At 39.1% G+C, this 106,043-nt stretch overlaps 13 protein-coding genes, 1 long non-coding RNA gene and 7 other non-coding genes across 29 annotated transcripts; 11 read left to right on the forward strand and 10 right to left on the reverse strand.

Annotated features, from left to right (window-relative positions):
* Positions 1-19,350: 19,350 nt before the first annotated feature.
* Sdr (Secreted decoy of InR) lies at positions 19,351-24,049 on the reverse strand. Of its 2 annotated transcripts, XM_089469397.1 has the most exons (8): positions 23,801-24,049; positions 23,124-23,712; positions 22,039-22,576; positions 21,829-21,976; positions 20,775-21,170; positions 20,498-20,714; positions 20,184-20,443; positions 19,351-20,117 (listed from the first exon to the last, which is right to left on the reverse strand). In XM_089469397.1, the coding sequence occupies exons 2-8, from the start codon at positions 23,604-23,606 to the stop codon at positions 19,577-19,579; spliced, it is 2,583 nt and encodes an 860-aa protein (XP_089325523.1). In that variant the 5' UTR covers positions 23,607-23,712; positions 23,801-24,049; the 3' UTR covers positions 19,351-19,576. The 2 variants fall into 2 exon arrangements, with proteins under 2 accessions (XP_089325523.1, XP_017856296.1); XM_018000807.2 differs by having other exon boundaries at positions 23,124-24,049.
* Positions 24,050-42,381: 18,332 nt separating this feature from the next.
* On the forward strand, positions 42,382-45,542 carry LOC108621209 (polycystin-2-like protein 1). Of its 2 annotated transcripts, none has more exons than XM_089461809.1 (8): positions 42,382-42,718; positions 42,776-43,157; positions 43,808-44,020; positions 44,083-44,311; positions 44,383-44,613; positions 44,680-44,922; positions 44,980-45,251; positions 45,320-45,542. In XM_089461809.1, the coding sequence occupies exons 1-8, from the start codon at positions 42,604-42,606 to the stop codon at positions 45,348-45,350; spliced, it is 1,716 nt and encodes a 571-aa protein (XP_089317935.1). In that variant the 5' UTR covers positions 42,382-42,603; the 3' UTR covers positions 45,351-45,542. The 2 variants fall into 2 exon arrangements, with proteins under 2 accessions (XP_089317935.1, XP_017873882.1); XM_018018393.2 differs by having other exon boundaries at positions 42,383-42,718; positions 45,316-45,542.
* Positions 45,543-47,532: 1,990 nt separating this feature from the next.
* On the forward strand, positions 47,533-49,100 carry LOC108621216 (V-type proton ATPase 21 kDa proteolipid subunit c''-like). Of its 2 annotated transcripts, none has more exons than XM_018018403.2 (3): positions 47,533-47,689; positions 47,748-48,413; positions 48,470-49,100. In XM_018018403.2, the coding sequence occupies exon 2, from the start codon at positions 47,769-47,771 to the stop codon at positions 48,405-48,407; it is 639 nt and encodes a 212-aa protein (XP_017873892.1). In that variant the 5' UTR covers positions 47,533-47,689; positions 47,748-47,768; the 3' UTR covers positions 48,408-48,413; positions 48,470-49,100. The 2 variants fall into 2 exon arrangements, with proteins under 2 accessions (XP_017873892.1, XP_017873893.1); XM_018018404.2 differs by having other exon boundaries at positions 48,479-49,100.
* Positions 49,101-49,239: 139 nt separating this feature from the next.
* Positions 49,240-50,678, forward strand: RpS5b (Ribosomal protein S5b). 2 transcript variants are annotated; one of them, XM_018018401.2, is made up of 3 exons: positions 49,240-49,550; positions 49,635-50,208; positions 50,271-50,678. In XM_018018401.2, the coding sequence occupies exons 2-3, from the start codon at positions 49,648-49,650 to the stop codon at positions 50,436-50,438; spliced, it is 729 nt and encodes a 242-aa protein (XP_017873890.1). In that variant the 5' UTR covers positions 49,240-49,550; positions 49,635-49,647; the 3' UTR covers positions 50,439-50,678. The 2 variants fall into 2 exon arrangements, with proteins under 2 accessions (XP_017873890.1, XP_017873891.1); XM_018018402.2 differs by having other exon boundaries at positions 49,240-50,208.
* Positions 50,679-50,823: 145 nt separating this feature from the next.
* LOC108621218 (Vacuolar H[+] ATPase PPA1 subunit 2) lies at positions 50,824-54,667 on the forward strand. The gene is made up of 2 exons (XM_089462296.1): positions 50,824-52,970; positions 53,047-54,667. Exon 1 carries the CDS (start codon positions 51,070-51,072, stop codon positions 51,691-51,693), a length of 624 nt encoding a protein of 207 aa, XP_089318422.1. The 5' UTR covers positions 50,824-51,069; the 3' UTR covers positions 51,694-52,970; positions 53,047-54,667.
* LOC108621212 (RRP15-like protein) lies at positions 51,679-52,549 on the reverse strand. Its single transcript, XM_018018398.2, has one exon. It carries the CDS (start codon positions 52,547-52,549, stop codon positions 51,731-51,733), a length of 819 nt encoding a protein of 272 aa, XP_017873887.1. The 3' UTR covers positions 51,679-51,730.
* On the reverse strand, positions 52,779-54,450 carry LOC108621211 (uncharacterized). The gene is made up of 6 exons (XM_018018396.2): positions 54,229-54,450; positions 53,934-54,170; positions 53,737-53,877; positions 53,520-53,675; positions 53,002-53,457; positions 52,779-52,934 (listed from the first exon to the last, which is right to left on the reverse strand). The coding sequence occupies exons 1-6, from the start codon at positions 54,448-54,450 to the stop codon at positions 52,806-52,808; spliced, it is 1,341 nt and encodes a 446-aa protein (XP_017873885.1). The 3' UTR covers positions 52,779-52,805.
* On the forward strand, positions 54,567-55,624 carry LOC108621214 (tRNA-splicing ligase complex subunit RTRAF). The gene is made up of 3 exons (XM_018018400.2): positions 54,567-54,705; positions 54,773-55,102; positions 55,170-55,624. The coding sequence occupies exons 1-3, from the start codon at positions 54,645-54,647 to the stop codon at positions 55,523-55,525; spliced, it is 747 nt and encodes a 248-aa protein (XP_017873889.1). The 5' UTR covers positions 54,567-54,644; the 3' UTR covers positions 55,526-55,624.
* Positions 55,573-56,235, reverse strand: LOC108621219 (uncharacterized). Its single transcript, XM_018018407.2, has 2 exons — positions 55,783-56,235; positions 55,573-55,721 (listed from the first exon to the last, which is right to left on the reverse strand). Exons 1-2 carry the CDS (start codon positions 55,955-55,957, stop codon positions 55,606-55,608), a joined length of 291 nt encoding a protein of 96 aa, XP_017873896.1. The 5' UTR covers positions 55,958-56,235; the 3' UTR covers positions 55,573-55,605.
* A 95-nt stretch (positions 56,236-56,330) lies between these two features.
* alt (SMC superfamily domain-containing protein aluminum tubes) lies at positions 56,331-64,977 on the forward strand. Of its 5 annotated transcripts, none has more exons than XM_018018389.2 (6): positions 56,331-56,491; positions 60,972-63,071; positions 63,740-63,850; positions 64,074-64,538; positions 64,601-64,723; positions 64,786-64,977. In XM_018018389.2, exons 2-6 carry the CDS (start codon positions 61,041-61,043, stop codon positions 64,792-64,794), a joined length of 2,739 nt encoding a protein of 912 aa, XP_017873878.1. In that variant the 5' UTR covers positions 56,331-56,491; positions 60,972-61,040; the 3' UTR covers positions 64,795-64,977. The 5 variants fall into 5 exon arrangements, with proteins under 5 accessions (XP_017873878.1, XP_089318420.1, XP_089318419.1 ...); XM_089462293.1 differs by lacking the exon at positions 56,331-56,491 and adding an exon at positions 56,582-56,731; XM_018018390.2 differs by lacking the exon at positions 56,331-56,491 and adding an exon at positions 56,782-56,802.
* A 1,372-nt stretch (positions 64,978-66,349) lies between these two features.
* Positions 66,350-68,906, reverse strand: Mps1 (dual specificity protein kinase monopolar spindle 1). The gene is made up of 5 exons (XM_018018392.2): positions 68,532-68,906; positions 68,375-68,473; positions 67,281-68,309; positions 66,659-67,214; positions 66,350-66,590 (listed from the first exon to the last, which is right to left on the reverse strand). Exons 1-5 carry the CDS (start codon positions 68,636-68,638, stop codon positions 66,471-66,473), a joined length of 1,911 nt encoding a protein of 636 aa, XP_017873881.1. The 5' UTR covers positions 68,639-68,906; the 3' UTR covers positions 66,350-66,470.
* A 76-nt stretch (positions 68,907-68,982) lies between these two features.
* LOC108621213 (transmembrane protein 192) lies at positions 68,983-70,525 on the forward strand. The gene is made up of 4 exons (XM_018018399.2): positions 68,983-69,294; positions 69,436-69,568; positions 69,627-69,903; positions 69,968-70,525. The coding sequence occupies exons 1-4, from the start codon at positions 69,155-69,157 to the stop codon at positions 70,195-70,197; spliced, it is 780 nt and encodes a 259-aa protein (XP_017873888.1). The 5' UTR covers positions 68,983-69,154; the 3' UTR covers positions 70,198-70,525.
* Positions 70,276-96,828, reverse strand: LOC108616876 (uncharacterized). Its single transcript, XM_018012427.2, has 8 exons — positions 96,278-96,828; positions 91,818-91,871; positions 79,363-79,405; positions 75,546-79,292; positions 75,353-75,472; positions 70,942-71,199; positions 70,686-70,877; positions 70,276-70,616 (listed from the first exon to the last, which is right to left on the reverse strand). Exons 1-8 carry the CDS (start codon positions 96,478-96,480, stop codon positions 70,530-70,532), a joined length of 4,704 nt encoding a protein of 1,567 aa, XP_017867916.1. The 5' UTR covers positions 96,481-96,828; the 3' UTR covers positions 70,276-70,529.
* TRNAA-AGC (transfer RNA alanine (anticodon AGC)) lies at positions 71,292-71,364 on the reverse strand. The gene has a single exon. It is a non-coding gene; the product is annotated as a tRNA-Ala (tRNA).
* TRNAA-AGC (transfer RNA alanine (anticodon AGC)) lies at positions 82,747-82,819 on the forward strand. The gene has a single exon. It is a non-coding gene; the product is annotated as a tRNA-Ala (tRNA).
* Positions 84,663-84,735, reverse strand: TRNAA-AGC (transfer RNA alanine (anticodon AGC)). The gene has a single exon. It is a non-coding gene; the product is annotated as a tRNA-Ala (tRNA).
* On the forward strand, positions 87,057-90,768 carry LOC149270248 (uncharacterized). The gene is made up of 2 exons (XR_016268590.1): positions 87,057-89,252; positions 89,952-90,768. It is a non-coding gene; the product is annotated as an uncharacterized LOC149270248 (long non-coding RNA).
* A 676-nt stretch (positions 96,829-97,504) lies between the features above and the next one.
* TRNAA-AGC (transfer RNA alanine (anticodon AGC)) lies at positions 97,505-97,577 on the forward strand. The gene has a single exon. It is a non-coding gene; the product is annotated as a tRNA-Ala (tRNA).
* Positions 97,578-97,867: 290 nt separating this feature from the next.
* Positions 97,868-97,940, reverse strand: TRNAA-AGC (transfer RNA alanine (anticodon AGC)). The gene has a single exon. It is a non-coding gene; the product is annotated as a tRNA-Ala (tRNA).
* Positions 97,941-98,652: 712 nt separating this feature from the next.
* On the reverse strand, positions 98,653-98,724 carry TRNAP-UGG (transfer RNA proline (anticodon UGG)). The gene has a single exon. It is a non-coding gene; the product is annotated as a tRNA-Pro (tRNA).
* Positions 98,725-98,945: 221 nt separating this feature from the next.
* On the forward strand, positions 98,946-99,018 carry TRNAA-AGC (transfer RNA alanine (anticodon AGC)). Its single transcript has one exon. It is a non-coding gene; the product is annotated as a tRNA-Ala (tRNA).
* The last annotated feature ends 7,025 nt before the right edge of the window (positions 99,019-106,043 follow it).

The raw sequence follows: 106,043 nt of genomic DNA on the forward strand, positions 1-106,043 counted from the left end.
TTTATAATTAAATTTGACAATAAAAGTTTGGATTTGATTTAAATATTAAAAAATTATGTGTGTAATCATTTTTTATTTTTATCATATAAATTTGTTTTAAAAATTAAAAACAAAATATTAAAAATTTTTAAATACGTAAGCTTATATTGTTTTTAAATTTTCCGTGAAAAAAAATGTCTTTTCCCCCCTCTTCTTGAGGCTATTTCTTGTGCCTCAATTTTTATATTATCTTATTATTTATTTTTCCTATTATCTGCTATTGCATTTAAATACAGCCAATTCAATTTCACGATGCTCTCGCCCAGACTACGAGCTTAGCGTATAAAGAATTGAGAGAAAAATCCGCACAACTTAGCGCAAGAACTTCACACTACACATGGGAACTTTTGTATAGGGCCAAGTGGCGCTCTTAAATAAGAATGCTAAGTAGTTCCTCTTTATAGCTCCAATTGCTATGCTCAACTCTTTACGTTTGCCCAGGCATCAAGTTTCTCTTCCGAAAACTGTTGACTACACTAATTTGAAATAATTTGTTTCGTTCTGCTTTCCCAGCTCGCTGAAATAGTTAAAGAAATACTTCATTATTTGTCCAAATGAGATCTATGACAGATATATGAAATAAATTTATTGTAAACAGTCTGAAGCGCGGCACACATAAGGCAGCCTTAATTATGCTAAAGCCCCGAAGAAAAACTAATTTATTGCCCATTTGAGGGCGCATTCATTCGTTTGAGTATTTCTTGTTAGCTATGCTAAGTCGAGCTACAAATTAATTTATCATTACCAGGCGAGCCGGCCTAAAAAACGCTCAAAAACTAGGCGAGCCGTATTCGCAAACGTCTGGCAGAAGTTAAGCTTCGGGGCGTGGTGCGATGGGGCGGCGGGTGGTCGGAACGAGTGGATGATGAGCAGCCCTTCAGTAAGTTCATTAGCCCCCAAATGGGTTGAAATAATGCGCCAGTTTTTGCTCGCAGCTAAAAGAAAAATCAACAAGAGCAAGCGACTGCAAAGAAAATACAAATTAATGGCAAATTAATGAAATCTATGGCGGCAAGCAGATGGGAAGTGGTAAATGGGAAATGGGAAAGCGAAATGTTTAAATTGAAAGTACAAGATAGAAAGCCTGTGCGAGACAGAGACGGGGCGACAGCTGAGCCGAATCGAGCTTAGAGCCGAGAAGCAGCCAACCCGAAAATGCCGCCAAAAGCAACAACTGGAAATGTGTCAAACCCCATTCAGGCCACTGCACCATCCCATGCTCCAAGCTCCAAGCTTCAAGCTCCACGCTCCATGCCCCGTGGCCCATTCGCCATACCTCGTGCCTCATTCCCTGACTGTGGCAGAAACCCACAGAAAAGCGTGCAAAAGCGACGACTGAAGGAATTTGCAGTAATTAAACAATTTTGCACTGACGCAACCCTCGGGGGTCCGGATCCGGATGCTGCCAGCTCGCGCTCATTACGGCAATTTTTCAGCTCAAGTGTTGCATTTTGTTAGCGCCAATATCCGGGACTTGCCACGCCCCCGCCTACACTCCACCCGTCACCCGCCGGCTGCCCCTGTTGCAACTCGACGTTTTATGAGTGCCTGCAAATTAGCTTAAATTGCAGGCAAGGGTGCTTCAAATGAAAAACAAAAACAAAAACGGAAACAGAGAAAAAAAATTAATCTACAAAGCAGCTTGCTAAACGGGCTAATTATTAAAGCATTTGAAAATCAGCTTCGGCCATGTTTGTGTTTCTCTTGCTGAAGCACCTTTGCTGTTGGAGCTGTTGACAGCGAGCTGATGATGTTAATTTTGTTCAAGCTACCAACGGCAAAAGTGGGCCAAGATGAAAGGAAATAAAGAGGCCAAAATGAATTGGCACTGACGGCTGGCAGCTAGACAGACTTATTAACATTGAAGCATATATGTATTTGACCTAGTGGACATTAGGTTTCAAGGATAATAGAAACCAAAAAAGCCAGTCAAACAAGGACAGTCAACTCAGATGAGCAGCATATATACAAATAGAGACAGATATATACATATACATATACATATAGAATGATGAGGACAAATGAAGAAAAACAAAGGACAATTCAGTTCACTGAAGATTTAATGCCATTGTCCAGCATCTGTGTGCCCCATGACCAAGCTAAAAAGTTCATTCAACTACTTCAATTAGAGTTGTATTTGATGGAAATATAAAGTTCTTGGGCAACAAGAGATATGAGAAAAGTTTGCTATAGAAATATATAGATATATACATATATGAACTCAGCTATTGATAAATAAATAAATAAATAAATAAATAAATATATATATATATATATATATATATATATATATATATATATATATATATATATATATATATATATATATATATATAATATATAAACAAACCTTTCACTCACTACCCATCTCATTCACTACCCATCTCACTCACTACCCCATCCACTCACTACCCATCTCACTCACTACTTATTTCATTCGCTACCCTCCCACTTACTACCCATCTCACTCACTATTCCTTCTCATTCTTATAGAAGAATCCGGCTATAACGACTCTCAAGGCTCCGCCGTTATACCCGGAAGACGCTATAGCCATATAAGTTTACTCATATAAGTTTGACCGTACGGAAGTTATAGACGGCTTATTTATTTATTTTTTCATAATTTCTAGATTTATCTTTTGCAATCTGATTTAATGTAAGCAATCAACATATTTTTCTTAAAATTGAAATATGATGATGTTCTTTCAACATAAAACAAATGAGATTCAACATCTTCATAAAGCATAAGCTACAATAATATCATAAATTATAGATTTGTAACTCATTGAACATTGCCTTTTTTAATACTTAAAGCTATTCAGAATTCCATCGCAGGCATGACAAGTAATTTTATTGTATTTTTCTTTGATTACTGTGTGTTCTCACCTCAGCGCATAAAAACAGCAAATGTAGTCAAACAATTGGCAAATATCCACAACTGCTGCTTTACTCATTCACTTAGCGATTCAATTTGGCGCTCCCACTCCCACTCGCTCGGCCAGCAGGAGCGAGCAGGAGGAATACAATTACATAAATGTGGCTGGGGCCTTGGGGGCACAATAAGGCGAACAGTAAACCATCAGCAATGAAGCGCTACATATGGGAATGTATTAGGATGGAGGCCGTCTGAAAGAAAGCAAACGAAAACCGAAACGAAAAGCAAACAATGGAGCCAAACAAATGCGCTGGCCATCAATCAAAAGGGCATTCCAATGCCAAACGGGCAAACGGGCGAACGGAAGCGGAAGCATAACGAGCTGCTCTCATACTTGCCGCCGGATTAGGATCGGCTAGGTGGGCAACAGCCGTGGCCGAGAAAAGGAAACGCTTACTAAATGCCCAACAAGACAGGGATTGCGCGATTGCGACTGGTTTCAGCTTAAGGTCTTAGCCGGCGTCTAAGTTACTATGTGTGTGTGTGTGTGTGTATATGTGTCGAGTGCGACAATAAACAAACTGGCTAGCAAACGACAAACAAATAGACGCTACACAACTTTGTTTACACAAACACGTTGGCAAATGCTGGCCACACTGCGTATACGCCACAGGCACCACGAAACAACCAAATGCGCCCTTTGACACACTCGCCACGCCAGAAGGTGGGCAAGGGTAAGCATAGGCACTCACATGCTTATTGTTGTATTTGTAGTGGTGGTGGTTGTTGTTGTTGTTGTTGTTATTGCTGGAGTATTTGCGGCCTCGGTGGTAAAAACGAAACACACGCGGACAAACTGACATTGAAGCAGACAGGCACTTGCACATTGAGAGCGGGAGAGGGAGAGGGAGCAAGTGTAGTGGAGTCAGAGAGGGAGAGAAAGAGTGAGGGGAGCGAGAGGTGAGGCAGGCAGAAATAAGCAAACAAACAGCCCATATGCACGCACAGAGGCAGACACATATGACATAGTTAATACCACGAGAGTTGCCACAAAATGTTGCAAGCATGTTGCTTTCAACCCTTTCCCCTCCCTGTCTCCTTCTCTCTCTCACTCAGTTTGTTTTCTATGTGCAAATAAATAAGAGCAGCCATATTGCCACACGCTCAAAGAGACTTTTAAATTAAGATTTATCGTAACTAGCGGGAAATGATTTGAATGTAAGCTGCAGTTTAGGATAACTCGGTGCAAAATTCCATTGAATAGTTACGTTTAGGTATACTTCAGTATTGTTTACTATATTGGCAATATTTAATACTTTATACCAAAATCTATCTGTATGTGGAGTTAAGAGCGAAAGCTAAAGCCATTATGATGACAGAATTAACGATGAAGGAAATCTAAGGATACGATTAGATTTAAGATTAGGTTTCATGACTAAAAGGTCAATCCAATTTGATATTTCTACAGCTTTATAACTATAAACTTTATAACTATAACTTTAACAACTACAAAAATATAATTATTGAAAAATATCATTATCATAATATTATATTATATCCCCATTTGACATATTATATTATTTTTATAACAAAATATATAATTATATAAAGCTCTTTTATTTGGTCGGCCCTTAGCTACGTAAAGTACCGTACTATATGGTCAGCATATTTAACAAAAATATATATCTAACTAATCCACATTATAATAGAATGTATGTCAAAAGAATTGGATTAATGCTCACTGCCTTTACAATATCTAAAATGTATACATCGTAAACAAAAATAAACTTAACTTTAGTGAGCAACACTTCTAATATATTAATAATAACAGTTGGATGTTTCTTTAGATATAATAAATGCAGCCGCTCAGGCTTACAGTTCGATCAAAGTTGAATCTGTTCAGCAAAAAGCAATAATTAAATTTTTTTCTAACAATAAATTCATTATCTATGACGCAGAATAGTTGTTGGCTTATAAATTTACATATAATACAATTTTATTATTTTTCCAAAATATATTGCAAAATATTTTATACTTTCAGCTCATCTAAATAGAAATAATAAGTCTAAAAATTCAAATTTCATGCTTTGTATAACTTAAAGAGTAATAAACCTTTGTTGGTCATATTTAATATTTATAAAATGAACAGCACTGTATGTCTATAGCCAAAGCAGGCATGACAAACAACCGTTAAGGATTCAACAGTCCGAAAAAAGTCTCCAACTTTTTGAGCTGCCCTCACATATGCAAATGCAGCGCAATCCAAAGGCCACAGATCTCACGGACAATTGCTGCCAGGCAGCGGCGAAGGTGGGGACGGAGGTGGGGGCGTTGGCGGTGGCAGAGAAGGCCGCCTGTCCAGAGTGGACACACGGAAACAGCGTCGCTTGCATGTGTGAAAACCCAACTCAAAGGAATTTATAATATGCAGTTAATTTTTCACTTCGCTTGAAACGAAAACGTACAGCATGCATATCCTAAATATCCTTGGACACTGGAGAGAGCCAAAAAGAAACGAGGGAAAATAATACGGAAACGGAAACTGAAACCATGACAGTAAAGTGCTGATAATTTGTAGAACTTAGGACGGACGAGCGCTCATTGTTTTTGGACGGGAAACTTGATCTATGCTGAAGGACATTCGCTTGTTTGTCTTGCATTTTGTTTTGTGACTTTTTTATGGCTCACCAGCTGCAAACTATAATTCGTTTCAGTTATTGCCCGACTCTGAGCACACACACAGAGGCAGAAGACCAGGCTAAATCTTGATGCTTTTGATGGCATGCTCTTAAAAAGTTGCCAACAAGCTCAAAAGTCTTACGACATAAAACTCATTAGATGCAATAGTAAAATAAGCCAAAAAGAAAAAAAAAAACAAATGCAAACAAATAAAAAAAAATTAAAATTCCCTTGGCTACTTTTTTGCACTAAAATTGGTTATGCAAAGGAAATGAGAGTAGCACGATGATGATGCCGTGCCTCGTTCGTCCGCAGCCGTTGCTCCGACTACGCTACAAAAATGCAACATTCCACAAAATACAATAACTCATTCAAAACCCAATTCGTTTCCGGCCTGTTTCCCCAACGAATTAATTATGATATCAGCACAACAATTTGCATAACCTCAAAAAGGAAAGACAGACATGCACACACACCCACATGTGCAAACATGTGTGCACATGTATATAAATACAGTAACACAAAGCCGACAGAGTATCGAGTCAGGCGCACAAATGAAATAAAACTCGTTTCCCCAAATGCCATATCAGCTCAACTGATGTATAGCCCATGATACAATATAACAACAGCAACACCAGCAACAGTAACAACAGCAACAGCAGACTCATTCCAGATCCTTTCAGCATCTATATTACAATATAAAAATTCATATGAGGCGTGCGTACAAAAATGCAAGCATTCCACATATACTCTTTGAGTGAGAAAATATTTTTATTAAAATATGGATTTCACAACGAGTTGAAAATAGTGGAATAAAATATTATTAATATTTATTTATTAATTATTATTAATATTTTATTAATATAATTAATATATTAATATAAATATATGTAGTTTATATTGTATATATTAAAAAAAAATAATAATAATAAAAAATTTACTGTATATAAACTTTATAACCAAGCTTTTTAAGCTATGCAATTTGTAATTATCAACTACATTTTTCATATTTATTTATGATGATTTTATTAGAATTTAAAATATGAAATTTAAAATATTAAAAAATCTATACTACCTTAAAATTGTCTTAAAAGCCTTTGAAATACTATATGAAAACTAAAAATTCCAACCGAAAAATTGTAACTCTATATGAAAAATTTGTAAATAAATTAATAAAAATATTTTTAAAAAAATAATGAAATAAAAAAATAAATAAAAATAAAAATAAAAATATTTAATATTATATTGAAGTTGAGATAAGCTTTTAATAAATAATAAAAAATAAAACGCTTAAAAATATTAAATATTTTTAAATTATTTTAAGAATTCAAAACTTTTGAAAATAATCCTCATAAGAATTAAAATATAAAGAAGCAATAAAATAAAAAATTGATTCAACCTTTATAGGTTTTCTAGCCTATATTAGTATTATAAATGATTTTATTAGCTACAATAAGTTTAGCAAGGAGTCCAATTTTGCATGGCTTTACATTACTTAATAAGCTTCCTCACATGGCCCAAAATTAATTTAGTATAAAAACATTAATTTTACCATATATAAGGCAATGACACTCTTTTTGTAGTGTATTTTGAAGTCGCCTTTTCGAGCGTCTGCAGATCTATTTATTTTCTTCGTTTTTTTTTAGCCATTTCTCGATGTGGCAGCGTGTCTTTTGGTCTGATGAAATTGCATAATCGCTTCCAGTTGTTGCACAATTATTGAAATGTGTCTGTTGGCCGCCCATAGCAGGCGCTGGCGGTTTGGCAGTGGGCTGGATCATGGTTGGGCGGGCGGCACGGGAGTTGGGGGGAGGCCAACCGCAGTGCCACGGCAAGCAACGAGCCGTAAAATTCACTCGACGCTCGAAGCCCAGCACGGGCTGCACAAACTCAAACGCAAAACGCAAACGCAAAACTCGAATGCGAGCGCTGAACGTAAATGAAATGCCATTTTTCAGTACAATGCCAACAACAAAGGCAATCAAAAATTTATAGGCGACGACAGGCAGACACATTGGGAGCAGCGACATCCCCGACAACGTGAATGTTTACGTAGTCGTAGTCGCTGCTGTTGTTGGCTCTTAAACATGAAACATTTAATTGCCAACTTGCTGCAAATTGTTGACAACATTATTGGCCGAAAAGGGGTCAAACGCCAGCTGATGGACGGCTTCATGGTTAAACTGACCCATTCTCGGCCAATCAGCGGGAATTATTATCAAAGCGATGTGGATAACTAGGCGTATGCGCACTTTGGTGAATGGCAAGCAAACATTATTGCAAATGCATGCAGCTGGCTCGCACTGAGCGTGCACCAAGCTGACTAAGCAGCTGCAATGTAGGAGCAAGTATAATGCAGCCCGTCATAAAACTGAAAATCTCATTTGCAAAACCCATGGCTGCGCCCTGACAAGAAAAATGGAGCGCAAAGTGCAGGCAGGCAGGCAGGAAGGCAGGAAGGCAGGCAGGCAGACAGCTCGGGGAGCTGTGGAAGGGAACGCGTGGCAGTCGGAACTTGGCCGCTTGGAAGAACAAGGCAAAGGCTGTCAATTTCAGTTAACTGTTCGATAGCAAGCCAAGCTGTACCAGAAGTAAAAATACGAAAAAAAAAAGATGGGAAAATTGAAGGCAACTCAACAATACAACCGAATGCCGAGGACATTGACAACGACAGCGACAACAACAAGAGAACAGGCAGATTCGCATGCAACTTCCGTTTCCGTTTTGCTTTGTTCATGTTTGCTTGCTGTTGTTTTTGCTGTTCTTTTTTTCTGCCCTTCGTTTAGTCTTTGGGCCCATTGCTGCAACTAGACAGCATCAACAGCATCCTTTGGCCTGTAGCTGACACGCCTGTTGATTGGTATCAATGGAAGCACCCAGCTCCTCTCATTGGGCCACTCGATCAGACCCCGCCTACTAGCTCAGGTGCATCCCACTGGCTGTGTTAAACATGTGCTTAGCTATTGTTAAGTACGAGTTTTAGCAGTGATACGAGCTCAAGATCACAACTCCAAGTTCTATTTGCATACTTTAACAGCATTTGGGCAATTCTTAAGGGATCCAAAGGAAAGCACCGCTGCTATAATACGATATCTTTATAATTAAACACATCCCTATATAATATTTATATTGCATATATTCAATATTTATATGTACATATTAATATACCTCAGCTGAGAGGTATTAATAATCTCTACTTATTAATATATAATATATGCATATATGTGGGTCTATATATGAACTACCTCCTTTGCTACAAAAAATAATTCAACTAAATTTGTATTTTACAATTTTATAATAGAACTTAAGCCATAAAATTTAATTTTTATAATTAAATTAAGTTGTATATAAAGAGTGATTATAATTAATATTTTTTATTTATATCATACACATTAATTTTAATAGTAACAAAAAATAATAATAAACAATTGCAAATAAAAAATTATCCTGTTTTTTTTTTTTACGTAAACAAATATTTTATGTCTGTATTTTTCGTGCCTAAATCTTTTTATATTAATAACTCTTATTTGCGTTCCCTTTTTAACAAGCCAATATGAAATAAATCTTATTATTCTACTCTCCTAACTCTGGCTGAAAAGTAATTTTAAAATTCATCAAACAAGTTGAAAGAGATATATAAGGAATATACAAGAATATATAGCAAGCAGGCAGACACGTAGATGAATGAGCTTATATATACTCAGCTCTTTATTCCACTTGAAAATATATTTATCAACATTCAAATAAATATAAATAGATACAGACAAATGAACTCACTTTATTTTCATAGAATTATTATTGTATAATCTTCAGCTGCACAAAGTGTAACTGAGCTTAGCTTTGAGCACTCGGAGTTTCTCTTCAATTTCATTAGTTTTAGCTCATTTGCAGATTGACTAATTGAAGTACATTTAACTTGTTCGAGTGCGCAGTTGTTGTTGTTTAGTGATGGCGAATGGCTGGCAACCATGGCATTCCTTATCCTTTATACTTTATCCCTATTTCAATTTGTGGAGCGCCTGCGGCAACATTTTGCGTTCTGTTTTTGTCGACCAAAGTATTTATGAAAGCTGTCTCAAGCCCGAGCGCCACAGCGCCCCTCCAGAACACGTTGCTCTTTGTGGCCCCCGGCTCGTTGGCAGTTTTGCTCAACAATTGCTGGAGCTGCATTGCCACGTCCTTTAGCCCCTATAATACCAATTAGAGCTTGGCCAACACAACAGCCCTGTCAAGTCCCATCACAGCGCTTAACCATCACATCTACTTACACACCAGCTACTATTCAATTATCCACGCCCCCAACCTGCTTTGTGGTGCACTCGACTGCAGCTGCAGCAGCACCACCACCACCACTGTCTCATCAAATAAAAGTCATTTGCACTTTTATACAAATTACTTCCAGTCACAGCTCTGGTCAGTGGCTAACAAAGACAAGAGAAAACTTTCGCAAATCCCAACTTGACTTGCTGCCTGGATTATAAAGCTCAACTGAGCGGACAGCATAGAGCGCCAAGTTTTACATTCACATATAATGAAACTTATTGCTAAAAATATAGATATATAGAACAATAAATATATCAAACAAGGACGACGTGCTTAGACATTCCAGCATTTATTTCATTTATTTATTTTACAGATATTAATAACGTAATTTTGTAAATTTTTCATGCTCTTCTTCTGCTGCTGATCGAATGCTATACGACTTTATGTTTTCAATCAATTTCTATATTTATTACGACGAAGCAGAGAGTGAAGAAAGTATTTACAGCACAGCGAATATTGAATACACTCTCGTGTAAAAATTTATCAGCAAAGAAGAGGCATTAGAGTGTAAGCCCCAACTCTAATGACTAACAAACTCGTAAAGCTGCACAATTTAAATTGAGTTCTACATATTATCTATATCGACAACCTGGAAATTTCTCTTAAATATAATGCGATTCTAGCTGTAGGTGCTCCAATATTGATAGCTTTAATGTAAGGTAAAACCTTAAGATAGTAACTAAATTTCAATACTATGAACATGTCAATATGGATTTGTATTTTCCCTAATCCATTTTCAAAAATCCAATCCATGTCCGAAAATAATTTATAGCATAGCATTTAAGAATTTTAATTTTCCATTGAGCCCAAGTCTAATATATAAATAAAATATTTCAAAATTTGTATAAGAGATAAGAATTATAAAATATTGATATTTTAACAATTTATAGATAATAATAAGCAAAATAGAGCTTTTGTATTCCATCATATTTAACCCTTTTCCATTAATAATTATTTATGCTAACCTATTATAGCAATATACATTTTTGTTCATATTATCATCCAGTAAAGAAAAACAATTTAAATTTCTTGTGACTAAAAATTGATAATTAGAACTTATAGTTAAGACTTATTTCGCTAAGTGTAAGAGGGAATCTCCTTTACTCATTTCCATATTTTATATATCAGCTACAGAGTATAAAGAGTTTAACGATTTATTGGAATGTAGTAATATCAAATATTAAATATCAAAAATCCACAATCCACAAAAAAGAAAGAGAGAGATAGACAGAAATAGACAGAGAGAACTATCCGTTTTCTCAATCAATATAAATTCATCAATGTTATTATTCAACTATGAATGGGTATTATGCAATCGGCTATCGCCGACCTCGTCATCTATTATTCTCTCTCTTTGCACGATTTGCTGCTCACTGTTTTGCCTTTGGCTGGACCTCGGGTTCATTATGCTTCAACGTTGCATAATACAAATGTCAGACTTCGACAAATTTGACAGGATATACGATACTAATGAACTGTCACAGCGTTCAGGATGTGGCCGAGAGAGTGAAAAAGAAAACCGAACGCATATTGGCCATTTGATTGTGCCGATTGGATAAGACCCAGTAGCCCACTTGCCCTCGCTCAGACGGACATAGCTACGTGGCTAGCGGTGTTCGCGCACAATGGCTGAATAGAAATTGGATTTGTGGCGCGAAGTTCGTACAATAGATGGCGCCACAGGCAGTCGAACATGAAAGCTGCGGACGATGTGGAATACATTTTTTAATTAAAATTATGACAGAGCTCACAACGGCCTTGCTGGACTGCATGCAGCGATCAGTGGAAGCTGCACACACCCACACACACACACACACGCAGAGAGAGTGTTAACTTTTAGAGTAGACTCTTGGACAGAAAAGTTGTAAGGAGTTGGGCCAAGTCACAGTTGGCATTCGGGAAAACGGAATGAAAAACTTTTTCGTCCAGATGAAGTAGAAGAAGTTGCAAAAGCGCCACAGAACGCCGAACCTCGACGGGAGATTGGCGCACAAATGAGCAGCAACAACAACGACAATCACAACAACGACAATCACAATCGCAATTGCAACTGCAACTGCAACGGCAACGGCAACGGCAACGGCAACGGAAAATGCACAAAACTTAACCTAATGAACATTAAGATAATGCAACAACAAGAGAGTCCGACCCCCAGAGTGTTGCTGGCCTGTCCCTCGGCTACATAATTCTGCATTCGACCTTAGAGCAGCCACAAAAGTTTTGCTTACTACAACGAAACGAAACGAAACGAAACCATCGCCATCGCCATCGCCATTGCCGTCTCCAAATGCATTTTGGCATTGGACAAAGTCAGAAACTTGCGCAGCGCCATTTGCCAGTTTGCATTCCAGCAGCAACATAAAGTTTTTAGCTTATGTTGTGATTTTTATGGGCCAGCGAAATAAACGTGGAGCGGGCAGCCAGCTCAAGCTCAAGCTGAGTGCCACAAAATGAAGATAAGTTTTATGTGGCGCGGAAATTAAGAAGTTTGTTTATAGTAATACCTACTACCACATAGCTTAGGCCATCCACGAGCCCAGCCCAGCCCCTGCCCCATCCGTGCCCCACCCTTGCTTTGCTAAATGTTTTCCCATTACTAAATGCCAGCTGCATGCTGACAGTGAACGCAAATGACTTGAGGCTAGCCTGCAGCAGTGTCTGTCAGTGGAAGTCCTTTTGAAAATGTGATTAAATGTATTAAGAATTCATTAGTGGCCGTAGTTGTGCCTATTGGCAGGACACCGACAGTGACACTGATACCGCCACTGACTGGAGACCATCATTAAATATGCATTCATTTTACTCAACAAGGCATTAACATTCGCACCCCTCAGCTGGCCCCTTCCCCTAAGCACCTGCAAATGCCAATACTTTGTTTTTAATTGAAACAATGGCAGATGGCAGCTGGCAGCTGGCATTTCGAATGCCTTAAATAAGTATTCCATTTAATGCAATTTTAATCTCCATTTTCTTTAAGCACAATTGAACTTTTACAATTCACATAACAATTGAAATATTCTATTTATTTAATGGCTTAAATAATATTAAATTAAACTACATTCCAATTAACATATAAATTCAAACATATAAATTTCAAATTGCATAAATGTAAAATTTATTTATATTATTTTTAAATTTGTAGATTATAATAAACAATAATTCCATAAATACCGTGACAAAAGCAATAAAGAATTTTAATAACTATGTTTTTTACCACTGATGGAATATAAATATTGTAATAATAATTTTAGAGAGTGCGCAATTGAAATTGTATTGTGTATGCTGTAAGTGATAATAATAATAATCAATATAATATATATGATAATAATCAATATAAATGTAAAACATGAACACACAAATTAAACCAAGAATTTCTAGAATGTTAAAGAGGAATACAAGTGCTAGCATATGTTTATAAGAGAGTTGCTGGAAAACCAAAAAGAACGGTGCTCGAATAAACAGTATGTAGTACCTATTGAGTGACATTCAAGCTAAGTTGAAAAATACATTTCGCTCGTATATGAATCGGAGGCAGAATATTCAGCCGAGCTGAAGCGAATCGAAGGAGTGGGAGTGCCAGTTTTATGAATTGAGTAAATGAGTTGCTAAGTTCGCACACAGACACAAAAATGCCCATACATGTAATAAGGAACTATAAGTGTGCGTGTTTTCACACCCTTCCCAATAATAATCATGAAAATGCAAATAGCTTGGATAAGCATGGAAATCCTCGGTATGCTCTTCACTCAGAAGCGCAGAAATGTGATCTTCGTGAACAAATTTAAGTTTTTGTGACCTACTGATTATGCGCAGTGGGAGAGAGCATAAAGAGAGTCAGAGAGAGATAGAGAGTAACGCATAAATATCGCATAGCACATACAAATCTGATTAGCCTTCAGTGACCGAGCTGAGCAAATACAAAGTGGTAATACAAAGTATTACTATTACGAGCAAAAACTCGACAGATTCGACGCCTCTACACGTTGGCATCTTTTTCCGGGCTTCTTTCACTTTATTTTACTGAAGGCAGTAAGCCTTTACACCTAGGCCGCACTCCAGCTCAAACTCATTTAATATGCTTTATGCTCCTCACTCGCTCGTTCACATAACATCGAATGGTCTTTATGTGAAGTGTATTGAGAGTGAGCTCGGGGTCTAATCTGTGCTCTAAAATAACTGAAATTATTCTCATGATTCTCGGATTTTAAGTCAAAAAAGAATCAGTTAAGTTCTTAAGTTGTTAACTACAGTCCGAGTCCCTTTGAGGTCGCAACAGGCTGGAAGGAAACATTTACTAATAACACTGAGCCTTTATCATAAATGTCAACCTACTTTAGTTAAATATAAAACCAACAACCATAATTTGCAGAGTTTTTGGATAGACGAACGAATAAACTGAATGAGATGACATTGCCTTACTTAACTCTTAACTCTTGGAGGAGTTTGAACAAGTGGCATAAGTCGTGCTGCAGTGGTTAAAACGAACCCTTTTGCTATTGTAGCCCTCGACGTCTAAGTCAACACACCTGAAACGTGTGCCAAATGCGCCCGCACACACACAAACAGAGAGAGCGAAAGAGAGAGAGAGAGATAGAGTGTGTAAGATAGGGATAGAGAGAGTTAAACAATAAATCCGCATTAAGTTTAAACGCAAACACGTCGCACACGAACTCAAAGAAATGCAACTCGGTTTGCAGCTTTCCGTCTGTCGACTAATTAACTTACTTGCATGTGGGTAAAAAGTTCGTGGCGATTAGTTTGGCAAACCTCAGCGAAAGCCATAAACTGTCGTGCGACAACTTTCAGCAATTAATTATCCGCAAAGTTTTCAATTACGAGCCAATTACGAGCAGCCATCAACCCATTATAGTGCACACACTCGACACTCGTGCAAAAAGACAAACTAAAAGAAAAAAAAAAAGATTTGACTCTGCTGAAATGTTATAGAGTAATCGACGTGCACGTACGACTTCCGCCTGCCCACCTGGCCAAAGCCAGCCACCTCACCTCACTCACCTCCGCTCTGCTCTGCTCTGCTGCTGCTCTGCTCTCCGAGTGCGTTAACGCATACGAGTCGATGACACGTTTTGCCAACACATCATGTCGAAGGTATGCGGCCGCCGCCATTTTACGGAAATGCAGGCGACGCCATGCCCGAAACCCGACTGGCAAATATGCCGCCCAAACAATGGCCGCCTGCCACTGCGGAAATAGTGTTTTTGTGCAAATTTACCCGAAATCGCAATCAAGTCAATGTAGCTGGAAATGAGGCATTCGGCATGTGCACCATGGGATTTGAGAACTCGCGGAATGAGGCTTTGTAAACGTCAGATATACATACATACATGCGCGAGAGTACTCAGTTGCATTTCGGCCAACATTTTGTTGACAATTAAAATGTACTCTTCATTAAGGTGTGATTGTGCATTCCGTCCACAGTCAAACATTTTCGATTTTATTATGCAGCAATCGCAAATTCGTAAACAGAAAATGAGCTGAAAAGTTCCGAAACCAAAATGTTGAAAATTGCGCAATACCTTGATAATTGCTGTTATTATAAATGTTAATAGCTCTGTTACCCTTTCTGTAAGCAATAAATATTGTTCAAAAAGCATACATCAATAAATCAACAAGTTTGAAATATATACATATATCAAATTCGAATTTTAGATGACTATCGATACTCTGAGGGAAATCAAAATTAAAATTTAGAGGACTCATATGAACATAGGAAACTTCTGACATGATTTTACTTTTTAGCCAAGGGTAATAAATTAACTAAAACTATTTCCGGAATTGGTATGAAATATCATCGTATATCTACTTTAATTATATTGGAATATATCAATCATTTTTGGTATACGTATAGATTGCCATAATCCGATTATAACGACATTCATGGGACCGTCGTTATAACCGGAAGACGCTATAACCGTGTAAGTGTACCCGGGGACCAGAATTTTAGTCGCAATAACCGTACGGACGCTACAAGCGCAGCCGTTATAACCGGATTCTTCGGTACTTCAATTTTAATGTCTTTTACAGTAGAGCTATGTCTATCTCTTTCTAATATCAATAAGTCTTTTGGTCTACTCGAGACACGTTTAGTATGTAAGTTCTCCAAGTTTTGTTTGCAAAAGTCTTTGGCAGTCTTATTCTTTTTCAATTGTCATCGAAAGTCGATAAGTATTTGATTGTCATCGCCAAACATAGCACATGAGCTGATATTTTATTAATAACTGCCAGATCCAAATTGACACCCACATATAATAAGCTCGAACTGCCAAAGAATAACGACGTCTGGCAAATTTATCAAATCGCGTGTTACTAATGACCCCAACGGATAAAAATGAATTGAACTTAATTGTGCTACGGCCCAAGTGCGCACAGAGTTCGTATACCAAAATGGGTCATTTAATCGAATTGCATCTATTTCGAGCGCAAACAGTGTGAGTGTAAGTGCCATAGATGGGCATGCTTGACTTGAAGATACCCAGTACTTCGAGCTGGAACGTATACAGATTTATGAAGAATATCATCTATAGGCTGAATGATTATTTTCTATGGAGCCGAAACTTCTTTTAAGTAAGCTCATGTGTATTACACTACCTCCATCATAGCGCAGCTCATTTATCATTTATGTTACCATTAATAAACTTGCCTGCTTCGTTTAGCCACATATTCAGTAGCTACAGGGTATATTACGAGATCATATCTAAATTGTGCCCTATTAAGCTTTGAGTGGAGCGTTCGACGTGAATGAAAATAAACTCAATATGAATACGTATACGTATGTATATGTATGTATACGATATACAATATATTTTCAGCATTTGAATTATTTATGAAACTGTCGGTCAAAGACATCCAACGCAATTCACATCAGGTTAAAAGCCACGCAACGCCACTTACTAGAACTGGACGAAGCAATACATACATATATGTATATGTATATATATGAGCACATATGCATAGCTCCAGCTTGCAGCTTAATTGAAAAACATTTAGAAGAGGCAATGCATACGACTATCAGCTTGTTTTTAACTTATTCAAGTCTTCGCTGTCCAGTGAAAATCAACCTGAGTGGCTGACCATTATCATGAACAATGGAGCATTCATTCAATGAGGAGACTAACGGGGCACTCTCACATGTCCATTGCTGTTATCCGAGCGCATTTATCTAACATTGCCAATTGGATTTGGAATGTGTAACGTGAGCGTAAGGCCAGATAATGAGACGGGATAGCAGCACAAACGATTGACTAATCGGATCAAAATGTAATAAGCTGTGCTACCCTCTTATTAAATAGCTTATTGAGTTTAGTTGTTGTATTGTATAATTCAATTAAAAATAAATGCTCTTTCTTAAACAAAATCAATTATTTCAGCAAGTAATATTTTATTATTTTATTTTTTATTTTAAATATTAAATATGAAATATCTTATAATTCTATTTAAAAAAATGCTCTTAAATTTTTTTAATTTTCTTAAAACAAAATTAATTATTTAAGCAAGTAATATTTTATTATTTTATTTTAAATATTAAATATGAAATAAAAATAAATGCTCTACAATTTTTTATGGCCTTCACTTTTGATTCTCTTAAAACAAAATCAATTATTTTAGCAAGTAATATTTTATTATTTAATATATATTTTATTATTTTACATTAAATATTAAATATGAAATATCTCATAATTCAATTAAAAATAAATGCTCTACAATTTTTTATGATCCAGACTTGAAATTTTCTTAAAACCAAATCAATTATTTTAGCAAGCAATATTTTATTATTTTAGTTATTATTTGAATATTAAATATGAAACATCTTGCTCAATTCGACATCCAGAATTACCAAATTTGGTATTTAAGTTATAAAATAGATTATAATACTATAAGAAGATATACATTTTTATCCATAGATATCTAGCTGAGTCCAATACATAAAGCCTTGTAGGACTTTAGCTTGAATAACATAGAAAATATTCAATATTTACGTAAAACGTGAAATACTCTCAGTGTATATATGTACAATATATATAAGTATATACATATCTATATAGCAAGCATTCATTATATATATTTGCAGAAGGAGAACAAGCAGGGGTAGAAAGAAATGTGCGCAATATAAATTTATTGGTCAACCCATTTCCATTAGGGCAGTCAGGAGCATAGACGGTGCTGGTGTTAAGGATATCTGAGGGTAGTCGCAGCCAAACTCAAACAAAATCCATGTGCTCTGGCTCCAAGCTGAAACGTATTGAAATGAAGGTCAACTAAACTGCGTTGTCCGGTGCTGAAGCTTTGGTGTGGTGGTAGTGGTGCTGGTGGTGGTAGTGGTGGTGGTGGTGCAAGGACAATTGAAGTGCACACACGGCAAACTTGTAAAGCACTCAGTGAAATTGTTCAACTGACTGACGCGTATGCCCTACCTCACACACTCACACACACACACACATACACACTCTCGCACAATTCGAGAGCTTCACAAAGTGCTTACCATCGCAGTGCAAGGATAACGAGCACTGGGCTATGGCAGCACTGGCGCAAAATGGCGCAACAGTAGAAGAGTGGAACGACAGTGAAATATTGAAATACAATTGACTAAAGAATTTGGCAGGAGACGGTGCTTTAAAAGGCATGAGACCGAAAACTGAAGACTTTGCGGTCTAGTCTAACTGTCAGCGACAGCGGCTCACTCAAAGTGCAAATCCTTTACGTACTATCAACTAACGTGGCCCGTGCCGGCACAGGCTCCTTCGTCAATCAACGGCGGCCAACGCCATTGAGTGGGACACGTTCCGTGCAAGTTTCCTGCTGAGCCAAAGTTCACAACAAGCCGACATGGCGACACATGACACGTACTCGTACTCGGTTCGACTTTGGAGCCCTGGATCTCAGCTCGTGCCGTCTGGTCGTGTCGTATCGTGTCGCGTCCCAAATTTCCCACATCCAGCGGAGTCGGGATTATTTTTAGTTTTTCTCTCTTTTCGGCAGTATTTTAAAGTTTAAAGCTCTTTTGTGGCATATTTGCATATTAAGTGGCATGCGTTGAATTTTTGCAACTGACGCAAGTGCCCCGAGCATCTCTCTCAACAGCAACAGCAACCGACGTGTATGTGTGTGTGGGAGCAGCAGCATGAAAGGCAAGTGGAGTCAGCTGAAGTGGATGGGGTGTTGGCTGCTATAGTTTTGAGGCTGACGCAGGTGGAGCTGTTGTTAGTTTGCGTAGGCTTATTGTTTGAGCCCCCGAAACCGTTATGCCAAGTTGCAAAATGTCAAGAATCACTGCCAGCCACACTCATTGTGTGTGCGGATTATAGCACTCTCTCCATCTTCCTATCTCCCTCTTACTCTTGGCTCTGCGGCCTATCTCAAAATAACTGTTAAGACTTTAAAAGCTCGACAAGCTGAAACATCAAATTACCATAGGATAAAAGGATTTTCTGATTTAATTTATAATGAAAGGAACTTTAGCAAATACTTTCTCACATTTATCATGCTTAAATATTACAAACTTTAAATATATCACGCGATTACCGAACCAAACAACAGACGGAACAATTACATCTAGAAAAATCTCTTCAATCTGAGGCAACTCGACTACTCCTGAAGCCCTGAAACTATAACAAAACTGTGAAATCCTCGTTTGGGATGCGTTTATTGGCCATTCATAAACTGATCCACCTGCTCGCTAATGGTCTTTAGTATCATCTCCGTCGGATTCGAGCAACCATTGATGACCCCGTCCACACAGGCCTGCACCGTAATGCGATAGTACTCGTTGGCCTGCAATCCGGTCGCATTGTAATAGTGCTGAGTGCCAGGTACGCTGACGCCAATTGGCTCTTCCTCGACAATGCATTTCTGCTCCAGTTGATAGCCCACAGAGGCATGGCTATCCCTGCACTTAGGCATCGCATGCAGGATGACAAAGTCGGATGCGTTGGTGTCCTGCAGCTGGCGCATTCTGTCCTCGATGTATTTGCGAAATATTTCATATTGCTTGGCGGCATCAGAGTCCTCCTGCGAAAATGTTTCGTTCTGGCTTGCCGTGGACGAGTTGCTCACGACGAGCGTAGGTGCTGGAGTTGTTGTGCTCGTGCTGTTGTCATATGACACTATCGAGGGACCGGCGACCATATCCTCAAAGCTCTTAACCTTTTCAAACTTTTCCCTCTTCGTTTGCAATTTGCGACGCCTAGTTGAAGTGGTAAAAGACAACTTACAGGAAAAGTCAGGCATATCAAGTGGAAATGCTACTCACGACACATATATGAGATTGGGCAATGCTTCCTCATATATTATCTGCTCCTTGTTGTAGTAGTGCTCATCCTCCGGCTGTGGACCCGAATCGTATGGCTTTAGATCATTGCAGACGCAGTCCAATTCACAGGTGTCGCATGTCTTGAAGGTGGGATAGTTCTTGGTGCTGACCTCTGCCCTGGTCAGATTATACGGCTCAACGTTCACAATGTATTTGGAAATGATGCCATTGGGCCGAGCTGGCGGCCACCAGTAAATCATCTGCAAGGGCACAAATGAAACAGACTCGCCATCAAGTCACAGCGGATCACTTACAATCTGGGTGCTGTGGTCCGAGCTGCCGTGCAGCTGGCTCACAGGACTCGGCTTGCTGGGCAGCGTGCGGAAGTACTGGATCTTGGAGTATGCATCGACCTGCATGTGGTAATCGGTACGCGTTAGGGTCTTTACAAAATATGCGTACTGCGTATAGGGCTTTAGGTTCGAGATGACATGACGGCGATTCTTGCTAAGACTCACATCCATCAGCCAGCTAAAAGGGAGTTACGTACGTGAAAGGTATTTCAAAAAGTCGACTTCCACTCCCACTCACTTATCATGTCCGCAGCCGTGTCGTCCGTCGTACATGGTTATATTTCGCTGCGGCGCCTCCATATAGTGATAGGAGTAGCCTATGAGTATTTCCACATCCTCGGCTTTCATAAAGTCTATCACAATCCGTACGGCTGTTGAGTTCAGGTCCTCGACGTTAACGTTCAGTGTGCGCACCGAATCGCCACAGATCACACGCTCGCCATTCGAGTTGGGCGATACATCCGCTATGGATATCTTCCTGACACTCTTCAGGGAGGGCTGCAGTTTCTGGATCTTCTCAAAGCATAATCGCGGATTCAGGTGAAAGAATATTGTGCCCCTTTGAATGGCCACCTGGCGATTGGCTGGCCAGATGTGCTCCATGTGGTAATTGTTAACAACATACAGGGCATACCTGAGAGAAAAAAAATACTTATATTGTGTATATAAATCATGATAATGATAATCGCGAAAAAGTTCAAAGACAATTTCATATGGATTCATGAGTCAATATTTCATTTAGCAACTGGCATGGGATTTAGACTCTAAATACTAATATAGGTGTTTCCAGCTCATGAGGTCTTCGAGTTATGCCTAAAGTCAGAGTTCATAATATAATTTTTTTTTGATATTCCATATCTCTAGTGTCTGTGTCTATAGCTATGGAATACTTAGAGTTATGCTTATATGCTTATATTCATTGTATATAGGTTATGTAATAAATAAAATATCGTTAAGCTCTACTCATTTTAGAACACAAATCTTATTTCATTTAGGGTTTCTTCTATGGCTAAATAAAAAGCTATAAAAATATCGATTTTTATCGATATTTCATATTTGCTTAGGGCTGTGGGATCTCTATACTGTTGCATTCATATGCCTAGTGAAGTTCATCTAGCTGTAAACGAGTTCAAATTATATCTAAAAGTATAAAAAAAAAAATTTGATTGATAATACCAATATATAAATATAATATCGGACATAACTAGCCTTTTTATAGGTGTAGTCTCAAAAAAAAAAAAAAATCCACAACATATTTTTACTCTTATCCATGGGCATTTAGATCAGCTTACTTATTTTCAATCAGCTGATCGCCGCGTATGGTATCCAAGTTGCTGAGGAAAGTCAAGGACATGAGCTGGGCCGAGTGTATAACCTTTAGATAGCCGGTAATCTCCTTAATGCTGCCCATGGCCTGCTCTAGAGCAGAAACAACTTTTTCTGAAATAGTTCGAATAGATTGATATGTGCTTCTCATTTTTGTAAGGCCTTCACTCGCATACCCTTTATGTCCACTAGCTCTATAATCAGTGATCCGTTGATGGTCACACAGTCTTGCAATTGCTCCAGATCCGCAATGCGCTTGATGTGGAAGACGCCCTTGCACTCCAGCTGGCACTGGAGCGTGCCATTGGCATCAATTACGGGCTTGTGGTTATTGGGACAGTGGTCCGTGCAGCGATAGCCTCGCGTCAACGGAATTCGATTAAGCTGACGGCATTCCTTGTACGAGATGCACTGCCTCTTGTGCAGCTCATAGCTGGCAATGCACTGATCCACACAGCGCCCATTCCGACGATAATTACCACAGAGCGTGCAGTTCTGCGCCGAGCAGCCCGTAATGCAGCTGTGCTGGCAGCAATTCCCTTTGGCATCGCAGCCATCCCGACCGCAGCTCCTGGGACAGTTTTCAGTTCGGGGCGGCTCTACGCGCACCTGGGCCGCCTGCGTATTCCAGCAATGCCGTGTGTAATTGTAGCGAATCGAATAATCGGCTGAGATGCCGCCACAAACAGGACAATGATTCGGGGACCTGTTGAGCTTGAAATTAAAAAATAATAATAATAATGAAAAATATGTTTGTTTTTTTTTTTTTTAATTCCTTAAACATTTTTTATAATAGTGGTTATGTCATAAACTTATTTTTAAATTAAATAAATTTAAAAAAATATTTTTTTATATTTAGCTTGGTTTAAGTTTTATAATAATCTATTTGAATATAGTCATAATCTCTAAATTGGGTATGAAAACCTTTTCAAGAAAAGTTTTCATCATAAAAAATAAAATAAAGGGCGTTTCTTTCGACATATTACTAGACCTGAAAAACTTTGAGAATATTTTTAATCAATAAGCAAACAAAGTTCATTTTGGAAATAGAAAGTTTTTACTTATTGCTGGGTATTCACTCCAAGAATAATTAATCAAGTTTTCTCATATTAATATTAGTAATTACTTTCCTCAATCTTCAACCCCTACCTCTATCTTTTAAGAGCATATCATAAGATATTTTTTGCTATACAATAATAAAGTTATATTAATTCTAATCTCTAATAAATAAATCAAAATGTACTCCTTTGCTCAGCCCTACCTTTATATAGAAATGCTGCCGAGTGGCATTGCCTGAGAGGTAGATCCAGTCGACGGTATGCACGAAGCACAGCATTGGGTTACTCTCGATGCGGATGTGACCGTCTTGGATGCGCTGCAGCTGGACCAGACCCAGCTCCCTTAAATTGCGATTCTCATACACGGTTAGAGCATACTGATTCATTAGCAGTTGCCTGCCGCGTATTAGCTGGAGCTTGGGAAAGATTGTCTCCAGTGTGAGCAGCCCGATGGAGCGATAGATTAGCAGATAGTCCGTGATCTCGGTTACCTCGCTGCTCAGCTCGCTCAGGTTGACGCTGCTGGGCAGCTGGAGGTTCGCAATGCGCACATGACCCACCACAAGGCTGCAGTTGCGCAGCTGCTGCAAATCCGCGATGTTTCGCAGCTCCAGGGAGCCGCAAATTGTTTCCGCTCTGGTTGCAACTGGGCACAGCACAAGCAGCCAGAGCATGTGCCACCACATGTTGACTGTGCCTCGTAGCCAGCTGACACTTTCAATTGAGAGCACTTGACCCAATTGGCCCCTTTAACATTGATGTACGCGAGCGTAAGTTGAATGACAACGCGAACTATCGAATGGAGTATGTATGTATGTATGTATGTATATGTATATGTATATGGAGGGCAATTAGCGCAGCACGACAAAATATTACACACTTGAATGCCAATGTCGTTTGATGTTCTCCCCGACCCTAGTGGCTATTTCTGGACCCGCTTCCGAGTGGTGGGATACGCGCACCGCCGGCGACGACGTTTCAGTTTCAACTGATTTGGCCGGCGCGCTAAACAACGCACGACGGCAATTCAGTTCGATCTTTTCAATTAGCTAGAGCCCTGCTTCCATCTCTGCTGATTTGTTTTGTTTTCATTTTTCGGGCCTGAGGCCAATTCTTCGCTTCAAAATTCCGCCACACACCAGCTGCAAAATGTTAGTACCGTTGGCATTCAATAGCGTTGTATGGACGCTTGCTCAGCATTTTGCAGCGGGTGTAAGCGAATTGAGGCAGAGTGCAGACAAATTGCGTGCAGTGGCATTGCTCAAAGGGGTGCGAGTTAAATAATTGTTTTTCCAATTAAATAAATAATAACAAATTTGTTGTCAATTATAATACAATAGAATATATATGTATTGAATATGTACACTCCACATTTTGATCCATAAGTGGTCATACAATTGCAGTATCTACGCCACTGTTGATCTTATCCAATCACTTCTCGTTTTGTTTTTGTTTTTTTTTTTTTGCCTCACGTGCTTGTGTCGATTCCTTCAGGCAGCTGTTGCCCTTCAATTTAGTTACTTAAGTCTTCTTCCACTTCCTTTCTGCCGACAATAAGAGCAAGCCCCACCCCCCGCGATCCTGCGGTCCAGGGCGCAACAATGCAACGGACAAACCAGTTTGCCAATCGCCGTCGCCGTCGCCGTCGTCGTCGTCGTTACCCATTATTGTCTGTTTCACTATTTTCTCTTTGTTTTGTTTTGATTGTTTTCTTTAGATGTTGCGTTCGCTGATAACGAAAAAGCGCCGCTGCGCAAAAATTAAGTTCTAACGGCGAACATTTCAATTAGAGCAGAGCACAGCAGAAAACGGAGAGCAGAAAGCGAACCGCAGCAATGGCAATCGAGAAGAAGAGGCATGGAGCAAACAAATGCTTAGTGTTAGTTGGGCCAATTCAAGCAGAGCTAATGCTTACAATGCGCAATTGCAAATCTGTTGCAATAGATGCGAACGAAATTAAAAGTAATTGAAGTGAAAATTGGAAATACACTAAGAAAACAACAGATGATGCACTGGAAGAGAATCCAACAGATGTTCGCATGTTACGTGGTTTTGTGGCTTTGCTTTGGTTTAAGACCTGCTATACGAGAGGAAATGTACATATACTTATAGGTCTCTTATCTAGTAGTAATGTAATAGAGACTGCGCAACTATAGCTATAGCCTACACAAATTGTAGAACCAAAGCCTATAACGTATTCACATATGCCGCAAATCGCATTGCGACAAAATATGTAGTTATGTGGTTATAAAAACGGGATGCGTGTCAAAAAGCCAAATGTTATAGGCCAAATTCATGAGATGTCAAGCCATTGGATCACACTATTATTTCAGATGAGCGATATGTCTATACATGTGTATATGTGTATATATGTATACACATACATGTGCATATGCAGTCTGCCGTGCGCTGCGTTAAATCAATTTCCAAAAGTATTTTTGCGGTTCGCGGTGATGAGTAGAGTAAATTGAATGCTGCATACTTTCAGGCGGACCGTTAAAATGTGTGTGCATGTGTGTGTGTGTGTGCATGTACGTATATGAAGTTGTAGTGCGCCTCGTTATAGTTTCCCGGGCTCAGCGGTTATTGAATACGCCAGCTGGAGCGACACGGTGGACGCAACCACACGGCCGCACAGCCACGAGCCATATAATCCACTGGCACGCCGACTGGGAGACACCTTAGACATCATCGACGTTGGCGGTGGCAAACACGTAACGGCATTTTGTGGCGCGTGATGGGAATCTCTAGCAGTTTCAGCTACTATGAAACGTGTACATATGCCTACACATATACTTATGCGCACGTCCATGTACATGGCAGTGGAGTGGGCGCCCCATAAGTCAGCCGGTCCCACGCACGTCGTTGCATTTAAGTGCCAAATTAGAGCTGCGGACGAGCTGACGCGAACTCCAACTGCACATGACAGCCATTTATAAATCAAGCGTGGAACGCAACGCATCTTATATGCAATTTATAGCATGTCAATTCAGTCAGCAAGAAAGAACTGCTGCCTCATCATGGCTATTAGCTTTCAAGCAGTTGCCGGCGCCTAAAATTAATTGAGTTTCTGCAAAAATGCTGCAACTGCAGCTGCCGCTGCGCCAGCCTGGAGGCATCTCCAGTTCTGTTCGGTCCATCCATGGCACGACTGATTGTGTGTTTTGACATTGAGGCAGTCTGGCCCAGTCAGCTCAGTCTCTCAGTGAGTCAGTCAACCAGTCAGCAGTCTGTCAGTCTGTCAGGCCCGCATCTGATGGATGTGACATCCAGCGAGTGCTGGCTGCAGCCAGAGATTCAAAGGAGCTCTAATAAATTTTTGGATTGCAGCTCAGGGCTGAAAATTGAGTTGCAGGTAACAGAAAATCTTTGTATGTGTGTATGTATGCATGTATGTATATGTAATAATAAGTTTATATAAATACAGATAATGTATCAACTTGATCGCCTTCCTTGCTAATTTAATTATTGTATGGCTATGTCCACCAACGAATTCCCAGTGTGCTGTATTTGCATCATTTCCTCTTGCTAACTGTCCATTTCCAGTCACGTTCTCTTTGTCCACCGAAGGGCCTAAGTAGCCATTTCGCTCCCTCTCCTGCTCTCAATCGCTCTCTACAACATCAGCGACTAAGCACAGCAACGGCTATGTATATACCTCCCTCTCGCACTTACTCACTCTCTCGATATTGGAGTATGGTTTTGAGCGCGAATAATATTTTTATGCTCTACTCAAGCTTTCAGCCTCTCACTAACACTAAGTCAGCAGTGAGAGGCAATCGCGTCTAAAGAGAGCGCAATTAGGAAACTATAAAGAGCAACGACGAAAAAAACCTCTGCTAATCGCTTCACTTACGATATTTTTACTCATACATATACATAGGTATACATGTATACAAACATTCACTTTAATAGTTAAAGTCTGTGCAGAAATAGCTTTATAAACATGCGAATCCAAACGTTAAGCAATTCGTGCGCAAATTCGAAGTTGCTCTCTGGTGGAAGGGGAAGAATGAAGTACTTCCACTCTCTTCTGACTAGTCGCCTGTTTACGTGTGGTTTGCTGCTTTGTTCTTACGCACATACACTTGCATGCACTCACATGAATAATTACAGTGAAACCGAAAAGTAAAGCAAAAGGGCGGAACAACATTTAAATATAGTTGCGTGTGGAATGGACGCCATTCCAGCTCGATCCTAATTTTATACCCACTTAGCATTTTGTGAAATCAAATTACAAATGTATTTATAATCTGTTAAGTAGCAATTAGGTGTAATTGGATTAACTGACGTACGCAATAGGAAGCGCACTAGAGGCTAGAGAAATTCCATGCAGCTAGGCAAACTGCGTAGTTAAATGAACTTAAATCCTCGAGCACAGGTGTCCAGGCAATCGATAAATGTCAGCGCCATGGCAATGGTTCAAAAGTCAAGATGCTCTTATGCGCAGCATTGAACATGAACTTCAAAATGTTACCTGAGCAGCTTCAATTAGAAGTTTTTAAAGCTAACAACAATCGCTATAGTGTTCCTGCGGATATGTTGCCATGAGAACTTAGGCACCTTAAAGGCAAATGTGCTCAGGGCGTAGATTCAGCATATTTCCTCTATTCTATTATAGATTCTCTATAAGTACATTTAAAACAAGAGCTTTAAATCTAAGCAACGTGTAATACGATCTAAAACGCTTTTGGCTAAATATTTATTGTACAGAAATTTATCCGGAAGGCTCTACATAAGGTAAGGCAAGGTAACAGCTTCATTCATGTTTATAAAGCTGCAAGCCGTGAAATATTTAAAAATTCTCAAAACTGTAAGGAAAAGTTGACAGACAGGACAAATTTTATGAAAGCCATATGAAAAGCTGTAGCCATGACTTAGTGATATTTGAATCATTTTTAAATTCTGAAAACTATCAGTCTATAATACCTTATAATATCAATAATACCCCTTAAAAATTGTGCGCAGATTTTAATTACCCAAATGGATTACATTTAAGTAACACAGCTCAGACTTAAGTAATTCAATTTCTGGAACACAAGTTTCTTGACTGTATTCAATGAAAAGAAAGTTTGCAGAGAAAGTTTTTCTCTCCAGAATTCTTTCCATTTATGTTTTGCTTGATGTCAACGCATCTATGAAGAAGCGTTGTATATTTTACGGCTGAGCACATTATGCTGAAGCCAATAAGGAGACATTTGCCCTTAACCATAAATGCTAGCAAGCAGCAACCAGTCTAAGCATTACGTAAACGCCATATCGTCACACACACACGCACACATACACACTCGCAAAGAGACACTCAAATCTTCAAGCTTATGCAAAAGGTGCGCAACGCTTTCATTTGCTTATATTCCATTCTATATTCTTATTTCAATATAAATTGTGCCCGATGCCAGCCGGCACCCAGCTGTCTGCACAGCCCAGAGCTCCTAGAGCCAACATCTACAGTGCCTCCTGCATTGTTCGCCTGCATTTTAGATTTTTTTTCTTTTTTTCTATTTTGCCATCCCCTTTATCATGCAATGCAAATCGTTTGGCGTTGGGTTAAACATTTTTTCTCTGCATTTTTATGCCATTCGCCTTTTGTTGCTTAAGCGTGTAATTTATGTATGTGTGGGTGGGTGGGAATATAGGTATGTGTGCGAGTGTGTGTGGGGCTGACAGTATGTGTATACTTCCGAATACTTTGCATGTCCTGGCACAACAATTTGCATATGGTGCCCATATAAAAGGCAGGTAAAAATTTTCTATTAGCCGCACATAAAGCTTAATTTATTGGCCCAGAACTTGGACTAGAGCTACCCGCTGGCCAGGAAGTTGCAATCCGTCGAAAACGTGGCCAGCCCTTTACTCACACCAGGCCCCAGTGCAAAAGTAATTTGATATCAAAGTAAATTAATAATGCAAAAAGGTTTTCTGAGTCGCTGGAATTTTCACTTTGCGTGCAGCTCTGGAATTCGATGCCGCCTGCCCGGGCTTTGGCCTCGCCCTGCACCAGCCCCAGCACCAGACCCAGACCCAGTCCCCTTTGTCAGACTTTTAAATGGTTGAAAATATTTCAAAAAGCTCAACCAGCCATACAGCGAGAAACGCCAGCCTGACAATCTGGCAATCTGACAATCTCGCAGACATCCCACCACCAATCAGCCAGTTACCCAGCATGTTAAAAGTTTTGGGAGTGAATTGAAAAAGCTGCGGGAGCAGAGACCAAAGTTAAGCCCCTCTGAACAAAAACCAAGAGCCAAGAACAACACAATATTAAAATCAAATTAAAGTCATTATTAAATTTGGTCGCTGCCTGCGAACAATGCGTGTTGAAAGCGTTGTCCCCAGCGCTTTGTCCTCTGCTGATGGCCAAATTAATTGCATATCTGATGGTGCTAAGATTCTGCATGCCAAGCATAAACCACTAAGCCGAATCCCATTTACCAGTGCCGCCATGCTCATTTGTTGTTCCTCTGGCGGGCAAGGGTGAAACTTACTCTAAGGAGTGGACTGGAAAATTGGGGTTGCCCTATTGGTGGTTGAGTTCTTATAGGCCTCAGCTGGATATGCAAACCGTACAAGACAAAAGTCAAGGACCATTGTCTTAAAGAAGCTATTTATTATCTTCTTCAATTTATGCTTAAACTTTGCACACAAATAACATAGATAAAAGTCAATTTAACATAAAGTAAAGTAAATCAATAAGTTGATGAATCTACATAATTCAGAAACTCTATAAAAACTCTAAGATAGCTCTATCCAGTCAGCTTGTTTCAGTATATTTAGCATAGCTCGCAAATTAACCGTTTGAATGTCCACGCTCTACTCACAAGATGAACGAAAAAAGGCATAGGCGCTCTCTCCCTCAGTCTCTCTCGCTATGAGCAAGAGCATTCAGGTATTTTCGTTTTCGTTTTAGTCGCTTTGTGACTCAGTTAGAGATCGGATAACTGAAAACGACTTTGCAAACAGTCTTCACTTTCACATACACATGCACACATTCACACTCACGTACGCTATTGATGTGCTTAGTGAGGCCAGCCCTCGCATACATATACAAAAGGCGTTTTACTTCATTGGAATTCCTTGAGAGCAGAGAACGGAAGAAGCCGAAAACAAAGCGAGAGTGTGCAAATTATTTGAAGAACCGCTACAAGCAGTTGCTCTCTAATTTTTTTCTCAAAGTGCTAGTGAGAGACAATTATTTGCGAACTTTGAGGAAAGCTCAACGGATATTTGCGAGCTTTGGCATATGTACATACATATGCATGTATGTATATCCAACATAATTCACTTAATTCGTCTATCTGTTCCTCCACCTTTTATAAAATTGCACATGATCTATTAATTTATTTAATATTAATTAATTATTAATATGCAAGCTATACACAAAATATTATTACAAATTATTATCGTAAGCACTTAACGCTGTGAGACAACAAAATATTCAGCATATTTTAGCTTTCTCTTTTCCGAGCTGCCTGTTCGACAGCTGAGGAAGATAGCAAGACACGCTTAGCCCGAAATTCTTGGAAATGGGGAAATCAGGTAGCAAACAAGCAGAGCACCTCAAATTTGTTAAGATTAGCACACAATTCGCACACAGTCAACAGTCAACAGCGGCGCCCCGGCCATTGGCAGCATCGACAACATTGACGGCAGTGGCCGAGCTGCGGTCCGTTGTCTAATCTAATGGCTGCCGGCTGCTGTGGCAGCCTGTAAAACATTGACATTTTCTGTTATGTAATCAGACGCCCGGAGATATGCAACGAAAGCGAAAATACCAAAAATGGAAAAAAGCACAACAACAAAAAAACGTGCGCCCCACCGACAACAAACAACAAACAATAGACAACAGACAGCAGACGAAACGACGAAAGAACGCAATAAATTGTTGCGTAAAAATTGATGTTTTATTTTCAGGTGCGTTGCGTTGGTCTCCCGTTTCTCTGCAGCTTTCGCTTCTCTTCTTTGGCCGTTATTCTAATTCTTAGGCACGCAAAACGTGCACAGAAAACACAACACAAATTCTCGTGGTTAGCCCCAAAATAGATGAAAAGAAAAGAACTTATGCAAATGCTTATATAATGTACAATGTCACATTAAGTGTAACCGACTGCGTAATGCTCGTCCGCAAGAGAACAAAGATCTATAGTATGCAGTCAATTAACTGTAAATTTGAAAACAGGTCAGAGCAGGATATGAAAATGTTAAAATTCTAGCATTTTTACACTATTTCAGCTATATTAACATCTAATATATATAAATTTTGAATTTCCGGCACAGAAGCTTTATATTTATCTTCATAAAAAAGTTTCTATTTACATTTTTTTTTTTTCAATATTTTTTTGTAGTATTGAGTTGATGCTTGAGTTTATATAATAAAATATCAGGTTTTTTTAGAGATAACAAACAAGAATATCAGAAAAAATAATGTAATTTTTTTATTTATTTATTTACCAATTTTTTCGATTATTGTCTTTAAATGAAAATCTCTAACTTGCTTAGCGCCTACGAAAATGTTATTTTCAGGCTGTCTATGATCCTAACTGGCCTGTGTATAATACGTCTATATACTCCTATCAACCTATTCAAAATAAGCGACTTTAATAACTATTGAATAAGTTATACTTCCAGCGACCAACCCTGTATAAATGTATTTACATCTCCTAATGCCTCTAACAATACCTCTAACAAACTCAAGCTGTATCAAATAAATGGCTTTGCCTTAAAAATATATCAAACTACTAAACATACAATAAGCCTAGACATATTTTTTTCAGCATTTACTTAGGAGTCACAAATCTTTTCTTTTCTATGCCCATCCAATAAATCTCAATGGATTTCACTCTCAATAAAAAAAATAAAGAAGTCTAAAGCAGATCAGCCTGATCTGCTCAGCAAATGTCGCATGTCTATTCTACTCTATTATGTTCTATTCAATCACCTTGCTGACATGCCCAGAAATAAGTTTTCGTCTAATAAACTAAGCCAACCCTTTGGCAATGATATATTCAGAGACGACAAATCCAATTACCATGCCCGCCGATGAGATTGACTAACCAAGGGCTGGCTGACTGACTGTCTGCTATTGGATATGTCTAGTATTTCGTGAGACCTTGAAAGTCGAATGGCATTCAGGATAATTTGACGCGGCATTTAGCTGAGCCATTTGTATCAAGTGGGCTTAGCACGCCCATGCAGAAAAAGTGCCACGACACAGCTGGCAAATTAATATTTGGCTCGTCGTGTGTGCAACACGGCGTATGCGTAACCCGAGGCCAATGACAAGTGAGAAATGCCTTCTAATCCATAACATGGCCGCATCTGATTTCGAGCCAAGCAAAACGAACAAAGACCAGGAAGCAGGCGCAAATGATGTTCAGCCAGCGGTTGTGCGGTGAGTTAAGGTATGTTTATACACATGTATACATACACACATACATGAATACGTGTTGCTCATACTCTGCTCAAAGGTGCTCGCAGGTATATATTAATGTCTATATGCATGTGTGTACGACACACACACAATGTTGACTTGGCGCTGCGCTGCTGTTTTGATAACAAAGCTATTTTATTGCCCTACTCTGCGATTCTCATCAATATAAGTTTATTAGAAACGTATTTTATTTATATAAATAGACTTGCGTTTTATTTACTCTCATCCATCTCGGACAAAAAATATATATATATATAAAAAATATAAAAATACAAAATATATAAAATATACAAAAATATATAAATTAAAGCACACAGACTTGTTTCCATCAAGGGTCTCTTTGAATTTGCAAATTTTATTTTATATATTTGCAAAAAAAAAAAAAAAAAAAAAAAAAAAAAATTAAACTAAACCAAAGCATCTCTTAGCCAAGTCTACCGACAAACTATGAAAAAAAAAATGGCATCAGTCTGAGAAATCAAACCGCATTCCCCGAGATAACGATGTGCCGCTTTAGATTCGCCGTTTGGCCTCTTTCATCGTCAAGTTTGGCCCGGAGGCGGATTCATCTTTTTTTTGCAGAAGCAGCAAGTAACGAGATAGCGCTCCGGAAATTTGAGCAATGCAGCCAAATTGCGTTAAACCAAGCAAACCTCTCAAAGGGCATCTGCCCCAGTGGAACGCGGTCGCCTGCCCCAGACCCATCATACTTACTTCAGGTCCAGACAACTCCAGGCTCACCTCAGCTAAAGACAAACTGTGCGTTGAAAGCATAAATTCTTGATTGCAATATATGTTGCCTCCGTCCACTGAAAGCACGACCGCGACTGCGACTGCGACGGCGACTGAGGCGGCGACTGCGACTGTGATGTAAACTGCGACGTCGACATTGACGTCGCTGTCCCCATCGTTGTCAACGGCAGCGACGTTGTCATCATTCTGACATCTTCTCATGAACTTGCGCCATATTTCACTCAAGGGTAGCGTTACAAAGGCCAGCCACGCCCACCACCACAGGACAACAGAGCGACAGTCAAGCTGGCAAGCTGGCAAGCAGTTAAATTGCGTCCAAACGTAACAAAGGCAACACGTGACATCTGCGACACATAAATAAACCACCATTGTGAATTATTACGCGCCATCATCAGCCACGATTTCATGGAAGGTGGAATAGTGCCGGAAGATGTTGTGGGAGAGGAGGGTAGAGAGGGGAGGGCAACATCCACGATGCCATCGGCCAGATCGCTGTTTTATTTATACAGCTGAAATCAATGGAGACTAAGTCCCCATAAAGCTCTCAACAGTGCTCGTCCCTCCCCCCTTCCCCCACCCCCCCCCCCCCCCCCCTCTCCACACAGTGCTTGGCTAACACAGCGTCGCCCACTTTTGGGGCAAATTAAGTGCTTAAATTTCAATTAAAACTTGTGTCTTTCGATTTCAATTGGAAATTTCCCGCCATTGGGGCTTTATAACAGCGATACTTTATAGTAATTAGCTGCAGTCAAATTAAATTGCCATCGAGCTCGGCTGAGCGGTAATAACAGTTGAGTCTATTTAGGGTTAAAATAAATTATATTTAGAATGCCTCTGGCTTCTTCATTGCTTTCAATTAGGTTAACAAGACATTAGCCTAATGCCAAAGCTTGAAAGGTAAATTTCATTAACATTTAATGAATGCAAAGTAGATTAAATCAAAACAGATCGAAATGTTGCAATTTAAGGCAATTGATTACGGTATTTTAGCTCGTGGCCTAATAATAAAGAACAGTTATTTAAATGTTGATCATTTTCAGATTTGCCAAACCTCAGTAAGGTACAGTTATTTCTCATTCTAAACATTTCTCATTCTGAATTGCAAAAAGATATATATATATAAATATTGTGCAATGGTATGCATATCATCTTGGATCTTTTATCGTTCCCTTATATGTAAAACTAGATTAATTAGCCATTATTTATAATAGGAAAATATATATCTATAAAATATATACAGTAGAGTCCCGATAATTCGAAATGGCAAGGGGATCAATTTTTTTTTTTTTTTTTTTTTTTTTTATTGACAGAATTTTAAATTATTGAGAACGAATTTCTTTTAAGGGGATAGAATTTGTTTCGATTTATTGCGATTTTCGATTTAGCTGGGAACGAATTATCGAAACTTGTATTAAAATAAAAATTAAACAATCTCCATCAAATAAACCTGCTCCACATACGCTTATGTACGCTTAAATTATCAGAATTTCTGACCATAAGATGTAAAAAAAAAACTCAAGAGAGATAATAGAGAATAGAAGCTAATAAAAAAGTATTTACTATATATACAAATTAATATAGGATATCAAATTGAAAATTGAAAATTGAAAAAAAAAAAACAAAATTTACGTAATTTTTTAAACTTTGTGGAATTTTGAAATTCTAGCTATACAAGATATAGTTTTTCATAAATGACCAGAGAATGACTAAAAATAAAACCTTTCGAGCCTTTCGCTCTACAGAATGGCAATGACATCAACTCGTCATCCGACGATTGGATTGAATTGAAAACCCCCCATCAAACCAATTTACACTTGCACTGGCTTAAAAACGGCAAAGTCTTGAAAATGAACAAATAATTTTCCAGCTGAGTTAATTAAATTAACTTTCGAATTTGGAATGAGCAATGCAAATAAATGAGATTTGCTTATTGCATAAAAACTTGTTATATATTGCTAACTTTAAAATATATGTATGTATAAAGGCAACTGTCGAGGAGTATCCAAGCTGAAATTTGTTGCCGCATTGCTTACAATTTTACGTTTGCCATTATGGCTAACGTCAGACAGACAGACAGACAGACAGACAGGCAGACAGAAAGCTGGAATTTCGGAGAGGGGCTGAAAATTGTATTCGTTGAGCTCACAATACATTTGGGCTGCCATTTCTCTCGATTGCTGTCTTTGATTGCAGCTGACCTACTTGCTGCCTGATTACCCAACCGCACACATACATGCGCATACATTTATAGAAAGAGACAGAGAGAGAGAGAGCACACATACCATCGAATACTTTGCATAACTTAAGCCACATTCCACATACCTCGCCGGCAAATAACTTTGCATATTTGGCGGCGCCTTTGCCTTTGCTTTTGCCTTTGGCTTTGGCTCTCGCCTTGATTTATGCAAACTTCTCACTGCCGCCACAGCAGCTACTTCGATTAATTGCTGGCAGAGTTCCCGGAGCTGCCAGAGCTCCCAGATCTCCCAGTTAAATACTCGTACGCTTCCCATTGCACATGCGAAACTTATGACAGGCAATTCCCGACAAAGCCCCACAACCAACTCGCAAAGTATCGTATCCATTTCCAGCTCGCTGTCTGAAGGGACTTGCAAAAGTTTTGTTCGCCTCGTCTCCGGGCTAAGCTGTTCAGTCGTTGCTTTTGTTTTTCAGCCAGCCTTAAATGCAAATTTGTGCCATTTATATGAATTTGATAAGCATAATGAAATCACTGAGCCATAATGAGATGTGCAGCTCTCACATCTACTGGAGAGTGTTTTGCAGCCAAGATGCTGAGAAATCTCTTTGCTTCGATTTTACTTGAAGGCAATTACAAACAATGGACTTTCTGAAGCTTCCCCTAAATGCATTTTAATCATTTACCCAAAGACTTTCATTTGATATTATTATTAGCCAGGGAATATTCTTAGCTGTTTACAAAATATCTCTAGTATACATATGTATGTATATATGAATACATATATTTGCTGTTAATTAATTGCTTAATTATTATTCTAATGTAGTACATGATAATAGCTGTAGCTAGTATGAATTTCATTATGATACCGAGATGATTACAATGTAAGTATGCTGGAAAGCTGCAGGAAATTATACGTGCAAAAACTTGTTAATTCATGCAAACATCTGATATATACAAATGTATATGAAATGGTATAAATGCAGATGCAACAGAAGCCTCAGCTATTTACTTGTGTTGTTGAGCCTTCATCTCTCCTCTTCTATCTCTCTGTATCTCCGCTCACAAAGAAAGTCAAATTGTTGTTCTCTGTAGCTCTCTCACTCTCTTGGTCAATCTCTCTCTTATTTCTCACGTCTAAAGGAAAGACATATATTTTTTTCTCTTGCTCATTATCTCTCTCTCTCTCTCTCTCTCTCATATCTCCTGTCCCTCTCATCTCCTCTTCCTTTATATATAATTTTCTCTCTATCTCTCTCTATCTCTCTCACATCTTCTGTCCCTCTCATATAATTTTCTCTCTCTCTTTATCTGTCTTTCATTCTTTCTCTTTCTCTCTCTCGTTGTCTGTCTTTCTCTCTCTTTCACTCCCTCAATCTCTTTCTCTCTCTCTCTCTCTCTCTCTCTCTGTTTCTACCCCCTCTGTCTTATTCCTACTCAATTCCTCTCTATCTTTCTCTCTCTCTATACTTTTTATTTATCTGACCTTTAATTTCCTCACTCTCTTGCTTTCCCTTCCTTTCCCTCGCCCGCTCTCAACTTGTCTGATCTCACCCTCTTCCGCACACTCCAGCCCGGCTAGCTCTATTTTATTATTTGCATTTTATTTACCCAAAACTACTTTCGACTAGTGTAAGCAGAATCTCGGAATCAAGCCAAGCGCGCTGTGAACCTGTCAACCGCAAGGATTCGCCGGGGACGCAGGTATGCAGCACACACATGGCCAGCTAAATGTGTGTAGTATATGGAGCGCAAACTAACTGCACCTGACGCGCTGGCTAATGCGGACACAGACACGTGCACACACACACATACACACGCATACTCGGGGGGAACTCAGCTTTTTTTTACTGCTTGCTCGACCTGTACCTAATAGTTTACTTACGCTGAAATATTTGCTTTGCTGCCGCAGCATTTCCATTCCACACACACACTGAAACACTCACACACACACACAGACACAAAGATAGAGCTTATCAGAGCAGTTAAATTTGCATACGACATGACAGTTGACTATTCACTTGCGCCGTTGGTAACTGCAACTGGCCAAGATTATTTACCAAATGCTGCATGCAGTTGGCAGCAGCAGTCGTAGGTGTAGGTGTAACAGAAGGAGGAGGAGCAGCGGAGGATGGTGCAGCAGTAGCAGGAGGAGCAGCGGAGGAAGGTGCAGCAGTAGCAGGGGCGGCAGCAGGAACCAAAGGAGCAACAGAAGGAGAGGCAGTAGCAGGAGGAGCATCAGATGAAGACAGCAGCAGAAGCAGAAGGAGCAGCGGTTGAAGGTGCACTATCAACAGACGCAATAGCAGCAGGAGGAGGAGGAGGCGCAGTAGCAGCAGCAGCAGGAGGAGGAAGAGGAGCAGCAGTGGCAACTGCAGCAGGAGTAGGAGAAACAGAAACAGAAGCAGCAGCAACAGTAGCAGGAGTAGCAGCAGCAGTAGCAGCAATAGCAGCAGAAGCAGGAGCAGCAGCAGCAGCAGTAGCAGGAGCAGCAGAAGCAGCATCAGTTGCAACTACAGCCGCAGCAGCAGCGGCAGCAAGAGCAGCAGGAGGAGGAGCAATAGCAGCAGCATTAGAAGCAAGCCAAGCCACCAGGATTTTTCTAGCGATTTTTCAAATATTTTCGACTCGCAGTTTGGCATCGTTAGCAGCCGGCGCGTGCCCAAAACTGCATTTGAAGAAGAACACGGCCCGAGGGCCGTTGGCTGCTTAATGTGCCGGCTGTTTGCTAAAAAATTAAGATAATTACGCAGAAGGCGCTGGCGCTGCTGTCAGGATCAGCCGCAAATTGCCGTCATCATTCTTGACTACCTTTTGTTGTGCCAGGACTTATGAGAAAGGCCGAAATGTCATGTACAAAAGATAAAAAGGACACGCCGGCTAATGAAACGGCAGCAAAGCGTAATAACAAAACAGAGAAAAAAGGGAGAAAATAAAAAAAATAAAAATAAAAAGAAAGAGAGACAGAAAAACCATTGTGTGGAGCAAACACCAAAAGGATTGTAAGGCGCATTTCCATTTTGGCCAAAAGCACCCACGCCCACACGCCATAGCTTTTTGCCCACTTCCATTGTTGTTGCTATTGCCATTGTTGTTGTTGCTGTTATTCAGCTACCGTTGCCTTTGTTAAATTGAAACAATTTGTCACTCTTGGCCAAGTTGCCAGCGGGCATTGTTTTTATAGCAGAGCGAAGGCTGCGCTTGCGACGGCCCCACCCACTTGATAATGAAATAAATGAAGAGTAAAGTGAGTGAGGGCATAAATATGTACAAATATTTTGCTTCATTTTTTTTTTTTTTTATTTTGTTGTTAATATTTCTGTAAGTATTGTAATTGTATTGTATAAAATATGAGCGCGAGCGTTATACAATCTGAATTATTGCCACGTAAATTGAAGTTCGAATTATAAATGTATAACCTAAATATTTGTGAAAATTAAACATGAGCTTGTTTTTAATTCTCAAGTCTATTTTATCAATAAACAAATATATATACAATTTTAAGAGTAATTTTTTGTGTGCATACTTAAACGTTAATCGTCCTTTAATATAAAAGTATTATTAATAAAATAAAAAATAAATATTAATAAAAAAATTAAAATTATTAAAAAAAAATGCTCAAGCAAATTTATTTATTTTATTTTTTTAATATTAAAATCTTTTTAAGCTACATGCTTATGCATGCAGGTTCTTATATATTATATTTCATGATTAATATTAATTATTTAATATTTGCATATTAACAAATTCAACTTACTTAAGTATCAAAAATATGCAGAAAATAAAAAGTTGCAATTAAAAAAATTTTTAAATACTTTTTAAATTGGGTGAATATATCGAATTGTGTTCGATTACTTATTAATTATTTAATGTTTTATTTAATATGCATATAACAAAAAATCTATTTATTTAATTTTTTGTTTTTTTGTTTTTTTTTTATGCTATAGAAAACTATTAAGGTAATTATATATTTTATTTTATTGTTCTATATATTATAAAATTATATATGATAAATTATAGATATATAGAAGATATATTATTTTAAATTGGTTTTACTATAAAACTGAACATGAAATTATAATTATTATTATTATTTTATTATTATTATTTTTTTTTTTTTTTTGTATTTATTTACGTTATTTAATTTTTATTTTTTATTTTTCTACTTTTTATTGTATATTAATTTTCGCTTAAAAACATAAAAAGATGCGCGCAACTCTACATACACATATGCAAAACTATAAGTGTTCCACAATGTAATATATCATTTCATACTTTATATATATCAATTATACGATACATATACATATAATATAACCTGTCCCCAAGGGACGCATTTGAGCCAGATATTTGTCCGGGATATTAAAAGTGCGCAGTTAATAAAAATTTCTGTCGTTGTTTGCAATGAATTTAAAGCTCGACCAGATTGTTTATACACATGCATAATGTATAATATGTGCATATACAATATACACATACATACATATATATAATGCAAAAACAATGTAAGGAAACCCGCATGGAACTCCATTTGCTCACGCGTTGCGGCCACGTGTGGCTGTTGAGAAAGAATAAAAAATAATAAAAAAATATAAAACAGACGGAGAAATCAACGTCAGTAAAATTTTATTTAAATGTCAATTTCATTTGCATAACTTATGCGCAGAGCGTTACATTAAATTACATTAATATGCCGAATGGCCACCTACGCGCGAATAAAATCAATTTCAACTGCTCGATGGGCAGTTAAAGCAATGAACAAATGCCAGAAACCAATTCATTTCACTTTATGCCCCTTGCCCGTTGCCCATTGGCTGTTGCCTGCTGGCCATTGCCCGTTGCTAGGTTTATTTAAGCCAAATCTCCGAGTTCCACACCCACCCACACTCTCACACCCACACACACACCCACACACACATGCTCATGTCTGAATTCAGTTATCCGTGCTTTTGACGTACTTAACCTCCGGTGGTCAGCACCGCCTTACGATAAGCCCAAGGATCTGGCCAGCAAGTGGCCATTTGATCTGTTGCCCCTTTTCGATTTGCTGCCCGGTTGCCAAAGCGGCCTAAATGTCTAACGAAACAGGAAATAAATTCTCAACAGCCTTTTGTGCCATGGCCGATGCTGCTCGAACGTCCGCCACGCCCATGGTGCCGCCCATCCAGCCCCGTGCCGTAGCAACTGTATTTACTGGACTTTGGCCGGACCAAGAGAAAACCTAGCAAAATGTTTGCTTTAAATGCGGTCACCTGGCCCAGACGTATTGCATTTGATATTACACCTGGTTGGGGTATTTGAGCTAGGTCAACACACTACACACACTGAGACGGAGATATTTTATTTGAATACTGAAAAATAATGGATAACAATGAGTTTATCTTAAATCAATATGTACTTTTCTTATTACTCTTAAATTTGTGCCAAATATTAAAAGTCAAACTATGATGAATTTTACAATTATAGATGGTTAATCAAAATCACGGGCATATTAACTATGAATTACATTAAATTAGCTGATTAACTTGTCAAAGACTCCACGCCCTTTGGAATGGAGCGGAATCGAATATAATGATGAAATACAATTGAACAGATTAGGAAATAAATTATTCTAAAATTAAGAAATAAATACAGGATTAGCTAAGATGTATAATATAATATAGCAAAAAACTACAAACATTTGTAAAAAAAAAATTAAAAAAAAAATGAATTATTGTGTTATAATTTATAACTTATAAATAAAAATAAAAAAATAGTGCTTGTTAAATATTTATTAATGAGAAATTCTGAATGTTTTTTTATTTCAAACTCTATTATATCATTATCATTTGTCTGATATAATGGAACTGTAAACTAAATAAACTAGATTTAAAAAAAAAAAACATTTAGATAAAGTTTACAAATTACTGTTATATTATATCTAGAAATAGTGATACGCTGTGGCTATAGTTTTAAAGTTGCAGTACCATAAAAAAGTCAAAATTAATATAGATATAATATGTATAATTATATTAATATTTTAAGTTAAAATGTTATAAAATGAAAATTTAATGGGACAAATTTAAATTTTATATACAAATTTATAATTTAAATTCAGGCATTTCTAATAAAACAATTTCGAGCTCACGATAAGCTATGAATCCAATTTTATATTATGAACTAATTAAATGAAAATTCTAAAATATTACTGAATAATAACAAAATGAGAACGGCATAAAATAGATTATGCTAGAGCTTTGAGTTATATTAAATATAAACATATACATATTTACATATATCCATTATAGAAAGAGAGAGATAGAGAGAGAGAGATAGAGAGAAAGAGAGAGAGAGATAGATAAAGAGAGCCAATTAGAGCTGCATGAACTTGTATGTTGAAGACCTTTCAAGGATATAAAACCCGCAGCATTTCCCCAGCCAACCGTATTACAGGGTATATAAAATATTCGCATATGCTAACGATTGATTGCGCATTCTTTTTATGTTGTTTATTGTGATGCACTCTAAGTGCAGAGCAAGAGTTGATGTCGACTTGTTGTGGTTGTTGTCTGTTGTCGTTGCTGCTGCTGCTGGGCTTTGTAGTGTTTGTGTCTGAGGCAGCACTGCTTCAAATGCAACATTTCACCGGAAAGGAGCGGAAGAGCTTTTATATGCCCGGGCTACTTCCGGTCCATGGCAGGGCCAAGTTGTTGCGTTTTGTTGTCCTGGCCGAGTAGCTCGCTTGGCAGGCAGCTAACAATGGCAGCGCCTATGCATATGCCACAGAGCCCTCTGCCACAGCGCAGTCAAGTGCTAACAAAGTGTTGCATACTTCAAGGCGACGCCCTTAAACTTCCCAGCTGCAGTCTAATAAATGGCCATAAGAGTGCCATATACCAGCTCTCTCAGCCAACGCCACTCACAGACCATTCAATCCCTGCACTTGGGAGCGATTCGATTGTTGATGCATACCCTATGATGACTTACCTACAGTATGATGAACTCACAGTCAGAGATAAGCTAATCTAACCTGTATATATATTTTCTATGTAAAACTAGATTCCAAAGGGTATCATCTATTGGAATATGTATATATATTTATCCATGATCATATAATCATGTACACCTGATAGAGAAAAACAAAAAGAGAGATCACATTTTAAAAATACAAAATTATGGAGATTTAAATCTCTAGAACGAAAATCTCCATATTTTGAAAATAAATCAGTTGAGTCGTTACCCTCCTTGCTTATTTACTCAAATACATCGAATGTGACGAATTATTAACTTAAAAATTTGATAAAGAAAATATAAATCTTTAAAAAATATGCCGGCTCGTTACACAAGGAAACCGTCTTACCAGATTCTTAGCGAACGCATTATTCAAAACATCATAACAGAGTTTTTTATTCTCCTGATTCTACTCGTTAGCACGCAAATAAGTGAGTACATCGAGAGTTCTGCATGGGTGCACCCATTAACCATCTATGTTCGTTCAGTTACAGAGACCGTGGTTCATAAATACTCCTATTATAGTTACAAGCAGACAAAGCATGCATTCGTTCAGGAGTCAAACTACAGGTCACACCATAAGTATATTGGACCGGTTTTCGCCAATGTACAGAAAATATGGGACATATGGGATTTTGCGTCATTTAATTTTCTATATATTCTACACCATGAGAAAAACTTTACCGGGGAAAAGAGAGATGAATTTCCATTTGTATTCAACATGGGCCTAATGATGGGTGTACCAAGACTACGACAGATACGCGTCAAGCAGACACGATGTCCGCAAAAAATCAATTTTATCGATATACACGGGAAGAAGTGCTATCCAAACTATTTACCTAAGAATGAATTCAAAGGCACCTATCAGCAGTAAGTAAGCTTAGGTGTTCACCTGTGCTATGTTTTGGTAATGATACAATGGACTATACGAATGGAATCGTATATCTATTGCTTCTCTCTGAAAAGATCTTTTCAGTTAATATATTTATTATTTCGCCTCTCCACTCATCATCCTCTAATTTTTTGTCCGAATCTCCTTTTTCCTGCTGTTTCTTTTATGTATTCATTTAGAATTTATAGATCATAAATTAAAACTAGCTTGTATGGTTAATATCTATCTAAATACCTCTTAACCTCTTTCCTAAACTGTCCATCGTTATCCATCTAACGCCTTTCCCTCTCGATCTCTCGATCGGTCTGTCCTTCTGGATCTCTCTCTCTCTCTCTCTCTCTCTCTCCTTCTCCTTCTGTCTTCATCTAAGTCTGTCTCCAACTCTCTCTCTCTCTCTCTCTCCCTCTCTCTCTCTCTCTCCTTCTGTCTTCATCTAAGTCTGTCTCCAACTCTCTCTCTCTCTCTCTCTCTTTCTGTCTGCACTCCTAGTAATTCTCCTTCACCATGGCTCCCTCTCTCTTAGCTACTCTTACCTCCTCTTACCCCCTCTTTCAACCTCTTCTATCCACTCTTAGCCTCTTGGCCTTGCAACTAATATAATCGATCTATTTAATCACTGTCATTATAGGATAGACTATGTGGCAGACGCCAAAAGTCTGCAACCAACTTTTGTCACATACTCTGGTGGAGGATTTCCAATTAACCTGCAGTTCGATTATAAAGGTAATAGGAAGTTATTGAGGAATCTGATGAAAGCGGGATGGATTGATTCGGCCACACGTCTGTTTGTTATCGAATTCAGTATCTACTTCCAGGACATCAATATGATTCAGGTTCTTAAGTTAGTATTCAAGATCTATTAAACTGATTGTTCCTCTCCTAATATCACATTACGAATTTCAGACTAATGTTCGAAATAATGCCCACGGGACTGGTGATGCCCTCAGCATTTATACAAGGCATACAGATAAACAGTTTCCTAACCTTGACACCCGTAACCATTTCTGCTGGAGCTATCTTTTCCATCATCGTTATATACTATACATATGTGGAAATTCGGGAAATTAAGTGGGTCGGCCCATCGGCCTACAAAAATAATTTCTATAATTATGTTGATGTACTCTTCCTGATTGTGAGTGAATTTGGATTCCATTCCGCATCCACTTTCGATTTCATAATCCTTTTCTACGTCCATCTATTTAGGCAGCGTACTGCGTGCTGTTTTATAATGTCTGGCACATAGTTACGATTAAAGACATCGAGAAAGTCTACGCAAAGAACCACAGGAGATATATAAATATGGACAAGTTGAGTACAGGCTGGAATGTGTACTTACATATGCTGGGCATCATGAATGCGTTGGTCTGGCTCAAGCCCATACGGTTCATATCGTTCCACCGGTCAATTCAACAGGTGCTGGCCGCCATGAGAGTGGTAAGAGGTAGCATTTGCAATGCTCTCATCTAGTTTTCACCCTGTTTCCCCTTCCCCCTGTTGTAGTCGATTAAAAGCATATTGGGCTTATGCTTCTTCTGTCTGATCTCGATTTACGCATTTGCCCAGTTGGGCTGCATTGCGTTCAGCCAATCGAACGAAGAGTATACAACCGAGTTTTCATCCATAGTTGCCCAGATTCGGTTCCTCATGAACGATATTTCCTATACCTCTCTGGAAGATGCTCACCGAGTGCTCGCACCATTCTTCTTTGTGGTACTCGCTGTGGTCTCCTATGCCATTATCTTGGTAAGTCCACTTGGCCTTCGGGTCACCAAAATGACCTTCAATTGACACAAGTCTTAGAATCTATTCAAAGCGATTTATCTGAGCGCCGATTCGGATGTGAAGAAGCAATTGATCATCAACGACATGGTAATAGCTCGCATGCTACAGGCCGGCTTCAAGCGTTACCTTTGCATCTGGCGCAAGCGTAGCACAGCGCAAATCAACCTGACGCCCAGGCTGCGACCTACCGACAAATTGCCTGGGATAAGTGTGGATAACCGAGCGAAACCAACACCAAACCCCAGTCAACAAATGAAAATAATTACCGAACTTCGCGATCTAATGGCAATGTGAGTTCACGTTATTGATAACACGTTATCGATATACATAATCGATTATCATACTCTATTTTAGTCAGAGCGAGAACTGTGCGCGCATCGAAAATATGATGGAGATATTTGTTGACATAATGGAGAACATTGAAAAGCTGCACCACATCAACAAAATATCCACAGGAAGGAAAAATTAATTGAGATTCATTTTTATACATATTCTATGTTTTTAAATGTTTGATGTAATTGTTATTCATTAATACATAATCGTATTTCAAATAAACAGCGTAATCAGATAATCCGATTTAACTATGCATGTGTGCCAATATATTTGTTCGTATATGTGTCTATATATCTTTCACAAAAGCAAGAGACAAATTAGAACTACAGAAGATCATTAAATTTGTCTATAGGCATGCAGCAGTATTCATTTGGTATTTATATTTAATTAAAACGAAGCTAGAATGCTTGCAGTAGCAGAGAGTGTTCCCATTGGTCACTTAAAGCTCGACTGCAGAAGAGAGCGTTCTCATTGGTCACTTCAATATTGACTACAGCGACATCTACCTGCCGTCGGGCTCAACATTTGAGCGCGTCTCAGTGTTTGAGTGAAAGTCGCCCTATATAAAGGGCAGCAGCTGCAGCATTTCTTCAGTCAGTGCAATAAAGCGAAGTGACGGGAAGTGTGTGATCGTTCAGCATTAAAGACTTGGAGGAAATAATTGAAGAAAAATGCTTAGAAAAATACTTGGAGGAAATACTTGGACGAATTACTTAGAGGAAATACTTGAAAAAAAAAGACTTAGAAGAAATATTTAGAGGAAGCTCTTAGGGGAAATACTTGGAGGATCGACCGTTCACTCTAGCAATAAAGACTTAGAGGAAATATTGTACTTAGCAGAAATACTCGGAGGAAAGACATAGAGGAAACCCTTACAAAAAGCCCTTAGCCAAATTATTATCTTTGATCTCTTATTACATTATTATTATGAGCAAAAAAATGCCAGATTAACATATTCCGCTCTCTAGGTAGTCAAGGGCAATCAACACCCACTTCTCTGATTCTTCCCAGACACTGAGAGTGACGTCGCGACGCGTCGAAAAAAAAAAAAGTATCTTAACGCTTCATTTTCACAAACCTTGCCCATTTTCTTTATACTGTTAGGTAATTTCAATTTTTGAAACATTAGACTTAAATTGAAATCGCAAACGCCGCGTCGCACCGCACCGGCCTGCCCCGCCCACCATTTGCCATTTGCCTAAATGAATGCGGATGAACAAGGAGCGTGTCGGTCGGGCCCGAGAGATAAAGCGCGCACACAAAAATAAGTCAAGAGGAAAAAAAAAAGAGCACAGGTTAATGGATTTTTCTTGTGATATTTGACTTGAGACACACGACGATGACCACCCGACCTCACATACTCCTCTCTCTTACTCTATATACATATATATATATATATATACATATATATATATATATATATATATATATATATATATCTATTTTTTTTTTATTTTTTGTTTGGCCTTAAGACGACTTTCATTTTATTTTCACTCTTTATGCTGTGGCGGATTTTACAAGTGGAAAAGTTTACATTTATTATCAAGATGTCTAGAGTGGGCGGCTCCATTTTGGAGGGACAACAAACAACACATTACGTTTAATTGAATGTTGCGGTTGTCGCTTGTCGTGGGCACACGACGACAGCAACAAAAACAACAACAACAACAGCAACGGCAACAAGGAGAGCATTTTGATGCCCGCTTGGTCTTGGGCTAAGCTTTTGTGTTTGCTGGGCACGCGCCTAAGAGGAACAAAAATTATAATGTAGTGTAAATATTTAATGGTGATGTGGCTTTAGATTATGTTGCCATCACGTGGCCGCTGTTAAACGTGTGCCCTGCTGCTGCTGCCAGCCAGAAGCTCGGTCAATTCAATGAACTGTAAATTTCACTGGTAGTTGTGCGTATTTCGGGCCGAACTTCTTTTACGCATACAATGCATACAACAAAAATTAAAAAACAAAAAAAATCTGTATGTCATAACTTATTTTTATGTGCGAATCACTGAGCTGCAGACAGAGATAATAAAAAGCGAAATGAATATATAAATGCAATTTGCATATATTTCAGTGAAAGTATCTTATAAGTTATGTTGTTGGCAGTTAGCGATATTTGAATTTTACGCGCGCAGCACACTGGCGCCACCTGTGTGGAACTTTTGCAAGTGCATTTACTTACTGAATTCTATAGCAATCTGCTTATGGTTGAGCGCGTTTATCGAGTATGTCAAGTCAAAGTTCTTTGACATTTGACATATCGAAAGTATATCGATTGCGTGACTTACTCGATACCTTGTGATAGAGAAAATGTACGTCATGTGATTGTGGATTCTTTTTTTTCGCACGAAGCAGTCACCTGTCGGCCGAGAAAAATACAATTACGCCTGCAATTTGGTAAATAGCAAATAAATTTTATTTAAATTCAGAGTTTATACAGTGTTTTAAACAATAGACAGACCAAAAATCGTGCAAGATGGCGCCCCAAATACGCACAGTCGTAACGCAAACATTTCTATGGCTCTTCCTCGCCGCGGCCACGATCCTCATACTCTACTTTGTTATGACTGGCAAGGGCGAACGCGTAAGCGTAGGTTGGTTCCTGACCACGTCCAGTCCGTACATGTGGGCCTGTCTGGGCATCGGATTATCTGTTTCCCTGTCTGTCGTTGGCGCTGCCCTTGGCATTCACACCACGGGCACCAGCATTGTGGGCGGTGGCGTGAAGGCGCCACGCATTAAGACCAAGAATTTGATTTCGGTTATTTTCTGTGAGGCTGTCGCCATTTATGGCCTCATTACTGCCATCGTGCTCTCTGGTCAGCTGGAGCAGTTCAATATGGAAAATGCGCTCGCCAGCGAGACCGTGATGAACACAAACTGGTTCTCGGGCTATCTGATTTTCGGTGCAGGCCTTGCCGTCGGCCTGGTCAACTTATTCTGCGGTATCGCGGTCGGTATTGTTGGCTCCGGAGCAGCGCTTTCGGATGCTGCTAACGCCGCACTGTTTGTCAAGATTCTGATTGTGGAGATCTTCGGCTCGGCCATTGGTCTCTTTGGTTTGATTGTGGGCATATATATGACATCCAAAGCTAAAATGGGTGATAAGGATTAAGTGGCCGTGAGTATTAATTAATTTAAATCGATATACAACATTCTTCAAGCACTTAACTAAAGTTTTTACAGTCTGTGTCACGCGCCCAATCAAAAACAAAAACAAATAGATACTACAAAAACAAAAACAACAATCAGTCATCAAGCCATTCCGACATATAAGACACAACAACAACGGTGTTCCATCTTTTGGAAATTACAATCTCGATATACGCAGTTACTGTTTCAGACGTAACCCCTCGCCCCCTCTGCAGCGCTCACGACAACATGGGACTTTAGTTACTTATTAAGTTATAAAGTTACAAAAATCTACAATTTTTACGCCGCGCGCGTTTCGTTAATTTTCAGCATCATACGTTAAATGCGCGCTGTGTAAAAATTACATTGATTTATTTTTTATATTGTTATCAGTTTAATTTATAAGTGTGCGAAAAAAAAACCAAGTGTGTGTGTTTTTATGATATAGCTAAATGTAGTTGTTTATATTATTTGTTCATTTTTGGCACTTGTATTTCTAAAAAAAAAAATGTATTATATTAACTACAACTACAGATAATAAACATAAAACTGTATAATCTTATGCTACTGCTAATGCAGAGGTACTAGAAAGTACTCCAACAATATTATTACTATAGAAAGTATTCCATATTAAAAGCTATTAAATACATACGTTTTGTTAAACAATCCCCAATAACTTGAGTGATCCAACTTTAATCGCTTGCCCATTGCCTTTTTAAATAAGCCTCCATATACTAACTTCCATGAAAATTCTGCTTCTATCATTTATTGTAATGATTGAATTTGACCGATATTAAAAATCTGGCCGATAGCTTGCAGCATCTGTATCGAAATTGTTTTCCAACATTGTTTCATTCGCCGTTTCTAATCAAGGACATCCAACATTGTTAAGGTTGTATCACTTTTCGTCATTCAAACCATCGCTGAATGCCTGCCCCAACTGTAAATAATCGACTGTTCGACATCGACTACAGGAACAATTATAGTTTAATTGAGCGAACTATTGGCTCAACTGCCATTTTCAATCCAGTTAAGCACAGTCACGCTGTCAGCTTGATCAAACCCATTTTGTCTTCTGCTCTCAACCGAAACGGTCGAATTTCTCTAAACTCCTACGTGAAGCGATGTAAGTTTTTAGAAAAAAAAAGAAACCGAGAAAAAGAAATAAAAGCTACTAAAATACAAATGAAATAATTTCGTCCCTGTTTAGAACTGCATCGAATATGTCTGAATACGGAGAATCCAACTTTGAGACTGGCTATGAAAATTCAGAGTCTCAACAACTGCAGGACGCAGGTCAAGCTCAGCAGCCAAATGACGATGCTATCTGGGAGGAGAACGATGTGAATGGCTTCGACCAGCCAGCCATCAATGAGTGGCCCGAAATTAAGATATTCGGACGCTGGAGCTGCGATGAAATTACAATTAGTGACATTTCGCTGCAAGATTACATCGCTGTCAAGGAGAAGTTCGCTCGCTATTTGCCGCACTCGGCCGGACGCTATGCAGCCAAACGTTTCCGCAAGGCCCAGTGCCCGATTGTGGAGCGTCTGACTTGCGGCCTAATGATGAAGGGACGCAGCAATGGCAAGAAGCTGCTCGCTTGTCGCATCGTCAAGCATGCTTTCGAAATCATCCACTTGCTGACCGGTGAGAATCCGCTGCAGGTCACGGTCAATGCCATTGTTAACGCTGGGCCACGCGAGGATTCCACGCGTATCGGACGCGCTGGAACTGTGCGTCGTCAGGCCGTCGACGTATCGCCATTGCGTCGCGTCAATCAGGCAAGTGTTTGGTAGGGCTAACAACATATTTTCCTAACGCTAATTCTTATATCACACTCCAGGCCATCTGGTTGATCTGCACAGGCGCACGAGAGGCTGCTTTTCGTAATATCAAGACCATTGCCGAGTGCCTGGCCGATGAGATGATCAATGCAGCCAAGGGCTCATCCAACTCGTATGCTATCAAGAAGAAGGATGAACTCGAGCGCGTGGCCAAATCAAATCGTTAAATGTTAATTTAACAATATGCCAAAACACAAAAACCAAAATCAAACAAAAAACTGATCGAATTTAAACGAAAATCCAAATAATATACATATGTACATATATATGTATGTAAAAACAAAAGACTTCAAATAAATTACGCTAATCCAATAAAAATAAATAATAATGGAAACGATAAATGAATATCAGAAAATAAACAATCCAAATAATTTGAAAAACGTCTATACAATAAATCTTAACCTATATATTGGCTTTTTTTCATTCAAATAAGGCGTTAGTTTTGAATGAACTTGTGGGTCCCGAATGAGCTGAGCTGCAATTGAACAAGTTCGCTTTCAAATATGGCGTTAATTGTGCAATAATTTCAGTTCTTATTTGGTACAGCATAATTTGTGACAGCATTAATTACCAATTGAATAATAACTAACTATTTAATAATTTAACTATTGACGCGCATTGAAGTTCAACTGTCTAAAGTGTTATTTAATACAAGGGCAGCAAATAAACCGAGCTTGTGACGTCACAGGCTTCATTTGAATGGTCTTGAAATTTTTGAAATTCATGTCAAAAAAAAAAGGCAGAGATTTAATTTTATCGGTTAATTGATATACGTTTAATTGAGGAAAGAACAAAAGAATGGGAATTCGCACAATTTGTCTTATATTCTTTGGCCTGTGCCTCTTTGGGGTCCTGGTCTTCATTCTGGGCAATGTAATGACCGGCCTAGGAGAACGTTCGGGCCTGAGCTGGTTCCTTCACACAACTAGTCCGTACATGTGGGCTGGTCTGGGCGTCGGACTATGCGTTTCACTATCTGTTGTGGGCGCTGCTATTGGAATTTACATGACGGGCGTCAGCATTGTCGGAGGAGGAGTGCGTGCGCCTCGCATTAAAACTAAGAATCTCATATCTGTGATATTTTGCGAAGCCGTTGCCATTTACGGTCTAATCAGCTCGATTGTGTTCTCCGGCAATCTGCAGACCTATGTGATTCACAATGTGATCAACCATCGTAAGATCATGACGCGAAACATATTCACGGGATACGCCACCTTTGGCGCCGGCCTGTCTGTTGGCCTAGTGAATCTCAGCTGTGGCATCTGCGTGGGAATTGTGGGCTCTGGAGCGGCTCTTGCGGACGCCGCCAATTCATCCCTATTTGTCAAGATACTAATTGTGGAGATCTTTGGCTCAGCAATTGGACTGTTCGGATTGATTGTGGGCATTTACATGACGTCCAATGCGGAAATGGTTAATTAATTATTTTATTAAAAACTAGAACTTAAGTACTACATATTTATTCATCTTCGCTATCTTCTGCGCTGTTCGCATCTTCTTCTTCCTCTTCCTCGTCCTCTTCATCCCAGTGCTTGATTTTCTTGTTGGTCATGAAGTCTTCGCGCAGCACATTCCATTCGGATTTCTTTTTATTGCCAGCCCCATTTGTGGGCTTGTCCTCATCCTCGTCTTCATCTGTCGTCGACTCCGGCTCCTCCTTCTTCACGGCGTTGTCAATTGCCGTGGACGTGGAGCGTTTACCGCTCATCAATACGTCCAGGAACTTGCTCTTGTCTATGTTCTTGAGTACTGCATCCTTTCGGCTGTCCAGCGGTCCGGCCTCAGCCAGCTTCTGTTCAAGATCCTTCTGTTGGATGCGCACTGCATTGAAGAACTGAACCGTGCCTCGTGTCGCCACCTTGCGCAGATTACGCTCTCGCTCCATATCCTGTTTATCGGGCTTGACACGCAGCTGCAGTGGCACATTTTTGCGCTGGTGACGCTTCAGTTCCGTGTCAAGTGCGGAGCCCTCCTCTTCTTTGATATCCTTTTCCGTTTTGACTTCAACTTCTGTTCCATCGATCTCAAAGTCGTAGCTCTTTTTGTCTTTACTGCTCTGAGCATCGTTGGGCTTCAGTTTCTTAGCTCGCGAGAGAACTGTCTTCTTTTGCTTCTCAGGTGGCTTTTGCTGCAGCAGCTTAGCAATTGTTCTTGCCCAAGCGGGATTGCCTTCGTTATCGCATTCATCAATTTTGTCCTCTTCCTCGTCGTTTTCTGAGGCGGAAGACGCGTCCACGTCTTCGGCAGGTGGTGCCCTCTTCTGGGATAATAGCGCCATTAATTTAATTAATAATTAAATGTATATTCTATAAAAATATTTGTATTCGCCGTTAACACGTGGGAGCATCAACAATAACTTTGATGCAGTCAGCTGTTCAAGAGTGTTGAAAAGTGTTGTAATGTTTGCCACTTTGAGTTTGAACTAGTTCCGAGATCTCAGTTAAAGCGCAAATTCACATTAAATTGATTTCAATCCAAGAAATGAAGCAAATACAAATAAAAAAATCTTTTAATTTTTATAGTTTTTTTCATGTTTATTTAACAATAATCAGCGATAAATTCTCCAGCGCAGTCAGGTAGTTCTTTAGATTACACGGAGTTCGATCATCTGTGGAACCGTTTTTCAGTTGATAAATGAAAATTTGTATAAACAGCTGCGTTAGCTAAGGAAAAAAGATTCCAGCATATAAAAATATAAGGTAAATCTAATGTTATTGTAGTTAAACTAACCGTTTGGACTTGTTTATTGCCTTGATGGACGGTGACGCCTTCTAGAAGCACAGCAACAAACTTGGCATAAAACTCTTGCAAATGGGCGTGCAAGGCCTGGAGAGGAATAGGCAGCACAAACACCAGAAAACAGCGCTGCATCTCGACCAGCAGCTTGGTAGCCGCATCTACGCTTCGCAACAGCTTTTCAGACTCCAGCACAAGCATTTGCAGTACACTCTTTGCCCATCGATAATTGGTGCAGACATTCAGGGAGGCACACACCTGCAGGCATTCAGTCAGTTGATTTGAGTTCGTTAGGTCAGTGGATAAAACTGCTGTGACTTCGTTCTTATTGATGGCAAAATAGTAGCCAAGCTTTGTTATGAAATGCATTAGGGAAACAGACATTTCTGTGCTAGAGGTCAGTGAAATATTTTGGATTAGTCGCTCGAGCATGTCATCGCAATGATTCCACTGAAAAAACGAAGCATTAGCTTAACTCATAAAATATGAAAAAGCGGGAAGAAACACTATACCATAAAAACATCCACATTCATGAAATGATCCAAGCACAGTAAGAGGCAATCCCAATTGCAGATTGTTCCGCTAAGTGTTTCCATGCTCTGGACATCCCTGAATACATTATCGTAAATAACGCTATGCACATTCAGTTGCTGAATATCATCAGGGCGCTGTGTGAATAAATCAGTTGCATGAATATAATGCATATGAAACGTTTAGTTATATTCTTACTCCATGCCTTAACATCAGTGTAAATATGCGCACGCCCAGCTGTTTGTATTCCGGCTGAAAGCTCTCGCGCACATTGAGGCCCACAGCTAAGCTGAAAGCAAGCATTCGCATGGACATCTTGACGTCGCTTAAGTGTCGATGCTGCAATACTAGTTAATTAATATAAGTTAAATACACAGCATTACTCATTATTCAACCTCCAAGTATCGAACGTAGCCATGCACCGCGCCCAGCTGACGCTTCCAGCAGTCCTTATGCAGCTTTTCCTCATAGTATTTGAAAATAAAATTTTCCTCAGCTTTATTGCAATTGGAAGCCAGTTTTCTAAGCAATTGATTCGCATTCTGCAGCAATGGTTCTTGACCGCTATTAAGTCTGTAGATCGTCGGCGACGCGGTAAGCTCACAGAGCAGCAAAACAAGTTTGGCTCGAATCTGTAATAATAAATGGATGTAAATTAGAGGTAGCACAGTTTATTCGTAGGGTCAATACCTCTTGGTATGGAAGATCATGTAATAAGACAACTTCGTTTTTGTGTAGTAAATCGTATAACTTGGGCAGTTCTTGTTCGAGCATGGAATGATAGTCCTTAAAGTGCGTCGGCAGAGTCTGAACTTCATCCAGATCTACTTTCAGGCTGGGCAGCATGCAAATCTGTATATGCTCAGATATAAGCGCAATCAACGGATCGTTCGCCATCATAAATAAACACATCAAATACAATCAAAACATTTCAAACTATTGGCAGCCGAATGTTATCGATAAGTGACAGCTGTGCAGCAGTGTGCCCAGACGTAATTCAGAATACTAAATGGTCACTTTTTATTTAGTGCACCCGGTGGGATTTCTTCTGTATGTTTATTTCCTAATTTGTTAAATTGTGTATTACTAGCTAAAGGAACAAAATAATGTTAAAGCTAAAGCTCGAGGCGCTGGGTCATCCAACACCCAGCGAAGTTGCATTAAGCAGTGAGTATATAAATGGTGAGCATTCTGAATTAAAATACGCCTTACTCATCCTCTTCCTTGCACGCAGATCGCAAGGAATTCGCAAGCACAGTGCTTTGGCTGGAAGATCAAAAGATACGTCTCTATACAATTGAAGATCGCGAAAAATTGCGCAATCTGGACAACATGTTGGTTTGGGAAGAGGGTTATAAGAAATACTGCACTGATTTGAATATGCCCCCATATGAATCACAATTGGAGCAGCTCACCTGGTTGGTGGGACATGCAATACGTCTCGAATATCTCGACGATCCTGCTCAATACGAATCAATCAATAGTCATCCCGAAGGCCAGACCAAAAGCAATGGAACGCTTTCACAGCAAAAAGTTCAAACCATATTTAATGGCAGCATAAATGGTGAGATTCGCACGCTACAATCAATAGAGCTAGGAATTCATAATAATTACTAATGTTCATTAAACAGTTCACGACAAGGAGTTTATTGCTGGGGTACGTGCCTTGGCCACAAAGCTTAAAGTGCCCTACCACCCCAATCATTTGTTGCAGCTGGAGGCCGTGGCGCGCATTGTGCATGAACGCGTCGCTCCAACAGCCACCCACAAAACAGCGATAACTGGCACCCCATTTCCCTTTGATAAGGGCAACGATGTTGTTTCGGCTAACGATCCGGCTCTCGATTATCCCATGCGTATTCTGCGCCTGTTGCAAATACAAAGTTTACGTCAGCTACAAACTCAGATCAACGAAACTATTGTTGCAGTTCAGAATCTAACTGCCAATCCAAAGACTGACACCAAGCTAGGAAAGGTGGGACGCTGAAGCCAGGAAATGTGTCTATATGCCGATGAATAAATGTAATGAACAAATTAAATTTAACAAGCGTCTATAATTAAATAACATCAGCGCTTAAAAAACGGATGATCTCCTGTAACTTTTTTCTGTTCCATGACGGGTTCCGCCTTCGCCTTTAGAAAGTCTGCGTCTGCCAAACGTGCAACACCCAAAAATCCAGCAACTATATAAAAAACAAATATGAGTGATTTTTTTTTCAATTATACCTCCTTCATTACACTCACCTGCCGCAATGCTTTTCATTGCATAGTGCTCCACAGGTGAGCGACGACGTTTTGCTTGTGAGAGTAGAAACGCTCCAATGCCGAGCATACCAAATCCACTTATTAATCGGCATGAAACACACTCCACGGACTCAGAGACATTGTCTCGGTACCAAGCTGATAATTTACCAATCATTGTTTCCGCTGTCTGCGGGACTTTCGAATTTTCGTGAGATTATGTTATTTAGATTTGTTTTTCTTTTAAGTTGGTTAACAGTTGTGTCGAAGTTTGTTCAAACGAATGGAAAACAAAATTTTAGGTTCATTTAGTTCTTTCCAATCGAAATATCGATATACAGCTGCAGAGTAATTCTTCTTACTTTCTGTTGCCAATTGTCTATATTTAAACAAAAATAGGATAGCAATATTTTGCGATCTATGATCAAAATAGTATTTTTGCAGTAAATGTAGAAATTGTTGATTTGTTTTACTATAATGATATTCCCGCAACTACTAATCGAAATCAAACTTCCACTTTTGAATAATTCATTATTTAGTGTTGCATTAACAATTTGTCGCTAGACCACCACATTGTATCGACTATGCAACACAGACCGCCACACTTTGCAGTGAAACAAACTCAAAGCAATAATACAAACACAAGTGGAGAAAAATCGCTAATTTAAATGTTTAAATTTCAACAATAACGCTACTTCCAACTGAAAAAATTGTAAGTTTGGTATCTTCATAAAATTGGCTAAGTTTTAAAAGTTATCATTATGTAAAAGCATATGAAAATGTAATTGAAAAAAGGTGCCGAAAATGAAAGAAAAAATTGCCGACGCGACAACGCTACACACACATTCAAAGACACGTACACACACGTATACAACACTTGCTTGCAAATGGCGGATGGTCCCCACAGCAAAAACTGCATGCATATACTGTGTATCTGTGTGTGTAGTGGAAGGTAGAAATATTGCTCTGTGATTTTGATGTGAAAATGTTGTAAGATTGTCGACGTTGCAAGAAGTTGGAAAAGTAAAAAAAAGATAATAAAAGTATAATAAATGCAGATACATACATACGTATGCATATCTCTGCTGACTTGTGTGTGTGTGTAAAGTCTGGTGCATTTGTTGTTTTTGTGCGACGCAGCAGCGACGCCCTTTTGTCTTTAACTTTAGGATATTGCATAGATCTCGGCTAACTCTTTACGCCCCCGCATAAATTTAGAGCGGCGCTTCGTTTTCTATGTACATATATATATGTATGCGAGAGTGAGTGAGTGCGTGTGAGTGTGTAGGTCTAGCATGCTCCACATCTATCAGGCAAAAGACGATTACAAACAGCCGCATAGTCGAAATCGGGTTTAGGTCACTTGGCAGGCATATACATAGGCACATACGAACATTCATCTGTATGTACATATGTATGTATGTACATAATATATTTCGAATTGTTCTTTTTGTTTTCCTCAGTCTCGCCAATTAGGCGCTTAATAAGCCACGTTGAATTTTGTCTTGTATAAAATACTTTCACTTTATGCCAATTAATTAAACGTCATTAAAGTGAAATTAATAAATAGTACACTGCTTAAAAGAATTGTATTTAGTTATTAATGAACTGTTTTGCCAAAAACTTTGGCGTCTGATTGCCCTGTGTTTGAGTGTGTGTGTGTATATATATATATGTTTATGTGTGACGTTGCCTTGCCTTTTTCGCGATTGTATCAAACAAGAAATAACATAATTGATGTGCTGGCCCCTATATGTTGCACTCGTGCATATGTACTTGAGTGTGCGTGCGTGTGAGTTTGTGTCTGTTATTGTATGGTCATTTCTTTTGACATTTACACATTGCTGGCAGACAAGCAGCCAGCAGCCAAGGCGAGCCGAGCAGACACAAGCGCCGCCCTGCCCAGCCCTTTAATTTTAATACCCACTTATATTCACACAGCCTAACAGACACTCATAAAGAGGGCGCAAATAATAAATGCGCATAGTTTCCATTCATTAGATTGTCGCTACAGATTGATTCTCTTGAACACTTTTGACAAACAACATTGACAATCAATAATCATTAGCGCACATCAAAGATTTCTTGTAATTTCCAGTGAGTATTTTGTTGTTATATTTTGAGAATATTCAGTGAGTCATTGTTAAATGCGACACAAATTCAGAGTTTTGTGACCCACCTGCCTGAAAGAGAAAATTAGCATCGTCAGCAGCGAACTTGATGCTTGCTCCCACGCATCGGACTCTCGAAATCGCATGCTCTCGTTATTAAGCGCACATAACAACATTGCATGTTGCATAAACATAAACATAAATACAATTTTTTTGTTGAGAACTTTCTATAATTATCATTTGCCTGTTGCAGCAGCAGCCTGTCTGACTATCAAAAATAGCAAAAGCAAAATTGCATTTATGAATAACAGAAAACAAAGGCGTCCAACGAAAAATAACAAAAAGCAAAAGAGAAAACAAAAATGAATGAGCATTTGTGTACGTGTGCGTGTGTGCGCCCTTGTGAGAGCGAGAGAGAGTGCTCAGCACTTGCTCCGTTACCATTACAGCAATCGGGTGTGAGTGAAAAATTCCATATGGGTAGTGGCAGCTTTTTCCGACTAATTGAACAACAACAAAAAATTGGGCCATATTTGCAGTTAGCGCAGATTGCAATCGGGCCAGCAGTAAATTTAGCAAACGACTCAGCCATAAACATATACATATGTAAAGTTATTTAGGCACTCATACACACACATCCGTATACTTGTACTTGTTGCAGCTGTAGTTGTTGCTATGCTGATAATAATTCTCAGAGCTGTGCCAGCGGACCGTAGCCACAGCCAGTTTTGACTGTCATACATACAACTGAACGTATAGTCTGAATGTGTATGCGTGTGTGTGTGTGTGTATTTGAGTACATTCCGCAGCGGCGCTCTTCCGGTTGATGACCTTTACCGGCTTTTATTTGTAGTTTCTTCTTTACGGCCGCTGGACGTTCGAAGAAATGCCGCTTTTGTTGGCATCGTTCAAGTGTAGCTGAACCCACTCAAATCGTTCTCACTGGCACACATTTAGCACAGAGCTGTTAAATGTTTAATTCCCAAACTATCATTAGACTAGACGACTGAAGTCGACGTCAGAGTAATTCTGGGTCCCTGCTACAGTTACGTTTGCGTTTCCAATGACGAATCGCAATCAGCGCACACTGTCAGTCGCAACAGCGTCGTCATCAAAATTAACTGGAATTTATAGTGCGCAAATCGACAATATTGACACAGCAAGCGATTAACACAATAAAAAAAAAGTGAGATAGAAAGAGAGAAAGTAAATATGTACATACATACATATAAAAGTGTACGCTGTGAATCCCCAAACAAAGACCAACATTCACTGAAAAGACGTATAGGACGATTCCATTAAAGATTAAATCGTATACATACGTTTGTACATATACAAGTGTATGTGTGTACATTGCAGCAGTAAAATGTATAAGTAAAGAGCCTGAAGTTGTTAAGTCGAACCTGCTGAAATTCTTCAGTTAATAGCTGAGCAGACCTGAGCGAAGCAGAAAACATGACGTTGCTTCGAGACAGTTGCTTGCTGCCGAGTGAGAAAGACAGAGAGAGGGAGAGAGCAACAACCTTGAATTGTATTTGCAATTTGTGAATTCTCCAAGAAGATAAGAAGAACAGAGCAAGCGACAAGAAAAGCAAACGGAGCTTACGGAGCACACTTAATATTTCAAGTTCTAACTGTATGCTGTAGCCGTCGCGTGAGCGAAAGAGCAAGAGATAGAGAAAGAGAACCAGAGAGCAGCATTGAGCTGAGCTTTGGCATCGGCTTCACCGTTGCCGTTGCTGCTAGCTGGCACTTTGTGTCATTCGTGTTGCGTCCATTTAGCGCTCGGTACAATAGACTTTCAAGCGCGTTTTGAGCAAAGAAAATAAAGAAGAAGCGTAGACGATCCCACATAGTAAGTGCTTTTCAATATTTTGCATACGTGTGCGTCAAAGAGCAGTGTTGTGTGTGTGTGTGTGTGTGTGTGTGTGTGTGTGTGTTTGTATGTTTGTATGTGTGTAAATTTCCTGTTATATTTGCAAGTCTTTCTTTGGATATTGATTGTGGCCAGCTTTTACTGTTTGTATCCGCTTAAGTTCAACAAAATAAATACATTTAAAGCTCTGCTCAAACAAGTTGCTATGGGCTTGCTCAATTTCAGTTATCGATGCATGTTATCGATCCTAGCATGAAATATTCCAGCACTGATTAGTATTGCATATGTGTATGTATGTATCTATGTATGTACCGAAAAAATATACGGTTTGAAGTGCAACGGCTATCTCAATTACGAAACGAAAGCCCCATAAACAACATAACAATAACAACAGCAATAACGATATACACAATTTATATTTACAACATATCCACCAACAATGACGATAACAATTGTATACTTCGGTATCATTCACCGGCCGGCGAACTGATAAGCATGCGTCGTGCTCACTGCCGCCTGGCACATGCACTAACACAAACAATCAGACACGTTCGACTGAATGACAATTATAATTGATTTTGATTGTTGAGTCGTTGATCTTACTTTTTGTTTAATGCTGGACATTCGACGCAGCTCCAACCATCAGCGATTCGCTAATTGCTAAGCTACACGTCATCGGTAGTTCCACAAAAAAGCTCCCAACTGTTAGATGTGGGAAATATGCTAAAAGTGTAATCACCTATCAAATTTTAAAATTTCTAGTCAGCGTCGACTTTTTGTGACCACACAAAAAGCACGTAAAGACTTGTTTGTGAATCAGATATGAAGTCATACTTTTACTAAAATATAAAAGTAACAGTAGACTACTAATAAAAAAAATTTTAAAAAATCGTGTGAATTGCTTAAATAAATATTCGTTGCTTTAAAAGGTGACTAAACCTTATATAGTGAAAGACTGTTTGTGGAGTATATCTAATTTTATATTTACTGTTAATTAAATAAATCTACTAACAATTTTTGGACAATTCACAATCATTACGATTATTAAATAATTTAGTATTTATTCAATCGAATATCAATTTATAGTTATAGTTGACATAGGCAAGCAAATACCCTGTACTGTAGCACAACTAAATGTATTATTTTTTACCAGTATTTTCGTTTCTTATAAGGATTTGATAGCAATTTCTTTTTGTTTTTTACAGCAATTCACAAAAGAATAACAACTGCGCTCTTCACACAAATATCAACTGCTGCCGGCAAAGTATGCAAATATGGATTTCCACATACTGATCGTCATTGGCTGTGTGATCGGCGCATCGCTACTGTCCTTTTTGTTCATCAACAAGATCTTCAGGCGCAAGACCTTTGAGGAAGTTGTGGCGGAGAAACGGGCACTGAGCGCCAATTTGTATGCGCAGAACAAAAGCGGAGGCAATGCATCGTCGCAGCGCAAACCGAAGAAGAAGGAGCTAAAACGTGAAAAGAAGCAGCGCCAGCGAGAGCAGCAGAAGGACAATGCCAGCAACAACGACCAGGAGGAGCAAGATGACTATTCCGATGGCCATTCAGAGGGTCAGGGATCAGTTGGTGTGGAAGAGGAATCGGCACAGCCCGGATTGTCCAAGCAGCATGTGGAATTCGACCCTGATCCAGAGGTCCTAAATGAGCCGCAGCGCCGGCCCAGCAGTGCCGAAAAGGAAAACCAGCCCAACAACATCAACAACAATAACAGCAAGAAAGGCAAAAAGGATAAGCGCAGTGGCTCAGGACCCAAGGCAGCTGTTGGCATTCTGGTGAACAAGAACGAAGCCGTGGCTGTCAGGCCGGTAACTGCGGAGGAAACGCCCACTTTGAACAACTTTGAGGTGCGTGCGCCAAAGGATGTGGTGGAGCTGAAGAAGCAGGAGCAAAAGGAACGCAAGGAGGATAACAACAACAGCACCAAGCAACAGGCGCAAAAGAAAAACGGCAACGCTGCCAAAAAGGAGAAGCCCATTGCCGCTCCAGCGCTGCTCAGCGCTGCCATGGAACAGCCCGTGGAGGTGCCACACGTGCCCAAGCAAATCATACTCAAGCAACAGTCCACAGGCTCTCCCAAGCTGCAGCACAATAACGTGAATAACAAGAGCAACAAACAGCAACAGCATGCGGGCAAGAAGCAGAAGGAGACGTCGCTGAGCGTGAAGGATCTCGTGCAGGCACTGGACAAGCTCGCCGAGAATCAGACTATTGGTGTGTCGGCTCTGATGAATGTCTTTTCGCGGGCCGAGTTGAATCGTTCCGAGATCCAAATGCTCATCGAGTATCTGCTCAACAGGCAACAGGATATGCCCGCCAGTCACGGCGATTGGTCGGATGACATATGCCAGAAACTGAAGCGCCAACTGGACGAAAAGGAAAAGCAGCTGGCCGAGGAACAGGAAGCTTCGATCGGCATCCAAGCCAAGTTGCGTGAACTCCGCCAAGAGATTAACACCGAGCGCGCCCAGATACACAGTCGCTGCCAGGCATACAACGAGAAGCTGTTGAGCAAGGATCAGGAGTTGGCAGCACTTAACCAGGAGCTAGCCAGTGCCAACGAGAAGCTGGCATTGGAGCGCCAACAATTCCAGGCGAAGCTGTTGCGTGAAAAGCAGGCCAGCTCCCAGGATCTGTTGCTGCAGCTGCAACGCCTGCAGCAGGACCTGGCGCACAAAGAGAAGGTCATTGCGGACATGACCAGCTTTGTGAATGCCGAGGTGCAGCAGAAGAACGAAGTCATACAGCAGCACGCACAGCAGCTGCTCGCGGTGGAGCAGCAGCGCGACGAGCTGGAGGCTCGCCTCAACAACAGTGTCTTTGAGCTGGAGCAGCGCAGGCAGCTCGAAACCGAGAATGCCGAAATCAAAGAGGAGCTGCGCAACCTAAACAATGCTCTCGAGTCCACCAAGGCCGAGCTTGTGCAATCACAGGGCGAACTGGCGCGCGTCCGCAACACAGAGCTGCAAGAGCTGCGCCAGCAGGCGGCCAAACTGGAAGCCACCAATGCCAGCCTTACCCAGCAGCTCAGCCAAGCGAACAGCCAGGCCGTACAGGCTGTGCAGGCCTCCGCACAGCAATCGGAGCAGGCCCAGGTGCAGGCCGAGGCCCTAACTAACCTACAGTCAGAGTTGCGCACCTTGACCGATAGCCAAGCCACGCAACAGCAACAGACAACCGCTCTGCGGTCCCAGCTCGAGGAGGCGCAACAGCGCGCCGAGAAGCTGCAGGATAGGGAGCGACAGCTGGAGAAGGAGCTGCAGGAGCAGCGCGAGAAGAATAATGTGAGTGCTAATAACTAAGCTTAGAGCACTAGACAAACTAACTGTATATACGTGATGGGATCTACCACGCCTCCTTCTGCCTACCATGTTAACAAAATCATTATTCCCAAATATTTCCCATTTTCATAGGCTTATGATGAGATAATGAGCTGAGTCATTTGTCCGTCCGTCCGCTTGACCGCACTAACTACAATAAAAACTATAATTTGTGTATATATTTTTATATAAAATATGAATTGGCATGAACGGAACAGGCTTATCAATTTTGATTGTCGTAGACTGCCGACTATTTCCTGGTTTATTTAAATATTATAAAACTAAGCTAAACTGTACAGAGAATTCTAAAATCTCAAAAATGAGGAAAAATATTTATTGATAATTTAAAAAATATTTTAAACAATCTAGCATATGCTTATGCTAGAAATAAATAACAAATAAACCTTCGATTTTATGGAACTTAGGGTATTTTCTATTCGGACATTACCGACGAGAACTTTCATATTTTGTATTTGACGTTGTACTAACTTAGATTTTAAGAGTCCACATTAACATTTAGTAAACTAATCTCTTTTTTATACGATTTTCCCTGATGTGCTTTGTTTTTGTTGTTTGTGTTAATCCTTTCATCCCGCTTTGATACTAATTGCCACGTATTTGTGTTTCGTCAGGAAATTCGTATGAAAAATTGGAAGTTGATTGAAGCGTTGCAAAATGCCGAAGCAACCGCCAGATCCCCAACAACAGCAAAGACGAAAACAAATACAGCGCAAATCGTAGGCGTAAGTGCACGCACTCCAACATTGTTATAATTTGATTCTTTTCATTTGATTTACCATTTGATTGTATAGTTTGTAAAGTGAATAAAATAATTGATAAGCAATGACAACAAACCAGTTCCTCTACCTGTAAGTCAAACGACTCCCGCTATTTCATACTAACCTATGTGGGTAATTCTAGCCAAGCTGCAAATTTTAATTGCAAATCTAATTTCTGAACTTGCAGCAACAACAGAAACAGTTGCAGCAGCAGCAGCAGCAACAGCAACAGGCGGCCGCTGCCAATGGCGAGGACTTGAGCCGTGCGTCCGCCAACTCAGCCAAGGCGGAGCAGCAGCGTATCCGGGAGCTGTACCAGCGCTTGTATCCCGATGCTGTCAAGGCACACGCCGCCAGCGCACTCAGCATTTCGTTTGAGGAGTGGCTGCAGCAGGTGCTCGCCACACACATCAAGCAGCAGCAGGCGGCCGCTGCAGCAGCAGCTGCAACAAACAGTAGTAATAAGTCCACGCAATCAAACAGCAGCAGTAGCAGCGATCACAATAGTAGCAGCCACAACAATATTAGTAGCAATAATAGTAATTCGAATAGTAAATTCTCCGCTAGTGCTGCCGAGCAGCAGGAGCTGCACACACAGAACCTGAAGCTGCGCAAGCGAAACGATGAGCTCACGCAGCTGGTCACCAAAACGGTAAGCTCGACCACCTGAGTTAATGATAATCAAAATACATTAAAAACATGTTCATTATGTAGAGCAACACTCTGGTGGACTTGGAGCAGCGGGCCCGCGAGCAGGATGAGCACTGGCGCGGCATTGTTAGCCAAAAGGAGCAGCTCATATCCAAGTTGCAGCAGCATGCCTCAAACGGTGAACAGGTGAGCAAATCTCGTTAAATTCTCTTTATGCTCAATTTTTAATTAAACTGTGATTATTTTAGGACATTTAATGTCGTCGTGTTGGATCGCCGCCCTTGATAATAAACAGCAGAACCACAACGATAATTGACAGCAATCACAACGTTTGTCGAACTTCCCAAAAACCACAACAACAAAAACAATTCTAACAATCTATTAAGTTTAAAGTTAATATTATAAATATATAAAAACATAAAAACGAAAAAAAAAAACAACTACAAAACTACAAAATAGGTGGAACAAAAACGGAAAAACAGTAAATATTAAACGAGCCCAACAGCAACATTTAACATTTTAAAGTAGAAAAAATGATGAAATTAAGTAGTGCTTTAAAGTTTTATGTTTATATATATATATACATATACATATACATAAACTAAACAAGCAAACAAAACTTGTGCAATGTTGAACATCTAAATGTGAAGCGAAGGAATGAATTAATATTATTCAAGTCGATGAGTATACACATATACATATATATAGCCTGTTAGCTGCCCGTCTGTAGTTAGGACTTGCCGCTTAGGCAGGAGCAGCGTGCAATTGAAACCACGCCCACGCTCACAAATTGCTGCTGTTGCACCTGCATGCATACACACACACCCATTTATACAAATCAATTGTTTCTAATTTTGATTATTTATATGAACACATACACACACAAACATATATATATATATATATATATATATATATATATATATATATATATATATATATATATATATATATATATATATATATATATATATATACATATATATTACTATATTATATTATATTATGCTATATTATTTGTGTTTACCTGCATTTATGAACCACTAAAAAGTGCGCGCTAATATTTAAAGATTTGTTTGTTTCATTATGTTAAGCAAGAATCGAAAGTCCACTTGAATCACAGCGACTCACTAAAATCATATACAAAGATAAACAACTAAAACACACATTTAGCAACTGTGAATGTCCAACAAGAAATTCCTTTTAGAGTGTACTATGTTCCGTTAGAAAAATTGTATGTGCAACTGATTTATTTTGTATCTTCTGTTCGTTTAATTTTGTAAACAGCGCAAAGTATTCAATGTAGCCGCAGCAGTAAATATGTTAGTAGAGCAAATGGTTAAGCCCACAACAGCAACATTTAATTAAGCATATGATAAATAAAAATATATAAAAAAAAAATTAAAATAATAATAATTAAAAAGTAAAAAAAAAAAAAAAACCAACAAAAACTATTTTTATATACATATAATAAATGATTAAAAACAAAACCATAAACTTAGTATATAAGTAAAGGCAAATTATAAATGAACACAAACTCAAACAAATTGTTGTGCGAAGGTTACGAAAGGTAAAGGAAAGCAAATTAGCAATTAATGTCAATACTTGTTGCATTACGATAAAGTTAAATTAGGAAAAAAAACAAAACAAAAACAAATTAAAGCAAAAACAAAAACAGGTCGCAAATTCAGCATTGTTATTGATTAACACTGAACGCTGGCGTCTCCTTAAACCGATGTGGGCGCTGCATTATAACAACTAATGATGTATAATTTATGCTAAATGAGAATTAAATACACACACACACACTCATATGAAAATTCAGTGCATTATATTTCTGTGTTTCATTCGTATAAAATGTGTGGAGAAAACAATGGAATTATTACTGGAACTTATTACTAAATGGAGACATATTCTAATAAATTTATATAATTCAGCGCTTGGATTCCAATTGTAGATTCTGTAAGGGTATTACCATATGGAATGGATACTTAAGCAGGTCCACGCACGAGGGCCGCTTCTTCGGATTCAGCTGTAGGCAGTTCTTGACCATCTGCATGGAATCGATAATGGGTTTAGTTCGACTTCTAAATTTACTTAATACAAGCTATATATACTCACATGCACCAGCATGAGCGGATAGTAAATTGGTAAGGCCGGATACTCGATGCTTGTGGCGGGACTGGCGATCGCGCTCATCTTTGCATTGATGTTCCTAATGTGACCGAATGGCGTCTTCTGGTACAGCAGCAGATACAAAATGCAGCCGAGCGACCAAACGTCCGATTTCGTGGATATCTTTATCTTGGGCTGATTGCTGCCGCGCATTGGACTCGATCCGCTGGAGATGTCCGTGAGTGCTTCCGGACTGATGTAGTTGAATGTGCCAGCCTGTGAAAACTTAATTATGCTCGTCGAGTCCACGGCAATGTTGCTGGCAATGCCAAAGTCTATGAGCTTCAGCCGGCCGTTGACCATGAGGAAGTTGGCAGGTTTCAAATCGGAGTGAATTACTCCATTCTGGTGTATATAGTTGACTGCCTGCAGCATTTGGTAGAGTATGTTCATCAGATTATAAAGCGGTAGGTTGGTTGTGAATCCCTGTAAGATCTTGTTCAAGTCACAGTCGCCCTTCTCCATAACCATATACAGTTTGGACTCTTGCCGCAACAGTTGACTGAGTGGAATGGAATGAATCAATGATGATTTAATGAATCTGAATCACTCATGTATAAGTACTTACTAGTCGTAGAGCGACACAACGCATACATTGCCCTGAAGCTTTTCGAGCAACTTGGTTTCATTGAGATAGCCCTGCACCACTACCGGATCAGCCTGTAGATCAACCACTTTAAGCGCGAATTCCTGGCCCGTATCCTTGCGTCGTGCTAAATAAACGGAGCTTGATCCGCCGCAGCCGAGCTTCCTAATTATGTGGTACACATGGTTTTTGATTTGGAGCACATTTGATTTTGATGCTGGTTCCGGCTTGTCAGGCAGCGTAGCAGCGGGTGCAGCCGGCACTGACAAGGGCACTTCAGGCTTCTCCTGCTCAGCATGACGAAACTCAGATTCGAGTGACTTTTTCGACCTGCCGGTGATAGGGGCTTCTACCTTTGGCGGTGGTTGAGCGGGCGTATCGGGACTCTCACTGATGGTGTCGCATAGGGAGAAGCTAAGGCTGTCGCTTGTAAAGGGCGCAGCCCGGCTCACCGTCATGGGCGTCTGGAAGAGCACCTTCTGTGAGCGAAACTCATTGGCCAGCTCAATGCGGGTCTTTTGTGTGGTTTGTGTGCGCGTGTTTTGCCTTGTGGCAAGACTGCAAACCTGCGGCGTTACGAATTCCGTTTCTGGTTTAGGTTGTTTCTTCAAAGACGGCGCTAGGGAAGTGCGCATCGGTGTTTTGGTAGACACAGCCTTGCGTTGCTCCGTAATTATTTGCAGTGTCGGGGGCGCTGGTTTCTTGGTTGGCATCTCCATTGGCTGTGGTTCCTGTTCCACTTGTGCAGGTGACGATTTGGCAGTGTTAGTGCTGGTGCTGCAATTGATGCCCATGTTCCCAAACCGACCAAGAAACGACAGATTCGAGTCACTCGCCCGCAGAGTACCCGGAGTTTTGGAAGGGATGCCCGTGTTGCTACTGGTCAGCTCGTGCATGGGACTTAGCACAAAGGAGTCGTTGAGAATGGCGCAGTTCAAATTATGATCGTTCTTATTGTCCTCATCATCACTGTCCGAGTCCATCATTGTCAACTCGGCTCGGCGTCTGGGACTGTAAGCGGAAATGATCTGAAATACAGACATTGCCTTCACCCTTAAATAGGGAAGTGTACTTACAACAAGACCTTAGCTGCAGGTGCTGCAGGCCTGTTTTCCTTGACCAGTTGATGACGTACTGCTCTGGGCTGGTCTTCATTCTCCTTGTTGCCATTGTCGCTACAATTATTTGATGGAATTTATCAATGCAACTAATCAGTTTCTGTAAACAACTTACATTGCTTCCACTTTTCTCTTATTCGCTTGACTCGCATCAGATTCATCTTCTGAATCCGTACCAAATGCTAACAAATCTCTAACATGGCGTGGGGCAGGTGTAGTCATTTGTAGCCCGTAGTTGTATTTAAGCAACTTTAAAAAAAATTTACAATTCAATTTGAATTTGTGCAACAACAAATCCCTCGCATTGTTTTATACTTTTCAGAGTTGTCATTGACTATATCGATATACCGAAGGCATTAAATTGTTCCTTCGATAAATATGTGGAGTCGATTTATATAAATTTTCAAATATATAAATTTGTGAGAAATTGAATTATTATAAATAAGATTTAAGAAAATATATTTTTACTTATATGAAGTATATATCATAAATAAAATAAAAGTTTTGTGACAAAATACATAAAATTAATTTGCGTCATCTAAGTTGTCATGATTTGAAAATCCAATTAGAAATAAAAATATCGATGGTTGCTGAATATCAAATGAAGACCCTGGATGTTGTCTGGCAACGCCGTGTGAGTGTCATTCACTGATGCACCGTCAACAAACAACAAACAAAGCAAATTTGCGTTAGGCGCTGCGCAGTTAACATCAATAAAACACAGAAGGCAAACAAAAAATGGACAATGAAGCAACAGGTGCAGCTATACAGCCCAGTGGACAGCATGGCCACAACCAGGACACAGAGGAACTGCTCGATCCTGTATTGTTCTCGGACAACAATGGTTCATTTAAGTTGAAAACTGTGCCCGCATTCAGGTGTGTACTATGTGCGACGCCGGCATATGTAGCTATGAATCACTCTCAAAAGGGGTGATGAGTCTGCTGATATGAGCAGAGCAACTCAATTATCATATACTAATGAGTTTTATTCATTCTATGGGTATTTATTTTCGCTAGCATACATTTGCTTATCTCGACAATAATTTCGTTTGTGGGCATTGGTCTCGCGGTGCTCTTTCCCGAGGATCGCCGTTGCGAGGCCTACTTTATAATGCTTTACCTACGCGCCACATTCTGGGTGATCACATTTGTAAGTGCAAAGTCCTCAATATCGAACGGCTTTTAACCAATTCTCTCATTGCTTACAGATTTTCGATCATATTGTTAAGAAACAGCATGACAACTTGCGCCTGAGTGGCTATCATGACTTCCACCGAGAGACGAACATGCAAAAAGGCATTCCACTGCAAATAGTGTCGCTGTGGAACTCAATGCTGTTGGCTGTACAGGCACTGATCCATCACTATTACGGCGATGAGTTTTATACGCATTGCGCAGCCGGCTGGCTTTCGCCCATAAGCTATGTAACTACTTTCAATGTGGCGGAGAACTTACTGCTTGCTGTCACCCATGGCTGCTATATAGGTTCGTGTTTCTTACAATTGTGTGTATCTATATGTTATATTCATGTTTTACAATCGTTCCGCAGATAAGGTGCGTAAATTCAACAAGGCCAAGCTGTCCCCAGATGTTTTACGTGGAGCTGATCGTGCCGGCGGCTCGTTGGGTCTCATGCAGCCCGGTGGTGATACAGCAGAGCTTCTTGAGAAACAAGCCGACCTTATTGCCTATTTGCGAGATCATACCCACAAGCTCAACCAGAAACTGCACCAAATGCAAACGAATGTGCGTCCAGTGCGAGTGCCACAAATTCCTTAAGATCCCGCATGACGAAAAATACGTATTCCTTATTAACCGCATCGAACATCAAACACATGCTTATGCAATACACACATATTTATATATATATATATACATATATATTTTCTTCATTATTATGACATGGTTTTCTATATAGTTATTTTGTAAGCGGGGAAGAAATATTCTTCATAATCAAAATGCTCGCTAACACAATACTACGGAGCCTTAACTTAAAACATATTCAATTGTAAATACAGAAAAGAAAACATAACTTGACAAATTATTTTAAAAAGTATTGTAAAAACTATAACGTTTTCAAAAATACAAATTATATTCAAATTGCTAATCCCTTATTCTAAAGTCGACTGGTCGTAGGCCAACAATTCTGGCGGTATTTGAAGTATCTCCAGGGCGTTGTCCTTTGACGAGGCGATGGCCTGGATGAAGGTAAAGAAAACGATAATGATAATTGCGGCATTTTCATTATGAATGCACAGTAAGTTTACCTTATCGCCAGCTAGGGCCAGAGCAAGCACCAAACGTCCAGGCCCAGGGAAGCGACCCAGTTGCAAGCCAGTTTCCTTGTTCAGCACATAGATGTAGCCATCGTAGCAGCCAATGAGCAAGTAATTCTCTTTATACAACGCCATGGTAACGGCACCATTGCCGCAAGTGAATGTGCTGGTCACCAAACCAGTCTAGAAATTAGAAATATAATAGATGAATTCACAAATAGAAGCTTAGCCTTTAGATATTACTCACGGCAAAGTCGAACTTGAACACCTCATTCTTCTGGGTGCCACAAAAGAGATGGCCATCAACCAGCAGCAGACTGTAAACATTGAGGCCGTCGGGCATGCCAAGACGTCGCAACAGCAAACCAGTTGCCGCATCGTGCAACAGCACAACATTTCCCTTGCAGCCCAATATAATTATATTGCGAGCGCCCTCTTTGGTGGCCTTAATGGCGATGACGGACTGGCCAGTTGCTAGCAGCGGCAGATCCATCACTTTATTAGCCTGCAATTGAGAAAAAAATAAAAATGGCAAATCAATCAGAATTGCTTAGTAATTAAAAAAAAAAGATAATATATAAAAAATTACAAATGTCCTGGAGATGCGGGGTATCGATCCCCGTACCTCTCACATGCTAAGCGAGCGCTCTACCATCTGAGCTACATCCCCGTTGTATCTCCTTGGCATTTATTGGCCCACAAAAGCGTCCACAACTGCGTTTCCATTTCTTACACCACAAAACTCAATTTGCTGCCCAATTGTGCTTTGCATAGTAATTTCTGTTTGTCATTCGAAATGTGCAATGCAATCGGATTACAACAACAAACAATTCGTTTTTATTTCTCTTTTAAATGCGTACGCCACACACATTTTATAAACATTTATAAATAGCTTTGTAGCTGTAAACTATTTATATATAGTACTTTTATGTCGTGCGATAGGTGAGCTGCTTTAATTATAATAAACAGTTGATAAGATAGCTGTTTCATTCAAATCTATTTTCGTACTACTTTTGGTCAATATTTGATATTTATTTGTATTGTTATAATCAAAGGCTCTAAAGGTTTCGTAGTTCGCTAATTGCAGGGAATTTACAAAACTGAATATAATTCTGACAATTTTTAAGGTGGCTTTTTTTAGGGTTTCCCTAAACTCTTATGCAGAGTAGTCCAGCAACCAAGAAAGGTGATAAAGCATTTGAGATTCGCCTGAAGACCCTAAATCTCAAATTGTTTCATTTGTTATTTATTTCTGTTTTGTATATTTATTAGTGTCTAACTCAGCCTATTCCATTAAAAAAAAAAAAAAAAAAAAAAAAAATGTTAAGATTGATAATATGAGTGGTGCGCAATACAAGTTGATAACGATAAGAAACAGTTGTATTGTACTGTGAATGTTATCAATATTGAGAACAAAGACTCAACTCAACATCTATACTGATAAGACATGATATATCAAAACAGTCAGCAAACAATAAAATATGTGTAAGATCAATTGAGCAAATTTTGAAACATCAGCTCGTGGGACATGACAACATTGCTCGAAAAGAATATTAATTTATCTTTCAACTTCTTGTTTATTCATTTACTCTACAATTTGATATTGAAAATGCTTGAAATTCTTCACAAAAAATTGTCCGTTTGGGTTTTAAGCAAATAGACTACGTTTATACTTTAAACAAATATCAATAGTTTTAAAAAAGATTGCAAAATTGAATTTTCATCAAATGTAGCTAGAAATTTCGAGAAAATTCTGCAACCATTATTAATATGCGTACTAACCAAAGATAAATTAGCCACATCTACAGAAGCAGCTAGAAATTAAAATTGAAAGCAAACAAGGGGAGGTTCCTCGAGCTGCAACTATGATAAATGAGGTTAGTCCCTGTCTTCTGCGTACTTCACATTGCATAAACTCTAATCAAACATGCATACATACATATGTATGTATATCTGGAGGGACAATAAAATCAACAACATTTAAAACGAGTGCGAAAAGGAAAGACGCACTGCAGTTCTAGGCATACATATGTAAATGTATATATGTATATGTATATGTATATGTATATGTACATATGCGCCTCTCTATGTACGGTTACTTATTTGCAAGATGGCGTCTCACGTTCGCAACTCAACTAAAAAGTGCAAGAAATGGCAAAGCAGACAAACAAATACAGAAATGCTTTTTAAATTGCAGGAGGCGCACCCAAAATCGACGAAGTACCAGTCATTGGGTTGCTTTGTTTATTTAGTGGTTGCAAGTGTGCCCGCCACACCCACATTGGACGCATGGACGTATGCAATTTGCTGCTGCGTCGGATGCTGTTTCTATAAAAACAACAATAACAACACAAACGAATAACAGTTACTTCCATACAGCGTCGGGGCCTGGGCTGGAGCTGGCAAACAACCAACCCGATTCGTCAGACTCAACCAATGAGAAAACGGCGTTGCCACACACACACATAAACATACCGACAGGCGGCGTCATTTTCCAGAGACACAACACAACAAAACAGGAGCCAACCAGCAAGCCAACCACCCACCCACAACAACAAAATAACACCAACACCAACAGCAACACATACAGCACAGGGACCGAAGACATTCCAACTGCAGCGCCTTGGAAGGCCTTGCCTGCAATAAGCGAACGACAGAGAAAGCGAGAGCAGACAAATCGAGAGAGTGCCGGCAAGTAAGAGCGTGTGGGAGTGAGTGAGAGCGAGGGCTGATTGTGAGTACATAGTTTGTATTTTATTTAAAATTGTTTTCAGTAAATAGCATATAAACATTTTATTTGCTGCTGCCAAATTGGCGATGCCATTGCCAATGCCGACGTTGCGGCGCGTCGCTGCGACGCTGGATATAACGAATGAGTAAGTGCAAGAAATACAAAACTAGCCGAGCTAACGCATTGTGCAGCAACAAGAAACTGCAGCAGAAAGAGACATGCGCGTTACAGTGTGAGAGAAGAGTAACGAAGGCTTAACAGCTTCGTGCCGGCAGCATCGAGCATCGAGCACCGAGCACCGAGCGAAAGGTGAGAGTGTGAGAGAGCGCACGAGCGGGCAATGAACGCTGCAGTGTGTGCGAAAGTGTGAGTCAGCAAAATATACAGTAAACTAAACATGAACACATAAAAACTTAAATAAACAACAATAGGGAACGAGCGGGTGCGAGCGAGAGAGCGTCAACGAACGCCATTGAGAGAGAGGGATAGTTTTGAACGCAGCACCCATTCTCGCAGCTTGCGCTGCAGTTTGCTGTTGTTTGTTGCAACTAACCCCCAGCCTTTGCTATATACACATGCATATATAGCACTATGTATTAGGATTTTGGCCAAACAACGTGCAGCAAAACCAAACACTCACACACACATGCATGCAAAATAAAAACACACAACACCGACACAGCAAAATATCAAGCAATAGCAGCAAAGGAATATTGCAACAAGCAACGCCTTCTTGCATACATAGGAACTGGGTTGGGTCTATGGCCCAATATAACTGCACTGGGGCGTGGCTGTTGCCTAGGTAAAGCTAAATATTTAGTAAATAACTAAAGGCGTGCAGTGCCCAAGTACAGTTGCCTCCAAAATACAGTTGCCCCAGCAGTTGTTGCAGTGCATGCCGAGCAAAAAGTACCGAATCATAATTTTAGGCAACAGCCGCGTATTACCCGCACGTCGCAGCCATAAATCGAATGCTGCCAAAAAATTAAGACTTATCGCCATTTGCCCCCAACGTGGAGTTGTAATGAAGTGCCAGCTTTGCACCATCATCCGTGCCATCGCTCCATCGCACCATCGCACCACATCCAATTTGCGTATATCGCTGGTGGAATGCGAAAGAAAAAATAAATTCGATTTGATTTTCATTGTCTAGACATTGGGTTCATTCGATGGCTGCTTAATGCCAATTCGTTGTTTTCCTTGTTACTCTTGCGTCCGCCGTTGGGGCCACATTGAGGCGTCCACACCACTATATATCTGCAGAGGAGAGTGCGTGATGGCTGATGTAGCCCACCTAGACGCTCTTCACTTTTTAATTGAATACTTTCAAGTGTTGATTGGACAAGCTAAATATTTAATGAGCTACAAATTAATTGAATGCGACTCTCGGTAGATATTTCTAGAAGTGAAAATATTCGATATATGTATCATAGGCTCTACGAATCATACGGTATAAGCAGATCTAACTGTACGAGAATTTATGCTCTCAGCTATGGCAATGAATTACGCCTTGAGGTATGCAACATATTTTTTAGAATATTATCTGGTAAATTTATAGAAGAACTAACTCTTTTCCCAACAAATAACATATAGGTTGATTAATAATTATTTTCATCGACTTAGATAACAGACAATGTCAACATGAAATATAAATAAATTTATAAACTCTTGTTGATATGCTTTGATCATTTAGCATAAAGTCATATTACCCAACTTAAATATCTTAACTAAATATATTATTTACTTTAGAGACAGGGTCTGTATGAATAAAATAGTTAGGAGATATCCTGAGCTGATATTTCCATTTACATTATGCACAAATTTGACCTAACTTTTCCTTGTTCCTCTTTAAATAATATTACTATTTTAAATAATAAAATCAAATTATTCCCAACTAAAAAAAACATAAATAGTCTTGAAAACTTACCGCTATATTATAGGTAAAAATATTGCCCCAACGACTGCCGATAAACGCAACGCCCCACTCGATGTCGATAGATTGTAGGGGTTCCTTTAGATATACTGTCTGCATTACACGTTCCAGATTCTTTTTAAGAATAGACGGGTTATATAAATCAATTTTGCCTTGTTTGAGATTTACGTCTCGTTTAGCTACTCACCTCTAGAGAGGATTTCTTGAAGAAACCATCCAAAGAAGTGGTGTATAAGTAGGATTCCTTCTCGCATAGATACATATTCGTAATAGCTTCGCTGTGCTTGGTTATCTGAAATTCCAGCTTGTGAGTGCCAATGTTGAACAGGAAGATATCGCCATTTTCCGAGGCAGCTATGACGTACGCCTTGTAGACGCGAATTTGGGTAATGGGACAGTTGATGTTATGCAATCGTCCGGTCGATATATAGTCATAATTATAGCTCTCCAAGTTCGCTGCCATTTGAGACTCTGCACTGCACGGTGTCGGTGGTGGCGCAGTCGGCTTTAGCAGCATGCGCGGCAGATCATACTGTGACATGTTGGCGAATGGCTCCGGCGGCGGCGGTGGTGGTGGCAGCGGTGGTACCACTGCCATCGTTTGCTGTGCCAAGCTGGCTGAATCAGATCTGGTCAAATGCTGATACTGCGGGCTGTTGCCAATTACAGTTGGGTTTGAGTCAGTTGACGGCGGTGGCGTCTTTGGCGCCTCTATCGGCTCTTGCTTGATATTCAACTGCAGCGTTATGGGCTGGGGTATACTGGGTTTAGGCTCCGTCTCTGTCTCTTTGGATGCAACCTTCTTATCAGCTGCATGGCTCGGCGTGGGATCTGTTGATCTTTTGACTAGACGTCTACGTTTTACGATCTTGACACGTTTCACGACGACGGCGCGACGCTTTCGCTTACGAGGGCTGATTTCAGATTTAGCAGGAGCTGCTGCGGATGCTGCTACTTCAGTTGCTGGTGCTGGATTGGTAGTTGGCACTGCAGGTGGTGAGTTCGTGGGAGTTACGGTGGTTAGTGGCGGCATTGTCGTCGTTTGATTCCTTGAAATCACCGTGTTGAGCAGCAGGAACTTGCGATTCTGTAGCTCGAGGCTGAGCATCTCCAAATCGGATTTCTCGCGCTGAAACTTCATAATCATCTCCTCGAGAAACCCACGACGATTTTGATTCTCCAGCAGCCGCCGATCGATCTCAAGTAGACCGTGCGTCACGGAATCGCCCATCAGCATGATCGAGTCGTTGGGCGAGAAGCTGCCAGGCGATAGACGCGCCACAGTCGAGTCCAAGCCCATGTAGGGCAGACCCGTCGGCAATGTGTGCAGCGGACGTGCCACACTTGCAACGGTTGTTGGTGTGGGCGTGCCATTCCGCGGCGGAGTGGGCGGCATCACAGCTTGAGCTTGAGCGGATGCCGCGGCTGCCGGCCCAGCGGCTTCTCTTTGATGTGGCTCAGACGCGGGCTCAGCATTTTTGGCAGCGGCTGATGTGGCCATAAGCTCATTAGGCATCGCCCTCTCCAAATTTTGTTTGCGCCGCGCCATTGCGGTTTGCTTCTGCAGGTTGACAACATTCACGATTTCACGCAACAGGAACTCAATGGCCTCGCGATAGTCGTTTGATTTGATATTCTGCTGTATCTTGGCCACTTCCGCTTTGCTGAAGCTCTGCGAGTTGTGCTCACTGCTGGTCACCACGCAGGAGATGAAGTGCAGCCGACTTTGCAGGCTGGCACAGTGGCTGCTGCGATAGCGTTCCGCTAGCGACTCCTTCAGCTGCGGCAATATCAGTTTCTCGAAGCTGTCGACAATGTTGTTGGCATCGCTCTCCAGTTTCTGTTGATAGCGACGCTTGGTGGAGTCCGTGCTGCAGCTGGACGAGTTCGAGTGATCGCTCTCAGCGTCGCTTACGGCAGCAGCAGTGCGCTTTTTCTTCTTCTGCTGCGACTGTTGCTTAACAGTAATATGCTCCCCTTCGTCCTCATCCTCGGAGCTGACCACAACAATAATGCCGCAGCTCTTCGGCGTATTCTTTGATGGCGATTGAATTTCCTGTTTAATGGACAAAGGATTCACTGTCTCCACTGGTATCGACTCCTTCTGCGATTGCTGTGGCTGTTGCCCTTGTGCAGGAGCACTGCTCTCAGTCTCTTTTCTTTGCGGATTAGGTTTTTGTATACTGTCGGAAATCTTAGCGGACTTGCTCTGTAAACTGGAAGTTTTGGGCTTTTCACCTGCCTGTTTATTCCTACATTTTTTGGCTGCCATCATCTTGAATTGCTCGGCCACCTTCAGGCGCTCCATTAAGTCCGTGGCGCTTCCCATGGCCTGGCTCTCGGCTAGCTCTGTGCTCTGCTCCTGAGTTGGAGCGTTATCCTTATTAGTGACTTCGCTCGGCTTACCTGCCTGCTCGCACTCAATTGTTGAGCTGTTGCAGGGCTCCTTGTTGTCCTTTGATGCGTTAGTATCTAACGTTGTACCCACTGATATGTCTATTCCGAAACACTTTCCAATCTCTTGCAGCAAAAATGGTGGCAACTTGATGGACTCGACGATTTCGTCCTCGATCAAATCCTTGGTTAGCGTATCCTTTGGTTGTTCCAATTCAATTTCCTTCAGCTGCCGTCGTATCTCCTCGCGCAGACGTCGTCGCGCTTGCAACTTCAGATGCTCGTTGTATATCGTATCACTGTTGTTGATGATGTTCTTCAGGCTCTCCTTGTCCATATTGGCCAGACGCTCATTGAGACTATAGTCACCGCCGCCATTGTGATTGTTGTTGCTGACAGTTCGACGACGACTTTGGACCGTTGGCCGCTGGCCAGGTTTGACGGGGTTAACGCTGAGAGCACCTGCTGTGCCGGTGGCGGTTTCCAGTCGCTGCTCCTGAGTGACCGCAATTATTTCCTGCTTCAGCAGCTCAGCCAGCGGTCGCACTTGAGTCTTGGGATATGTATTGTTAGCTGTGCTCCCTGCTTCGCCTTGCCCTGGCTGCTTACTCTCTGTGGGTTTAGATGGCGCTGTATCTTGATGAGGTCCTAAGCTCTTCTTAGGCTCTGTATTACTTAATTTGCGTTCAACTGTTTTCACTAGATTCGTATTACTTCTGGCTGCATTTTGGCGCCTCACGGGACTGGGTAGATTGTTCCTAATCGGCCTTACTTTGAAGTGGCTGTTACTGATATTTAGTTTTTTGGGACATGGGTTTACCTGCTTCTCGCTATCCTTTAAGTCTTTTTCGTTTTCTTTAGTTTGTTCCCTCTTGCTGTTGGATTCTTCTCTTTTAGTTTCTGTAGATTTTAATTGTATTGTAATATTATTTTGCCCATTCTTTCTTTCGAAGCGCACTCGGGGTTTATTTTGGTTTTTGATTTGATCTAGCTGTTCGACAGATTTTGATATACGGCTATTATTTTGAGATTGTTCTTGAAATTTGCTCACAGTTTGTTCTTTTGCACTTTCAATTGGCTTTTCTGCAGTAGAGCCAGTAATTATATTATCTGACTTACTTATGCTCTCGCCACTTTGTTCATTCAATTGAATTTCTTTACTCTTCGAACAAATTTCTTCTTCTTCTGCGCCCGCTTGGGTCTGTGTTTCGTGTGATGGCTCTTGACTTTGAGATCTTTTACATGAAATGAAATTGCTATACCCGTTATTTGTGGGCTCCCATTTTCTGCCTGTGCTGTCCCCAGCAAATGTATTTGATCTATTCGTACTTGAGTTTCTATAATATCCGGCGTTTCCGCGATACGATGAGCCCCTCCGAAAATCTCGTCTTTCAGATGGCTGATTCCAATTGTTGTTGTTGTCTCCTAAATAATTTAGCGATGGATGCCAAAATTGCCTATCTTGCCTAAAATTACGACATAAACCACGAGAACTATTTCGCGGATAAAATTGGTTTGGGTTTTGGATGTATGGGTTCCACTGTGCAAAGAGAAAATTCCATGCGTATATAGAGCTGACTCTGGCTATTGAGCTTTATAATAATACTTACATTATTATTGTTGAAATGCTTAATATTGTTAAATGACTGCCTCCTGGAAGGAATACAAAAATACAAAATTAGTTATAACGCATATAATTACAATTAGAGTTAGCTCACGTTTATTACAAAAGCATAAACTACAGAAAACATACAAATAAAAAAAAAGTCAAGTTCTACAAACAATAAAGGAATAATTAATGTAATCAAGCGACGTGGCTCGGTTTCTCCGAAGTTTTTAGTCAACTTTGAGGCACGTAAGAATGAAAGAACTCTAAGCCATTAATTTAACAGATTTAGAATTTATAACCACACGCCCCCCTTTCTTAGCTTTAGGGCCGCAGCCCCCTATTTGTGTATGCAAAGGTGCGAATTCCTTTGGCATTTTCTTTTCCTTACATTTTTGTTGTTTTTTTTTCTACTTTCGGCATGTCCGCTTTTGTTTTGAGTTCGCTCGAAAATCTCGTTAAGAAATGCTAAAATATACGACCACAAATCTTGTGTAGCTGTTGCTTTTCTCTTAATGTAATTTGTAACTTCAACTAATTAAAAATTTAAATTGTCACAATGGGAATCCTAATGCAAAAGGATATCTGCTTAACTTTTCCCACAATAGATTCAGTGAAGAATATGGAGGTGAAAGCTTAAGATAAGTTGGATATGGAGAGAAGATTATTTATAACTAATCTACTACTACTATTTGTAAAGTAAATATTCAATTTTAAATGGATTTTGTATATTATTAAAAAAAAAAAAAGATAATATGTAGATACAATAATTAGCTAATGCATGTTTAAATCATTTAATGCTTTGTACTACAAATATTTAATAAATCATTTAATATTTGTACTAAAATATTAAAAAATATATATATATTATTTTTGTGTAATATTTTTCTATTCCTTATTTTATTCTTTTATTTATACATTGATTTCTTATTAATTTTTAACATTATATACAATATTAATGATTTCATTTTTTAAATTGTATTTAGATTCCCTTTAAAGTAATAATTTCATACGATTTTCAATAGATGCAAGCAATTGATACTGTTACTATATATTCTAGACTAGAATTTTTTTTAAGTAAAAGAATGACTCAGTATTCTAACCATTCAATGAAAGCTGATCTTGAATACAGTCAGAAATTGCTTTGTTTATTTAAAAAATTTTTACAAAAAATAAAAATCAAACAAAATTTACTTTACAAGTCGCTGCGTTTGGCACCACAGTCCACAAATTCTGTGTGCCACCTTGCTTGTAAAAATACAAATAAAAAATACAAAAATATTCATTCAAAGCCTAGTAGAAATATTTTGGGTTGCAAAAATCGAAATTAATATGCATAACGCGTAGCGGAAAGAAAAAACTTAAGAAAATTTATGCAGTGATGAGTGAAAAAGGATGCCATGCGGCCCAAGTGTCTGGAAAATAAAGTCAAAACACGCTCTCGGTCCGGATGGCAAAGTCAAATGTCACAGGGCGTGTGTGACAAGTGCTCTCTAATGAGCAGGAGGATACATTTTAAGAGGCACCTACCTAAGTGTTTGTCAAATCAAGCCAGAGACCTAACTAAAAAAAAAAAAAACCAATGAAGCTTGAGCGGAACATTCCAGGCAAAGGCAAGTCAATTAAAAAAAAAAAAAAAGTCAAAGCAGCGACAAGTACGTGACGCTAGAGATAGAGAAATGCCGAAGCAGAGTGAGAATGGCTTTGGAGTTTTGTGCAAATATTTTCAGGACAGCAACTAAAAGTCGCAGACTGTCTTGAAATTAAAATTACAAGACGCTTGGATGAATCGTCTCTCTGCCAGGTGAGGGGATGCGAAGTAAACGCTGACAAAAGTTTTGAGGTAACATTTCTTTTACGATTCGCATGGGTGCCAGAAAGTAAGCAAAAGTAAGTCGGAAAAGTGCCACTCGCGGCGCCTCTGTCATTAATTTTGTATATCATTGAGTTTTACGATGCTCATAAATATGAAAACGTTTAACTCTTTTGCCAAGACACAAAGCCCTCCCTCCCTCTCCCCTATCCAGCTCACGCACACTGTTGCCCACCTCTTTGGCAGCGTTTGCTCTTTATATGAGACAAACTAATTGTTGCTGCTTACGCGCTCTGCTCGTAATGTCTTTTTAAGCGGGGACACGCTCCCCACATGTTTTCACAATGTTTCACTGATAAAACAACAACAACCCGAGCAGACACCAGCAATTAGTGGGTTGATTGTGGGGCACATATCGTGCTAAAGGGGGGGGATACTACAGTACTGTCGCTTTATCGCTGGAGCTATCTCTCTCTCTCTCTCTCTCGGTCTCGATCTCAGTCTTGATGTGCAACAGCTTGAGGTAATTTTCAACTTTTCTCAACGGCTCCTCGTTGACAGGCGTTTGCCTGTTTTGTTTGGTTTTAATTAAAGCCCAAAACACAAATTGTATACAAGATACTCAAGCACACACTCTATAGAGGGTGGGCTGGACAAACTTGCTCGAGAAATTGACATTTAATTGTGGTTTTTAAAATGGGTTTTAAGTTGTAACTCCTATTGAATCAATGTATAAAGTATTTCCACTGAAGAAAACATCTTTGAATATAGTAAAACATTTATTATTCTTATTTTTATTATACGCTCTAAAAATAGATGAATTCAGTTGTTTTTTGTTGAATCAAAATTTTGATTTACTAACATAATTTTAAAATATGGAGTACTTATTAAAAGGATTTTCCTTTAACGAACATTGAGGTTTAACTAGGCGTATGCTTAATATTAGGTAAATATGCTCTATTTGTGATCAACTATCATATTGAAACATTTCTCTTGACCTTACCATGGAAGATTTTACTATACTATATATGATATACATATGTTATAGCAGACAGAAAAGCTGAACTGCTCTGCTCAGTCTACCTGACCTCTCATTTGTAATATTGTAGTTGTCCGCTGAGTTGTTGTTGTTGAGATCTTGGGGATAGTTTATAAAGATCTTTCCCATACTATGTTTGGATATAACAATACTTCAAATACGATCACAGAGACGTGTAAATACTTGAAACGAAAAATGATTATCAACATAAATATTTTGAGTCTAGATCACTAAAAATACATTTTTATGTATTTGACTTTATGTAAGCCGTTTGGCTGACTCGATTACAATTTTGATAGCTTTGAGCTTTGAAGAAAGAAATCAAGAGCATTGGCCGCGCCCAGCTAAGACCAGTAATGCAGCTACCCATGTATTTCAGGTAGCGCAATTTGAAGCCGAAAACCAGTTCAGACCCAGCTTATAAACAAATCTAGGCCAATTACAACGCTTGAATTTCAATTGAGTCAACATTAATTGTTCGAATGGGTACAAAAACTGCAGTTGTTATAAAACCGTTGTATATGGTGGTACTACATGGGGATGTAGCTCAGATGGTAGAGCGCTCGCTTAGCATGTGAGAGGTACGGGGATCGATACCCCGCATCTCCAAGGATATTCGAACCAACTTTTTGCTGCACTCACTCAACTTATTGTGCTTGATATATTTTTTGTTGTCAGCCACTATTGCAAAACAAAGTAAAACAAGTAAGAACGTTGCAGTCGGGCGTTACCGACTGCGGAATACTCATTCACATCCCATCAACAATTTAGTAGTTAAGTTTCGTTTTAATACTGTAGAATATACAGGTTTTTCCGATTTGCCACGCCCCAACTGGGCGTAGACACCTCATTTTTGGTCAGTTTTTAGAAAGAGATAACGTTACCCTAACTGCAAAGTTTGAATGCTTACCCTAAAAAAATGTGAAAATTACAGGGTATTTTTCTATATGCCACGCCCCTAAAGAGGCGTAAAAATTATTTTTGGGGAATCGATAGAGGAGGTTACTGGTAACTTAACTACCTAAATTTGAAGCTTCTAGCTATTATACTTTAGGAGATATAAACTTTTGCGGTTTGCCACGCCCCCTGTGGGCGGACATATATCCGACAAAACTTTTTGGTCTTGGGTGATCAGTCCGAGTATATATACAAAATTTGAGGTCTCTGCCATCAATAGTGTCCAAAATATAGGAGAATTTTAAAAATCACTATATCTTCAGGTCCGATTTGCCACGCCCCTAACGGGCGTAGACTTATAATTTATCTTCAGACTTTATAGAATCATACCATTAGCTGACGTGCAAAATTTCAGCATTCTAGGTTTACAACTTTAGGAGATATAGTTTTATCCGATTTGCCACGCCCCCAATGGGCGTAGATATATCCGCCATAGCTCGTGATCTTGGGTGGTCAACGCGGACCTACATACCAAATTTCAGCTTTCTAGCTCTTCAACAAACATGATTTCTGGTATATGGGAAAATGCGATTTGCCACGCCCCTAGTGGGCGGATCGGGAAAATTTTAACACTTTATAAATCGGAGATATACACGAGTATGTGTTCCAAATTTCAAGTCTCTAGCTTCAATAGCGCCGAAATAGATTGCGTTCATACGGACAGACGGACAGACGGACGGACAGCAAGACGGACATTGCACAAAACCAATATACTGATTCACTTTCGTGAATGAGTATAATGATTCACTTTCGTGAATGAGTATAATAACAACATGGACAAGTCGAAGCACAACAAAACACTTAAAACAATTAAAAAATAGCAAAACACATAAATTTTGAAAAGCGAACAGCAACAGCTTAACTAGCTTAGCCGCTGACAGGGAGGAAAGTTTGTCCTGTGCGGTGCAGAAATTAAAACAAAGGCTTCTCATAAATAGCACATCATGTATCATTTACAATACCCAAACCTTCCACTGGACCCACGAGTTCTCTTTGCTTCCTGTGCGCTGTGCGCTGCCTGCGGCTGCGACTGCGACTGTGGCTGTGGCTGTAGCTCACTGAACAACTGCCTTTCCCCCTTAGGTCCTGTTCGTCCTGGGACCATGTTATGTTGCTGGCTTTGACTGCCTGTTTAATTGCTGGCAAAGTTCTGTGAATGCAGGCGAGTAAACAAACATTGGCATATTGTGCCTGATTTATGTGCGACAATGTGTCCTGTTCGCCGTGTGTTGCCTTCCTGGAGTGGGCGGCAAATCAAATTACGCGACCTGATTGTCGACATGGGGGCGCCGCGCAATGCACGCCGCCTCAGTCTGTGCGGCATCTAATGCCAAAGTCGTTTGGCAGTTACAAAGCGGCCTTTGAATATTCATTAATGCGCCAGCCTCTTGGTAGTCAAGAAATGCAGACGTCTGCATATTTGTAAGTCTATTGGCGGTAGCAGATAAAAAAAAAAATGAAAAAGGAAACCCATTCTTGGATTCCGTATATATCTTGGAGATGCGGGGCATCGATCCCCGTACCTCTCACATGCTAAGCGAGCGCTCTACCATCTGAGCTACATCCCCATATACGCTGCTAGCCAAACGATTGCCATGTTAAAGTGGCCAAAAGTGTTGACAAAGTGCAATGCCAGCGAAAAGCAAGAAGTGAAGGGAAAGCTTTTGGCCCAGCCAACACTTGGCAATTTCAATTCAGTTTCGACTCAATACGCGTTCACAGAAACTATACTGAATCGCACATGAATATTGCTCCTCAGTTGATAATCATCTTAGATAAGGACGAAGTAAATTTATTTAATTAAAAGTTCCACTTGAATTGCAGATAAATAAAGTATATACAATATATAAAATAAAGTATATACAACAATAGAAGAATTAACTGATTAAGAATGTTAATTTTTATATTTTTTCTATTGTAACGAAATTAAACACCAATCTGAAGTGATTTCTGCTATATATTTCTCTTTTTGATTTTTCTGAGTTTTTCTTTGGGTTTGTGCATCTTACTATACAATATATACATAGTATGTATATTAAAAACAAGTAAAAATGCTGCCAGCGGGCAAAACCTACTACATAATACTCATCCACAGTATAAAAACCATAAATATACATATATATTATATTTTCTATTACAAATGAAAATTAATGTTCAAAGTATCATTTAGCCTGACAAATTTCACTCACATGGATAAACTAAATGCTATATGGTAATCATTTAATCGGGAATATAAATTAAGTATACAAATACTGTCAAGAGTATTTATTATTCTTCTAAAATTCGTTTTCTCAACGGCCATTGAACAATCGAAACTTTTAATAGAAGTGTAAGTAACCCGCATAATCAAGTGCCTGGCATTTGTATCATTTGTTTTTTTTTTTTTTCTTCCAAATTTGCGACGCTTTTTGTCGTTTGTGCGCTGCGTTGGGGGCCTGCAAGTCGCATGAAACAAAACAAACAAACAATAAAATATTGAGCACATTAATGTTTAGTCAGACGTAAAATTACTTTTAAGTCTACTTTTGGGCGAGGAGCGCGCAATGCTCCCAAAAACAATGTCAGAGCTGGGTGCCTGGCAGAGATAGCAGAGGGCGAGCTATAAAGACGTTAGATAAACGCTAGATGCATATTTATGATTTAGCACTCGAAACTGCGAGCACAGGAGTGGGATACGTGGCGATTCACAAACACTCCTGACACTTGGCTGACTGTCAATTTTTTTTTATTTTTTATTTCGGGTGCGCAAAGCTTTCATAATGCTCGATAATGAAAAATGAAAATTTTTCACTTTTGCTACATTGACAAATGGCCCGAGGATGGGATGGGCTGGTAGCATGGCAAGAAATGAGGTAAGCTTATGGCGCTGTCTTGGCCATAATAAAAGTTTATGCAAGTGTTTTGGATTTAATTAAGAATAAGAAAAATGAAAATGCCAAACTTTTCGATTGCCAGATGCGCGCGTCTCGGCTAAGCGGATTTGCCCGAGACATTTATTATTATTATTATTATTTCTGCTTCAAATTTGTTTACGTTAATTAGAGGGAAGCTGTGAAAAGTGCGTGACGATGGTTTTCGCATTTAATGATTTGATTCAATTGAAGTGAATTGAAGTCTGCAAAAAAGCATTCCTCTGTGAAACATTAATAGCGGGGAGACTTTATTTATTTTTGACTTAAGCACAAATAAAAAACTAAAAAATAATAACACAAAGCTCGTAAAAGCTTTGCTTAAGAGACAATTTTGTAGTTAATTTTATAAATTATTCATTTTGATGAATCTCTAAAAAATATTTGTATGTAGCTTTTTTATCACAATTATATCAGATAGCATATATTTTCTATCACAAGTTCGAATTTATTATAGAAATTTCTGAAGTAATATATATTTTGAATTTTTGATATCTGAATCATATCCATAAATTCACAAAAATTAATTTCTAATATTAAAAATCTGTGCTTTGGCCCATATATATATATTTATCAACTTAAATTGTTAAATAATTTTGTTTATTGGCTAGCTAGCTTCTATTAGTATATCATAAGAAAGTATTTTATTTCGTGTGCTAATGAAATTCTTGTATTCCAAGCAATTATGACTTTTATAAGCTAGTATAAATGGAAACTACTTTATTTTTTTATATTTACCATGAAAAATGAGGTAATATATATTTATCTCAGCTTGTACTTTTGAAGAGAAGTACAGATTTGAACCAGAAAACATAAATATTTTAAGGATATATAATAAAATTCTATAAACCTGTTAAATATTACATACTTTGTTACATATTAATGAAATGTTTTTATTTTTGTTTAATAAAATTATAATTTAAAAAATATTTAATCAAAGAAGAGAGCTAATAAAAAATTTCTAATAAAATTGTAAAACAAAAGCTCACCTGGGGTTTTGCTTAGAACAATAATTTTATTTTATTGTTTCGTATTTTCTGTTGTTAGGACATAAGCATTCAAAACGCAATGCAATAAAAAGAATCACAGAATTGACAACTTCGTTGCCAGTCACTAAATCAATCACTAAACGATCTTAATATACCGAAACTAATTCAGTCTTAGTAACTCAAACAATTCCATTGCCTAAGTTGACCATGCTTAAGTCCTATAAGTTAACTCAATCACAATAATTCAGTTGGCGTTAAACGTTTATACGAAACATGACAATATCAATGACACTATTCCGAATACACCTCACGTTCCGACACTTCAAGTGACACTTAATTGTTTATGAATTGTGTGACAGGCTGGGCGTCTGTGTGTGTATATATGTGTGTAATTTCAGCACCCTGCGGTTAGGCTATGAATTTACCGGTTTTTTTTTCACACGCTGCGTATGACAGCTATGCGGAAGCGGAAGTTCGACTGTGGATTTTAGATTGAATATTGTTTTAAAAATATTGTTTCTTTGAAAATCAAAAATTATTTTTTAAATTATTTTTTACACAGTTGATCTTAAGAGTTTATCAAACTTGTATTTTGTCTATAAGATTGTTTTTTATTTAATTATTTCAGCAAAGTTTATATATTTTATAATTAAAAAGTTTTTTAGTTTTACTAATTATTCACTTATTTGGAAAGTTTCTCAAATGTCTCTCGTAGATTATGTCAATAACCTATCTGAATTATTTCTAAATTGTTGAAGCGGCTTTACCGATGTTGATGACCGGGACAACAATATGCACAATACACAACACTACACAATAGGCTGGCCACGAGAACATTCTGCGTGCCTGTCGAGTTGCCAAATGCCGTTAACCGACGGTATGCTGCTGCAGTTGGAGTAGTTTAGAGAGCAAAACAGCAATAGCAACAGCGGTAACAACAAGAACAACACTGGCCAGTAGTGGCTGGTATATGGGCATGCAAAGCCAAAAACAACAATTGCAAAAACACACAACACAATAACGAGAAGGAGAAGAATAATCACAACAACAATAACAACGGCAATACCGTACACACAACCGACTCATATACAACGAACGAGCGTCGAGCCGAGGATCATAACGACTTGTATATAACACGAAGTCACGGCCCGAGAGGCGGCCGCTGCACGGCAAGCAGCAAAACAAAACACAGCACAAAACAATGCAAAATACAACAACAGCAGCAGGAGGAGCAGCAGCAGCAGCAAAGTGTAACTAAATAAGATGCAACGGCTGTATGCAATATGTGTGTGTGTGAGGGGTATGCAGTAGCCACCATCCGCCCACGCTGCCTGCAGCCCGCAGCCCGCTGCCGGCAGCGCACGACGAACGAGCGAGCTGAAAAGACCGAGCGAGACTGACGGGACAGCAAAGGAGCAGCGCTGTTAGCGAGCTTTTCGCTTGGGCACGAAGTGCTTAACACGATTGCACCCGACAGAGATAGAGAGAGCGAGAGAGTGGGAGCGCAGCGGAGAGAGAGCGTTAGAGAGTGAGCGAGTGCGCACGAGAAACTAAGCAAAAAAGCGCATTGGGAAATAAAATAAAATACAAGCAAAACAAAATAAGCAACAACAACAGCAACAACGGCAACAACAACAATGGCAGATGCAATGTGCAATTAATGCTCCCTAAAAGAGCGAAAGAGAGCTACTGAAGGAGAGAGAGAGAGAGAGGGGCTGACGACTGCAAACGCTGCCTGGTTGGCTGTTGCATGCTGCTGTACAAGACCCTGGTGTGAGTGTTGGCATTATTGTTTGTAAACTACATACAACAATACAATAAGCAAGACATGCAGTTGGGTGCGAGGAACTAGGAACTGGACTGGAATACCGCATCTCCCGTTTACTTGCTCGCTGTACATATGTATGAACCAAATTCGGCGCATGTCATTTGATTGTTCTGCCTATAAAAGTCAGTTAGGCTATGTGCTTGAGCTCAGTTGAAATTCAACTACCAGCCTTTGGACTTCGTTTGAGTTTGTCTACTTCTCACGCAACAACAAGCAACAAATTGACAAGCATATCACTTATTGCAATAGCTGTTTCTGTTGTGGTCATTTCCAAAGCCCTGAAGGAGCATTTTTTGTGAGTTCATTGCCAAAAGACGGCAAAACTCTTGGATCCCTGCGCGAGCCACTGGCTTACCGAGGTACGTATTTTGTGTTAGTGTGTGTGTAAATATGTATATGATAAGAACATACAGTCCCTTGTGTAAATATGTATGTGCTCAGTGTAATGAGCATGGTAAGGGAAATTGAATAAATATATATTGCTTATTGCAAAAAGTGTTTTTAGTGTTAATAAAATAAATAATAGTGAAGTATTAGCTAAGTCCTCCTGAATACATCAGAAGGTTAGGTGTTATATAAATAATCTAATTGTGTTGTTAAGGTACTAAACTTGCATTGTACAGATTCAGCGCTTAAAATATATATACAAACAAAAAAAAAAAAAAAAAAAAAAAAAAAAGTGAAGTATTAGCTATGATAGTAATTAACAACTAACTGTCAGTCAAATTTTTAAGGCCAAATTATGTTTGTGTACAACAATATTGAATTAATGAGATTAATTAAAATATACAAATATAAATTCATAAGAATATAAATAAATAAACAATTTAACACTATGCCTAAAAGTATGCTACAAAAATTAACATTCTAATCCTTTAAAAATATTCAAGATATTTCGATAAAATTCTAGAAAAAATAATATGGTATGGGGGGTATCAAGATTAGATATCATAAATATAGTCTAATTATTTTTCTATTGAATTAAATTGTACTTGGAAAATTCTTTACCATTCTCAGTGATATCATATCAAATTGCTAACTATTGCACTCTCTTTCAGATCAACAATCTCTCAACTGCGATCGATATACGATCAGCGACAGCTGCTTGAACTGAGCATCGGCTATATAGCCACACCGAATTCTTGTTTGTAAATCGTTAGTTCGCATACAGCGAGCCAACTGTAAGTAGAAACACATTAAAATGACACCAAACACGGATGGAATAAGCAGCATTAAAATATGCTATAAAGCGACCAAAAAAGAGTCCAGGTTGAGGAGTATGCGTATTAAGATACCAAAAATCTAATACAATAATAAAACATAACCATCAATATCAAACCAAATAATATATATGTAACCAAAAGTAGGGCATCTATGTAGCCAATATTATATACCACAATATGTAACCACAAGTATACACAAGCTGCTCAAGCAGTCATATAAACAGCAATGCATAGGTAGGCGACTAATGGTATTAGAGTTAAGATCAAATATTCATCGATATAAATACTTATGTAATGTGTCGAACCCTAACAAATTCCGAATACATTGATGATAATTCCGTATCGTGCGAATTAAATTTTTGACAAATGATCTCCCAGCGAGAGCTAAACATTGGCTTTGTCTGCTCTATCCGGGGCTGGTGCTCCGCTTGCCCAACATAACCAGCTAACAAAATTATCCGTGGCTAATCTTACAGGGAATGTCCGAAATTGCTAATCGCGTACGCGTCGGTTCAATAGCTAACTACTCTGGCCAGGGTCCGGACCCTTGCTGTATCGCGATCTACGAGCCGTGCGTCATGCGGCGGTCGCCCCTCGCGTCGGTTGGGCGGGTGGTGGGTAACATTGATGTTACACGTTGGGATTGCGTTCGTACATACTTCAGGTGTATTTGCGTCGTTGGTGTTTATCTGTGTATGCATGTGTGTGTATGGCATGCTTTGACAATGTTCACTGTACAGGTTTTTGATCTGACTTGTCTGACATTAGCGTTAAAAAACATCAGCTAACAAAATTATCAATATTTAATATTAAAAAAACTTTTTAATACATGCATGCATGGAGTTATTTTTGATTATCCTTTTTCATAGATTAAATTTTTTTCTTCTTAATTTGTAGAAATTATTATTACATTTATTATAATATTACGATTGTAATTTTCTTCGTTATTATTGTATTATTATTATTATTTCTTTATAGTCAATTTCGTTTTCAAAAATTTATTTTGGATACGTTTACAATGGAACTTTCTTATAAACCGATCAAAGTTTTGTATCAGCTTTGAAAAAAATTTTATGTTAAACAAATTTCTGTGATCGAATAGAGTCGAGAATTTAAGTTACGCTTTTTCTGCTAGATTTGAAATCTTAAAACAATACTGAGCTAAAAGTCATATAATTTCAGTTATAGCTGGAATATGAATATTATAGGAGTTTCTTACAAAATCTTAATATATTGACGGTTTTGCATAGCTACGCAAGTATAGTATCTTATTTCGGCTTCAGATACGCCTTCACTTTTATCTAAGACATTTTTCTGCACGCCTTGACTTAGCCAGCTGCGAGTTCGCATTTGTGGTAGGGCTGGTGGGGAAACCCTTAATACAAACCTTGTTAACGCTTCTTGCTGTCAACAGCGTCGGCCAAGAAATGCATATTTAGTCAAGTGTTAATAATGCGGTTGCCTTCCCTTGGGCAAACTGGCCCATCCACTCACACACAATGCTTTGGGGAAAGGTGCAAACGTGCGTTAAGCCAAAGCAAAGCACAAGAAACTGACACACACACACAGATACACAGGCACAGAAGTAATGCAAACAAACAAAACACAGAGCGGAAGACAAAACAAATGGCGGGCAGAACGAATGACTCGAAGGATTTTTAGTGTGGGCTGCAAATGAAGAAGAAGAAAAGAAAAACTTGCCTGCGTTCGTTTGGCCAGGGCTGGCCATTATAATTCGAGGAGTTCATCTGACGCCTGTGGAAACGAGAAAAAAAATATATATAAAATTTAAATACAAGAAAATAAAGAACAGAAAAGAAAAAGAAAACAGGGAAATGCATAACTAAACAGCGCAGATCTTACAAATAGAGTTCCAGCTGAAGTTTGGGGCTGCTCTTAATTTTGTTATTCAAAATGTTTTCTGAGATTCGCGACGTTTATTTATTTCCGCATTGCAGCGGCCCTTTGCCATTGCAAGAAACGTTTTGACTTGTTGTTGGGGTGTCATTGTTAGCTTGAATTTTTTTTTTTGCCCATAGTGAGCCTGCATGGAGTTGATAATGAATTGGATTTTTGGTGGCGCATAATTAAAATGGCAGCGAGCCTGTGCGACTAATTTGCGCACAATAAAGCCGACTTAGGCAGCCAAAATGTATCTGGCAGATACTTTTCTGCGGCACGTCACGTGCTTTCAACGTCAATTGGCCAAGAAGTTATTGCCTAGGTGAATTGACAGGCAGCAGACCATTGGACGCACTCGCACGGAAATTTCAATGACAATCGCCTGGGTCCAACCGCAGCCGAAAGTCCGAGCCACCCAAGCGTGAGTCGAAAGGTATCTTATGGAGCGCCGCAGGCTCTCCCCTATGACACCACCCACTTAAAATTTATGTGTTAATTTCAAGATGCCCGCGACCCACAGGGTTTTTCTTTTCAGCATTTTTTTTTATTGCCTCGGACGGGGCAGCATTTTTCACAAAAGTTTCCTGCTTTTGGAGTGGGCTTTGCTGGGGGATCTGCTCCAGGTGCTGCCAGGGTCAGCACTTGGTGGTAATAAATGAGCTAATAATAAGCGAAATGTGCTTTTGAGTGACCCTAAACAATGGCTACGGGCTGCCTGTGGAGTTGCCAGTTTGGGAGCAGTAGGGGCCGTCTCCTTCCACAAATTACTGTGAAATTGAGTTTAACAAGTAAGAAAGCTCTAGTCGAGACTGCTCGACTACGAGATCCCCTGAACCCTTGGAGTGTTAGCTATTTCAATCATTTTTCGCGTCTTTCACACGCACGTACGCACACACAGGCATACATACACACACACGCATACAGACACAAACGCATACACACACTTACATACACACCCACATACACAAACACATACACACATACACAAACACATACACACACAAGCACCCACGCATAAACACGCATGGGCTGCAGTGTGCGCTTACTATGAGAACTTAATTGTTTAATAACTTTTTTTGTGGACGTACGATCTTCACGAAACTTTTAGATTGTGATTATAACATGGATATGCATGTAATTGCCAAAGCACAAGTCTCTAGTATTTGAAATACGCTTTTTACAAGAGTGAGGGTGAGGGGGTGAATTTAAGGATGGGGGGTAAATTTTAACAAAAACCGAAATTGTATAAATTGCATATAAGCACATATAAAAAATTTGGAGACTCTAGCAATAAAGGTGTAGAAGATATAATTTTATAACTGGTTTTCGATAAGGTTTTTTATCGATAAAAAAAAGATTGGGATGAGTTATCGATTTTTAATGATAAACTCGATATCCGCGCTGTAATTACGAACATTTTACAAAAAATTTGAAGTCTCTAGCTCTTATATCTTCGGAAATCGACGCGTTCAAACATACGGACAGACGGACAGACAGACAGACGGACAGGGCCAAATCAACTCAGCTTGTCACCCTGATCAAGAATATATATACTTTGTGGGGTCTGCCACGCCTCCTTCTGCCTGTTACATACATTTCAACAAAACCATTATACCCTGATTTCCCATTTTCAATGGGTTCAGGGTATAAAAATAAAAAACAACATTTTCGATGGGTTGCTGAAAAATGCGCAAAAGTGTCGCAAATTCCGTTGCTGACATGAAAAGATTTGTTTATAATTAATTTCGTTTTTTTTTTCCAACGGTCCGAAACATGTGACGCGTTACGAAATTAATTACGTTAATACCTATGGTCAAATATTTTTACCCTAGATTATACAGGCAGAGAGTTGTTCTTTCTAAAGCGTTACGAAGGCTTAGCTCTACAAGTCTATAAAATATAGAGATCTATGGAATGGGAATAGAAAACTTTTAGCTACAACTACCTTTTAAAATATTTGTATTAACAATTTCTATATAAAAACTTTTTTCTTTAGTAGTGCTGCTAAAAAAAAAAAAAAAAAAAAAAAAAAAAAAAAATCTAGTTATTAATAGAAAATCTACAACTTTAGTCATTTATAAAATATTTTATGGGATACAAAAATATACAGTTTTATTATTTTTAGATAAATATTAACTAATCAAAATTTCCAGAAGACTCAAATTTCTAAAATTGAAGATTAAAAAAAATCCTTTTAATTTTTTTTTTTTTGTATTTCTGGTTTTGTTTGCAAAATTCATGTTACAGAAAACCTACAAAAGTTGATATCTGTGAGTCTTTCAATGTAGCCAAGGACCCAGAACCAAGGGGCAAATATGTAGCAGCAAACAAGCTCCATGCTCAAGTGTTGACGAGTATGAATGGTTTCTGGTATCAAGGAGGACTAGGAACAGGACAAAAAAAGCTGTAAACTGTAGCCGCATGTTGTAAATTCCAATCAATTTCGATAGCTTATGGCAGTTGAGATGAGGTTAGAGAGTCGAGATGACGAGCTCCACTCATTTGTCGAAAAATTGAGTAGACATGCATATCCGCCGTGCTGGCTGCCGGACAACGGAAATGGTCAAGATGCAAAGCGGCAGGCAGGTGTCCAGTCAGGCCATCAATTAGAGCTGGGTTTTTTTTTTTCATTTTTTTTTTTTGGGACCTGTGGCTTTGTCTTAGCGTCAGTGTCTGCAGCATGTTTGGTTAACAAGATGAAGTTGACGGAGCTGCAGGCCATGGCTAAGGACAACGTCATTGAGACAAGCATACAGAGCCAACAAACAAACAAATAAACAACGCCAGCGAAAACAACATGCACAAAGTTGTCTATGAGCCGCTTTGTGTTGTTTTTGGCAACATTTGCGGCCTAATGGAATTTGGCGTTCACTAACTGGCAAAAAATTGCTCAAGCAGCTGGGGGAAAGTCCTTGCTACATGTGGCATATGAGCTGCTGTTGTTCCTGCTGTTGCTTCAGCTGCTGCTTCGAATTGAAAATCGAAGTTAATATGCGCTGCAGACTGTGAAACAAATCATTTTCAAGTTGTTATGCGAAATCGACACGTTTTGCCCATTTTATATTTATTATGAGCATTTTCAAATGTTTTTCTGATTTTTTTTAGCAGCTGTTACAGGACATAAGGAAAGTAGTTTGGTTGGGGAAGCAGCCAGTTCTGACTTATGCCCGGTAGAAGGCATAAAAGCTAATAATTTGGGAATATTTCGTGTGTGTTGATGGGCTTGGCTTGGCAGACTAAAACGGAATCATGGATAGAAATTAGGACTGGGTGTGCAATGCAGCTGGGTTATAAAGGGTTTAAAATGCTTGGGCTTAAGCTAAACTTTAAATTAAAATTTGCTAAGGATTTTAAAATTTGAATTTGAATTTGAATGCAAAATTTCCGACATTTTTCCCAATTGGATTTGTAGTTTTGTTTAATAATATTTGTATAATATTGAAAAATCTTAATTAATTCTTTTCTAATATAGATAAGCGAATCTTTCTTGTTGAAGAATATGGTTTGAAATTAGGAACTTTCTAATTTAAAAAATTTTTATATAGCATTATTGCTTTTCCAATTTGACTTTTAGACTTTTTTAATAATACTTAAATATATTAAAGTCAATCTTTATTTTAAAAAATTATTTCTGAATAATATTTAAAGTTTTTGTAAGCTTAATAATTGTTTGTTATGTATTTCTATACATACATACATATATGTAAATATGTTAATATTCCGAAATGCTGTGCAATTTAGCGCCTTGTTACTGTGACATGCTCAAAGCCAAAAAATTTCGTAGCACCACCAAATAGCCCTAACAGCAGTGAGCCAGGAGCCAAGCGTCAACAAGGTACTAGAGTATGTAAAACAGGAGACGGGAAAAAAATTCGTTAAGGCAAGCTATTTTAGCATGATGCGCGTGTGCTATGCCATCCACATCGCATTATGTTTATGCCACTTGGAGCAAGGCTGTGTCGCCCGGCCTGTGATCCTGGGTGGATGGCAGCACATAAAATTAGCAAGGACGTGAGCACAATGCGTCGCTGTATTTGATGGTCTGCCTCATTATCATAGTATTTTGTGCGAACGTTGGCAATTTTCGGTCGTGAAAAGGGAACGGGACAGTAGACAAGTAGATAGATGACGTACTTAATGCATGTCCCTGTTGTGCATATACATATGTATATGTATGTGTGGGTGTGTGTATGTAAATATCTTTAAGTTTACGTTTCCTGTCATACATATACATATAATAATATGAAATAAGCGCTCACCAGTTCGGTGGTTTACTTCTGTTGTGAAGTCGTTCCTGTTGCAGACCACCTGTATGGCATCTATTACGCTCCTCTGAGCCAGTATCGGCTGCATCGCTGCCCGAAGCTGAGCCCGATAGAGCTTCGGCGCCGGCAGTTGTTGTTGTTTCTGCAGTAGCTGTGTCGGAGGCAGCTGTTGCAGCTGCTTCCTGACACTCTTGCATTGCTAAACTTAACAATATATATACACTTTTGAAATATTGACATTAACTTAATTCATTCTTAAACTAACGTATACGATTATTTTAAGCTCGTTGCATTGCACAGTCGATTGCAAATTAAAGGACATTTTTGTACTCTTTGTTGCATGAAACCGTAGAAAAGCGGCTTAAATGCTTAACACTTGTTGCAGCATTATTGTTTTGTTTCGTACTTTTGTAATTTTTAAAAATTAGTATTTGTTATTTTTATACACAATACACTCAAATGTCTTTTGTATATAATTTTATACCATAACCGCTTGACAGAACTCTTACTTTTATTTCACATGTCAGAGCACTAACCAAATCAGCTGTTCCCAGAGTTGCATCTGTGATTGTGCTGCCACCTGATGTAAATAAAAATTGGCGCGTCAAAAGTCAGATTTTGAATGTTGTCTGCATGCTATCAATATTGTCGCATGCTTGGGTGCTTATGTAAATTTAGCTTGCTTCTTTCTTTCCCCAGAGAATTGTATTTCTTATATCACTTTGTTTTGTCGCAACTTTTATTTACTTTGGCAAAATCGTTACGACTGCTGGCGTTGATTTTTCATTTGGGAGCCAGTTGTTATTGTCGTTGGGTGGCGAAATTTCCATAATTATATGCATCAGATGGCAGGTGGTTGAAGCGGATGCTGAAGACGTTGTGCAAAGCTCAAAACAATAACGCAAAGAAAACAAAGCAATACAATAAGAAGAAAAGAAAATTGTGCGAGAGTGTGTATTTTTGTAATTTTTATGGCAGACTGAACCTGCGCCAAGTGTAAATATTGACAGTTTTTAAAAACGAATAAATAATAAAGCAAAAATGCAACCGAAAAGAAAATGCGTAAATTAATTTCTTTTGTTTACTGAGGGTGCCGCCGTTGTTGGGCAAATTTTGTGGGCTGCTCCATTCCAGATCGTTCCAAAGGTAAGCAGCGATAGATTTGTACACAGTGAACAAGCCTGCGACATGAGACATAATTTGGGCCGCGGACGATCACCTGGGGATGTAGCTCAGATGGTAGAGCGCTCGCTTAGCATGTGAGAGGTACGGGGATCGATGCCCCGCATCTCCAACGAGGATTTCTTTTTTTCTTCATTCAATAAGAATTTGTAAAATATTTGAAATTTAATATAAATAAAGGCGTAACATAAGGCGTAACAAATTGTAATTTGTATTTCGTTTTTCAGATGTGGCATCAAATAAACTCATCTCCTTTGAACTAAAGTCAGTCTTTGTATAAACCTCAATCATTTTTTTTTAATTTAGAATTTTTTTAGATACAAAAATGTATTGCATTATACAATTTGCATATAAAATGTAATAAAAAAAATAAATTGTCTGTCTACTAGACGACAATATCCTTGGAGATGCGGGGCATCGATCCCCGTACCTCTCACATGCTAAGCGAGCGCTCTACCATCTGAGCTACATCCCCTTCGTGGAAATGCCCAACTATGTAGCCAAAAAGTGAAAAAAATGCAACTGAATTGGTTTAAAAATAGATTGGTAAATTAAATATTCCAAATAAAAGCCATGGTCAGCTTTTGTTGAAAATAATGACTGGCAATTGAGTCGAACGCAACAGAGACAAAGTTTTATTGGTGGATACGAAAATATCTTACAAATTAAAAGCATATGTTGTTACAAAATATAGCAAAAGGTAATGATAATGTTCTCAGACTTTCAAATAAAATAAAAAATCGGTAAACTATTTTCAATGAGAAATTTGAGTCTGTTAGCATTCAAGAATTAATTTATAAGTATATTCACAAATGTATCATATAACGCAACAATTGATATATATATATTTCTTAGGGTATTATCAATACATAAGTATCCCAACAACTCTCGAAACCAACAAGTAAAATATGCACAGTCATATGATTTTATTATGCAAGAAACGTCATTCAAATAGTTTTCAAAAAACCTCAGTAAACCTGAATTGCCTGCCAAGCAGCGAAACAGACACAGAAAACTTGTTTATTTTCATATGCTAAAACCTTTTAATTGAAAAAGTTGAGCCGAATTATGATCTAGATGCTCAATCATTTTACAAAGGTAATTTAAGTCCCAAGATAATAGTTATTATTTAACTGCAAATATTTAAAAAAATTAAATAAAGTAAAAAAAAAAGAAATAAAAATTCCGGGCTCAACCGGGATTTGAACCCGGGACCTCTCGCACCCAAAGCGAGAATCATACCCCTAGACCATTGAGCCTCTTGTTTTGACGATCGCCTGGTAGCTTTTATGAGTAACTGATTCATCAAATAGTTAAACAAGACCCAAATAATCTACTTATTATGCATCTAACCAGTTTCAGGCTTATAAAAAAACATGGCCCTTTCTTAAATTCCAAGGTTAAATGCATTAAATCCATAAATCACTGCATGACATTTGTCCGTTTTAAAAGCAGACTATTATTTTCTGCGGCACCAACTGGGGATGTAGCTCAGATGGTAGAGCGCTCGCTTAGCATGTGAGAGGTACGGGGATCGATGCCCCGCATCTCCAAATACAGTTCACTGACTTTTTTGTTTAATTATTTTCCTTTTTTGTGTAATTAACTGCGGCTGTGCACATAATTTCCACTTTAATGCACTCGAAATGGACGGCAATTATTTGCATTAGCGTTTCTGCGGTCTGTTGTCCCTAAGTAAATGAATAGCAAATGGATGGGTAAATCTTAGAGAGTTGAAATAGCCGAATAGATAATGATAGACGTCTGTGAGATAAGAAAAGATACAGAAAGTGAAATAAAACATTATATCTTTTCCAGAAAATAATATAAATAGATATTTTATATTAATTTCAGATATTTCATAAATATCATGTGTAGCAATGATTTATTGTTCAGGTTTTTATATAAATATCTTTTTTATGAAGTTTCTTAGCTATTGACCGCGACCATCAGCCGAATGGAGAACTCGAACTCCACATTCACGCTGTCAGTCTGCAACCTGCGCAAATATTTAATTATTCATAACTTTAAACAATCACAGCGACGTCAGCGTCATGGCATATAACCCCAGGGCTATGCCAGGACGACGTCTCCAGCCTCCAAATGCCATTTACGTCTCAACAAACACAACATACAATACAAGGGATCCATGCACCAACCCCCGTTGAAAACTCTCCTCGTCGCCTCGTAATAACATTGTCGTAAAATCATGTTTGGCTTATCGTTATCCCAGCTGGGTTGCCGAGGACAGGACGTAATGTCCCGGGCCGCCAGGCTGCCAGGATGCCAGGATGCGAGTCGCGCGCGCTGCATTTAAATGCCGTTGAAAATGGCGTGAATTATAGTAGCGTAGGTTAAATGCCTTTAGACAGGCGCATAAACTACAACAGCAGCTGAAGAGAGGGGGAGCGACTGAGTAACCCTTTCGCTTTTGACAGGATAGATTTCAAAAATTGTTGAATCTACGTAAAAGTTTTGCTGCCGTCTGCTTTTAATTTTTGTAAAATTATTTGCATTGGCGCACGCAACTGACAAACAGAGTTGAAACTACTTGTCCTGCTCCTGTGCTCCTGTCCTCCTGTGCTCCTGGCTGGCTTTGCTGGTTGGCTGGTTGACTGGCTGTTCGCCTGTTTTCTTGTAATTATCGCCTTTGTTTGTTAGTTGAACTTTTGCCAGGTCTGCCCGCCGGCCAACATACAAAATTAGCGTGGCAAAATTACTAAACAATATTTGCTAGGAAACTTGGCTGCTCAAGATGCTGTTGCCACCGCCGCTGCGGCAAAGTAAGCAACATATTGTCCTTGTCGCTGTCGTAATTTTCTAATTGGCCAAAGTTACTGCCAAGTTTCCCACCGCCGCCCAAAATGCCAGCAAGATTTGTGTTTAGTTTCGTTTGCTAATTCAATTTTAATGCTTGATTTCATATTAATTGAAAAATAAATTTCGCTTTCTGCCCAAAGGCTTAAGAGCAAGGATCTGAGTATTTAAGATTTCACCAAGAGAGTTTTCAAGTGGAATAATATAGATTTAAGAAGCGTGAGATTTAGAATAATCTGTATATCATAAGCTTAAGTAAATTAATATACAAATATATAAATAAAATTAAAAATAAATAAAATTAAAATTTGTATGGTCAAGATAAAAAAAAAAAAAAAATGTATTTTTCTTTGTTTAACAAAAAGCTTGGGTCTGTCGAATATGTGCAGCCCTGTATTATACTTGATCTGATATCATTTTTGCTTTCGACTTAGCAATTTTGTGTCTGAGTTTAAATACTATTTAATACAATATGCTCCCTCTTCACATCTTGATATCCAAAAGCAGCATCAGAATGTTACCTAAACTGGCTAATATCCGAGCAATTGCCTTTAGTCTTTTGGGGCAATAATTTCGTATGTGGCTCGCCTTTATTAAACTAATAATTTACATGGACACACATTGTCGTTGGAAACAATTTCGTGTGCGGAGCACACAAAAACCTCGCAGATTTATAAGCTGTTGGTAGTGAAAGGGAAACGTACTACCCGCATTAAAAATCCGAGTCATAAACATATTTGGAGCGATAAAAAGGTCAGCCCCAGCCCCCGCGCCATATGACCTTTGTGCTCTATGCCCTGTTCTAAGCTGTAAGTAAACTTATTGAATGTCTTAAGTTTTTTACATCAGCCTCGTCCCAGTCTGCAGGCTGCCTTCTGCTTGTTTTCATTTCATTTTTATGACAACGTTTAGAAATTGTTGTAGATATGTTGTTGCTGCTGCTGCTGTTTGTCTTTCCTTTGGCTGCTTTTGGCCACATTTAGCGCGGCCCCCACCGTATTGACATTTGATCTTTATTTGGGCATGGTCGCTGCCCCAATGCCCCCCAATGCCGCCCCATAGTCGAGCACTCGTGTGTTGACTGTGTCGCTTTGTTTGTCTGCAGGCATCTTTTTATGACTCGAGTATGTTTGCCTTTTGGCTTTGTGCATGCCATAAAGAAAGCACAAAAAATGGAATACAAGTTCCAGAAATCAAACTTCTTCTGCTTCGGCTGATGGCGCTGGAGGTGGCCCGGCCACCAATATGAGGTCATCTGTTATGAACGCTCGCTCAACTGGCTTAAGAAGCCTTTAAGCAAATACAAATTGTGCGACGTTCTCATAGAATGTTCTGCTTGCGGTGACAATTGTGTTTTGCTTCGATTTTAGAACTTTCATTTCTTTAGGAGTTGTCTTTGATTCTCTGTAAGATGCAATTGAAGGCAACAGCTTCAGACTTAAATGCGATTTGGCTTACAAAGAAGCAAATAGGAAAATATACCTAGGCGAGATATATAAGTAAGAAAGCTCTAGTCGAGACTGCTCGATTTATCACGATTTTCGTACCCCGCTAAATCAAAAATCCCAATAAATCGAACAAATTCGATACCTTTGAAAGAAATTCTTTCTCAATAATTCTCGATAAATTAAATTTCTGTGTAAATACAAAAAAAAAAAAAAAAAAAAAAAATAAATAAATAAATAAATAAATGGATCCCATTGCCATTTCGCATTATTAGGACTCTACTCTCTATATATTTTCATATTTTACTTTTATAAAATAGGTTCCCTTTTGATGACACTCTCTCCTGACAATCTTATGATATGACATAGAAATATAAAATAGAAAATATAATATATAAATGTAATTCAATATTTTTTAAGAATACAGAATTTCTTTAAAGTAGATTGGAAGAATATATCATGTTAATTCTCAAATGTTTTTAAATTTGACATGTCTTGGATTCACTATTATATGTTTTTGAACTTTTTCAAATGGGTATAATCTCTACTATAGTTGTTGGCGAATATAGTTTTTCATCCACTCTCAAACTAAAAACACATCAACGCAGCCTAAGTCTAAAGCCTTACGAAGTCAAAAATGAGTATAAGGAATTAATCTCTTATCATTATCCTTTCCCAGGCCCATCAACTAGTATTTAATGTGCACTAATTCCAAGTCAACGCCACGTTTCGAGCTACTCTGCTCAACAAGCGAAACACACACAAGACGTCTTAATCAAATCAGAGCAGCTAAATGGCTGGAGATACCCTCATAAATATGTCAATTAATGGCACGCCCCAGCCTGAGCCCGAGCCCGACCCGTGCCCAAGCCCGTCCAGGCTGTGCAGGTCTCTTATCGCAATGAAGACATAAATGCCGTGATATCAATTTATGTCAACGCAAATGGGACGGATTGTGTTGGAGCGGGAGTCTAGCATGGGTCTAGTCGGTGTTGTTTAATATATGCACAGCCACTTGACTGGCCGGGAACATGTGTCAGCGAATCTTAAGTGGAGCTTATGGAACTATTAAAAGGCACAGACAACGCACAGCACATGTCTCTGTCTGGTGTCCCTTACAGCAATAACAAAGCAAACAAATATACAAGAGTGTCGTCCCACACATGTTGTATTGGAGCGGGGGTAATTAGTTTACTACACGCTTGAGGCGTGCCTGATGCCAGGACGAGGCTGCCCGCACAGTTCTCGACCTGAGACTCTCCCACACTCTCTTCCTCTTCTCTCTATCTCTCGCCTTTGCCCGTTATGAATAATTCAGTCTATGGGCAAAAACTTTGACCAGCTGGCTGAAGGTTGAGGGCTGAATGCTGAAGTCTGAAGGTTGAGATAGCCGCAAGAAGGCAACCGCAAGTCGAAAGAAGAAGATGCGGTACACAGATTTCATTGCTGTCGAGTCATAATCATTGTGGAGCTCTTAAACGCAGATTACTCATACGCACGGTTGCCGGCGAGCATTCATTATTTAGCTGCTAAGTCTGACAGCTCAATAAAGAAATGTTGCTAATGTTAATTGCTTTTGTGCCGCAACGTCATTTGCATAATTTCCTTTAAACAATAAAAATCTAATTTGCCTGTCTCGCATTTTCCCCGACACTTAAATATATAATTTCTTGTTAAATTCATAATTGTTAATTTTGTTGTTGCGGCCACATTTGCCTTGCTCTTCTTGTCTTCTTTTCTTTGGCCGGGCTTAACTTTAATTAAGAGACAAGTTTATTTTCTGGCCACGCAACTTTCAAGGGTTGTTCGGCCAGCCACGCCCCCCTGGTGAACCAAGGGCTAGCAAAACAGTTTCTATTATGGCCAACAAGATGACAATTCAGAAAACGACTAAATGAGATTAGTTACAATTAGATATTATTGTTGTTGGCAAGTGTGTATGTGTGTGTTAGGTAAGTTTGTAATAACAATTCTGGAGTCTTGGCATTTAAAATCAATTTTAATGAGAAGTTTTAGTTGGAGAAACTTCCTTTCCGCATATGGTAGATAGAAGGTAGAGAGACAAAGGTAAAAAAAAAATATATATATATAAAATAAATTAAAGCTATCTTTTAGAATAGGATAATAGGATAAACAACCAGATCTACTTAACATATTGAATGAAAAAACTTAGTACTTTAAAAATATTTGGATTATTTTGATGCTTGTCCAGTCCAAAGTCCTTTATAGCATACTCCTTTGGGGAAGGAATATTTTTGTTCACACAACACTTAAAATTAATGGCTCACTATTTGCACAACAGCTGGCATGGCATTTGGTTATTTTACTTCCAAATTTGAGAACTCGAAAAAAGGTAAGCAAACCATTTGGCAACTCCACGTGCCCCACAGCTGGCACGAGCAATTGGATTGTTGGTAAACAAACACACAAAAAAACCTTTTGTAACTCATTCGCGACAGTTCCCCTGCCCCCTCGGGCTCCTGTAGCCATTGTCGTAGCTCTGCCGCGCACTGTGACATATGAGTCGAATATGTTGCAAATTCAATATTTGCCAACAATTTTGCAGCATTTCTTGTTCTTTTTTTTTGGGTTTTTTATTTTGGCAACATTTTTGCTTCTTTGTTTTGTACTCTTTTGCCACATGTCCGAAATGACAGTTGAAACAAGCGAACAGGCCAACAGCAACAACAACAATAACAACGAAAACAACGGCTGTTCATCGTCAAAAAGAGGAGAATGTTTAAAGCAAATAAAATCATGTGATGTAACACACAGAAAAGATATATAAGAAACAATACAAAGATGTGGCTCGATAGAACTTTTGATTACCCTATAATATTCAAATATTTGTCTCATCAAAATGAATTGAATAAGGAAGGAAATAATAAAAGAATAACTTATATATGTTTTTTATACTCATTCACGAAAGTGAATCAGTATATTGGTTTTGTGCAATGTCCGTCTTGCTGTCCGTCCGTCTGTCCGTCTGTCCGTCCGTCCGTCTGTCCGTCTGTCCGTCTGTCCGTATGAACGCAATCTATTTCGGCGCTATTGAAGCTAGAGACTTGAAATTTGGAACACATACTCGTGTATATCTCCGATTTATAAAGTGTTAAAATTTTCCCGATCCGCCCACTAGGGGCGTGGCAAATCGGAAAATGCATTTTCCGATATACCAGAAATCATGTTTGTTGAAGAGCTAGAAAGCTGAAACTTGGTATGTAGGTCCGCGTTGACCACCCAAGATCACGAGCTATGGCGGATATATCTACGCCCATTGGGGGCGTGGCAAATCGGATAAAACTGTATCTCCTAAAGTTGTAAACCTAGAATGCTGAAATTTTGCACGTCAGCTAATGGTATGATTCTATAAAGTCTGAAGATAAATTATAAGTCTACGCCCGTTGGGGGCGTGGCAAATCGGACCTGAAGATATAGTGATTTTTTAAATTCTCCTATATTTTGGACACTATTGATGGCAGAGACCTCAAATTTTGTATATATACTCGGACTGATCACCCAAGACCAAAAAATTTTGTCGGATATATGTCCGCCCACAGGGGGCGTGGCAAACCGCAAAAGTTTATATCTCCTAAAGTATAATAGCTAGAAGCTTCAAATTTGGATAGTTGAGTTACTGGTAGCCTCCTCTATCGATTCCCCAAAAATAATTTTTACGCCTCTTTAGGGGCGTGGCATATCGAAAAATATCCTGTAATTTTCACATGTTTTTAGGGCGTGGCAAATCGGAAAAACCTGTATATTCTACAGTATTAAAACGAAACTTAACTACTAAATTGTTGATGGGATGTGAATGAGTATTCCGCAGTCGGTAACGCCCGACTGCAACGTTCTTACTTGTTTTTATTTTAAAAACATTTACATTTAAAAAAAATTTAAAATTTAAAAAATTTTCGTAATGTTTGTATAATATTTTAAATTTATTTATTCATTCATTTTTCAGAAAAATAAGTAATTAACAATATTATAATGTTTATTGCAATAATTGCTTTTCGAAATTTTATTTTTTCTTACAATTTCAATATATTAATTTGGTGTTTTATCAATTTTATTTAAGATAAATAATTAAACATTGATTATAATTCCTTTTTGTGTTTTACTATATTAATTTTGTAGTTTATTAAGTATACTATTTTCCCATATATTAGAAGCATTTCAATTGATATAATAAATGAATTCATATTTTAACATTATTTTCACTTTATAACTAAACTTTTTTAATTTTCCATATATTTCAGCCTTACCAAATCAGTTGATCTACCTAATTTAATACCCTGCATATTTTCGCACTACGT

This window comes from Drosophila arizonae, chromosome 2 (assembly GCF_054131065.1).
Source record: "Drosophila arizonae isolate 15081-1271.41 chromosome 2, UAZ_ARI_1.0, whole genome shotgun sequence".
NCBI classification, from domain to species: domain Eukaryota; kingdom Metazoa; phylum Arthropoda; class Insecta; order Diptera; family Drosophilidae; genus Drosophila; species Drosophila arizonae.

What these genes read in the sequence shown, in the direction of transcription:
- Mps1 (XM_018018392.2), bottom strand. Translation starts at nt 68,638, where the DNA reads ATGACTACACCTGCCCCACGCCATGTTAGAGATTTGTTAGCATTTGGT. An exon ending in AAGAGAAAAGTGGAAGCAAT is followed by an intron (nt 68,474 to 68,531) that starts GTAAGTTGTTTA and finishes AAATAATTGTAG; the next exon opens with CGACAATGGCAACAAGGAGA. An exon ending in GTTGTGTCGCTCTACGACTA is followed by an intron (nt 67,215 to 67,280) that starts GTAAGTACTTAT and finishes CATTCCACTCAG; the next exon opens with TCAACTGTTGCGGCAAGAGT.
- LOC108616876 (XM_018012427.2), bottom strand. Translation starts at nt 96,480, where the DNA reads ATGCAAGAGTGTCAGGAAGCAGCTGCAACAGCTGCCTCCGACACAGCT. An exon ending in AGAAGTAAACCACCGAACTG is followed by an intron (nt 91,872 to 96,277) that starts GTGAGCGCTTAT and finishes TCGTTTCCACAG; the next exon opens with GCGTCAGATGAACTCCTCGA. An exon ending in AGCATTTCAACAATAATAAT is followed by an intron (nt 79,293 to 79,362) that starts GTAAGTATTATT and finishes CTCTTTGCACAG; the next exon opens with TGGAACCCATACATCCAAAA.
- LOC108621209 (XM_018018393.2), top strand. Translation starts at nt 42,604, where the DNA reads ATGCCGGCTCGTTACACAAGGAAACCGTCTTACCAGATTCTTAGCGAA. An exon ending in ACTCGTTAGCACGCAAATAA is followed by an intron (nt 42,719 to 42,775) that starts GTGAGTACATCG and finishes ATGTTCGTTCAG; the next exon opens with TTACAGAGACCGTGGTTCAT. An exon ending in CTTCGCGATCTAATGGCAAT is followed by an intron (nt 45,252 to 45,315) that starts GTGAGTTCACGT and finishes ACTCTATTTTAG; the next exon opens with TCAGAGCGAGAACTGTGCGC.
- LOC108621212 (XM_018018398.2), bottom strand. Translation starts at nt 52,549, where the DNA reads ATGGCGCTATTATCCCAGAAGAGGGCACCACCTGCCGAAGACGTGGAC.
- LOC108621214 (XM_018018400.2), top strand. Translation starts at nt 54,645, where the DNA reads ATGTTAAAGCTAAAGCTCGAGGCGCTGGGTCATCCAACACCCAGCGAA. An exon ending in CAGCGAAGTTGCATTAAGCA is followed by an intron (nt 54,706 to 54,772) that starts GTGAGTATATAA and finishes CCTTGCACGCAG; the next exon opens with ATCGCAAGGAATTCGCAAGC. An exon ending in ATTTAATGGCAGCATAAATG is followed by an intron (nt 55,103 to 55,169) that starts GTGAGATTCGCA and finishes TTCATTAAACAG; the next exon opens with TTCACGACAAGGAGTTTATT.
- LOC108621211 (XM_018018396.2), bottom strand. Translation starts at nt 54,450, where the DNA reads ATGTGTTTATTTATGATGGCGAACGATCCGTTGATTGCGCTTATATCT. An exon ending in GCTACGTTCGATACTTGGAG is followed by an intron (nt 53,878 to 53,933) that starts GTTGAATAATGA and finishes CTAGTATTGCAG; the next exon opens with CATCGACACTTAAGCGACGT. An exon ending in TGAATGTGGATGTTTTTATG is followed by an intron (nt 53,458 to 53,519) that starts GTATAGTGTTTC and finishes TCGTTTTTTCAG; the next exon opens with TGGAATCATTGCGATGACAT.
- RpS5b (XM_018018402.2), top strand. Translation starts at nt 49,648, where the DNA reads ATGTCTGAATACGGAGAATCCAACTTTGAGACTGGCTATGAAAATTCA. An exon ending in CATTGCGTCGCGTCAATCAG is followed by an intron (nt 50,209 to 50,270) that starts GCAAGTGTTTGG and finishes ATCACACTCCAG; the next exon opens with GCCATCTGGTTGATCTGCAC.
- Sdr (XM_089469397.1), bottom strand. Translation starts at nt 23,606, where the DNA reads ATGTGGTGGCACATGCTCTGGCTGCTTGTGCTGTGCCCAGTTGCAACC. An exon ending in CACGGCTGCGGACATGATAA is followed by an intron (nt 20,715 to 20,774) that starts GTGAGTGGGAGT and finishes ACTCCCTTTTAG; the next exon opens with CTGGCTGATGGATGTGAGTC. An exon ending in CCCAATCTCATATATGTGTC is followed by an intron (nt 20,118 to 20,183) that starts GTGAGTAGCATT and finishes CACTTCAACTAG; the next exon opens with GCGTCGCAAATTGCAAACGA.
- LOC108621218 (XM_089462296.1), top strand. Translation starts at nt 51,070, where the DNA reads ATGGGAATTCGCACAATTTGTCTTATATTCTTTGGCCTGTGCCTCTTT.
- LOC108621216 (XM_018018403.2), top strand. Translation starts at nt 47,769, where the DNA reads ATGGCGCCCCAAATACGCACAGTCGTAACGCAAACATTTCTATGGCTC.
- LOC108621213 (XM_018018399.2), top strand. Translation starts at nt 69,155, where the DNA reads ATGGACAATGAAGCAACAGGTGCAGCTATACAGCCCAGTGGACAGCAT. An exon ending in AAAACTGTGCCCGCATTCAG is followed by an intron (nt 69,295 to 69,435) that starts GTGTGTACTATG and finishes TATTTTCGCTAG; the next exon opens with CATACATTTGCTTATCTCGA. An exon ending in CATTCTGGGTGATCACATTT is followed by an intron (nt 69,569 to 69,626) that starts GTAAGTGCAAAG and finishes CATTGCTTACAG; the next exon opens with ATTTTCGATCATATTGTTAA.
- alt (XM_018018389.2), top strand. Translation starts at nt 61,041, where the DNA reads ATGGATTTCCACATACTGATCGTCATTGGCTGTGTGATCGGCGCATCG. An exon ending in AGCAGCGCGAGAAGAATAAT is followed by an intron (nt 63,072 to 63,739) that starts GTGAGTGCTAAT and finishes GTGTTTCGTCAG; the next exon opens with GAAATTCGTATGAAAAATTG. An exon ending in CGCAGCTGGTCACCAAAACG is followed by an intron (nt 64,539 to 64,600) that starts GTAAGCTCGACC and finishes TTCATTATGTAG; the next exon opens with AGCAACACTCTGGTGGACTT.
- LOC108621219 (XM_018018407.2), bottom strand. Translation starts at nt 55,957, where the DNA reads ATGATTGGTAAATTATCAGCTTGGTACCGAGACAATGTCTCTGAGTCC. An exon ending in AATGAAAAGCATTGCGGCAG is followed by an intron (nt 55,722 to 55,782) that starts GTGAGTGTAATG and finishes TTTTTTATATAG; the next exon opens with TTGCTGGATTTTTGGGTGTT.